The sequence below is a fragment of the Ammodytes marinus genome (genome assembly GCF_949987685.1).
Source record: "Ammodytes marinus genome assembly, chromosome: 13".
In the NCBI taxonomy this organism is placed as follows: domain Eukaryota; kingdom Metazoa; phylum Chordata; class Actinopteri; order Uranoscopiformes; family Ammodytidae; genus Ammodytes; species Ammodytes marinus.
Genome location: NC_137217.1, coordinates 14,669,308 through 14,813,486, shown reverse-complemented (window position 1 = coordinate 14,813,486; position 144,179 = coordinate 14,669,308). Strand labels below are relative to the sequence as shown.

At 39.8% G+C, this 144,179-nt stretch overlaps 5 protein-coding genes across 9 annotated transcripts in view; 3 read left to right on the top strand and 2 right to left on the bottom strand.

Annotated features, from left to right (window-relative positions):
- The window catches only part of LOC307260127 (focal adhesion kinase 1-like), a 55,718-nt gene extending 10,657 nt beyond the window's left edge, over nucleotides 1-45,061 (bottom strand). The window contains exons 1-26 of one of the 3 annotated variants that reach the window (XM_080040269.1): nucleotides 44,954-45,061; nucleotides 35,268-35,294; nucleotides 26,121-26,401; nucleotides 25,857-26,023; nucleotides 23,666-23,753; nucleotides 23,312-23,391; nucleotides 23,093-23,155; nucleotides 22,904-22,958; nucleotides 22,477-22,617; nucleotides 21,965-22,042; nucleotides 20,862-20,972; nucleotides 20,135-20,252; nucleotides 19,686-19,716; nucleotides 19,144-19,220; nucleotides 18,011-18,067; nucleotides 14,710-14,807; nucleotides 14,105-14,189; nucleotides 13,911-14,011; nucleotides 13,237-13,352; nucleotides 12,717-12,817; nucleotides 12,408-12,497; nucleotides 12,006-12,210; nucleotides 6,086-6,197; nucleotides 818-895; nucleotides 392-574; nucleotides 1-26 (exon numbers count right to left, since the gene is read on the bottom strand). The exon at nucleotides 1-26 is cut by the window's left edge and continues 100 nt beyond it. In XM_080040269.1, the coding sequence (XP_079896395.1) occupies nucleotides 1-26; nucleotides 392-574; nucleotides 818-895; nucleotides 6,086-6,197; nucleotides 12,006-12,210; nucleotides 12,408-12,497; nucleotides 12,717-12,817; nucleotides 13,237-13,352; nucleotides 13,911-14,011; nucleotides 14,105-14,189; nucleotides 14,710-14,807; nucleotides 18,011-18,067; nucleotides 19,144-19,220; nucleotides 19,686-19,716; nucleotides 20,135-20,252; nucleotides 20,862-20,972; nucleotides 21,965-22,042; nucleotides 22,477-22,617; nucleotides 22,904-22,958; nucleotides 23,093-23,155; nucleotides 23,312-23,391; nucleotides 23,666-23,753; nucleotides 25,857-26,023; nucleotides 26,121-26,357 (2,498 nt within the window). In that variant the 5' untranslated portion in view covers nucleotides 26,358-26,401; nucleotides 35,268-35,294; nucleotides 44,954-45,061. The remainder of the gene's footprint in view (nucleotides 27-391; nucleotides 575-817; nucleotides 896-6,085; nucleotides 6,198-12,005; nucleotides 12,211-12,407; nucleotides 12,498-12,716; nucleotides 12,818-13,236; nucleotides 13,353-13,910; nucleotides 14,012-14,104; nucleotides 14,190-14,709; nucleotides 14,808-18,010; nucleotides 18,068-19,143; nucleotides 19,221-19,685; nucleotides 19,717-20,134; nucleotides 20,253-20,861; nucleotides 20,973-21,964; nucleotides 22,043-22,476; nucleotides 22,618-22,903; nucleotides 22,959-23,092; nucleotides 23,156-23,311; nucleotides 23,392-23,665; nucleotides 23,754-25,856; nucleotides 26,024-26,120; nucleotides 26,402-35,267; nucleotides 35,295-44,953) is intronic. The other 2 variants (XM_080040270.1, XM_080040271.1) reach the window with 2 other exon arrangements.
- Nucleotides 45,062-49,034: 3,973 nt separating this feature from the next.
- Nucleotides 49,035-53,292, bottom strand: LOC307260107 (protein NDRG1-like; the record flags this gene model as incomplete). The annotated part of the gene is made up of 12 exons (XM_080040240.1): nucleotides 49,035-49,261; nucleotides 50,035-50,086; nucleotides 50,194-50,229; nucleotides 50,323-50,422; nucleotides 50,929-51,095; nucleotides 51,229-51,285; nucleotides 51,474-51,560; nucleotides 51,903-51,963; nucleotides 52,101-52,163; nucleotides 52,292-52,412; nucleotides 52,695-52,800; nucleotides 53,245-53,292. 12 exons carry the CDS (start codon nucleotides 53,290-53,292, stop codon nucleotides 49,035-49,037), a joined length of 1,125 nt encoding a protein of 374 aa, XP_079896366.1.
- Nucleotides 53,293-64,360: 11,068 nt separating this feature from the next.
- LOC307259393 (protein tyrosine phosphatase type IVA 3-like) lies at nucleotides 64,361-74,510 on the top strand. Of its 3 annotated transcripts, XM_080039211.1 has the most exons (8): nucleotides 64,361-64,446; nucleotides 65,155-65,263; nucleotides 68,142-68,612; nucleotides 70,295-70,410; nucleotides 70,990-71,082; nucleotides 71,221-71,351; nucleotides 71,685-71,759; nucleotides 72,405-74,510. In XM_080039211.1, the coding sequence occupies exons 4-8, from the start codon at nucleotides 70,315-70,317 to the stop codon at nucleotides 72,520-72,522; spliced, it is 513 nt and encodes a 170-aa protein (XP_079895337.1). In that variant the 5' UTR covers nucleotides 64,361-64,446; nucleotides 65,155-65,263; nucleotides 68,142-68,612; nucleotides 70,295-70,314; the 3' UTR covers nucleotides 72,523-74,510. The 3 variants fall into 3 exon arrangements, with proteins under 3 accessions (XP_079895337.1, XP_079895338.1, XP_079895339.1); XM_080039212.1 differs by lacking the exon at nucleotides 64,361-64,446 and having other exon boundaries at nucleotides 65,128-65,263; XM_080039213.1 differs by lacking the exons at nucleotides 64,361-64,446; nucleotides 65,155-65,263 and adding an exon at nucleotides 66,118-66,190.
- A 2,956-nt stretch (nucleotides 74,511-77,466) lies between these two features.
- Nucleotides 77,467-89,420, top strand: zfat (zinc finger and AT hook domain containing). Its single transcript, XM_080039539.1, has 25 exons — nucleotides 77,467-77,560; nucleotides 78,829-78,996; nucleotides 79,325-79,492; nucleotides 80,192-80,320; nucleotides 80,498-80,614; nucleotides 80,987-81,109; nucleotides 81,222-81,295; nucleotides 81,695-81,753; nucleotides 81,841-81,927; nucleotides 82,255-82,403; nucleotides 82,592-82,683; nucleotides 83,032-83,180; nucleotides 83,846-84,230; nucleotides 84,918-84,992; nucleotides 85,386-85,512; nucleotides 85,666-85,898; nucleotides 86,196-86,277; nucleotides 86,419-86,538; nucleotides 87,252-87,425; nucleotides 87,568-87,656; nucleotides 87,887-88,025; nucleotides 88,213-88,307; nucleotides 88,631-88,718; nucleotides 88,872-88,969; nucleotides 89,057-89,420. The coding sequence occupies exons 1-25, from the start codon at nucleotides 77,542-77,544 to the stop codon at nucleotides 89,249-89,251; spliced, it is 3,234 nt and encodes a 1,077-aa protein (XP_079895665.1). The 5' UTR covers nucleotides 77,467-77,541; the 3' UTR covers nucleotides 89,252-89,420.
- Nucleotides 89,421-90,236: 816 nt separating this feature from the next.
- mtbp (MDM2 binding protein) lies at nucleotides 90,237-120,546 on the top strand. The gene is made up of 23 exons (XM_080039110.1): nucleotides 90,237-90,361; nucleotides 90,788-90,871; nucleotides 90,983-91,056; nucleotides 91,833-91,981; nucleotides 92,272-92,330; nucleotides 93,160-93,304; nucleotides 93,709-93,823; nucleotides 98,719-98,835; nucleotides 102,778-102,872; nucleotides 103,338-103,404; nucleotides 103,613-103,730; nucleotides 104,246-104,425; nucleotides 106,142-106,255; nucleotides 110,674-110,844; nucleotides 114,293-114,386; nucleotides 114,984-115,142; nucleotides 115,768-115,863; nucleotides 115,970-116,233; nucleotides 116,877-117,040; nucleotides 117,715-117,818; nucleotides 119,551-119,664; nucleotides 120,277-120,342; nucleotides 120,431-120,546. Exons 1-23 carry the CDS (start codon nucleotides 90,295-90,297, stop codon nucleotides 120,467-120,469), a joined length of 2,655 nt encoding a protein of 884 aa, XP_079895236.1. The 5' UTR covers nucleotides 90,237-90,294; the 3' UTR covers nucleotides 120,470-120,546.
- Nucleotides 120,547-144,179: the final 23,633 nt, after the last annotated feature.

Genomic DNA, 144,179 nt, shown 5'->3' with positions numbered 1-144,179 from the left:
CACTGCTGCGTGTCTACTGCCCTGTCCTACACACACACACACACACACACACACACACACACACACACACACACAACCAGGCAACAATGGACAAGCATAGCAACAGAGGTGCACCCCAACAGAGAGACACGCATATGTTCACAGATGAAAGGAAACGTGCACCCACACACACACAAAGGACAGACAGACACATACACCAGACTGATGAGAGGCTGAACTCAGATGATGGAGACACACACAAAAAAATAATGAGTGGCGATGGGCCCTTGATTTGTACCAATTAAGTATTTGGACAGTCGAGCAAATTTGTGGACTGTACTTTTTCACAATCCTGACATGTGTGTGTGTGTGTGTGTGTGTGTGGTTGCGAGAGTGAAAACTGGTCTCCTACCTCCATGGCAGAACCCCACAGTACCATGTCGTGTCCATGTGGCTGGGGAAGGTGCTGTGAGTGTGTGTGCACGTGATGGCGGGGATGTGTGTGCGCGTGGTGCGTGTCCAGCATCGCCGCCTGTGGGGGGTACAGGGCGCTGGGCACAGAGGGGAGGGTGTGAGGGCCAGGGTACCCTGCCATCTGAGCCAGGGAGGAGAGAAAATATACACTGTTAGTCTGTTGTTATCAGCCTTTGAATGTTACTCTAACTATTTTATAACTAGTTCTGTTTTTACCTTTTTAATTTCTCTTTCAATATTTTTAGTTTTCATATTTGTATAACTTTTTTGAATGCATTTCAAGTCAATATGACCCTCCATCTTAAAAAACAATTGTCTTTCCTTACTGCAACTCAAAACCCCTACTTCAAGTTATACGACTTACCTGGTAGTGTCCAGGATGCTGGGAACTGGGATAAAATCCTTCACTTGAGCGAGGACTGGGATAGCCTGGTCGACTAGGCTACAGACAGAGAGAGAGAGAGAGAGAGAGAGAGAGGTGAAGAGACGAATAGAGGTTGAGAAATAGAAAGACAGAGTGGGGGAAAAAAACACAGTTTAAATGTTTGTTGATCTTTCTCCAAAACTGAACATTAGGAAACAGGATAACAAGTCATTCAGACAATCAACACACAAACCCCTGGGAGCTGTTTGTGTGGCTGAGTTAGCTGTCAATCAAAACAGGGAGCACCCACTGGGCTGCAAATCAAGCAAGCTGTTAGTTGAAACTGGCAACAACCAACTACTATATAATACAAACATCAAGACCTGTGGAAAACTGCTTGAACTATTTCACAGTCAGGAACTATCGACAAGCAGAATCCATTGTTAGATGTGATGCAGGTGTTTGTAAATAAAGTGTTGTGGCTGCACGTTCACCAAAGACCTCTCTTTAAAGCACTACCCTTTTTCTTATTTGTAAGAAAATAAGAAGATGCTGCGTGTCTCTATCCTATCCCTTTGCTGGGCACCAGTAGCTGAAAACAGAAGTGCTTGGTGAACACACAGCCCAGTTTTCTCTATTTTCTGGTGATTTGTTTAGATGAAGCCGTTGAAAACCTTTTTTCTTAACAATTTAATCTTCTCTGACACCGAACTAATTTTCTAGCACAACAGTGTTGTAACCTCTACCTTCCACAGTCTCTCATAGTAGCTTTCTCTGGACCACACCTCCGACAGCAAGACAGACACACAGGGAGGGAGACAGACAGCAAAGAAAGACAGAAAGGATTGAGGGAGACAAGACAAAGAAACTGATGACGAGACAAACAGGAGCTTCAAAACTCTCAGACAGGCGCACAGAGAGAGGGAGACCCTCAGCGTGTCGTGAACATGCTCACACATGGAAGGACATAAGGTTCCTCAACTAGAACACAATTACATTCTTGACAGATTCACAGCCCTGTGGTAGTTAATCCGTGAAAAGGGGAGGTTTCTTGGGAATACCCATTTTAAAAGTAGAAAGATAAATAAATCGACGACAGACAGACAGACTGGAAGGGGAAGATTGTAAGACGGATATTGGTCTATTGGTCTATTGGACTATCAGGAGACTTTTGGATGGATATTTGAATCTAAGAATATATGACCAACTAAATATAAAAAAATACGCCCAGCCTCTAACAGCCAACTGCAGGGCCACCTACAGACACAAGGAGTAACAGCACCTCCAGTTCACAGCTGTGGATGTGCCAATGTGCGCCATCTACTAGCAAAGGAAATAAGCTGAAGCATTTCAGACATGTATGCCAAATGCAGGCAATGAGCATCACAGCTCTTTCTGCTTTTTCTATAACTCTGTGTGGGGTCCCCCTCGAAGAGAACCTGCAATTTTCTTAAAAAGACATGTTCAAATAGTTAGCTGCAGCCTGCATTATTGAGGAGCTTCGCATCTGCTGTTAGCAAAAGATGGTGTTGGGTTGTCAAGAGAAACAAGTCTGAAACATGGACAATACATCATGTCAATGAATGTTCATGTCTCCGACATTACCTTTAGCATTTCAGAAGATTGTGTTATTTGAAAATTCAGCTATTTTATGGCAGCGCATTTTATACACACTAATTGGGGGTCTTTTTTAAATTAACTTGTTGTTGAGAGACACATCCCCCTGTTATTAGCATGAAGAGCCGTGGTATAACTTCATGAAGAATTTGAGGAATGTTGAGTAGCACAGTGTAATTAAAGATTTTCTTCTTACTACATGTATCACTCTGGGGCACAAATCATTGACTCCCACACAGACACATAACAACTAACACCATCAGGGTCAGAGTGCAGGAAAAACAGAACGTTCAGTAACAGGAATGTCTCACAGAAACATTCTACAGGACTGAACCATTGCTGTTAAGTCTTGATTTGATGCAGATGGACTGATGGTAAGTCTTATCCTATAGAAGAATGTATTTCTGACATGTTTCCATCACTAACTTCTCACAAGGACCACACTTGTTTCTGATTGTAAGGAGCATTACTTGATTTTACATTAAAGTGTGCGTCTTTAAGCAAACTACTCTCTTTGTAAACATGTATTAAATACTTAGGGGTATGTGGGAGGTAAACTGATGTTACAGCTCAGCAGGAAGTCTGAAAACACAGTCACCTACCAAAACAAGCTCTACAGGCCAGCACCCAGCAGCTAGGCCAAGGTGACAAGAGAGCCAACTCTGTTAACAGCCTTAAGCAGAGACAGATTTTTCCTAGCTCTTTATGTATTTATAGCTTCACACATTCTTACAAGCTTCAGACCAAAAATGCAGACCCATAGTATTACATTACGAATTATACTTTGTACTATACTTTGAGAGCAGTATTAGTTGTGGACCCCGGGCCATCCGTTTCCAAACCATCTGACTTTCAAGTTAAAATTAACCAGAGGATTTGTTCTTTTGTGAATATCAGATTATCCTGTTATATGGAATCCGTGTTTAAGTCCACGTGCGTTAGATGTAGTCTGTTAGCCAGTGGATTTCAGAAAATATGAGAGGCATCCTGAACAGGCTGGAAATAGTTGCAATAATCTGAGGTCCCATCAACACAGTGTGGGATGCAAACACATACTGTACATCTGTGACCACATTCAATCCCGACAGAGGACATTCAAAGGCTGGTCAGACCTAGATAAAGCATGGCAGCAGGCAAAGCGTTGTTAACATGTTAATTGACGATCACAAACATCACAGCACTCAGTTATAATTATTGTTTCAAAAGGGGCTTACATAAAACTAAAGCCCCGTATCAAAAATGTTGTAACATTGTTTTTTTTGAACCACAAAATAATGTCTTTTGTTTCTTTCTTTCTTAAGATGCATATATCATAAAATACAAATATTTAAAATGCAAAAACTTCCTATCTTAAAAGATGAAAATGAGCTTTGGTGTCAGTTCCTCTAAATCAATTTCTTTAAGTTAGAGCGAACATTTTCAATACTAATGTTCAACAAAACCTATACAACCAAGACAGAAATGTATCCACTGCCTGGAGGCTAAATAGATCAAAATTCAACACAATGTTATTTTTGGTGCAAGACGCCTGACACTCATCAAATGGGCCACAATCCGAATGTTGCAACTTGTTTTGATAAAAGCACACCGTTTTATTTTAGTTAAATTAAAAACTGTTTAAATTTTAAGTACAGTTAAACAGTTCACCACCTGCCTTCAAGGGTCTGGACATGGGTCGTTCACAGCAGTGGACAGGAACAAGTGAATGAGTAGTTACAGGGAGGCTTGGCATTCGATTGTGTGTATGGGGTTCATTGGGGGTCAGAGTACAGGCAGAGGGTACAGAGAGGACTCTCTCTGTGTGTGGGAGAGTGAGGGGGGCCAGAGAGGCCAGTGGGGGCCTCCCAGCAGGGTGCTGGTGCATGGGGTCAGCCTCAGGTTGTAATGGGGCACTGGGATTAGTTTGGCAGCCACGATGAAAGCTGGGCAACAGATTAGAATTGGACTTGGACTGGATGTTTTGGAGGGTGTGGGGACAAGCTGCGGACATGCTGCAGGGCAGAGAGTTAAGGTTTGGACTGGACTGGGAGAGGAGTGGGGAGAAGGGCCAGGGATGACAGTGTGTGTCGTTTGACTTTGGTTGGGATGAATGGAGCAGGTGGCCGTTAGTGAGAGGATTTGTCTGGCGGGGCCAGCTGCCATTGGACAAGCTGTCTGACCTGGTGTGAGGTGGAGGATAGAAGTTTGATTGAGACTGTAGGGACACACTGTGGTGAGCATTAGAGTCAGGATTGGACCTGGTGTTGTGCTGAGAGAAAGAGCGATTGTATTGAGAAGTGTTTGGAAAAGGAAGTGATTGAGACTGAGGATTGGGAGAAGAGGAGAAGTGATGGGGAAATTGCAGAGGAGATGAGTGGAGTGGAGGAGCGAGAAGGTGAGAAGAGGTGCAGGGAGACGAAGGATGAGGGTTTCCAAGGCAGAGTGAAAGCTGTGAGGCAAAGGGCTGGTTGGGATGGCAATGGTGGTGAGAGGAAGGAGCAGAAAGACAGTCCGGACTGAAGGTGGTGGGCTGCAGGGAGGGACGACGGCTGGGCTGCAAACAGAAAGACAAAGGCAGAGGAGGGACAAATGGAAATAAAAAGGGATCAAAGAGAAGTAGTAGTAGGCAGGTGAGAGAGAGACAGGGGTGAGCCGGAGCACAGACAGAAATAAAGACCAAAGCCATGCAAAGACTTTGTGTTTCTGAGGACCAGATGGTTTTCAAACACAAATGAAAACTGTTTCATTTATTTAATTGAACAAATGCAGCATTCACTGATACCTGCAACCACATTTTGATTAGGGAAAAGACAAATGCATCACTAAAGGTTTAAAAAAGTTAAATATCTCAATCTTATGAACTACTGTTCAAGACACATGGCTTTAGTTTACCAAAAGAAGCAGTTAACAGATGCTAACAGCAGGGGCATGGGGGCAGTAAGTGTGGGTGAGGCAGCCAGCAGCTGGGGCAACAAGCTGTGAGGTGGGATGGCACAAGTGGAGGTGGGAGTGGGGAAGGGGGTTTATGGATGCAAAAAGAACAATTCTCCTTGTTTACACATTTGGAGGAAGCAGTGTATATGATTTTCTTTCTAATCACAACTATTGTAGCAGTTTCTTTTTGGTTTATATTTCTTCATGGCACGTTTAAAAGAGTTGGTTAAGGGCGGATGTTTATACAGTAAACAAACCCAGTACGTTTCCTTTGTTCTAATCTACTATAGTGTAATATCAATCCTACAGGGTGATTCTTATACTGACATATTAAAAGAAAAAATATATTTGCCTTTTTTCATATAATATGGGCCATAGCTAAAAGCCCCTGACAATCGAGTTGACCTGGGTTCAAGAACTCAAACAAAAATATCACATGAACTTGAGTCTCTACTGTAAGTGTGAAGAATTCACTTGACAACTGACTTCAGCAATGACTACAATAAGCTTAAATCCTGCATGAACTATAGGAAATATGACAAATCCACATGACAGCATATCAGAGAGGCTGTAATCTGGAACTTTAAGAGACTTCATAATCAAGATGTCTCAATGCAAACAGACACATCTCTTACACCTCTCGTACACACACACTAACATAGTCACACACACACAAACACACGGAGACACACACACAGAGAGACAAACAGATACACGTGTGGTGTAGTAGTGCCTTACTTTAGGTGGTGCTTCGTCAGACCCTCCAGAGTCCCAAGAAACCGTGACCTGTCTCCTCATCTCCATCCTGTTCCTCTCCTTCTGCTGTAACTTCTCCTCCTCTAATATAGTGCTGGAAGCCAGGACAAAATAACAAGATGATGTCATACAAAAAAGAATGCTGGTATTTTTATTTATTTTTGCTGAATGGTTGTCTAATTTATTCCAGAACTGCAAAGTGAACAGGGATAGATGATAAAAAAGGATCATATCTCAGATAACAATGTTGTCTGTCAGCATTTCAATAACAAATGCACAAATGGCATTAAATACAGCAATTGAGTTATTACAGGAACTTCATGGTAGAAAGTGAATAATGACTGAAATGAACCAGCAACATAAGAGATATTTGTCTTATCCTTATCCCAATGTGGCTCCTTTTGAAAAGTCCTCCTTATGAAAGACAACTGTCAGCTTAAGTGGTTTTCTACCTCCTGCTGGGAAAGTATTTAAACCCACTGCCAAACAGTAAAATGTATAAAAAATCATTTAAGCCTGTCAATATTTAGTTCAAATATCCAATCAAAGGTAATCTTTCATCTTTTACCCTTCAATGTATTTTCACACCAACTACTGATTCCATCTATTTGCTGTGCCGGGAAAAAACTGTTGCGGCAAGAGCGCAATAAATCTTTTGGGTAATTTTTTTTGCTTCAGAAAAAACGTAATCGCTTGGAGGCAAAGCAATGTCCCACGCCCCAAAAGCCAACATTTCAAGTTCTTATTTTGCCAAAGATACCACGCTGAATTTACTGGCTAAAATTATCCATACTGACCTGTTCCCTGGGAAAAAATGCCGCTAAATCGAAACCCAGATTTCCCAGAGGAAGGAGCTGCTGCTAAGGAGTGGACAGCTCCACAGAACTGAATGGTTCAACAATCCAAGACACACACACCATCCCAGACCCTTTCTACTCTCCCTACCTCAACAAGGGTTAGAGCTATTTCTAGTAACACTATTCCCTCCTGTTCTGCTGTCTTCTGCAATGTGTGTGTGTGTGTGTGTGTGTGTGTGTGTGTGTGTGTGTGTGTGTGTGTGTGTGTGCGTGTGTCTGAGAGTGTGTGAGTGTCCTTGCACCTGTCAAAGTCACTCTCCTGTGAGCCCTTGTCCTTCTTTTCCATCACAACACATTCACACACATTTGTACAACAATATCAGCTTTTTTCTCTCCCTCAAATCCTGTAGCTGTGTTTCACATTTAGTCCTAAAGTTCCTGATTGAAGAAAAAGTTCTAGCTTTTGTTGCTGATCTGTATTAATCCTACGAGTAGAACAAATGAAGTCACCCATTAATGAAATAAACACAATCTTTCGCAAAAATAATGTAAATACCTTATTTTTCATTATTTTTGACAGCATTTTAATTGTCTGTTAAAAATAGCCAGGTCAAAAGCAGTTGATCCAAATACGGTCATTCGTCAGTATTCTGCCAACCATTTGCTCACAGTTTCACGGTAAATTACTTCATGTATGAATATGTGTGATGGCAATAACTTCAGCACCTGGCAGTGCAGCATCAACACAGACTCTCTCCTCCCCCCCCCACATCCCCACCTGGAATAACAAGGCCTGTTTCCTTTATTTACTCAGGTGGAACAATCTTGGACTTTTCAGCAACACCCAGCTTTACTCTCAAGTACTTCTCACCTGAGAGCTGCCCGGTGCGACCGCTACCGATGGTAACAGAGCAGCAAGATTTTTGTATCTGGGTTCATGTGCACTGAGATCTGAAGTGAAACCCACCGCGGCATCTGCTTTTTTCAAACATACATGTCTGGCTAAAACTGTCACTAAGGCATGTTCACACATAAATATCCACAACACAACACAATCATGTCATCTGACCAGCAGATGGATTAATGCAAGAATGATCTTGGAGAACGACAGCAAGGTATTGTCACTGCTAAAAAATAACCTGAACTCTTAACATGTTTGAACTGTAGAAAGATTCTTCGCAATTGTGAAATGAAACCCAAAACTGTTTCAACGAAAAGACGAGTTTGTGGATGTTGTTTTAGGAAGAACTATTCTTTAAGTAGGAAATGCAAAGAAACTATTTTCTCCCCGACTATCACAGTTGAGGACGCTCACACAAACAACAATGAATTATGTTTCAAAGGCATACTTAATGGACTGCACCCATTAATGCTGTAGCATCCACTGACTGCACCACACTTGAACACATGAGCAAAGGTTAAGGTTGTGTAAAAGAAAAAGAAACTAATCACTCCATCATAGGCTGAAGCCACAACATTCACAAAGCCTGAAGAGACCATACTTTACCTTAGAAACCGGCTAATCAAATGGCACCTTCTTAGTCCAGGAGAACAACGTAGCCTCTCAAATGGTGGCACTTCCGTACTGATGCGCTACTGAATAACAGCAAAAGATCCAAGCAGCAGCACTAAAAGGATAAAGCCCACTAGACTCCAGACATGATGACTCAAATATAACTCTGTTGTAACGTAACTCTACAATCCTTCTGAACACGCACGTTGCAGTCAGGATGAGATGATCTGAGAATTAGGAGCCTTAGTGTGCTAGCTTTAACCATGGGAGTACAGAGCTGCAGTAGTTTCTGCTTGCACGTTTCCTTCCCTTGCCTTAATTTTCTCTCTCTCTCTCTGTTCTTTGGAAAACTGTAGCTCCTGGCAGCTGCCCACTGTGTAAACACACACACACACACACACACACACACACACACACACACACACACACACACACACACACACACACACACACACACACACACACACACACACACACACACACACACACACACACACACACACACACACACACACACACACACACACACACACACACACACACGTTGTTCCATCGTCTAGGAAAACTGTAGTAGTAGCTGAGAGCTGCATATTTGGCAGGATAAACCTATAATTGATATTATGATATAAAAGCCGGCCAGACCGAAAGCAAAGCAAATGGTAAAGCCTTATATGGCACAACTTTTCCCTATTAATAGCCCAGCGACCACAGCTAACATGGTCAATATTGACTTGGTTTCCAAGACAGTGGATGAGGCACATTTAGGGTTCCCCACCATTTCTTCATGCCAAGGTATCACAGTCAATTAAAATAAATGTTCTTGATTTTGTCAGCTTAGTACTCAAATGCAGTTCACATACTGTTTCCACGCTGGGCTCATTAAAACATACAACCACAAACATACTGTACATGTGTCAGCCGGATGAGATGACCTCCATTATGTGGGGGGCCAGGACTCGTTTGGAGCCAAAATACAATGAAAAGCAGAGAGATGTCAGGAGGAGAGGATAAAACTAGAGTGTGAAAAGAAGGAAAACAGAAGAGAATTATGAAGAGGGAGAGAAAAGCTGACCTTGAGAGAATTGGAGCGCAAATTTAAGGTGTGAGTCACGCTGGTTTTAAGCAAACTCGTAAAAACCACGGGAGTTAAATATGCACTCTGATTTTCCTGCTTTCTGTGTGTGAGAGTTAAGACAGAGAGAGAATGTGCATGTTGGAGAAAAGAATGGTGGCGTCATGCTGTGCTGCTGAAAATTGACACATTCTACTGGTGAAAATGAGCTTGTTAGTAGAAAATGTTTCCAGCCTCAACACCAGCAATATTTTTGTAAAAACACACAAAATGTAACCATTCAATCTATTTTGTATGGGACTAATTCTATTTTGAATGCTAAGAAAATAATTATTAAAATATAACTCTGGGAATCTGTTGTGGTCAGATGTTCATTAGATAGATTCATACAGGGAAACTGATCTCTGTGTTCAAAGAAGGAACGCCAGTGTCATATTTAAGCAATTTAAGAGGCAAGAAACCTGGTACCTGCAGCCACCTAAAACTCACAGTCTAGCTTTTTTCATGACCTCCAGCAATATATTTCTTATTACGCTCTATGTTCCCATCAAAAGGTAGGTGATGCTAAAACATCACTTCCAAAAAACGGCAGGTCTGTTCTTGTCTGAATGATTATGAATTGTTGAGTCATGGAGGCTGGGAAAAGCTCTATTCCTAAGAAATGGAAAAAAATAATAGTGCTTCCCCTTGCTCAATTATGTCTTAAAAATTATACATTTACGAACCTGTTTTATGCATGTTGGGGGGGAAAGTGATAATCTGGGTGCTGTCGATGTCATATTAGCTGTTAGCATGCTATGATTAGCATTAAGTATAATCACATCCTGTAACCCTACACACGCTGGCATAAATCATCAAGCATGTCAGGTTTATGGAGCCGATCTCTGTCTTTACTTGCTAAGTGATATAATCTTTTACAATGGCAATGGATTATGACTGACAACATGCCCCAATGTTCATCAAACATAAATTTAAAGATTTGGATTCAGTCACCTGATATGTTTTTATTGCTCAGTACCTTTGATATAAAACTTTCCACAGATGGTTAATTGCCTGGCCAGTTATTAGTATGACATTATATATGACTCGTGAATAGGTTGGACCCTTCCCATTGTGAGGGGAAATCCCTGTGACGATTTACATTGGGACTTACTCAGAGAGTTATAAAGTGAGTAGTGTTGTCTTCCTCTGACTTATCTTATCACAACACACCCAGCTTATTGTGTCTACTCTTCTCAGAAAAGGTCTCTTTCTTTGCCAATCTGTCTCCAGGCAAATTAAGTTACTCATCAGTGATGCATCAAGGAGGCAAGGCGTGACAGGGATATCTCAATACTGTATCTTGATCATCATCACATAATGTCATTCACCTAAACAGGATGTAAGGTGCAATTTGTCAGGTATTACAAAACAAAAATTTATTCCCTTGAATGCATACACTCAAAAGTGCTAAGAATCTTTTATTATCCAAACAAAACGGACGTAAACAGCATGAAACACCCTATGAGATGTTTTGATATCAATCGAGTTTCAGTGTGTTGGAATAGAGAAGAACGATGAAAAACTCAACACTGTCCTAACACTACTACGGATGATCGATGGGCAAAATATACTTCACATAAAGTAAGTTACTGCTATTGTCAAAATCAATAACATTTGTCCGATATTAATAAAATGTGTTGTGGACTGGTATTAATAAAATGTAATCTTATTTTCCTCTATCCTCTTGCCACAGCACAGGAAATGAATTCCTTGCTGCCTCCACACAAAAAATTTGAAATAATGTAGTATCTGACACTGGATTGGATTAGAACAGTAAAAAAAACATATTCCTGCCAAGACACTGAAATGATCCCCTCTGGCATCTCACTGAAAGTAAGAAGGCATGTACATGTGACCGCTGCAGGTTAAAACCCAATGTCTTTCTGTCTTTTTCCGGTCCATCGATCTTTATTGATTAAATCTGGTTTGATGTTCATCCAGCAGCCAAACGCCAAAGTGTGTTGCATAGTTCCAAATGCATAATAACTGCTATTTGTCTACTGTAATAATTGTGTTGGATTACAGTGATTGAAACAGACTGACAGTGACACCTGCTGTTAAGAAGAAGTAATGAAACACAAAAATATATCTGGAAAATATTGTGTACTTTCCTTGTCTAATCTACAACAGGAGCATTGGTAAAAAATTAAATGCTCACTGCTCATATACCTTTGAAAGAAAGACAGACTGAAAGTAAAATGTTGAAAACTGAAACTAGTATTATCATTATGCAGAAATTATGATGAGAGACACAGAATGCCAGGTGCAAATGGACAGAGATCAACAACAACAAGAGATCTTAAATCCATGGAAACATACAAGTAATGTTTCTTCAGCTGAGGCAAAGCATATATCAGAAAGGATTGCCCAACATGCTCACCACACTCTAGAGGTAGAGCGACAATGGTTTGATCCTTGGCTGACACGCTGACACACTGACACACACACTGACACACACTGACACACACAATCAATTACCTCAGTTGCGTTTTGAGTTCGGTGAAGCGTGGCCTCTTGCTGGGATCATACGACCAACACTTTGTCATCAAGCTGTAGAGAGTAGGAGGGCACTGAGGAGGCATAGCCAGCCGCTCGCCGTTCTCTATCCTGCCAATGACGTCGTTGTTCTTCACGCCCTGGAAGGGCTTGACGCCGAACATTAGGACCTCCCACATACAGACGCCTATGGTAAGACAGACCAACATTAAACTTTAGAAGCATGCACACAGCAACCTATCGATTGAATGCATTTAGAGGAAGAGAGTAAAAAAAAAAATCAAAAGCAGAGTTCAGACTAAATCTACTGCTAAAGCACAACACATCAGAATAAAACTGAGCCAGATTAGAAACAGGAAGAAAGCTACAAAGGCCTAAACCTACCAAACATCCAGACGTCACTGGCCGTGGTAAATCGCCTGAAGTTGATGGATTCTGGAGCCATCCATTTAATAGGGAGTTTCCCTTTGGATGCTGAGAAACAGGAATCAGTAATGGTGTTACAATATGCTCATGTGAATTAATATTATTATTAATACTAATATCAATATCAATAATAATAATAATAATAATAATAATAATAATAATAATAATAATAAAAATAATAGTGCTTTGCTCCATGACAGACCAAAGAAAGTGAAAAGGAGACAGGAGAGTGTGCCTCTATGAACAGTACAGAGGTGCTATAGTTACCTTTGTAATAAGAGCTATCCTCCATGTATCGTGACAACCCAAAGTCCCCCAGCTTCACACAGTCGACTGTCGATACCAACACGTTCCGCGCTGCAATGTCCCTGAGGGGGGAAATAAAAAACTAAATCAGAGGAAGTCAGAGGAAGTTAACACTTTAACATTGAATCTGTTAATCTACTTGACTGGACATCATCACATGCAACACATGCTAGCAGGTGGTGCCAATATTTTTTAACCAATATTATAATGAGTCACATTTTGCAGGACATATAGTTTTATTCCAGTAGGTGGCAGCACTTGAACGTGGTTTACAGAAAATCTGTATATTTGCCCGGATCATTATACATGATCCTTCGGAAACCATCATTATTTGTTAAATCTCTCCACTATTTCGTATGTAATTTTACTTTGTTTGGCCACTTGGCAGTAGCACTGACATTTTTTTTGTGGAGGAATATCAGCTTTTATTATTTGAAGATATTCCGGTTTATTGGGGTTTGTTGTAGACCGTAACGCATACCTGTGGACGAAGCGCTTGCTCTCCAGATATGCCAGTGCCGCGCTGAGCTGATATGAGTACAAGATGAGAGAGGCCAGGTCTAGACTGTACTTCCTCACCTGGAGGAATGACCGCAACTATGGAGACAAGAGAATATACAGACAAAAGGATATGTGAGAACGATGGAGAGAGAAGAACAGAGTCTGACAATAAGACTTCCTTAAGAACTTCTTTAAAACAAACAATACACAGAAACTATTGTATGACAGGAGAAATAAATAAATTATGTATTAATGATTATCCTTCATGTCAACAGTAAAAAGTGAAATGTAGAATATGTAAGTAAGTACATTTAACTTGGGCAGTACAAGGCCAGCTATCTACTGGACTTGATCATGGATTTAAATGTGCCCTCTGAAATGTGCCTATTAAGAAAACAACTATAACCAACAAAAGAGAAATGCAATATAATATAGTGTCATTCTAACTAAAGGGGTTTACCCAGTGTGGAATTTTTGGATTAAAAAACCCTAATTCTCTAATCAATCATCTTTAAACAGTTATTGAAATTCCTTGTATTTCGTGAATGTTTACACTGTACAACATTATCTAATGCACCTTTTTACATACACACACATCCATGCAAACTGTGCAGATACTGTTCACCCTTATAAAACATTGTATCGTTGTCCTACTTCTCCTAGTGTACAGAGCTCCATGATGATCCACACTGGGTTGTCGGTGATGACCCCCATCAGCTTAACAATGTGGGGGTGGTCAAACTGACGCATGGTCACTGCAGGGAGAGAAGAGGGAGGCGAAGGTCACTTCACATATTCTACAGATACAGTTAATAACTGTTGACGGGTAACAAGCCCAAGGAACTCACAAGCCTCTTGGAGAAACTTTTCCCTGACGCTGTCTGACGTTGAGTTCTTACACGTCTTCACAGCCACGGACAGGGCCGGATTCTCCTGCAAGAAACATACACAAGCAGACCACATGATCAAAACAACAGAAGCATCTACAGTCAGCATATTCACCGTCTGCTTAGAACTCATCAGACAGGAGGAAAACTCAAAACTATTAGGATTTGAGCAAAGCATTGAAATATACTGGAGAATATAATGTTTGCTCATCACGGAATCGAAATTAAATTATTACAATTGTTGTATATAAATGATCATAGAGTCCCATTATATTCTTCTGTTTCAAGTGAACTGTATATGCCCAGTTATTGTAATGTCAGTTCAAGTTAAGTGTGTGTTTTTTTCCCACAGAGACTTTGCAGGTAGAGTTGAGTAAGTCACTGCATTCATTATTTGCACATCTATCATATGGTAAATTTTTGCCTTTAACTGTAAACAAGATGAAACACATATTTGTATCTACAGAACTGTGATGTGAATCATTTGTTTAATGCTACAAAATTACCATTGATTAGTCACAACCACAGGTGTTAATAAGTTGTGTGTTTGAGAGGCTGCTACATACCGGGCTGATGTAGACTCCTTGGTGGACGTCTCCAAACTGACCCTCACCTATGCAGCGCCCCAACTCAATACGGTCCCGCTGAATCTCATAGTCCCGTGCTATGTAAAAAAAATATATACATAGACATCAACGTACACACAAATAAGGACAAACACAGTAGCACTTCAGATCAAAACACACACACACACACATACACAAATTCTTAAATCAAGCCTTGCATTAACCAAGCTTGTCAGGGTGGTTTACAGTGTGCAGGGTCTGTATAAATATGCCTTTAATCCCAGATTAAACATACAAACATGTCACTGATTCTGAGAAGTGTATTTTCCAGCAAATGTATACAAACGTTAAGCATTTACTATTTAAAGGACTTTTGCTACTTTATTTGGTGCCATCTTTTCTATCTTCTTTTAATTGAATTTTCCAGATTGATACAATTAAACCACCTTCCTACATTGACAAGTTTAGCTTTGTAGCAATTAGCATAGCATAATTTCAGCAGCATGCAAACCACAGCCAGACATGCCATGGAACACAGACAAACCACAGCCAGCCGATATATACATGAACATGAATTTCCACATCAAATCAAGCGTAATATATGGATTACGTTAGGGGGATTGAATAATGAAGAGATATAGTCGACAAGAATTCTGAATGAATGGGCTGATATAGGACCAGTTAATTGTAGCCTGAGTTAGAGACTTGTAGTGAGTTAGAGAATTGCAACCCTTTCAAGAGAATAGGACCCAAAAGATCTGGGAAAAGCTTGCTGTTGGGTGAAAGGATTTCACATTTTACTGTTTAATACTGCTTGTGGAATGTCCAAAACACACATGCAACCTTTAGAGCCTATGGGGAATAAAATATAGTGGAAATGGGGCTAAATGTGGAAATGGGTTGCGAAATGCGGTCACAAAAATGTACAGTCAGCCATAATTAATGCATGTGTGCCCTGCCTCTAAATGTTGCCCTTGCAACATGATCTTTAAAAAACCTTATGGTTAAACAATGCAGTGGGACTACTACCCTGGTTTGTTAGTGGTTTGGGTTTAAAATGTAGCAGATATATATAAAATATCACTGCACTTCCTCCTCCAGGCCAAAGCTGTAAGTAGTCACATGCTCTGAGTCAACTTGCTTCGTTTAAATTATATTAAATAGATTAGATAGAAAATCTTATTGAACTGTTGCCATGTGGTTGTTACCCTGAGCAGTAAATGGATTTCAATAGCGTGCATTATGCTGCAAGTCAAATGGCTTACAATCATGTAATTGAATATAGTTTGCTGTTCAAACTTTTTTTTTCTTCATAAACATTCAATATACACAACAAGGTCCTTGTTCAACTACTGGGACTGGGTTCTGACGCTACAATCAATTCAGCCCAAAACTGACAGCACATCAAACATCAACAGAGGGGGTTCAAATCCACAGGGTACAGATACACAAATCAATTCTGAATTAATTCTTACAGTTGCAAGCAAAAAGGAAAATAGGAAGGGTCACAACAACCACCAAATCAAAATGTCATCACAATATAACCAGACTTATGGTACGTTCCAATTATTACCTTGATCTAGTCCATAGTATTCTGGGAAAGTGGGTTAGTGATGGGAGACAGAAATAGCTAGCTGTGAGTACAGAGATCTATAAATTGGAACTGCAGTCTTTAATATATAGGTCAATGTTAGAGCTAATGTATGTCAGTGACTAAATTGGTATCACCAAAGGGTCCCTTATCATAAATGATTAAGTGTTCTAGGATACGTAAAACCATTTGGTGTGTTTTTCTGAAGAAGGTACATTTTTTTTGTTTACATACAACAAGCATGCACACCATTGGTCACCAAAAGCTAACTTGGACATTCTATTAAAAAGATGGGTTTTATAACACAAACCCTTTGGATGCTTGGAAACCTTCTGTTTAAGAAAACCAAAAACAGACACTGAAACTGCTCAGACATTAACAGCTACACTTGACCTTGGCTGGCTTATGTATGTATGTTTATTGATCTGAATAGATAACCTTTAACTCAGTAAGTCATTTTGAAACTGGTAAATTGGATGGATACAGTAATGATTTTTTTCCTTTTGGGCTATTAGTGTACAATGTTGACTTTTCAGCATGCTGTTTTTCTTTATTGTTCTATGTGTGTGTGTTTCAGTGTGTATAATTGGACTATGGGGAAAGGTACTGTAAAATGTATGAATGGTCAAAAAGCAAAGCCATGTTGAAATTTGGGTGCATTGCGCGTGCTTATGATATCGAGGCAACATTTTGAGGCAGTTTTAGGGGGAATTTAATGCCAGTAACACTTTACGTTTCTGCTCCACTTGATACATTACAGGGGTATTGGCCATCTCCAATGCCTTTAAATTCTGCCTATATAGCATTCCCATTTAGCATTGTAGTGAGCAACACAAGTCCTAAACCTGGTGAAAAGGCCTTACTCAGCAGCACAGCAGGCCATTTTCATGTTTCAGGTAATAATGCAGAGACAGCATCCCTCAGGGCCAAAGAAACCGCTGCTTAAATGTAAATGTCAAAATGAACACTTATTATAATAGCGATTAGCAGCACACAGGGCCATTTCTAAAATGTTTACTGTAGCGTAAACATTATGGCAAGACAATTTGTCAAAGCAGTCTAAGGAAGCTCAGATTCTCATGGAATCATGTGACAACTCATTAAAACAAATATAGATTGCACAGGCCTATAAATACACAGAATGTATGTGGTTCAAGTTGTTTCCCCTTTTATAATAGATTGCAGCTACATGTGAGAAGGGAAAATGTAGAATCATTCAACAAAGTTTGCCAGCCACTCTTTTATCAACCAAACCAAAAATGTATCAATTCAAAATCTAATTCTGAATAGATGTTTAAATCTGGCATCGTACAGCATTAAATCCACATGTAGAGTGGAGTGTGACGAGATACTTAATAAAGCTCATTTGCAACGTTTCCAAGTTAGATTATCTAATAACAATCTGTTATTTTGGCTGTAACAGTTCCAGTAAAATATTTTGTATAATGATGTCATAGAGGAATATCCTTCCTCTGATCTGAACCCAACTTCAATGCAAACAGAGACACACACAAAAATCGTCTTATAGAAAATGTAATCTGGTTTCCATCAACCTTCCCACCTGAGCCCATATGAACACACACAAAATTGCACAAGTCCCCCGCACAGGTGCAAATAGACATGCGTCACTTTGGCAATCCTCCTGTCACACTAGCTGCCTAGTGCCTACAATGTTTGTGTGCACGTGTGTGTCTGCTTGGGTCTACTTACTTGAAGGCATGGTATAGGTGTCCTCCTCATCTATGATCTCGGCATAGTCGTCCGTTTCTGCAGAACCAGAGCAAAGCGGGAGGGAAAAAAAGACAAGTATAAATGACCTAAGAGGCTACTTTCTTTAACATGCATACAGCTCCATTGCAATATACTAAAGGACTATGATCTGGATTTTAAAGAAATGCTGGAATTACGAGCCTAGTTACTGTACAAGATACACCACAACCAGTATAACAATTAAATAAATAAAATCACTGCATTCAACTTAAAAAATACCTTCAAAGACAAAACTGAGAGAGAAAATGCAAACAGAAACACACCGTCATCAGACAGAAGTACCTTTCCAAAAAGCGGTTACCATACCCAAATCCAAACACATTTACACCAATATAAACTTCTATGTGCTGCAAAGCAGCTGCAGACGAGGAATGCAAGACAGAAGAGTAGAACAGAGAGGGAGAGACAAGTGGAGAGGAAAGGGGAGGGGATGGAAAGGTTTGTTCTTTCCACACAAACAAGCTGAAGAAAAACAGGTTGAGTCATGGATAAGGCTGAAACAGTTACAGGCAGATACAGAGAGAGAGAGAGATACTGGTCACACACACATACAGTATCGCTACATGTTGAAAACAGAGCAGTAGCACTTCCATTTAGTTACTAATTGGGGAAGGTTAATAGAAAGAATGTTGTTTACCATCGCCACTAGTGTGACCTGCAGAAGACACATGCAGCATGTAACACACACAGAGGAAAAGAAAGGAAAAGAAGGGGAGTTAGTTTTGCTGTTAAATGATAAAGGAATAAAGTCAAAGAAACTATTTAATAACTCAGTACTATATTCAAGGTACTTTTAATTTTATTCTGTGTAGCTATGAGTTAGTCAGAGGTCAGTAGACAGTCAGGGCGAACGCAGTCACAATGACTAAAGCTCTCCATGGGGACATCTGGCGAGACAAGGACTCTTCACTGCACACACAGATGAGGCTTTATAGGGGAACGGGGTGCGCACGCACATATCTATGAAGCCTTTATCTAACTCTTAGCAGTCACAGGCCATTCATGACATTTGGAGCAGCAGACATAAGAGAGAGGCAAGTTAACAGTGGAGAGAGCGTGACAGGGATTTATACCTGAGACACAAACAGCTCTGGTCCGTACTCCGTCCATGCGTTTTTCCATCCGCCTCTCATGATTTGAAACTCTGGGCCAGAGATGAGAAAAACACATTTTGGCTCACATTAAAATCTAAACCAGTGGGTTCTGAATGTGATTCCTGCTGCAGCTTTGAAGATGAGAGTGCAAGCAGCATATACAGTTCATGTGTGTTGCTTTACAGCTAAACATTATAAAATTAAGAACACAAAAGTCTCTACTTTTACTAATGGGCAGTTCAGCAATCATGTTTTATCCTCAAGATCAAGAGGTTACTCTGAATTTGGCAAACCACTTTTGTCAGTGAAATCAAGTTGGAAAGATTCCCATCAAAATTTCCCTTTAAAACAAATTATAAATTGCAACAAAAAGAGTGAAACTACTGAATAGAAATAGCTTCTAACCAAAACCAAATTGTGCTGGTAAAAGGGAAGAAACTGGATGATGTTTTCTTAAACATCAGTAGTAGTAGATGTTTAATAAAGCAACTAATGAGAGGAACACAGGTCTGTTGACTTACTTGGGGATAGAAGGAAGAGCTCTGTCTCCCTCTGCAGAGACAAAATGAACACATGAATCAGACACGGAGCAGACTGGCCTCACGTTAGAAGCCCATCACTGTAACAATTTCAAATGGTAGCCATAGCTAATTTTAGAAAAGACTAGCTCTACGCGGGATGGTTATTCAATGTGACAAGCTTAAAGCCTCAACAGCCACAAGCAGACTTGACTGCTGTTTGAAAGATGACTCATGGCATTTTCAACCCAGGCTGAGGCTACCATTTATTATATGAGCAAATTTTTGTTCTTTGGTTAAGTAACAATTACCATGTGAAACACAAAAATGACCACAGTCAGCTTTAAGATGAGCACAACGGCACCACTTGAAATGGTGCAAAAGATTCCAAAATACCAAAATGTGGATATAAAGGGATACATTATACATATATAACTAGTTTTGTGTCCTACCTTTATGGACTCTGGCGATGAAGGAGTGAGAAGATAAGGAGACGAGCCGACAGTAGCCGTCAATCAAGTCAGCCATGTTTTCTGCTGTAGTCAGCGATGCCGTGGTGACTGTGAGGGGCTACACACACACACGCACGGAGAGAAAAGTGTAAGAGTGGGACAGAGAGCTGCTTCATGGTGACACAATCAGAGCTTTATTAGGGGTAGTGTCTTCTTCTACCAGTACACACACACACACACACACACACACACACACACACACACACACACACACACACACACACACACACACACACACACACACACACACACACACACACACACACACACACACACACACACACACACTTTTCCACTAGTGAGGTCAGGTGCAGACACACGCCCACACTCGACAGAGACACTTCACTTATGCTGACCCTCAAGTGCAGATGTAACACCAGCACTCACCCTCCCTCTTTCCTTCACCATTTCCTGTTTTCATGTTTGAATCACATGTAAAAATGAAAATTTCTACCTAAACATTGATGAAAGCATTTGTGCTTGATACCGTTTATCTAAAATGCAATTGTTCTGGATAGGATACCAGTACTAGGTTGCAGCCTAAAATGCTTCAAGTATATGTGATCAATGGTTTAACACCTTATTCATGTTTTAAATAAATGAGCCACCTTACAAATGGAAAAACCAAAGGGAATGGTTAAATATGTGTGCGTTTGAGTGTGTTCACCTCTGGAGCTCCTGCTACGTTGAGCTGCAGCATGCCTTTCCTGTCCTTCTCCTCCATAGCAGAGTACTGGATGGACTGAACCTGGTTAAAGTTAGCTAAGTGTGTAGGCTGCTGAAAGAAAGACAGATACACCAAATATTAAAATACAGCTTAAGATTCTGTTTATGTAGGTGCTTTTTTATTAAGCAGGACCTACAGATCATTCATGAAAGAATGCACAGAGTTGAGCCATATATTTTCTATAATGCCAGTTCGACATGTCTTTCTATTATATACCAATGCCAGTCATAGTATTCACAGTCTTGTGACACTGTGCACTGGCAAGAGAATGTCATCCGGAGTGTATTTTAATCTGTTTGATGAAGGCCAAACAGGACGAGCTCTGCTTCATTTTCATGCAACGCTGTTACTATTAATTAAATGCATTGTTGACATCTTGACAGGATATATGTCCTAATTAAGCTGAAATTAAATAACTCAATTCAGGCACTGAAGTCGTGGGGGGAGCAGCTGTGGGCAGCTGTGCAGTGACACCTTAAAGTAAAGGAAGATTTTGAGTCATCACTGCAGAGAGCAGCACCTCCTCCATGCAGCTGTGTAGATCTCATAATCACATCAACTGGTGAGCAACATATGGCTTTTTCTAGCTCATTTCAATTTTGGATTGGGGAGAGGAAGAACTTCTGTATACTGGACAGGCGAAAATAGCAGGGCAGTATGGTGGACTGCCACTCTTGCCAAATTAAAATTTAAAGTAATAGATACTTATATAAGCTGATATTGGACAGAAAAATAATTTTGAAATGGTCATGCTTTTACCGATTTCAAATGTGGTGAGATGATTAATTTCTTCTGTATTTCGAACAATTATGAACAAATAAAATAAATGGCAAGCGTGAGAAAAAAAAACACAAAACTAAAATATGTATAATGCGTCATCATAAACAATATTTATAAATAAATGACTAGTCTGTGTCTGAAAAGGAGCAGGAGGAAGCCAATGTTTATTCATTCCCACCCCTTATTCAACTGCTTAGAATTATCTTATATAAATAAATCTATCAGGAAATGTTATCAGATCATTTTTCCACGTGCACACTCACCATGGAGCCCTTATCTGTGAGGTAGCTGATTCCTTCTTCAGGTCCGATAGCTAACTCTACTGATATTATCCAACTAGACTAGAGAGGGACGCAGAAGGAAAGAGGGAGAAAAGCAGCATTAAAATAGATGAAACATTTTATTATATCATCCACTTTATTCACTGAACATAGTGCTGGCAGAAGTGTAATTTTGGTGGCATAAAACAATTTTAAATGTCCTCATTTGTTCTCAGCCTCTGGGACAGAGAAGGGTTTGCATTCTTAAGATGACAGTGATAACACTATGGGGAGCAATAAGAAATATACTAATAGAAGAGCTGAGAAAAAATACAAAAACCTCGCCTTGTAATAGCTCTGCCATGACATTTAAATGAAAGATGAAACTCCTCTTTACATGTGTTTTACTCTATAGGCTAAACCTCCCAACTGACTCTGTATGCATTTTAAGGTGTCGATCTCCATCCTCATTAACGCAACAATTTTTTGTCATTATGAAATGAGTGTTGCCCTACCCCCAATGCACATTTGAAGCACTCTTTGTCGAAGCGGTAGATGGGAGAGAGTATCTCAAAAAACTTGTGGATGCTCTGCTCGTCATTGAGGTTAGCGAACTGCTTAAAGGTCTGCTGGATCTGCTTACGAAGAGTCTTGGCCTGATAAGAGAGGAGAGGGAGGGAGGAAGATATAATGTTACCAAGGGGTTAAGTCCTTCTAGGAGAAAGTTGGTTCAGAGCCAAGAAACACACAACAGACGACTGACGAGGCAAGCTGCGAGTGACAACACTTAATTCAAATAAATCCGATTTCAGACATTCAGCCAGACATCCTTTCAGTCATCAAGTCTCCCTGCCAACTTCAAACAGGAGACACCTGGGCCAGTTTTTCAAGGGGATAAGTCAGTGACCTCTGTTTCTAACAAGAACAGTGGTTTAGCCTCACCTTGAGAGAGTCCAGCAGACTTTTTGGGAAGAACCTTCTCAAACCAACGTCTTTCCTAAGAATAACAACATCGCAATGTTAATCTTTAAATAGTTGAAATGTACCCCCACCAAACAATGTGTTCAATACATTAAATCTAAACTAGAGGCGACATGATTTGCAATGCAGGCCAAAGAAAATCAATCTTACTCTAGTAGTTCATAATTGGATTTCTTGTCCAGGGCGTTTCCTGGCATCTCTCTGAAAAACCTCCTTTTTAATTCACAGACAGACAGGAAGAGAGAAAGAGATACCGTTTGTAAGCACACTATTAAATGGTTGTTGCTTGATCAAGGAGCAGAACAATATACATTTCTTCTTTTGTGTCATGATTATGGCATAAGCTACTAATATGTGTGTGTTTCTCACCTAATTTCCAAACAGCCCAGTTTCAAAGCAACATCTTGATCCACCTGATCAGCTATATGTTGCATGTAGTCACTCTTTACCTGGAGAAACAAGGAGAAGTAAATCGGTTTGCTATCTTTCTAATAGTTGTTTTTAATGAAGTACTCTTAAATTATTCTATTTGAAGGTGTGTCTGCCTTGTTAAACGTAAAAGCAACAGTGAGTTAGAGACAGATGAGATGATTCAAGAAATATTATACTATAATAAAAAAAATATATTAATATTAAATCAATATTATTTTTATTATATTATTTCACAAGGAGGACACCTCTTCGTCTCCCCTTTTCTTCTGTGATCCTGCTGCATTGACTCACCTGGTGATAGAGGTAGCTGAGAGAGGGTTTGTCTTCAGAGAAGTGGCTGAGATAACCTTTGGGAAGGTACCGTATCCGCAACTCATATCTGAGAATGACAGACAATTTGACCAAACAGTCAGTACACACACAACCACACAGAGAAGAAGACAACAACATGGCGCATTTGAAGATCAATGCCTGTCATATAGGCATAGAAACAGAAGGAGAGTGCTTACTCATATTTACAGCTGAGGCATTAGCAGAACTCACAAAAAAAAAAAAACCTCTGGCCCGGATTGGGTTATACTATAATCAAACCAACAGCATCTCAGTATTTTAGAGCTGAACACCCTAAAAGCTCATTTATATGATTAATGATTTTACTGGAATACATACAATACAATTTACTTTGAAACATAACAAAAACGTCAAGTCATAGTGAGTTATTTGATCGGTGGGTTTATCACATACACACAAATATAATAAATATATGTGTGTAAAATATGTTTGCATCATAGTGGCTAAGGCCAAAGACATTTGTGGGAATGAATACATCCGATTTCTGTTGCTGGTACACCAACATTTTCCAGTTTTTGGCAAAAATAGTTAAAGAAAATCCCACATCAATTTTGAGAGATAATTTGAAGAAATCAATATATTTATGTTATAATCATTGACATAGATTTATTTTTTTAAATGTTGCGCTAGGACACAGCTTGAGTGGAGCAGTAGATTCTATGTATTGCTCAAAGTCACCTCAGCAGGATGGCTATTTGCCAACACGGGCATCAGCCCAAATCTTAACCAAGACATCTTTTTATATTTTGCTGAGAGTGAACTTACTGAGCGGAATAACCTTTCAATACCATGAAGCATAAAGGGATTTCTGCTGTTACAACTGTCAGTTAACTGTGTTGCACAGGTGCCCAGATGGGCCATCATTGTTTATAGCGACATATCATTTTATGACTAACATATTGCAGTGACTGCATGGGGATAAAAATGGGTCAGGAGAGCAGTGAGCTCAAAGCTGATGTGGTGCTACAGGCCTGTAGTTAGGTAACAAAGGAACTCTAACTGAATAAAACATCCTCGTTCCATAATGAATGAACAAAAAAGAGAAAACGATGTATGTTTGGAGGAAAAAAAGAGAGACAGAGCTGGATAGGAAAGAAAACTCAGACGTGAGAGATGAGAGGAAAAAGGATGGAGAGAAAGATCAAAGTGAAAAAGTGACTGCGAGCGCACGAGACAGAATGAGCGAAAGCACGCGGGGGAGTGAGATAGAGTCAGTCCATCCCCTGGGCAACTTGTGCTGTTCTAACAATAGCTTGGCAGCGGCAGAAGCTCCTGTGGGCTTGCAGCTTTGCCCTCCTCCGAGGCAGAGCTGCAACAACTGGCGGAGCTGCTCAGCTGCACGATAGCGCAGTGAACAACACGATAATTTTGAATTTATTTCAATTTTAATGAATTTGGCTGTAACACATCAACTGCAGGAGAATTGACTGAACTGTTAGGAGAGCTGTTCACAATATCAGATGCAGGTGGTTTAGTGCCAGCACACTTTGAATTACGTTGCAAATGGACAGAATGGCTTTAAAAAAAGACGGATAAAAAAGATAAATGCTCTCATCAGACAGAGCAGATCATGTCTCATAGCTGCAAAAATATTGCATCAAATGCATCGGCAGATTCTGACTCTAAATTGGAATTGAATGATGAACAACAAATGATACCAGCAAGAACGACACACTATGTGCAACCTTGTTTAATGAAGTCACCTTGACCAGTTGAATTTAGATAAACCACAAACCTTAAATATACATGTTGGCTAATAACTGCTCTGCATTTACAACTGGGAGATATGGACGAAAGAGGAAACACATTATATGAGCACTTTTTTTTAATCTCAAGAGAATCAAGACAGGAGTCTTGCTAAAAGGGAGCAACTCAATATTAAATACCTGGTCGTTATATTTTTTACTGCTAGTATACAGTATTTCATATAGGTATATTTCAGGTCTTGGATTGTTCTGTACTGAGAGTATAAGGTCTCATTGGGACCATATCTTCTGTAGTTCAAGTGTGTAAGGTAGGCTTAATAAAAAGCTCTTGGTTGGCATGGAATAAGTGAAACAGGGAAGACACAGGGTGTGGGAGCAGACAGTGAAGGTGAAACATCAAATATCAAATATTCTTGTAATTCTACCTCCACTCCTCCTGGGGGTGCTGTTTCTCATATTTCTCCCTGATGTGACACACGCCCAAATCAGGGTGTAACCAGTGGAGCGAGTCAGAGTGCAGATGGGTCAGACGGAGGCCCAGAGAGGACACACAGCGCAATTTGTGGATCTCTGCTATCTTTTGGATAACACCCTGTCACAAACAAATAAAAAATAAAAAAGAGAATCAGAGAATTGATGACGGACGAAAGCCTTTGAAGGTAGGATAATGTTTGTGAGCCTGGCCTTACCCTGACATCTGTAGCATCTCCATGCCTGATATTACTCGCCCAGGTGCACGGCTCGCTGTTTGTCTCAAAGTAATGGAAGATCTTCAGGACCCGGTCCATGGAGCCTGGGGGCCGCTCAAGGCCTCCTGTAGAGCCACTGTTACCAACTCCTGTACCAGCAGGCATCCCAGAGCGGGATTTAACCCCACAACCACCTGAGTGATTGTGGTTGGGCTCCAAGTAGGAAGACGACGCCATGCCTGAGTCAGATGCTCCTGCTGGGGCTAACTGACCGTCATATTCTGAGAAAGAGAGAGGGACAAACACACAGGAGGACAATGGGTCAAAATGTATGTGACATAGTGTGACTAGTGATCTGTAATCAACATGTAATGTATCCTCACAGGAAATATGGTCATTGATCTCATTTTGTGAAAGCATTACATTGTAAAGAAAAAAATCAATGGGTAATAAAATGGTGATTGGGGTATGAAAAGGAAACCGCTTTATCAATACACTGCTGAAAGAATAAGCGAGAGAGAGAAAGTCAAACCCTCATTCATGCAAACTCTGTCACCACCAGCCAGTCTTTCACAAATCCACTTTATACATCATGACACAAAAACAGGTTTCATTTATAATCAAAAGAGGACTCCAGGTGGAGAAGAGATAATGAAACTGTGTCAACAACACAGCAACATAGAGACAAAAATGAACTATAAAGAAAGACAGCAGGACAATACAATGCAAGATTTCATATTCTATATGTCAATGATTGAGCTTCTGTCTGAGCATGTATGATGAGGAGGGGTTATGCTTTTCAGTATGACTGCACACCAGTCTTACTGAAAGTCAGTCAGTCAGTCAGGAAATCAATATAAACCAGCAGAACACTGACACAAGGTCTTTTCAGAAGGATCTAATGGACTCAAGGCTCAACGTAAATCACATGAGTTTAAATAAATTATCTCCCAACCAGTGGAAAAACGCTGTTGTCAAACTGTGGACAGCCAATTACTAAATCAGCCAGGCAGTCAGTCTTCACTAGGTTTAACAGTAAGTCACTCAAACAATAGTCAGGAAAAACTAGTCATTTAGTCCGACCATGCAGCGTAGAGTTGCCAACAGCACAACAGAGTCTCTGTGAAGCAACTTTCTACTATTCTTTGCCAGTAGCATTGCTGCCGGGCTGCAGATTAAAAATTGAAATCTGCCATGAAAGATTAGTAAATTGTTCTCAATTAGCGAATGGTTCACAGTGGTAGTGTAGGTGGGTTGTAGCAGAATAACAAGATGAGTACTGATGTTTTTTTAATGATGAGCCTAAAGCAGAATCCCAAGATGTCTCATTTACCGAAAGGAGTAAAAAAAATACACCCACTGTTGAATCCTGACTTCAAGAGAAAATACTACAGCTTCACGTTTATCTATTTTATCACAGCGTGAGGCTACAGCAGGAATGATACTCATACTGCAGAGCATCACAAAGAAGATTTTGGCCAAGAAAACAAACCAACCCACTTCCAAAGATTGTGGAACAGTAATTACCTTATTTTAGGTCAATTCTTCATTCCCACTTTTCTATTGTAAATTCATCTTCACACATCGTATCCTTGTGCAATGCACACACTCTACTGTCATGCTGTCGCTTCTCTGCTATCCCTGCAAGCTTTTTTGAGTCAAAAGCCCTAGAGTGACAAGTTTCAACTGAATGTGAATTTTGGCTATGACAAAGGAGATGCAAGTAAACCGATTGACTACTTATTTCAGGCTCACTTCCCAGTATTGGAGATGTAATCTGAAACTAAATCCTTTACAGAAGACGTGTCTACAATCCAAGCCTCCTATCTTTCATTATTGGATCAAATAACTCATTACTTATTAACTGTAATTATCTAATCCACTAAATGTGGAGAAAATAAATCCAGCTAAAAACTGTGCTTTCAGTTACCGTTACTGTAAACCCTGGTTATTTTACGGCTTGCAAGGCACCATTTCTGTAACATCCCATCCCATCACTAAATTCAGCATTTTTCCATGTTGAGTTCAGGTCACGGTCAGATCACGTCATACTGATAAAAAAAAAGAGAGAGAGAGAGAGAGAGAGAGAGGAACGGAGAGACAGAAATGTGGAGGCTGTTATAGGGAAAGTTGTTTCAGCACTTTTAACCAACTTTTGACCTATAGTTGCCTCTTCAAAGACAGCGAGTTAAAACACATGCCTGTGTGTGTGTGTGTGTGTGTGTGTGTGTGTGTGTGTGTGTGTGTGTGTATACGCACAAAGAATGCAATAAAAGTGTAAAGGACCCAGAGGTCATTATGTATCTGATAAATGGACTCAGCACTTTCTTTTAAGAACTTGCTGTATCAATAGTGTGTGCATATGCGTGTGTCTGTGCCAGCGTGTGTGCATGCGTTATACACTTTATTAAGTCCTTGGTCTACGGAGGAGCATTGCATTTATTTTACAGTAATTTACTGTAGTGATTGTTGTGACTTTTTGTAATCTTGTATTTGAATAATGAATCAGTCAGTTATTGTAATTATCCATAATCTCCTATTGAGATACATGTATGTTTTGATGCTTTTAAATCAGAATACTGCTGTGCTGAAATGAACAAGGTGTATTCTGAAAATAATGTTAATTGAGATAAGATTTTGTGTTAAACTGATAAGGTCTACAGAATGCATTTGTGAGTAGCTGCTATAAAAAGTGAGCTCATACTGTAGGTGTGTAATGGTCAAATACCCTACAGACCCTCAAAGCTTTAATACAACAGATTAGTGAAAATCAGATTACAAATGTTCCTCTCAAAGTTGTATTATCATCATCCAATTAAAAATGATACCCCTGTGGCTATGATACTCCTGGATTATCACATGGCTTGTGACAGTCCGTTACCCTTACGAGTGTACTGCTGTAATAATTCCATTAACAATATATACCATCTCATTTCTAATACAATACACACCCATACTAGACCACATTCAATCTAAAAAAAACAACAAAATAACTATGTTCTGTTGTCAATATGAATATATCACAAGAAAGTGATGTTCACACAGAAACAAATATATGAGATTGCAGCACACCAATGGTTGCTATGCTTTTGGCGGTTATTTTATACATCTATAGCAAAACATGCCTTGTGGAAAACCCAAGTTATGATACAGCAGCACCTGCGTGCCTTGAGTTGTTAAAACAGCCTCTTAGTTTATATCCAGCCTTCATGGCTCGTCTCAGTGGGGCACACTAAAAAATGTATTGGGGACATTATTTTGACTGCAACTCCTTTTTAAGATAGAAGCAGTTGTACCACAAGAGTCACAAAGCACGGTCAGCCAACTGCTGCTGCAAACTCACTCAATAATCAGGTTACATATTAAGCCCCACAAGGTTGTAACACACCACTGCATGCACTGAAACAAAACACTACAGTCACACAAAATCACACACGTAACCTCAACCTAAATACTACATACAGCTTAAGGAAATCCTATTAAAGAAGTCGGCATACCTACATTTGCCTTGATGCAAATACCGTTACATCACACTTTACTGTGCAATGTTTTTCTGTCGCATTCATCAAAAGAGGCTATTGTTGACTAGCCCTTCAATACCGAAGCCATCGACCAGTATGTGACATAATCAATGTAATGCTATAGGGAAGGCTTGAAGAAAAGTCCAATCCTTTGCCTGAGACATAACAACTTACGTACTAAACCAACTTAGAAAAGAGGTTGTGTTTTGACTCTTATCTGTATACAATAATATACATGCTAAGAAATAGCTAGCAAAATCAGATTTGGGGGCACCACGGAACATGGATCTCATACATAAATTACTGTTTTAAATAAAGATTCACTACGCAGTACACAAATCCAAATATTTCTCACAGCACCAATGTCTACTACTGCACTAAAATCCCCACATGCATGCCCTCACACACTCGAATAAGGAAAAGAAAGGAGAGAGTTATCACGTCAACTAGGCCATACAGGCAGCCGAGAGGGGAGCAGCAGGCGTCTACCAGGCCCACCACCCCCTCTCTTAGTGGGGCTGCAGCAGTGACTGACACTTATCCAGTTTAGCCACAGTTGGCTGGAGGACTTTAGTTTTGTCCCATAGCAGCATCAGAAGGACGGTTTATCTCCTTGTCTATCTGGTATCTGGGTTACTGGGGTTAGCGCAGTCCTAGGGGAGCCTATAGGCCTCTCTGTCCTTTTTTAACAAGCCCTTTTTCTCTTTATCATTTCCTCGGTTGCTCCTTCTGCACATGTATCCCTGTCTTCAAGTCCTTCTTTTTAAAGCCTTCATCTTTCTTTTCCCTTATATTCCTCACAAGCCAAACCTACCGGATCTACAATTCTTTTCTTCTCTCCCCTTCTCTTGCTCTCCTCCTGTCTTCCATTTTTCAAGCACTCAGGCCTTTAGGTTCCTGCCTTCACATCTCCATTTGATCCCCCTGTCCTATTGAACCACCTCTCTTCCTTCCTCCCTCTCATCTTTCTCTCATCCTCAAACAATTTCCTCCCCCCCACTACACTCTCTTCCAAGAATGCGCATTAGCTATACCAGGGGACAGAGCGGGTCTAAACATTGGTTGTGTATCTATCTATATCCATGAATACATCTATAATATATCCATGACTGTTCAATAATGGTATACATATCACTTCTTTATAAATATACAATGTTTTTCGATGGTGTGCCGGCTAAAAACCAAATAAAAAGTAAGAGTGTATACATACGTGTGTTCTGAACTGTTCCAGGGCATCTAGGGTAACTCACTAACACGCTCTTATTCACTGACTTAAAGACAGTTCAGTACGAGTGTCACCCTTGCAAATAAACAGTTAACAAATCACAACCATAGCTCAGTTGATCTTTCAGACAAAGACTTGAACCTAAGAAGAAAGAGACATATTTTTGCGATTCAGTTTAGTATGTTTTATCTTTACACTGCTTTATCAAATCAAGTGCTGTAAAAATATGACTACATAGGCAAAACGAGTAACTCATTTATTGAACAGTCATTCTGCAATCGTAACATGAACCTGCTGGGAACAACTAAACAAGTTTATTATTGTGACAACCGACTGCTGGCCATGCAGCACTTCACTGTGCCTTTGGGGGCTATTCCTGCAGTTATTAGTCAGGACCGCAACTAGACCTCCTCTGCAGTAAATAATGACAGCCAGATGAAACATAGGACAGAATTATTGGGTCCTCTTGTAGCGCATTGTGATAATGTTGCAATCGAAAAAAAGCCTCTCCCATGAAATACACGAATCAGGTTTGCCACTTCACAAGGCAGTAAACATAGCTCAGGTAAATTAAATCCAACCAGCCTGGCAAAACGATGAATGTTGATGAGCAGAATGAAAATATGCTTTTGAGCAGAGTGAGAGATGGCAAACAAGCATGAGGAGGAACTGACAAATATTTAATTGAAAATAATGATACCAAGGTGCAGAAAGGTGCACTGTCTCTAAAGATATATTTCATCCTCAATCAATTATATGCAGAGTGTGCTGTGCTGACAGTAAATAAGAACGTATTCAACTACCTGTTTTTGTATTTGTTAGGACACAAGTTTGCATTCAGTTTGTGTATGCTGTGTTTCTATTGATTCACTGAATAGTACATACTCGGTAGGCGGTGCTGCTCGTAGATGCAGGCCCCCTTGCTCCAGCAGAGAGGGATGCAACCGCTGTTCTCCATTTGTTTAGTATGGGGGGCTGTTGAAGGTCTGGCCAGAGGACCCAGACAAAACTGCTGGGCCCAAAACAAACCAGCATAGATCCTTGGACTAGGAACAACTCCTACCTTGGCTTTTTTGTATTGTCCATTGTCAAACTTTTGACCTCCTCATAGCCACAGGAAACACATCAGAAGAAAGTCAATGGGAGCCAGTGTCCCAGGGTGGTAAGTAACTCCAAAGCAAAGGAACACAGTAACAGGAAATGGAGGATGTTAAATATCCTTTTTAGCGTCAAATGTGATGACAAAGCAAGTATCCAAACAGGAGGTAGAGTATACCAGTCCGTGTCTATGCTCTAGCAGCCATTACAAGTGATATCCATCACAAGGGTCCATGTCCAGCTGATAAATGCTACACATGCTTTAGCCTTTAAATAACTAGATAAAGGTCTGAAACACATCCATGATGTCCCAGTATCAGTAAAAGTGAGTTTGGAAGGCAACACAACATTTAAATGCTAAAACTGAAAAACAATAAAAACTGGAAGTACTGATGCAGCTTTCCCAAGCTACTATAGCGAAGCAAGTCACTCTCCTTGGAACATCCTTTAACTTCAGGGCTTAAGGAAGTGGTCCAAGTCTTAGTAATCGATCTGTCCAATACATGACAAGACCTTTAACCCGGGAAAATACCTTCGTCATTGTGCAACTGGATATAAGTAATGATCCCTTTAAGGAAGTTCATTTTGCATCTCCTTCACTTCAGGGAAAAGGAGAGGATTCAGTATGTTGCTCGAGGACACTTAAGCAGGGTGGAGCCTTCCCAAAACAGACCTTCTGTGGCTGGGGATTTCTCTACCCGTTAGACCATCCTGAGGTTCAATAAATCCTTAGAAAATATCAAATTCGAGTCTCCGGTGCAGAGCTGCTGATCCAATTAATCAATCTTTGATGTGTAATTCAAAGATGGCGTCTTCCCCCGCAGCCATAAATCTTCAGTCGCAGGGTTTGCCACCGTGTGTCAAACATCCCGGTTACAAAATAACACAGAGGTCCCTTTGCTGGGAAGGTAAGACTGTGTAATTACATCAAAGTACCGTTTTCAAAAGGTGGTAGTTTTGTTCCGTAAATCCACAATGTTGTCCAAAGGAGATGGCAAGACGGAGGAGAGGACGAAGAAAAATAGAAACTGGCATGCATTGGTGAACGAAAGAGAGGAAAAATGTAGGGCAAAGAGAGACGTAAAGAAATGGAGCACAGTTAGGGAGAGGTGGATGACAGTGACCGACGCAGGAGGGAAAAAGGAGAGCAAGAGAGGGAAATAAAAATCAATACAGAAGAAAAGCCAGGACAGGAAAAGAGTAAACGATGAGTCAAGTAAGAACGGTTGAACAAGATCAAAAAAGAAAGAAAGAATTTAAAGTAAAAAATGGATACGAAAGGGAGAGAAGAAGAAATAAAGAGAGTGAATGAGGGGAAAGAGAGAACGAGGAGAAACCCCCGAGAGAAGCTGAGCCTCACATCCACCGAAGCATTCCCACAATGCTCTGAGCCTGCAGGAGTTAACTTGGTCAAAGCAAGGTGTCTGATGTCAGAGAGAGACATAAAGTCACAGAGACCTGAAGGCAAAGGTGGAGCACAAAAAGGCTGCGCTGCGAAGCCGGGTGGGTGGGACTATGAAGAGAAATGATGTTCCAGGAGTGGGTTGGAGAAAAAAAAAAAAAACCTGATGCAGTAAATCTGTTTGGGAGTCCGTCAGCTGTGTGTCGTTCACTCTGGCTTATGAAGGCTTACTTCTGGAGCAACGGAAGGGCAACTACATCACAGCATCATACACAATCTCTCTCTTTCACACACAAACAAAGCTACGGCCGCCAAACTCACACACTGTAGCAGCTAAATTAAGAGTAGCAAAGAGAATGTAGTAGGCTGAGAGATTATGTGTGGAAGAGGGTGTTTACAGTATGTATATGTATAAGAATCAGTGGCCGTGAATGTGGCTAAGCAGGTAGGTGTCTGTGTGCGTGTGGCTGCGTGTGTGGCTGGGTAGGTGGGTGGTTGGAGGAAGGTGTGTGTGAGTGAGTGTCCGCAAAGCAAAATAAGTGAGTGCATGTGTGTGCCAAGTGTTTCTCCTCTGCTGTGTTTTCAGTATAGGCGGCTGTGGCCGCGCTGCGAAAAAAAGTTGCTCTGCTCACTGATAGGCAGAAGCGGGGATGGGATGGGTGTAGGTGAGTGCGTGGGTGTGTGTGTGTTTGTGTGTGTAGGGCAGAGAAGGGGAGAGCCAGGGGGAGGAAAAAAGACAGATAGAAATATTGTAATTGAGACTTGATGCAGTGGAAAGCAGGCAAATGGTTGGACAGTACTTATACTTTACATAGGACCACAGTCCTAATCAACACTCCAAGTTTAATAAACAGGCACACACACACACACACACACACACACACACACACACACACACACACACACACACACACACACACACACACACACACACACACACACACACACACACACACACACACACACACACACACACACACACACACACACACACACACACACACACACACACACACACACACACACACACACACACACACACACACACACAGTTTTACCAGGATTAGAGTTTAGCCTCTGAAAGCATAGATTCCATTCTCTGAACACTTGTTTCCTTCTTTATTTATTTTCTTCATCCATCCTCCTTCTCTCCTTCTCTCTCTCTCTCTCCCTCTGCCTCTCTCTCTCTCTCTCTATGGTGCCCTCAGCAGTTCTCTACTGCCCTCTGTCATCACTCACTGTTCTGTTGCCTGTCGTCCTCTCCAAACATATGTCACCAGCTCCTACAGTATGCCAGCTCCTCACTGGCACTCTGACACTATATCCCTCGGAAATGCCAAAGGACAAGATGATCGCCAATACTTTCTAGCTTAAGTTCCAAGCTACAAGACACTGAGAAAAATCATATTCTGATTATTGAGTGATGTGGAGCGTTTTTTCTATACATTCAATTATTTCAGATTATGCCCCAAACAAGAACAATAAATCTTTCAAATTAAAAAAAGTTAAATGTTGTTTAACTGCTCTTTGGAATGACACATAAGAGTGTTTTCGGACCCGCCACACCCTGATTAAAAAGGTAAACATAATTTGCCAGAGCCTTTAAAGCTCATCACACATCAATGTTGGAAAATGGAAGCAGTTTTATGATGTGACAATGCTCCACTAAAAATGAACCGATCTTGAGTAAGAGAGTATTCCATGCTTTCGTCCACAGCTGCACCGTTTACCCAGACTGTCCACTGTGTGCCATGCTACTGTTACTTTCTAGCAAAGTAAGAAAGCATGATGTCATTACAACTTCCAGTGAACACGTGTCCCACTGGAGGCTTACCAAAGTACTATAACTTGACAGGTAGTTCAACAATACTGGGCAGTTTTAAAAACATAGTTTTACTCACCAGAGTAGTATGATATTCTGGAAATATCTGGAACAGAAAAGAGAAAAGGAAAGTGTTACAGTGAATTATTCACAATCTTGTTATGCACTTGGTCATGGTATGGTCCTACTACATCGTTCTATACACTACAGCATGATTGGATGAGCTACTATGGGACCTAACTGAGCTTGTTCTGTGGCATAAGAATGTATTTTTTCTTCTTGATCCTGACCAACTGCAACAAGTCCAAGCAACGGATTTCATTTTCAGCACTCTTGCATGCATGCACAGATAATCTTTATCTATGTTAAAGTGTGGTAAGTACTGATGACATATGGACTACTGCTTTTCATAATGTGTTCTACTACAAATCCAATTTCATAAGCTTCCCCATTATCCCTCCACAACACAGCAGAGAGCGATGGGGAAAGGGAATGCAAAGAGGAAGAGGAGAGGAAGAAATAAAACGACAAAGAACACGACAAATGCAGTAAAAGTAGAGTAGAGTCATTTCGAGAAGACTATAGGATAATGAGACAGTGCTACTCTGAAAAGGGAATCAAACTGAGTGATTGTTAAGCCTTTGACTCAAAATGACTTACATACTTATCAAAATGATCCTCAAATTATGCTTAACTTACCAAATGACAAATCCCTTCAGCGCTACACTTAACCCTTTATTCACTTGGTCCAACTGTCTATTCCATTCGCTTACAGTGTTTAGTTTATTTGACAGGGACAGGGGTCAATTTCTAATCACACTAAGCACATCCGCGGGTCTACATGTCAGCACTGACCAACCGGTGACTTTGCGGCAGCTCGAATAAATCCAGAGGATTGATTATGAGCTACGTTCCAGACGGTCGGAGCGAGGCGAAGAACCTTGACTCTGCAGAATATATCTGCTCTGTCATATTCTCACCCACTGGCCTCATTCAACTCTCAAATGTGTCTCACAACCTCACCACTGCTCCATCTCATCTTATCACTCACACTTTACAACATTGTCATGTAAAAAAAAAAAAAAAAAAAGACGCCAAAATGAGAAAGATGATTCAATGGAAAACACTCCGTTACTAAGCAACAGATATGAGACAGGACTGTGGCGTGGATGCCAAGGTTTTTGTCTCATAATATATGTAACGCCAAAGCTGTGTCCCAATTCCTTGCAGCCTTCTCCCGCACATGTGTGCCAATGTTCAGAGGATGCAGGAAATGTATGCTCGTTTGATTTTTTCTTTACATTTTGTCGATGAAACGACAACAGAAAAATTGCAAAAGCTACCATCAACTTAACTTATGAAATATGTTTCTGCATCATTGGTTTCATATTTTTAAAGAAGTAACATAATAAACAATAAACATCTGTTTAGAACTATTGTAAAATAATAAACTGTGAGGGTTATTAAGTTGTAGCATAATGGTTATTACTTTGAATCCAACATTTCTCTTGATTCACGGATGCTCACTGTGTGTTTTGCCACTTGGCATCATTTTCTCTAAGCACATAATCCAATTTGTTCCTGGCAGAGTTGTTTCCAAACCGTTATATTACAACTGCAATGTAACATTGAAGACATTTGTAAACTAAGCAGTTTTGAGCTATGATTGGCAATGTGTTCATAGTTTAACTAAGGAAAGCTGAAGCATACTGATATTTCTCTGTTAGAATTATGAAAAGATTGCTGAGGCATAATCATCCTTGCATATTGCCCACACATTTTCCCCATAAATCTGCCTGTAATCTATATACTGTATTCACTATATATTTAAATGTTTCAAATATCCAACAGAAGTACTTCCAACCTGCAACCAAAAATTATAAGACTTTCTGGTTCAAGGCAGAGATCTTGTGTCACTAGAACTAACCTGTCTTTAAACTCCTGATAAGCTGATAATCAACTTTATTTTTCACATCCAGGACTTATGGCCCCAAACTAACTTGATATTTAAAAAAAGTTTTTAGACAACATTTGTCTCTAGAAATTTTTTTTTTTTCACTTAAGATAGTTCAGATTTTTTCAAATGGGGTTGTAGGTCGACTACCTATGCTGCATAGCTAGTCTGATACCTTATGGTGATGGCGACCAGCGCAGTCACTATTATGAGTTTGGGGAAGACGTCAATGTAGCAGAAGTCAGCCATGACTTTTTTTCAAGTGAACTCGCGCTGATGTGGTGAAGCCATAGATAGTGGGTGAAGCGTATCCCTATGCCAATCAGCTGCTCTACTCAGAGATACGGGAGTTGCCGTAGTAATAGGCCTACATGGCCTAACTACTCTTGAAAAAAAGCAAATAAAATAAACGTCTCCGTCTGGTGGCAAACTAAAGCAGAGAAAAAATCCTACATTTAGTGTACAATTGGATGGATTTATTTTTGAAGGTAAGCATTTATATACGTGCTAAAATCCAGTTTTTCTGCTGGCCCTGTTTGCAACAGTACAAGGCTGACTTCTACTACAGCAACGTCTCCCCTTAACACCCACGACTACTATGCACAAGTACCTCCTACAACCCCACTTCAAAAATCTAAACTATCCCTTTAATGAACGCAAAAACATTCCTCAGAGCTTCCCCTTCTTACTCTATCACATATTCCCCCTCACGCTCTCAGCAAGTTTTTTTCTCTCTCTCCCACTCACAGTAGAAAACTATTGCCTTGGGCTGTGAAGCACAGAGGCTACACACTACAGTTGACACCACGCTGTAAGGGCATTGCACAACTCCATTCTCATCATGAAAACAACAACAGCCTTTTGCAGCTCCTCCGCACTGACGAGCCTGTCAGCAGAGAACAGAGCGGTGTGGCACAGCGCTGAGTGCTACATCAGAGAGAGTGGAATACAGTCGCTCACCACAGTCGCAGCTTCAGCTTTAATGAGGTAGCTGTCACTGTAAGTAGCTGCTATAAAAACCTTATTGTAGTATTGGGACTACTGTCTGCGGAGAAAGGGAAGTCAGACTTAAGGGTTTGATTAACACCTGGGCTCTTTTTCACATCTACATTTTTAAAATGTTCGGCACAAGATGCGCGTTGTTGACGCCATTAAATCATTTTCAAATGTTGTCTGTTGAAACACCCGTGTTAATAACCCTCATAGGCAACATGACACGTATAGGGGGCATCCCGTAGATCAATCTGCTTGTGTACACACAATCAATTGAAGTTGCACAATCACTCAGTTTGTTGAACAGTGTGACGAAATAACTAAACATAATGCATTATGAAACTTTCCCGTGCAAGTTCAGACGTACACATTCTTTATAGTCTGTGCAACAACACCCCTCACATCTGTTCATCAACAGCCATGCAGTCCTTCCTCAAATATCATCCTCCAAACAACAAATACTTTGTTCTTCTCTCTTTTATTTTGCAGTATTGTAAATATGGACTCAATTAGATTCATTTATTAATAAACTTAAATTTAATACGGGTATTTCACCAATGTCGTCGTACTTGACGTTTCAGATGAAGTTCTATTTATGAAGTGGACATGATCCATTTACGAGGGAGTACATTTTTGGGAGGTTTATATGAAGTCACCAGTTTTTACAGGTTGGGACTTAAGCATGCTCTCTCAGATCCCTTTTTTTATTCCCTGTACTCTGGTGTTTTCCAACTGAATTAACACACACATATTGTTTCATTTTCTACAACGAAAATGTTTTACGCCAACAAGCTTTTTTTTTCTAAAATCTGTATTACAGCTCTATCTCAATGTGCAGTGAGTGCAGACTGCACCAAAGATAAAGTTCAGACTTTCTCAAATACATTGATCCAAACCACTGCATCTCTAGAGTCCTACTGCATCTCTTAATTCTTTCAGGAAGTAAGGATGAAAGATTTAGCTATTCGATGCCCACGGCAATGTTTTCAGATGAATTCCTCCTTAATAAAGCTCCTTAGAAAAATGTGTCTACTGTCAGATACAAAAGATTTTAAGGAAGTAAAAGTCTTATATTTAAACAAGCCTGATATGACATTTCAATCCAGAGCTTTAGCCACAGATTACTTAACCTATAACACTTGAGGTGCCTTCGACGGTTGTGATCTGGTTTGATTTTATATTCAGTGATTGATGTTGTATAATGCAGCAGATCATCCTATATGGAGGAGGCACCTGGGCTCTAATTCTACAGAATCCTGCTTTTCTGACCGAAAGCTTTCCTTCATCCCCTCACACTCCTTTTTTTCAGACATAAATCTTTTTCTCACTCCACCTGCTTCACTCACTCATACAGGCACCTTCACCACTGAATTGACTGCCAACCACATTTCACTGTATGCTTATTCGTTTATAGCTATAGTGCGTAACTTTTTCCATCTAAATGAATGTTGGTCACATTCAAGCCATTGGGATGAAACAAAGTTGATTAAGCCTATCAGCTCCAACAAAACTCTATTTCTCAGTATGGCAGCGTTTACAAACTGGTAAAGGTCCAACTAGCTCCAACTAGCTCATCTTTAAAGGCAACTATTAGTATCTTTAAAGATGAGCTAGTTGGACCTTTTCGGGTTGAAGATGGCCTCAAAATCAACTAAACCTATTGCCAGTTTCTAGAATATACTTTCTTCAAGCAGTGGTACAGGAAAAAGTCTGCATCTTTCAAGAAGACCATGATTTTTATGCAGGACAATGCTCCATCACATGCATCAAAGTACTCAATTGCATGGCTAGCCAGTAAAGGCCTTAAAGGCCTACTTCACCGGTTGGAATATGAAGGCGTATTGAACTCGGAGATCCTATTTAGTATAAATGTGCAAAAAAAAATTAAATCGGATCATCTTAGCCTGAGAAAAGGCAGAAAGAGTGTTTTATGGTCTCACTGTCTAACCCTACAGTTTCCTTCTTGTGACATAACTGTAAGGGTTAGGATTAACAGGACAGCTGGGCCAAGGGAAGACTAAGGGAAGACTGAGGGAAGAAAAACCTCATTCATTATATTATAATAGTTATTTTATAATGATAGAACGCTGGTTCCGTATGGGTGAAGTATTCCTTTAAGGATGAAAAAATAATGACATGACCCCCTTCCTCACCTGACTTACCCTATTGAGAACCTGTGGGCCCTGCTTAAACGGGATATTTACAGTGAAGGAAATCAGTACACCTCTCGGAACAGTGTCTGGGAGGCTGTGGTTGCTGCTGCACAAAAAGTTGATCGTCAACAGATCAAGAAACTGACAGACTCCATGAATGGAAGGCTTGTGACAGTTATTGAAAAGAAGGGTGGCTATATTGGTCACGGTTTTTGTTTTTTTTGACATGTCGTAAATTTTTATTTGTAAATTTTTAGTTGTTTTATTATTCTCACTTTAAAAGATGAAAATAAACAAGTGAGATAGGAAAATGTTCGTTTTTTTATTTAGTTGCATAATAATTCTGCATACTAATAGTTGCCTAATAATAGCAAAACATATATGTATTCTCGTAAGAAAGACAAAACCTCAGTTTTACTTTAGTAAACATTAAGGTTTAGGTTCATTAACAATTTGGATTGACCGAGAGCACTGTAGTTGTTCAATAATAAAATGAATCCTCAAAAATACAACTTGCCTAATAATTGTGCACACAGTGTAAACGGAGAAGAGAGGAGACACAGACTTGCTGTGTGTAAAATCTAAGCAGCTTAAAAAGCCATTTCAGAATCAAAGTGTTTACTGATCACGTGGAAAAAGTTAAACAAAACAGCGAGCTGGGGATGCAAATACTGTGCGACTGATGATGACAAAACAGGAGCTCTTGTTTTCCAGTCATACTTTCACTATAGGCGCAACAGATAGCCTGCTGCTGCTGCTGTATGTCCCATAGAAATGGCAACCATAGGTCCAACAAACAAGAACGCAGCAACATTGTTAAAAATATACAGTACCCTATATGTGATTTGTCATTTTTGCAACTAATGATTCTAGAAAGAAATTCATGGATGGAAGATGAGACGCTCACTTAGGTAATTTACTGAATCTGACAATGTATTCCTAATCCTTTACATAACTGGGAAGAATGTGGCACAACCTATCAGGTATCTTTGCTATTGCTGTTAGTTCAGTAGCAGAAAACATGGCCTGGGGCACAGGATGGGTGTTGGAGGTAGGACTGTCCTGGAATTCAATACAGCACAATAAAGTAACCACAATTTAGGCAAGAGACATGAGATGACACAACTTCTCCGACACCATAAGCAAGGTTATACAATCCTTTTTGTAAATCCTTAGATTAAGAGGGCGTGTATAAAAATCTATCAAATCAACAGTGCTCACACAAATAATTTACAACTGGTTTATTGTTTGATCCTGCTGCCTTTGTTTTACTCTATGTATATATATATTTGACTTATTATATTGCTGCTCTGTACTCTATTGTATACTGCACTTTTACTCTTTAATTATCAGTTTTTTATCAGTATTTGATCTTGTTTCTGTCTGGTTTAGTTTCTTTTGTTGTTTTTAAAAAACCTCCTGTAAACAGGTGTTGAAAACTAGCATTTATGCCAATACACTGAAAATAATGCATCTGGTTCGTCCAATGACATTGTCATGTCCATGTCAAATAAAATATACTACGTATACTAACCATTGCAGACACAAACACATAATGCATTTATTTCTATAGATCTCAGGAGCCCCTGTGTGTTCAATATGAGGGTTTGTTAAAAGGTCAAAGCAGTGTAACAAGCTTTTTAAGTGAAATGGTTTTTTAAAAAAAAGTGTTTTAGTTGTTCACAAACCCCCACCCCTCTGTACAGGGCTGTCAGTTTCAAACCTACGTTAAGCCCTGTGGACAAGAAAAAGTGACATTTAATAACTGTGGCCTATGGTTGTTTAGCTCCATTAAAACAGTGACAGAAATCGAAATGTTTAACCCTATGTGGTACAGGTCCGACTAGATATATGGCTGCCCCTAAAGAGTCAAAAAAGATGTGCTCTTTCCAGTAAACCAACATACATAAAGATACAGGCGTTAACTATATATCTAGACCTGCCTTGCCTTTGTGAAAAAGGTAGACACACAGGATGACTTAGTGGTGATGACTTTATAACCAAGATTTGGTGGTCACCGGTCACACCATAAAGGAATGTAACACAAGCATATAAGGGTGATTCATTCAAAGCTTTGTTTTACAGTTAATCTGACTTCTATGAATAAACAGATTATTTAAATATATCATTAATTATCCTTATTACATTTGTCATCATGGGTGCCTACTGCCAGTGCCTATGAATTGTGACAGCACCCTTTTGGCCAACCTAAGTCGCATTGGTCGTGATGTTTACAGTAAGAATAGCAATGACAGTAGCAGCTGAAGCATAGTGATAAAGGTAGTTGCAACATTGGTTGTTATATTCCTCCTTTAGGTTGGTCGGAATTTCAAACTGCTTACCAAACATACGATACGAAACAAAAAAACAACAAGTAAACAAGTTTAAAAAAGGAATATTTCATACAGGCAGGACAGCACACGTTCACTATATATGTTTCGTGGAGGCGTTGAGGCGCAGATACACAACACTTCATTGGTGCCAATTCTGTCGTCAAGAGCACCCAACCAGGATTATCAAAGGGAAACAGAGCGGGCGGACACTAGTGTATCAGAGCTCTCAGCGTCTTTTGTTTGTGCTCCACACACTCGACCTGTCTGCGAGGTTCCCACATGCAACTGCTTGCACAGCGGTGAGCAGCGCAAATTCCTTTCCAGCCCTCAGCACTACCAGACCCTTTCTATACCTGCCTAGCACAGATTCAGCCAATGCGCACCCACTAACACAATCCCCACCAGCCAAATCAGTATGAATAGTGACTAGACACGTCCGTACCTCCATTGGTGCAGCCCAGGAAATCCCAGAACTGCATGTTGGCAGCCTGAAGTAGACAGAGGACTGAACCTCGGCTTAATCATAAGGCAGCCTGTTATGTGTATTCCTGATCTGCCTCTCCACTTCCTAGTTGCACTTTGCGCTGTCACTTATAGGAGAGGGAAAACACCCGCCCCGCCCACAGATTGTGTCAGACTGACACACCTGGGGGGCTGAGTTTCATTTCCAAACAGCTGCCTCCTCCTCCTCCTAAGCTCTCCTCTCTAAATCCTACTTCTTCTCCCCTTCGCTTCCCATCTTCTCTCGTCTCTACCAGTTTTCCCTGGTAGGCTTCCAGGGTTTAGACATCGATCTAACATCGTCAACGTTGCTTTCCCCATCCCTGCCTCTTCAGATTAGTGGGGAGAGGAGGCAAGGAGAACAGACAGACAGAGGAGAAACCTAGCCACGAGAGATCGCAAGCTCTGCTGTTCACATAACAGGTGTATTAAAATAATGGTTTCTTCTCAGAAATGCAAATGAGAGCGATGCTTCATATGAACAAAATAACCAGAACCCTTTTATTTCAGATCACACATGTTCAGAAAGATGGAAAAACCTTAATGGGATGCATGACTCAGGTGTTTTTATATGTTAATGCAGACCATGGCATGTATACAACAACACTGGGGGGAAAAAGAGCCATGAATGGCAGCATTGATTGGTCGTGCAATCTAGCAAACATTAACCAGTCTTCTCAACAGTATCTACACTGTACGGTTTGAGTGTTTGTTCATTCATTCATTGGAAGGGGAGTGACTTCATGAAAATGCAAGAAAGTAAATTTTTGGCTTTAATTCACTCCCAGAAAATGATGCTCTCATTTCCCTTTAGGCATATGGAAGTGAAAGCTCCTTCAGCAGAAAAAATAAATCACCTTTTGATTTGATTAGCTCATAAAGGGTGGGTAATAATAATGTGAAAGACATAAACAATTCCACAGCTATAGTTGCCATTCAATATCAAATGATGTTGTCCTTTCTCCAAACCTGTATCAAAGTATCTGAGGCGGATACATGTTGGGGTACTGACCCATACGTGGCAGCTAGGGGATGTGATGAGGGGTGACAGGAAACAAGAGGGGGGGAAAGGGCAGGAAAACAGAAAATCTGTAGGAGACACACATGACACGCAGCTTTGACTGTAATACCCAAAAGGAAATCTGACAGATCCTATTCACAGGGGCTGCTAGGCGTGATGTTAAGATCTGTAGGCTACATTTCAGCACCACACCTCCAAATATTAGTTTATTCCCACCCACCAAAGAATTGTGATCTTGAAACCGGGCCTGGTTTACAAATTAACACATTTCACTCGGCCTGAGGTAATCTAAGTGTAAAGTTTTGTGGTTGAAGTAAAGGCAGCAAAGCAACCAAAATACTTGAGACGCACAGGTTAGGCAGGAACTGCTCCCCTTTAAAAAAAAACCCGTTGCTTGCAACAATAAGCATCCGCCTGAGAAAGTCGGGGTAAATTAAAATCACAGATGTTATTTCAAAGCGTTGTCGCTCTGCATGACAGAAATCCTCCTTGGCTTGGACCTTTGCACCCAACCTCAGAAGCAGAGAGGGGTGTTTTCGGCCACTGCACCACTGTCTGTCTGTCTGTTAGGAATACAAATGACTCCGCGCTGTCAAAGTGACCACTATTTCATAACACTAACCCCACAATAATTCTCATCATAAACCCTATCACCAGCTCCTAAACATAGGCTACCACTCTGCGTATTGTATTGGCGTTCACCCTATTGTCTGTGAGTGTTACCCCCTTTAATGCTAAGCTAGCGCGGCTAACGGTGGGCTATTCCCATTTAATCTGCTCCCCCTCCCCTCCAGAGGGATCAATACTCACCCGCTTTAGCCCCACAGCCTGGCCACAACTTGTCTCCGTAACGAACCACCTTTATCCAGTCAGTATGTTTGAGTAATAAATATATGTATATACAGAACTCGTTGGTATCAGGCTCTGACTGTATTCCTCTCGTTATGAGCCCCTCTCCCAGTCTGTTTTTGTCCACAACAGCGCCGTGCCCGGTAGTCGTTGTCCACTGACGCTAGCTGTTAGCTTCTAGCTCCGCTGCTGTGGTTAATGCTGCTGGAGAGCCTTTCCAACATGGCTGCAGCTGGCGGTGCTCACTGACAGGAGGAGAGGGGGCTCTACCATGGGCTCTACCTCTACGTGCCCACCACTGCCATGCAAGGGCCCCCCAAATGGGTTTGTTATAGACCCATTGGCTGTAAAAGAGGTAAGACCCCCAGTGTATATCCTCCATTTATTTTTGTTTAATATGATGAGGCATGGATTTGATTGATATGAAATAGGCTATCAAATGCCAAATTCACTGGGCCTACACGCCTACCTTAAGCCTCCATCCATGCATTGATCTTTTTTAATAGGCCTACTAACTTTATATAAGTTTAACAGGGAATAATGCTTTTCTGACAATATTTTCTTTGTATTTTATATGGGCTTTCCTTTATTGACAAAACACAGCTCCATCGCCTATTTGTTCGGCTAACAATTAAACTAGCCCACTCAAAGACCCAAATAGGCAGAATAACAAGGTTGGATTTATTTCTCTAAAAAAGGACGCAACTAGGCCTACATGGCTACTCGCAATCTCGCATAGGCTAATGATAAAGCAATAAAAAGAGCAAATAAATAAATAAATATCTATACAATACAAAAATAAATAGATAAAACATTGTTAACTACAGCCTACTTTCATAATGAACTCTGTATAAAAAACAGGGCATTAGTCATGAAAGAACAACTTAAACAATAAGCAGAATTTTTATTTTTAGTAGTTGGGGGTAGCCTACTTAAGTTATGTCTATGAACACATAATTATCTTTATCTCACTGTGCAACTGAGTGAAGCTAAATGTAAACTGCTCTCCACTTTGTCCGCCCACTTTGGGCAAGTGTTCAGTGTGCTGGCACGGCATCAATGAAACCCACCAAACAAATCACATATGTCTACCAAAGAGAATGAAAGATTTAAACAAGTGTTTTTATGCTGCAGCTAAGAAAAAACCCCCAGGAAGAAACATAGAAGAACCCACACTGGTGCTCTCATGTTTAATGAGATCTGCAGATATTTCTATCATACATTACATTATTCATCACACATTACATTATTCATGGTAGCATCATAACGTAGGCCAAACAAAAGATGCTTTAAAATAAAGATGCATCCACCAACACACACACACACACACACACACACACACACACACACACACACACACGCATAAACACAATTATTGTGACATTGATACTGACTGCCAGCATGCCATCTTGGATACAGTATATGAGACTGTTTTGTTGCAGTGTAAAACATTCCATCCACTGGTGGGCCTACAAACACACAGTCCCACCTACACATAGGCTACATTCATGCCAACAGCTTATATCCATACACACACAAAACACATGACACACACTCAACTCAAAGATTATTTCTGTCCACACAGTGCAGAGTGATGATAATTGTAGTCTCGCACAGCCAGAGCAAACTACAGCTAGTAGCCTATGCAAATCATGACAAGAGGCATGTTGACACTTGTGACACTTAGTTGTATTAAAAGTCATTGATCGTCATAGTTACGCTATAGACTGGGTCACTCATTATATCCCACCTTTACATATTTGGCAGTCACACTGCTTGGAAGTAACAAGTTATTATGTTAAGTGTGAAGCTGTCCTATTGTATAACAGAGAAAAGGAAAAGGTAAATACACCTCGACCCCAATACTGTATATAGTCAAATCCCACTTTATACTGTAGGCCTAGACACTGATGTGGTGGCCAAATAAATTGTTTTGAAGGAGAATGTAAGAATTTGGATGTCTTAGTGTTATAAATATTATGGTAACATTTTAGAATCAGTTGCCAGATTTGGAAAGATGAAACATATTAATTGTAATGAAGTTGTTTGGAGGGAATCCGGGTTTCAAGAATTTTGATTATTGTCCAACTCTGCCAAACAAGCTATTACACGATGCACTCGTCCAGCCCCCTGGGAAAGGACAATGCTGTATTGGCTATATGAACTATAAGAGATATCCATTATCACGTTTCTCGATAAGTGATATTAAAAACAGTGCAGATTCTGGACATAAGTATGATTTTATATTGTTTGAATTTAGTTGTCAAAAGACTCACAATCTGTTTGGACTGAGTGTACAGTGTGCATGCTTTAATCTTATTTGACTTCATACTTTTATAACTGGTGATATGCAGCAAAAGAAAATAGGTCATGGCGCCCCATCTAGTGGCCAGATTGAAGAGGTGCACTTACTATGGCTTGTCATAATCTTTTATATACAATCTATGGTCATAACAGAACGTCCCATATTATATATCATCATGTCAGCCTATAACACTTACAATCACTTTTGCAAAATGACTTAATGAATGAATGTTATTTAATTTAGGATTAAGAAAAATAATGCTTTTGAGAATATGCGCACAATATTATCAATTGTGAAGATACGAAACGACCGAAAAAGGCTTCCGCCGTACCGGCAGTGTGAGGTATTTTTATTTATCTATTACGGCGCCAGTAAGTTGCAAGATCACAGAAAAGAGACAAACACAATGTGGATGGACAACATTGGCCTTTGGAATGACAAATATCAAGATTGATGGAACAACAATTAGATTGACCTTTTCTCTGAAAACAAAGGCCTCCATGTTCCTGGTGTATTTAGATATGTTTGGGTTGCTGCTCCTGATAGAAATACGACCTGAAGTTATACCTGGCTGTGTCCCGACCAACTTTGATCTGAAATGTCACATACATGTGTCAGACCCATAATGGTCACTGGGATCAAAATTGAAACAGCAGGACCAGATATAATGTATATATTTTTTAAATTCCACACGTTCGTCTTCCTGGTGCTTACATAACCCACAATGCAACTCAATAGCTGAATAATCAGATTTTGAGCCACAAAAAAAGGCTATATACAACTTGTTTTCTCCCACATATGTAGCAGTAGCCTATACCCACAGGGCCAGTTTATAGTTATTGACGTGAATCAGTAGAGTTCCCCTTTAATTAACAGTATGAACATCTTGGAGTACTTATAGAGATATTTATAAGTATAATTCAGAAGTGAGAGGTGTACATGTTCCTTATGAATCGTGATTCTATGAACAACAGATTTAGTCAGAATTATGTTCCTTTGTTTTTATTACTGTGACAAGTACAATCGTATAGAGGTCACTTGTGTTTTTCATCTGTAGCCTAGTTAAAGTAAATGAGGTCTAGCTAGAGGATTATTTACAGTAAAACGTTTAATCACTTGTAGCACATCTGTTTGAATGATTGAATTGCATGTTACATGTCTTAACAGTAAGAACTTTACTGGAGTCCATAACACATTCCTGAAGTCATAACACACGGCTATCAATGTTGCATACAAGCAAGTTACATTATGAACATCCAGGTGTAACAGTAGGAAATATACTGTCTCATTACACCTTTATTATACACATAAAGATGTGATAGCTTAAGGACGTCATTTTTAAAGTATACATTTCAGCTTTCCCAATTTCTTCAAGGAGTGTATATCGTGATAAATATCTGAATCTCTGGTACAACATCAGGGTCAGAGAGACAGGGAGAAAAGAAAGATGTGTGGAATATTTTGTGACAGAGACTAGGAAGAATGTTTAAAGACAATATGTAGGAAAGGATTGTTAAATTGATGTAGCAAATGGGAAAGACGACAGAGAGAATTCACAAGGAGTAGCTTATAGTCACATGGACTTGTGAGCATTCAACTAGAGACAGTGCAGATGAAAGGGCATGACTGATTGAGGAATGGTGGAGATGGAATGATGGAGGGCGGATACCTGAGTCGATACAATAAATAAGGTATGATAGGGCGTTAAGTGCATGGGATTTAGGGCAGAGTTCCGCTCTAGCATGCCACCTCGGTGGACTTTGTGACGATCTGGTCCACATTGCTGTGGGAATTAGTGTCCATGGAGAGGTCGGTGTGCGAGCGGCCGCGCTTCTCCTCGTTGCCGTGCGAGTGGCCGCGCTGCGAGTCGTTGGTGTGCGCGCGGCTTCGCTGCCCGTCGAAGGACGTGATGCTGGAGTTGGACGCCGTCCGTGAGCGAAGTCTGGTCATGCTTGAACTGGACACTGGAAAAGAGGAGATAGGTTTGTAGTCTCTCCATCAGCTTTAAAAAGTATCCAGAGTTTGTTTAATCAAATTATTATTATTATTATTATTATTATTATTATTATTATTATTATTATTATTATTATTATTATTATTATTATTATTATTATTATTATTATTATTATTATTATTATTATTATTATTATTATTATTATTAGTCGGGCCTATTATTTCAAATAGCCTAGGCTAGGTTATATATCAATACAACTAATAGCCTGTAGCTGAGTATTAGTCGACCTACAGTATTTCCACTCTAATAAAAGTCAGATTTCTGTTGCAAACACCAATAGGCCTATGGGATAAAATAATCTAAGCCACTTTATTTATAAGAAGTGATGTTTAACATAAACAGGAAAAAAAACATGTAGGCTAGTTATCATGAGTAGCTGCTACAACTGAATAAAGAGTGGCACCTGCACTCAGACATTTAGAGGGAAATACTTATTTATATATATATAAATAAGTATTATATATATATATATATATATATATATATATATATATATATTTAAGATCATTTTTTGCCATTTTCAAGCTTTATTAGATAGTACAGAATTGAAATGGGGAGACAGAGAGAGAGGGGGGATGACCTGCAGTTAAGGTCCGCGGGTCGGCTTTGAACCCGCGAACACTGCAACGAAGGCCGGAGCCAATATGGTATGCGCTCTATCCACTACCGGAGTGCCCCATACTTTTATATTTCTGATTTAGTGTTTAATAGTTAGTGACTTACGGTATCCCATTCCCTGGATGAAATATTTGAAGGCCTCGACCACTTTGGCTGGCTGTATGAAGGAGGAAATTGGAAAATATTAGAAACACATCCAAACAATCATGAGTGCCGTTTTCCTGACAAGAGTAGGCCAATAGCCATTCAAAGGTTGAAGCCTACCTGATCGGCCTGGGGGAGTCCTCCACAGTCTGCCATCTGGAAGAGCAAATTGCAGACGTCAAGTGTGTGTTTCAGTCTATCACATCAGTTTTTGTATGAAATGTATTTGTTTGTCGGCCGTTGACTTACTTTGAGCAGTGTGGTCTTGGTGGGATTTAGTTTAGAGTTGCATTCTACCACTGCCTCCACAGCCGGAGAATTATCTCCTACAATCAGCAGGGTCGAGCACCTGTTATCCAACGGAAATAATTGGGGTTGACCTCTTATAATAGGTTTCTGCGTTCATGCAATGGTGACTGACGTATTGGACTTGAAGTAAGCAGCTTAAGGTTAGAGGCTTCAGGTTTTGGAGATTAATGTCGTCAGCACCTAATGCAGAGCAAGTTTAGCTGTCCGAATAACATACTACATCACACAGATAGGAAACTGGACAGTGGCAATAATAAAAACAACAGAAAAATAGCGTTCCTTGCACTGATGGTCTGGTTAGCTTTGACATTTAATTTACGATCATCAGAGGAAAAATTTGACTTTTTTTAAGTTCCTTGTAGCTACTTTATCAAAACAATAAGTGTTCTACTTTTTTCTATTTATTCATTTACCATGAAAAAAGACAATTAGGCTATAATATGTGATTATTCCTATTATTTATGTGATTATTCCTATTCCTTTTCAACACCCTGTCAATCTACCCTAACCTATATTTATATCAATAAATACATGTAGCCTACTTACTTGAGGGTCCGGAAATTGATGTTTTCTCCGGGAATAGGCCTCTCAATCTCCAGAGGGCTGCGTTTGTTGTAGGAGTGGTAGAACTGCACCACGTTTAACTGGTTCATGGTTGTTTGGATGTGGTGACGGTACGTAGCAATGAGGTCATGGTTGGTCTGGATCTCCTCCTGACAAATAAAAATCAGTTTTCGGAGTCAGACAGAGACAGTCTCGTAGGGAACTGCCCCATATTACGCTGTCCACTTGTGTTACCATTGTTATTAAGGCCATCCAATTTGTAGTGGAAGCCCAATAACCTACCTTTCCAAACAAGTGTTGGATGACTGTGTCCGGGAGAGTGTGGGTCCATTCATTGAGCTACAAACACACAAAAGACACACCCAGTTACTTTCAGCTACATTTATACAACAGCCATAACAATTTAGTAAAACTTGTTTTTTTTCAACCAATTGTAATCTAATATTCACCAATAGCCTACACAACTTTTGAATTATATGTATATCCTAATTAGCATATAGGGTGGCTGACCAACACACACTGCTGACCTTGCTTGCAACACTGTCCAATACTGATTCAGCATCGGGGTTGATGTTGATCAAAACCACTCCGTCCACCAGATCAGGGTGATTCAGCTACACACACACACAGACACAAAGAAGACAGTTTAGTTTGACAAATATTACCACGTTTTTCAGCATTTATCTCATTTTATGGATACCATGGCTGCTGTTAGAGATTGCAAAGATTAAAGTTTGGCTTTTGTAAAAGAGTGCCATTAGTGAATATAACGGGAGATACTAATTGTGTCTGTGAAACATCCCATCGATAGCTCTGGCCTCTAGACCTGATAATGTGATGTTCTGTACTGGAAAGAGTAACCTCTTGAAACTTTGTATTTTGCCAACTAGGTGTCAGATTATGTTCCCTCTCCGTCTCCAGTTGTAATCGGATTTAGCGAACAGATTTGAACTCACAGCAAATTTGGCCATGATATAGGCTCCGGCCCCCACTCCCAGTCCAATCACTCTGCGCAACCTGGAAAGGACCACAGTCAAAAACAGTCAAAACTAAGAACTAAACCTTGTTGTAAAAATAACCTTTTAATGAAATTTCAACTTCAAGGATCAGAATATAACTCAGAGAAACCTGAATAGTTTCACGTTAGTTCTCACCCAAAGTGTTTGACGACAACAGGCAGTGTTTCAGACAGCTGGTCCATGGTAGGGTAGGTATACCTGAGGGGTCAACATAACCATCAGCATGTGTTGGATCACTGTATGGAATATGACTATACTGTGAACACAATGAGAGGCAGGCTGATGTAGAGAAAGAGACTTGAGAGTTGTAAAGAAAGAATACTGACACAGAGGGCAGAGTTTTGGATCCCTCGTGTTGTCCCGGTGCCTCGACGTGACAAACAGCCAAATGTCTGTTGATTTCCTGCATGTCCTCGTGGTTGAACAGTGTCGAAAAGCAAGACTTGTCTACAAGAAGGCAGAACAAAAACCAAAATCAGTATAGGAATATTTATTTATAGAGAAATTAGAGAGGGTTGGATATTCACAATGAAGAAGTTGGGGTTAAAATGCGGTTGTTTAAGGGAAAATTGGGAAATCTTTACTTTATACAACTTATTTTTGTACTGCAGGGATTTCAATGTTGTACTCTGTTAATGCTTGGAAATTGTCCCACTTGTATCCACATACAGTGTATTATATATCTCTGTGTAGGATACAAACATTACAAAAACAAGAGTTGGGACTTACGGTTTAGTCCAACATCATGAAACGTCAGGATGACAGGGCGGTTGGCCTTTGGGGTCCCTGTCATGATGCAGTGGACGTTCCCATAAGGAGTGTCTACATGCTCCTCCTGGAACAAACGCACAGACTCAATCAATATATAACTAGGCCTATACAGTTTTCTTTTTTTAAAGCTGTCTTTAATAGTAGAGTGGTGCTGTATATTTCTTTGCTGCCTCAGTATATGCATCTGTATAGTGATTTTGCAGTTTTCAAAACTATTGCATGTCATTAACTACCTTTTCTTGAGGACACATTACATTACAATCTTTTGAAATTAAGCTTAATTACTAAGCTGTACTGAAGAAGAAGAACAGTAGACGTTTTCCAGGGTCAACAGAAACCCGGCATTGATGTGCATAATTTACACCCAGCTGACTCCTTATGTATCCAGGCAGAGTGAAACCCTGTGATTTTGAGGTAAAAGTCATTTGACTTTGCACAAGGATTACCCCTTGTAACAGTGAATTTTAGCTTCAATATTAACTTAAGCCCTCTCTGGTAGGATACTCACTGTGATTGTGGGTTCAAAGACCGAGTCACACTCGATCTCATCCACCATCATGACTGCGGGTGTAGAGTGAGCCACGATTGCAATTAATTAGGCGTGAAATTGATGAAAAGATCCTGTTTGTTGTTATGGGTCTTTGATTCTCAGCTCCTTCTTAAATTTTGGGAGCAGAGGATTTTCTTCTCCTAATTTGTATTCCTGAGTGTCTTGCGGTAAACGACGTTTGAGCAACAGAGGTAAGCGTTTGTGTTTGAGCTGCTTTGAGCTGCTTTATATATCCCTGGACACTGATCTCTCTATAAGCCCTAACTCCAAGTTGGCTCACATGTGGCCAACCGGCACCTTCCTGTTCTAATCTGACCTCAGGCTGCTCAGTTTTCCATTGGGGAAGCACTCGGACGTTTATGGAATTAAGCGGGTCATCTTGGGACAAAAAGTTGTCATGTATCTTAAAGGTGCTGTAAGCGGAATGGTTCTTTTAGCTAACTTCCTGTCAGTTACTGCAGTTAGCGGTCCCCTCGCTCAGCCCTACGTCACCACATTAATGCAAACAGCGAGTTATCTAGCACCATCTCAGATAAGTAAGTGTGATAAAACACGATAAAAACCATCAAAACAGACATTGGGAAGGATTTTTACCTGCTCCGCCATTGTAGGCGCATAAACATTCACCCATGTGTCGCTCTGGCGTGCACCGGCGTCCGGCAGTGAGACCATAAGTGAGACGGGTGTCGGTTTGTAGCGTTCTCTCCTGTGATTGGATATTAATTTCGGGATCCCCGAAAAGTTTATATGCCGATTACATGCAGAGCAGCTGACTGAGAGATCGGCTTTATGAAACGCGCACATTATGTAAGTGATCACTGTATGAATAAAGAGCATTTTCACACTTATATTAACATAAATAAACCTTTTAAGATACTTTGAGCAAAACATCTTAAAAATTGATGATGGGTGAGAGTTTACATTAAAATCACAAGTAAAGCTGGTTATTTTGTTATGTATTTGTTAGAGTTGCAAGACTTCAGGGGAATTGCAACACATTCAGCCAAGCCATTAGCAGGTCAGCTGCTTAATCTCAGATCACCATCTGTTTCCTCAGAGAAACAACATGCAACACGCAGTTGATCTAACCTTGACCCGCTAACTTTGTACACTCACCTAATTTGAATAGCCACTCATTCAACTTGCAGTGTCAGGTCATGTGGCTGTTATGCAGCACAACAGTTCAAATTCTCTGAGATATTTCAAAGGCATTTACATGTGTTTATATATAACGTTAATGCATCGTAATACGTTAATACAAAAAGTAAATTAGGATAGTCTAATCTTAAAAAAGAGCGTTTATACTTCCTGACAAATTCTTACAGCTTCCCAGTTAGTCTATGAAATTAATACAGATGTGATTACTAAATGGGAATGATTGAGCAAAGTATTAAATGTCACAGTTGATGACCAAAAACTGTATTTTCTTTTTATTTAAAGGTTTGACATTTTTCAACTTCTTTACCTGACAGTGTCAGGCAATTCTATGGAAGTCATAGAATAATTAAAAAAATATACATTTTCAAATTCAAAGCAGATAGCTGTAGATATTTAATTTCACTGCAATACAATTTGGTGTCCTTTTTTTGTAAAAATGTAATACATTCTGAAGTCATGACCTACAGCTGTTTTTATCAAAGCCAACTGTTGAATGGTTCGAATCAACTATTACTTTTCTCTATTAGTTAGGGTTTGCTTGTCTTCAATCAATATGGTTCTTTCAAAAGTGGGTAGATCGTCATTGCATTGTCAAGGGCAATTGAATTGCTCCTTAATTCAATGATGTTCCCCTTAATGATGGTAGGTCAAAGCTTTATGGATAACAAGCAGAAATTCTATATGGGTTAAATAATTGGATGGATGGGATTTTTCTTTTTCAGTCATGTAGCCCTTAGCTAAAACGCTGAATCAACAAAATGCAGCAGACCTTGGACTACGTTACAAAAGTCACTGGCATACATGTATTTCCCTAGACTGATGCACTAGCGGTCTAGACAGTAGAATGTTCTGCAGACGTAAACGTAATGCCACCACACATACACACTGCTTTGTGAGATATGCGTGCACAACAGGTCTAATCCATTTAGTGTTGGCTGAACCGCAGGTAGCAGCAGATGGGTCTTGCTCGGTCTCACGTCAGTCTGAAGCCATTTAAACAACATGCACCTGACTAAGCTTTGCTCTGCTAGCCTATTTACATCGACTACTTCCATTGACTACTGTCCCATACTTGAATGTGTGGTGCCATCCAAGTGTCACCTTTTGGTTTATAAGAGATTGTGTAAGGCCAACAACATTGACTCGTCTTTTTAGGTTTTGATTTGTTCCACAGTTTCTTTAAAGAGGACCTATTATACTACTTTTCTGGTCTTAATTTCTTGTTTTACACTGCTATAGAGCAACCTGACACGAATCACATCACAAAAAACTATGTAGATTTTCGGGAAGCTCTTTCTCTTATTTTGGCGATCCAGCACGTCCTGTCAACACTTGAGTGTGTGTGCTTCGGCAATCTCCGCTCCCTCCGCCTGTGCATTGGCCATCTCCGCTACCCTCCCCCCCCTCCTGCAAACCCCACTCCGTTGTGATTGGTTACCTTCCTTCCGAAACACTTTCAGTGGCGGGAAGCGCGAGCATGGACCTATAAGGGCGCGAGGCAGACGCGAACAGGGAAGTGACAGCATTACCATACATGGAAACATCCGCGTGGTCACGTCACAAATTTTTATGCGACGTCACAAATTATGAAAGGGTAGACCGCTTTGAAGACGTGACTTCTCGACTGGCTAGAATAGTGTTTAGTGCTCTGCACAGACACCCCAGACGGTCAGCAGGGAATACGTCGAAATGCATGTAAGTCATTATTTGATAATTTAGTATGGTTAAGCATGACTATGAATCATCATAACAACGTTTATAGGTCATAAAAGTCAAAAAGCATCATAGGTCCTCTTTAAGATTTTGACTAATGACTGCATGTATAATGACACCTGTACAGCCTTTAATATTAAGACTGCCACTTGATAAAATTATAAGAAACACACACGCTGAACTTGCCTGAACGGCAGAAGAAAGTAAACTTTTATCACATTTTTAGGCCACTGCTAGATGGCAATGTTAAAAAATAATGAAACGCATGTTATTACTTCAGAGTCATCTGTAAAACTAAAACTGCTCTGAAGTCACTCTTAGTTAGGTGGGAAGCATGTAAGGCAGATGTTAAAGGACAAATAATGAGTAAAATAAATAAATAAAAATTAAAAGCTTATATAATATAATAATAAAGCTTGAAAATTAATTTGTATTGATTTTTTTTCAGGAATAAAGGCAGATTTTTTTTTGCAGACACCATTTTGACTTGTCATAGGGGAGAACAGGGGAATGTGAGCCATCGGGTAATGTGAGACACCCCCTGTATCTAGGCAATGGAACACATTTTTGGTCATGTGAGATATATGTTTTCAAGCCCCTCTCATTTCCCCTTGGCCATGAAAGAGAGGACCTCATGGTGATGTTGTAAGCATGTTTTTTTCACAAAAATGTATTTTTTGCATGTAAAAGTAAATTTTCTTTCTGTCAACTTAATCGATTGTTGTGCCAAAGCAAATTGATTCAGGTAGAAAAACTTCTATCATACATGTTGATGAACTACCAACATATGAAACCATGTGATGATGATAACTCAAGATTAGCCTGATTTTCTGAGAGGGGTAGTTTTTTCTCAAATTGTGGCAGTGGGGTACAGTGAGACAAATGCTGTGGGGTAAAGTGAGACTGTCTGTGCCCTCTTTTAATGAATCCATTATATTTGAGGTACCAAGGAGACTAGTTTGAATAAGACAAAAGACAATGTGGGCTGGAGGTGGGGGTTGATGGTTGAAGGGGTGTCAGCAAGGGCATGGTTTGGCACGTATGTATGTGGGGTACAGGAGATTTACCTTTAACATCAATAGACTCTAAGTAATATGTCTTTATTCAATGAATGATCCCAATAAAACAAATGCAGATAAATATTAATCAAAGACTCAAAATATGGAAAATGACAGCTGGGTCTAGTCCTGTGTTCTGAGTCCCAGGCTGACCCCCAGACACTAGCTGGCTCTAAGGGTCCTGTGTTCTGACCCCCAGACTGTGTTTTAATCTAACTGGTTATATCTGTCATTTGAATGTTAATTATTGAATATGAATTATATGTTTTATTTGATCAGAGTTACTTTCAAGTGTTTAGAAAATGTTTATCTTAATTGACCAGTGTTAATTTTGGCAGCAAATTCTGATTTAGTCTTAGTCTTTTGAATATCACACCATTTAGTCTTAGTCCTATTCTAGTCATCTGAAATCTTTTAGTCTTAGTCTAGTCTTAGTCAACTAAACATAAGCATATTTTAGTTGACTAAATGTATAGCGGACTTAGTCGACTAAGTGTTTATTTCTTCATTGAATGGTATTAAGTTTTGAATATGCAATACAGACACAGATTTAATGGTTGTAATACAAAACATGTATTCTATTTCATTCGTAATAATCTCACATAAAATCAGTGTACCTGACTGGATAGGGGGAGGGGGGCCCATTATGCCCGGGGGCCCATTATCTCATTATCTGTCTATGAACCAACTGGATTCCACAATCTTTTTTCTATTTACGGGGAGGATGCACAAGCATTATTTATAAAAAGATTAAAATAAAATAAATATTTAAAAAAGTGGGAGGCCCCACACTAGGTCTTGAAACGGGCCCCGAGATCGTTAAGGCCGCCCCTGGGCAGCAGCTGCACGCACTTGAGGTGCTGATAAAACTGAGCAACTGCGCTTTCCTTTAAGCAACACTGCTGCCACTGTGTGTGTTCGGACTTCTTTTGCATCAAAGCCTTTTTGATAATAAAATTAGATGTTTTAATTGAACGCTGTCCATGCGTCGGAGTTGATTGTAACTTACTCGGGTGAAAACAGAAACTAACGAAGGGAGGCGGCAGTTTCACAGTTAAATTCCCATATAGTTTCGCAGTCAGTTTGGGGACATGGCTCTGTGTATTCAAGCTCGAGACATAGCCTACTACAAACAGATCGCGGAACTTAGCCGTTCCCCTAGACAACGTTAACGGGCAGGATATCTCTGACTATCATTTGGTCTATCAAACCGCAGAGTTTCTCAGCAGAGCGGCTCACTCCACCCGCTCACACTGGCGCAGTGTCCCGTCGATTTTCACCGACACAGGGTTGCATTCGCTGCTTTGCACTGATTGGATTTCTTCCCAACTTGTCCCACAAAAAGAGTAGTTCTGATTGGATCTCTTCTCCATTCGTCCCGCCCTAACAGTTTCGTCTCGTTCCTATTCGTAGACTATAGTGTCAGTTATATTCGTCTCAGTCTTCGTCATCATATCTGCCTTTTTATTTTGTTTTTATTTAGTTTACGCCCGTGAAAAAGGTTCGTTGACGAATAACCCCATGATTCTGTTACTTGTCCGACATTAGTTTTGGCATATTTGGTTTTCAAGCTAGCTGTCATGATTGTAACTGTTACAACATTTGTTGTTATGGTAGTTTCAGAGTGGAAAAAGTAAGTGGATCAGTTTACCCCCTTGATTTCTCTGGTCTGTCTCAGTTTACCCCACAGCTGGGGTAAACTGAGACACCAGACAACTTTTTTTAAAACAATCATATTTTCACTGCCCTTTGTCATGAATAAATTCTGCTAATGCCCTTTTCTAGGAAACATCCTGAATTAATGGGAAATGTGTACATTTGACTGATAAATCATTTTAGCTCCCTTAGAGGGGAGCAAATGTAAAAAGTATCTCACATTACCCCGTTCTCCCCTACTACCAAAAGCACTAGGGTCACTAATAACATTAACGAAGGCTCTGTTCTATTTAAATGTCCCATTAAGCTGCAAAACAGTGTGACTGTGTGCCAGCATGAACCAATACAAGGATCCTGAAACTGGAGCAGCTTAATGGAATACAGCCATTGTCAGTTTTATTATTTGTATCTGTGCTTTTCCTTGTTCAAACTTCTTAGTTTTAACAGAACTATTGTGACTGTGTGTTGGCCTGATTTAAAGTAAATTCAGGCAAAAGCCTTCATGTTTACTTGAGCAGGTGTCGCCACTTAAAGGTTCAGTAAGCGGAATGGTCAGTTTAGCTAACTTCCTGTCACTGACTGCAGTTAGAAGTGTCCTCCCTCGTCCCCACGTCACCACATTAATGCACTGCGGTCTTCAAACAGTGAGTTATCTAGCACCATCTCAGATAAGTAAGTGTGATAAAACATGATAAAAACCATCAACACAGACATTGGGAAGGATTTTTACCTGCTCCGCCATTGTAGGTAGCCTGGCTCCGCCCGCCCACTTCCGCCCAAATTTCATTTTCCCTTCAGTAGTCAGTCTGGATATGGGGCATATTAGTGGGATTTTGCTCAAACAAATTTCTGAGTGTCCAATCAGCGAACAGAGGAAGTGGCTGAGAACGATGACGTCGAAGTCGCGCTCCAGTTTCAGTTGAACGCACCGTCAGAAGCCGGCTCATGACGACCAAACGCGATTGGTTGGCTAATCCAGAGTGGCACTGAGCAGATCCAATAGTTTTAAACTTCAACAGACACCGCCTCCAATTGAGTGAACGTTTGCCAATTACAGCAGTTCCAGACCTTCTGTACAAATGAAATGAAGTACGATGGTCTGGTAGCACCAGGCTACATTGTAGGCACATACACATTCATCCCGTCTGTTGCTCTGCACGCACCGGCAGTGAGACGGGTGTCGGTCTGTAGCGTTCTCTCTTGTGATTGGATATTAATTTCGGATCCCCGCAAAGTTTATTTGCCGATTACATGCAGAGCAGCTGACTGAGAGATCGCAGATCGGCTTTATGAAACGCGCACACTATGTAAGTGATCACTGTATGAATAAAGAGGGATTTAACACTCATATTAACATAAATAAATCGCTTACTTCACCTTTAATATATAAGCCTACACCAGATATCACCCAAAAACATCTGATATATTACTTCACCAATAATGGCAATATGCAAAATGTGTGCCGCATTGGTAATTTAGTTATCAAATCAAGGCTATTGCTAACTTAAGACTCTTAGTTCTTTAGCTGCTTTACTGTTTCTGGCTTTTTCCAACTAGTCAATAAATCAAAAGACAAATATTTAATTAGTTTAGAGGTCTATTAGAGGATGGTCAGATTCCACTGTCTGCCCAACCCTATAGCACATTGGGCATTCCACTAGATGGAGCTCCATGTCGACTTTCTGGATGCAGCCTCTGCTCTGTACTGGCAGAATGAAGGAGGTCATAATGGCATTACACTTCTAAACTTTTTTGTTTTGTTATTACCTGACATACATTGTTTTTTTAATGACTTTCCCTCATTATTGAAATGTTTGTGTTTGTTGATGCTCTTTAATTTCTGCTTTGTCCACAACAACTTGTTACATCCAAACAACTGATATGAGGCAGTTTCTTTGGTAAAGCTCTCACTTTGTTCTATAGCTTGAATTTGTCATATAATTCTGCATGCAAGATACTCAGGGAAGCTGTTTGAAGCTTCTTTTTTTCCTGTGGGTGTGTCTGTTCCAAAACAGAAGGGATGGACGGTGAGATGGAAAGTTAGATTTGAAAGCTTTGTTCCATCTTGAGGGGTGCCCTGCTTACATATACATATAGGCCTAATGCAGCAGCACAGTAAAGATGTATTGTCATAGTGGCAGCAGGTTGTCTTGGAAACTGTTAGGTCTGGAGGTGAAAGTCCTGCCGTCTGTCCGACTCTCAGCTTTCAAAACAGTCTAATTATACTCACAGCAGCTGCTGCCGCTTGCCACATGCTTGACTGTGTGTGTGTGTGTGTGTGTGTGTGTACGTACGTAGCCTACGTGTGGGATTGCTCTGTGAACCCGGTTCTGTTCATGTGTGTGATTTCTCCTGAGGTTGTGTGCGTGTTTATATGCAAAACACATGCACAGACTCTTTCCACAATTCCTTGTATAGTAAGATTAGCAAGGATGCAGTGTGTGGAGGTACCTTCCCTTCCTAGCCGGAAAAGGAGGCTTTTAGATACCCTGCTTTGCTGTGGACTAAAAAGTAAAAAAAATATATAAAAAATCTATTTAGCCCTCTAGAGATTCTCAACTTTTGTATGGCCTCTTATGATAAGATAACCACTTATTCACAACAGGAAAAAGGCAAGGATTAAAGAAAAATATCAGTGTAAATTTCTACATTATAAATGTTGCCTATTTTCTGTCTTGATAATATTCACATTTAGCCTATTTGGCGACCCCTTGGGGCTTCTGGCCACTAGGCTGGGAACCATGGCAACAGACACTACAAAGTCATCATATATCATATTACAAATGCTGTAGGTAACATTAACACATGCATTCATTTGTTTCCCCAGTAATCTGGTTGAACTTCAAAATATTAACATGGTTCAAAACAGTAAGCCCCTGAAATATCATTTGATCCTTCACGGGGCATTCTGCGACTTCTCCACCATGCACTCCTCACCGATGAGGGGCCCCGTTTTCCAGGGCAGCGATGCACCTACTGTTACATCACATTCCCTTAACATAGGCCTGCAGTAGCTATAAACCTGAAACCAGACATTGTGAGATGTTGTGCTATTTAAACGTTAACATGTCCTCGTGTATAAAACAGGAAATGGAAGCTTACGGTTACAAACATACAAGTGCTTGGATGAACCTTGCTTCCTTTTCATATCCAATTTCTCCTTAATGCTTTGGGAATTACATAGTATTTCACACTGTAGCATGAGTCGTGTGTCTAAGGGACAGAATTACAAACTTGTCTAGGGGAGTAGGGCGTGTATTACACGTGCGAAGAGCCCGAAATGTAACAACGACCAATAATGTAATTTAAAAAATGGTAACATGGTTAACCAATCTAAATGTTAGGCCTGCCTGTATGCGCTTCAGTCATTCATCAGGAGTGAAGGCCAAAAAAGCAGAATGACAGTATATAGACGTCAGTTGTCAGCTGGATTTAACCTACATTTTTGAGTAGCTTGTATATATACACAAATATTATAGGAGGTGTAAATAGCACAGATCATAGCGTTAAGCCAAAAATAGCTTACCAGGAAGAATGTAGTTGAACAACAACAGGTAAACCAAACTGTATGAGGAATGATCTATTCATCATGTATTCACTATCGTTGACACTTTTTTCTGCTGCAAACCTCTCAGTCTTTTGCAGCAGCACCAGTCACCTTTCACTGTAATATGTTGGTGTGATGGGCTGCATGTCCTCAGTCTGGACGGGTGGCGTCAATGGTTTGACTTTTATCAAAAATTTCAAATAAACGCTTTACTCCCGCATATACCTACACATGTATATATTCTCAGACTTTTATTAAGCCATAATATCATTCAGGCCAATATAAGAGAAAGGTTTAGTTTGAGAAAACAAGGTAATAAATGATCTCTATTCAAATTGGCTGCCTTGTCGGTAGAGCACGGGCATAATGACTCATAGTGACCACCCATACCACCACCAGCAATGTTTGGTTTGTAAAAATAAGGCTCGACACGTCCTTGGCATTTCCTTGAAGCTGTCGTTCCAAAGTCTTTGCAGGTCAGCCCATTCCTTTTATCGGGCTACTAACAGCGCCCAAAGTGTCCTAGGCTCCTCAAAAATCACGAGACTGCCAGCTGAGAGTTGACCTATGGGTGTCAGCTCAGATTTCCAGAAACCATTGCAGCAACCATGTTATGGCCACTGCCACTGCTGTTTGTACACACATGATCACACTGTTTCTCCAAGGGATTGGAGAGAAGATTTGAGAGAAAGGATATGTGCATATAGGGAACAACAACAGTGACTGGATGTTCCAGGTGTATATAAGTCTATATTTTGATCAAAAGTAACTAACTAATTTACATTGCAATGCAAAACATTTGAACTATAGTTACCTTTTCAGGGGGGAAGAACCAATGGGTGGAGCAGTCCTGATGTGACACATACCTCGACCCACATTCTTAAAAAAATATCTCCAAATGTTGCCCATGAGAAGCCTGGACTAAGCTGAACAAAGGGGTTTGTTTGCAATTTGCACTTCCATTCCAAAGTTGAATAGAAGCAGCTTACTTCACAGAACACAAAAAAAAAACACTCAGCTTCAACGATTCTTCGCAGTGTTGGATATGAAAAGTTGTGAAATTATTTGATATATCTGAAAAGTTGAGTCCGCAGTTATGAGAATTTGCAAAACGTGTGATCGAAATTCATTAGATATAATATTATTCATTAACCCTGAATATGTTTATAACTCAGACAGTTTTTGAAGACTTTACTGTTGAGACAATAAATATAAATTGTGAGTGAAGAAATTGTTTTTGTGGTCTCAGACACATAACGCAACGTCCCAATATAACTTATTGTTACATGCCCTGCCCTTGTCACCCCCCAGTTTCCCCTCGACTGCATTTACACACATAGTCTACCGGTGACACCTGAGCTTTAACAATTTATAAAATGCATTTTCACAGGTTCAATGTGAAGGTTCAATGTTAAATTCTGTGTCATTAAAGAACATCAAGGCAAAATAGATTCCTCTCTTTCTCCATATTCTTCTCTGCAGTTCCGTCACTTTGTCTTGCGATCCAGCTAATCACCACTTTGAGAACACATAAACAAACAGATAAATTACTTCAGTTATAAGGGGGAGTCATGATATTGGACATTCCAAATCTAATGTGAGAAACGGGAAAGCGTTCAAGTAGTCCCTCAGCTAATTTTAGCTAGTGAGTGGTGTTTTTTTTTTAAAGCTACGTGCGTTGGCCAACAAGTCATGTTAACCTCCACTCAATGTGATTGATAGTGAGGTGAGGCCCCCAGCTTGTTCTGCTTTAAAAAAGCCGGCGCCTATGACTGCCTTGTGACTCCCTGGACTCCCATATCCGTACCACAACCATATAGACAAATAAGACTAAGAAGGCGACCTAAAAGGAAATCTTAAAAAAAAAGATCAATAAAGCCTAATCTTCATGGATTTCTCAGAAGAATGCCTCAATAGATCTCTAATTTAGAAAACTCTCAGCCTTTTAAATTGTTTTTTTGGAAAGAAAACGCTGCAGCTTCAAACAGTTTGGCTGTAGGAAAACAACAAACCTGGGAGGCGTGTCAGGTAAGGAGAAAGTTAATTCCGGGAACTCAAGGGTTTGACTTGTCCGATCTGTCTGAAAGCTCGCCGGTGCTATTTTTAGTTGGTTCAGGGAGGGGAATGGGGGGGGGGGGGGATGAGGAGAAGGTCCAGACAGTGTCACAGCTGAAGAAACTCATTAGACAAATGTTTACCCAAAATCCTTTATTGATATTTGAGAGAAACAAACTTAAAAACACCAATCTTGATTGTATTTTGTTTCTATACATCTGCCACAGACCTCATTGACTGAACCTAGTACTTAGGCAGCCTAAGAAGAGTATGGAGTGGAGACGGGAGAAGGTAAAATAGCACCTCTTCTTTACCCTGGAAGAGTTGAGGAAAAAGCAAGAGGAGTAGATGTTGAGGAGGAGGGAGCGAGACCCTTCTCCTCTCTCTCTCTCTCTCTCTCTCTCCCTCTAAGAGCATTAACCAGTGGAGTGTTCTGGTAGTGACAGGGCTGTCAGGGTCAGATGGCTGCTCAGCCTGATTAGACCAGCTCACAGCAGATCCTCAGCCCTAGCACAATGCATTGCTAAGGCAAGAAAAACAATCTGGCACATGCAAGCACACAGCAGGGGTTACTTAGAGATCGAGAGGGACGGGGGAAAGGTTGATAGCTCAGCGTCGTAGCGGTGCAGAGCCACAGGTTGTTGCAGTAAGACTTTGTGTTTTCTGTCCCTTCACTGACAGACATTTGAGCATCCGGAGGCAGAAAGAGACTGAAAAGCAGGTGGACTTTATTGCTGCAGAAGAACAAAATTTAGCGATGGTTATGGTTGGAGATGACCTTTAAGAGCAGGTAAGGACAAACACTCAGTAGATGTTGTTACTTGTGTTTTTGCCGTTACCGCCAGGGAAAATATTTCAAAATGAAATAGTATTTGGGCCAAGTTCCTTGGGAGAAGCAAAGTAGGGCCCCGCTACAACCAGTTTTGCAACTTTTGAGAGCAGGAGCCAGATGTGACAGATACAAAAACGATGGGGCAACGACATGCTGAGATGACACACTTGATAGAGAATTTCCATAGAAATCAAATTCCACAGTCATCAAGCCTATGCCGGTTTCTTCACTGGAACTGAGTAGGAGGACATACACTCTGCTAGCATTGGAGAGTGTTGTTTGTCATGGAATCACCCGCTAGTATAGATACAGCTATAAATACAGCTGCAGGGTGTTTAGTGTCTACAGGGGTTTACTATAGCAGGCAGTCAGCTGGTTGCACGTCAGCACTCACACTGTTGTAGGGCTAGTGGGCCACTGCTGCTGCTTCTGCAGGACTTTGGTGTAACTTTTGGATTTCATTGTTCAGCGGCCAAGTTGAGGTAAGAGGGAATATTTTATATACTGTAGGCTTCCAGAAACACAACACAAAGGGAGCCATTTATTGCATCTTCTTTTTTTCAGAGTGGCTCCTGACTTGGAGCTGCTAGAGTTTACTGGAAGGCAGTAGAGGTGAATGTTCTAACAGGATTTATCCTATTTGAAGACACTACAGACTTGTTGTCGTCTTTACTACTAACCTGCTGGCTTACACTGGGCTTCATTTAGCCTGGCGTTGCAGGTGCGGTAGAAAAGTTTGGCGACGGAACGCGGCTCTAGCTTAATATTCAGATCCATTTTTAACTTCTCTGGGTCCTGACCCAGCTTGTGACAGGGAAACAGCCAGGCAGCCAGACGACCAACTGGGGACGCACCTGTTTTTTACAAACCAGAGCGGGCTCTAAGGTAACAGAGAGAGATCAGCTTTACAGTTTTATCTGGAATTACTGGCTATTACACGTTTATGCTCCTTTATGCTTATGTTGCATTATGTTGTTTTGATACGAAGGCTTTCTAGATGTCAGCCAAATGCCATAGAGTGACTGCAGTACTTTTGAAGAGTTGGAATATAAATCGGTTCTATGTTTAGATACCTTTTTATGTCAATGTCTGTCTCTCAGTGTCAGTATATTCACTGTTTTGTCATCTGTGCTGTATGTCATGTCGCTTTGTGTTATTTATGTGATAAGTCAAATAAAAGTAATTTTTTTAAACTCTGAACTGCCTGCATGGATAGTTAGCGACCTCTACCCTGATTAGTGGTAACACGGGATAAATTCCTAATTATAGAGAGTCAACAACCTTGAATAGACTACACTACACTGGAAGAGTTAGTGAGTAAGTTGGCATGTGATTTTGTGTGTGTGTGTGTGTTTGTGTGTTGGTGTCCATGTGTGTGTCTGAGTGTGTGTTTTGCCAGAGCTGAAGTGTATGCGACAACGGATTACCTCTGGACTTTCCCTGGTTGTTTGTTTGAATGTTTGTGTGAGTAAGTGAGTGAGCAAAAGAAGGGTTACATCTTTGACCACCTTCCCTCATATTTCCTCGACTACCTGTACCTGTTGTCAAACCAAGAAATATATAATTACATTGCTAATTTGACTTTTAGTTCAGACATTATAAACAATTGAACTTCAATTGTTTTGTTCAAACAGGTACTATTATTCTTACAGAAAGACATATTTTAAAACACTACCATCCATTTCTTGTGTCACAATTAAAAGAATGCAAATTCGATTATAACAAAACTACTGTATTACTACTTTGCCTAAGTTTATCATGATTTGCATCAGCCTTGTAAGCTTTTAAAAGGTTTATCAGACAAGATTCTATAATACACTACACCAGTAAAGCACATTGTATAGCTGGAGTTCGGTCCAGTGTCTTCTACATCAGCATAAAGCACAAAAGCAAATGGCTAAATGTGAAATGTTAAGTTCATATTTGTTTAATTCAAAGTAAATACCAATTAAAGAACATCTGCTTGCATGACAATATGCCCATGTCAATAGACGTTGATGCATTTCTCACAGGTGAAGTGAGAATTGATCTGATATAAAAAGTTTCAATCAACTAACAGCAAGTGCTTTTTTTGAACCAAGGCTAATATGAGTCAATTAAATTGTCAAATGAATAGATTACTCCAGACAAATAATAGGAGAACCTGCTCTACCTGAAGTAGCATGCCAGCTAACCTTCCCTTTTATTTGTTTCACAGTTTGTTATCCAATGTGTGGCCTTTTGTCCCAAAGCAACAGGGACTGCCCTCAGGTTCAGTACTCTTCTACACTTACATCCCTCCTGGACAATCAAATAGACTGACTTTATCTCCCTTTTTTCTTCAACCTAAATTAAATTCTGTTGATATTGTGCAGGCTAATCTAATACATCTGTCCATTATTTGTGAGCCCCTTCATGAATTAGATTTTCTAGCTCATGGTGCATTTGCCATGTTCCCAAGCTTCCTCGGCAATTCAACGTATGAATGTACATTGTGAAAGTTGATGCATTGTGAGAACATGCGTATGCGTATTTGTATGCGTCAACAACTGACTTCTCAGAAAAAGCAAAATGAGGACTTCACTGCGGATATCAGTCTTTGGCTTGTTAATTTAAATGTAAATTTGAAATTTGACAGGCAAGCTCTAGGACTGACCATTTATAGATGTTAAACTGTTTTAAACTGTCCGCAGCAGTGATTAGGGCTGACTGACATTAGTATATTTTGCCATTAAGCTGAATTGTAGATACAAGGAAACAAATGCTGAATCAGTGAAGTGATTCTATATTCATTAATGTTTTTTAAAGCTGATTATTTTTTAAAGAGTTCATTTTTTATCATGTTTATTTCTTTCAGAATTGCCGGTTGATGGAGTTTGTGCGGAGGAGTGGTGACTACTGCCACGCTCAACACATTTAAACCCCATCTGGGATGAAGCTACACCATGCACTCCTGCAGCCCTGAAACCTGAAAGACTTTGGCCTTTGCCCTTGTGAAACCAGCCAGCTCATGGGGTAAGAAGCGGAGCCCCCCTCCACATTGAAAGCTACCTGGAGCGAGAAGAGAAGAGAGAGCTGCTGAGAGACAACCAGAGTAAAGGATAAGAGGGATAAAATCGAGGAGACAGAGAGATAAAGCTGACACTCCTGGACTATAACTGATGGGGTAAAACAGTATTCAAGACAACAGGACCTCGGATTTGGGAAAATACCTTAAAAGGCTATAAACAATCTCCCAATAGGAAGCCTCCACCAGAGAGACAGGAAGACCACCGTCACCTGGAGACTTGATACAAGTCCAAGACACAGCAGCTAACTGGAGCTAAAGGTGAGGGGGTCACCAGAGCTCCACTATAAATAGTGATGCACCTACACTTTATATCTCCTGCACTTCACTGACTTGTTATGGAATCGGGCGTGTTGCTGGTTATAGAGTGTGGCAGTGTTTTTAGTTTGATCGGTTAGTAGAAGGTCTGTTGAAATGCATAACCTTTCAGTGATGCGTAATGTTTTTTTAACACAGGTGAACTTTCCTTCTTTGACATCAAGGAAACAGTGCATTTACAAAACAGGTCCACTTTCAAGGCTGTGCTAGAGGAGTATCAAGATTTGTCTCCTGTATTCTTTAAAGAGCCTGCACTTCTGGGGGCGCCCTTAGCTCAGTTGGTAGGGCGTCCCCCCCATGGGCCTCGGCCAGCAGCGGACCCGGGTTCAATTCCAGCCCGCGGTCGTTCTCTGCATGTCACTCCCCTCTCTGCCCCATTTCAACTCTGTCTCTACACTATCAATAAAGCATAAAAATGGCAAAAAAAAATCTTAAAAAAAAAAGAGCCTGCACTTCTGTACTGCATACTCTGCTGTAATGGGACTAAGTATTGGATTTGAGCTACTTCAAACAGTTATGTCATCAGAGATTGGCTTTGTTTATTGACATTGACCTTGTTACCTGCCCTTTGTTTACCAGCACATGGGGGTATACCCAAAAGTTCTTATCAGTCCCCTAACTAAAATAGTGGCTGTGTGTACCTCCTGGTATCTGAGGCATCCCTAAATTAAATTCCATCTTAAAATACACCCTTATCCCTATCTCATTTGAGGCGTGAGCTAGAGACCCCTGTCAACAAGACATGCTAAAGAACTGCCTTGTTTGTTTATAATTTTGTCTTGTAAAAGTTGTACTTCAAATGCTTTATTTGGTTTAGTATTTTCACTAAGTTCCATCCATCACAATCCAGGAATAGTAAGAGATAAAATACCTTCGTTTTGTGTTTACATTGAATATTTCATTTATTTTGTATTTACAGTTCCAGAGTTATAATCCAAATTATTTGGGTTTTCCCGCTTTAAACAAGTGTGTAGTATTGCATTTCTTCTAGGAACAAAGTTGTCCCATTTCTCATTTTGCTTGTTTACAATCTAGGCTACTGTGAGAGACTTTCATCAAAGATGTACCCTTTTGAGATATCTCAGGACCATGACAGGTTGGGTTGCATTTGAATACATGGCAAAAAGCCGCAGTAATCCCAGCGGAGTCGAGTTTGCGGACGTGCTCACTCGGCCTTTTTTCACAGTGTACAATTTGACATTAACGCTGGCATTGCTTACAAGTGTCCCAGTAAGCCATGACAACGTGGCAGTGAGCCAGCACGCACAATATACCAGGACTCTAAAGCAGCTGGGTGGATTTTATTATTCACACCTGTGATTTTCCTACTCTTAAATGTCCTGTTTGTTTTGGAGTGACATATAACACATGCGATTTTTCAGATTTGTCACAACTGTTGACCTTGAAGTATAACTGTCACGTACTTTAACTTTGACACCACTGGGGCCCCTTTGACAGAAGACATTTTTTGACATGTTAAGCACATTTTAACTTTGAGGTAACTTAGCTCATATGAAAGTATCGTAAAATATTAGAAATCATGTTCACTTTTTGTTGTTTTATACAGTGCATTTTCTACCCTCACGTTGTGTTTATGACTAACAACCAACTGCTCACACATAAAGGTCCGAGATCATTGGCCACCATGAACCGTCCAGCTCCAGTGGAACTGTGCCATAAGAACATGAAGTTTCTTATCACACACAACCCCACGGACAACACACTCAGCTCCTTCATAGAGGTAAGAAACCACAGAGGGCAGAGTGGACTGGTCGCAGTGGGACAGGACAGACAGACTCAGCAGTTGTTACAGTGATTGCTTAAATGTGTGTTTATTGCTGCAGCCGTCTGTGGAGTTTTTCTGTGGTTGTTTATACATCCCTGTGCTGGTTGCCCTGGAGACCTGTTTAAGTGGCAGTTTTTTAAGTCAGCATAATGATGCTTGTAGTGTCCACAGGTTTATTGTTGCGCATTTTTTAGTTAATTGTCCGAGTCTTAGTTAATTCTAGTGGGACTGTATTATATTATATTTGAAGATGATAATCATTTGTAAACACAGGCTGCACAATGCGATTATAGAAGTGGAATTCGGTTGTTGGTTTGGACACATGTAGGTTAATGACATTAAATAAAATGTATTTGGTTGCCTAAAGGTATAAAGGTAACCGTTTTATGATTGAAATATAAGATATTCTCTTTGCTGATGACATGTTAAGTGATACAAGTACACTAATAGAGAGATTTGGACAGAATGGAATAGATTTATTTGTGTTTTGGCTTCAGTGTGAAACTAATTTCCTGCCACTGTTGTCCCTATCAGGACCTGAAGCACTTCGGCGCCACCACAGTTGTTCGAGTCTGTGATATCACCTATGATAAAACGCCTTTGGAGAAAGACGGTATTACTGTGGTGGTGAGCGCGCGCACACACACACACACACACACACACACACACACACACACACACACACACACACACACACAGATGTAGTCATACTGAAACAAAATACAGTGACAGAAGTGCTGTAACTGTTCTGCTCTTCTCTTCCAGGATTGGCCATTTGATGATGGAGCCGCGCCCCCCAGTAAGCTAGTTGATGATTGGATAAATCTGCTAAAGAAAAAGTTTCAGGAGGAACCTGGATGCTGTGTGGCTGTTCACTGTGTGGCTGGACTGGGGAGGTGAGAGACCAAACAAAAAATGCACACAGTCTATCAGACACGTTGACAGTAAATACACCATCATTTCAGAGGTGGAAGAAGCACTCGGATCTTGTTCATAGGTTAAATGACCCCTTCCAGGGTTTAGAAATACTCTGTAAAGTAGTTGTGTGTAAAAGTTATTCATTAATAGTGCAAGAGTAAAAGTGCAGAAGCATCAACCTGATCCTTTTTTCTAAACAGCATTTCATAATCCTTAGGATGCCGATGGACTGCCATTATTTCTACTCTGACATAAGACAGACGTAGACATGACTGTGTGTGTGTGTGTCTTTATCTTGTGCATGTGTGCAGGGCTCCTGTGCTGGTTGCTCTGGCTCTGATAGAGAGCGGAATGAAGTATGAAGATGCTATTCAACTTATAAGACAGTAAGTACATGTATGTACAATATCCTCATTGTACAGAACTTCCAGTTATCACGGTATAAGAACCGTGTTTAACATTTTTCAAACAAAGACAATATTGTCTTCATCCACAGAATATCTGAAGCACAATATCGTTGTGCAATTTGTGAAAAGTTTAACATGGTTTAGAAACATCCGAACAGCACAAAACACAATTCATGCACGTGCATTTGTGTTTTATGGAGATGATGTGTATCCTTTCCCCATTTCCATTAGTCTTTGGTACCATCTGGTGGTGGTATCTAGCAAGACAATGTGACATATAGCAATACACATAAAAACTATACCTTTTTGCCTGTGTAGTGTGTTCTTCTTAATTATATGATGGATTTCATGTCCCATAACACGTCTACACAAGGCATGGAATGAGAACACATATTTCACAACAAGTTTAACCAAGAATATGTGTGTGTGTGTGTGTGTGTGTGTGTGTGTGTGTGTGTGTGTGTGTGTGTGTGTGTGTGTGTGTGTGTGTGTGTGTGTGTGTGTGTGTGTGTGTGTGTGTGTGTGTGTGTGTGTGTTGTAAGAGGAGTGTAAGAAGTGCTGAAAAGAGGAATTTTGCAAGGCCGTTGAATTTCACCTTACATTGTTGGTCTTTGTGCATTTAAGGAAGCGCCGCGGAGCCATCAACAGTAAACAACTCACCTACCTAGAGAAGTATCGATCCAAACAGAGACTACGCTTCAAAGACTCTCACGCACAGAAGAACAAGTGTTGCACCATGTGAACACACACACACACACACACACACACACACACACACACACACACACACACACACACACACACACACACACACACACACACACACACACACACACACACACATACACTTGTCCCCCTCAACAAATGCTCTCAGGGAACCAACCATACAAGCCTTGCCATTGTCACAAACACTAAAATATACAGGCACTGCTAGCCCAAATGTACCCTGGGATTTTTTTTAATGCAGATTCATCGGAACTCCTCTTTGTCCCCTTCGTACGGATTCTTTTCTTTTTTAAATATTATTTTTGCAGCATGTTTGCTTCATAATATAGTTTATAATGAAGAAAGACAACAGATGTTGGTGAGGGGCAGACATCACATAAAAGATTATGATTTGTGAATAATCGTTGAGCGATGTCTGTTTTATCAAGACACAAAGATGAATTGGGAGATAATGTTTTGAGGCTTATGAATCATATCGAAATTCTGAACGAAACAAATCCTAAGTAAGCACCTATGGAGACGCCTCGAGAGATTGGGTTTGGGGCTGATTTATTTTGAAATAAATCTCATGCATTGGCCTTCAAAACCTCAAATCATACCATATATTTTTTGAAAATACCATTGCATTTTCATGCTTTTGTACAGATGTTCAATATGTTTATAAATGTCCATGATCACAATATAAATAATAATAGTTTCATGCAGTATTTTCTTTAAGATTGTTTAATGGCATGACAAGCTTTTTCTAACAACATTTTAAGAGAACACAACTTAACACACTGAAGCACAGGATTACAATCATGTAATCATGTAAATATTTTTCTGATCCTGTCTTTGACATTTTTTTTCTGTTGGTGTCTGTTCTCAGTTTAACTGGAGTTATAAGGGCTCATTCTTATCCCTGCATTTTCTGCCAGTGGTAAACATAAAGCCTTTGTTTAGTTTTTGTCACAGTCACTGTTTTAATATTAACTTCATTGAGCTCAAGTTAAGTGTTTACATATCAGCGTGTGCATTGAATGATCCCTGTTTACCGACACACGCATAAAGAAACATCCCTGTAGCAGCAGCTGATTTCATGGCAGGTTCAAAGTACTATATGTATTATGAAAAAGGAAAATGTTAATAATACTATATCTACAATACAAACATTCTGAAATGACTAAGAGATGAAAACCAGCTGTAGATAATGTTAAATGAGGTAGCTCTTTTGATCAATTTCGTTCTTCTTGGGGTCAAGATGTAATCCCACACCCCCATTCATTGACTACAAAAATGTGCAAATAAAATGTAATCATTGCATGTATTAGAAATATATTTTTTTATGTTCCTGCAACTCTCAGATTTAATTATTGGCCAATATTAGCCTGATATGTACCCTGGAAATGCAGACTTGCCGCTAGCAAATTTAATTTAGCTCTGCATCGTTCTAGATGTGGGTCTGGATGTCCAGGCTACACGATATGTGGAATTATTGAGGTACCGGTCCAGTCCTAGCCTACAAATATTGCTGTGCAGTATCTATCTGTCAAATTATAGGTTACAGTATCTGATACATATTTTCTTGTGGGGTGGAGTTTACTTATTTATGTGTTCCTGAATGATGCATGTCACCAACTGCTTCTGACACTTTAATTTTCAATTGAAAAAGTATTTTATTTATTAATTTTTTTGCTTATGATAGAGCATGCACTTTTGATGCATTATTAAGTTGCTGATGATAGTCTCCCCATCCACTGTTGTATACAAAAAATCTTCGACATGAACTGATGTCCTGAAAAACAAACTATAAGATAGAAATGTGAGCAGGGTTTAACATTGAAGTAAAGCTGCAGTAGAGACTATGAGGGGAGAGCATCTACCTTGCTCATATGATGATGATGTGTGTGCGTGGTTGTGTGTGTGTGTGTGTGTGTGGGTGGGTTTGTTTGAATATGTGTGTGTGTTCAGTAGCCTTTAGCTACTATTTATCATTGGGACTGGCCTGAGCTGACACTTTTTTAATGTTAAAAACAAAAGCTGTAAATGTCTGTACCTCTGTAAATTATTGCGCTGTTTAATAAAGGTTTTGTCCCTATATTTGAAATTTTCTTCATTGATTCCTTTGTATAGAATATCTGGAAAAGGGAGTGTTTGCAACAATTTTTAAGAATAATAACAATGATAACGTTTATCTCAATATCTTGAGAAAACAAGCATTATGATGGCATTTACAAAAAAATACAAGCATGCCTGTATACTTAGCTTCTGTATTTCTGTCAATGGATATATAAACATTTATTTTAATATATATAAATAATATATAACCACTGAAGCAACTCTTTTACAATACTGTATGTAATTATCTTTACAGTCAAATACATGTTTCTATAGTAACAGAAAAACACATTTATGTCATTTTGATCAGATACTTTTCAGCCATAATTTAGCTACCTCTTCTCAACAGCCATCTTTAAAATATATAAATAGGGGAGGACGGGGGAATGTGAGATATCGGGTAATGTGAGACACCCCCTGTATCTAGGACACAGAACACATTTTTGGTCATGTGAGATGTATGTTTTCAAGCCCCTCTCATTTCTCCTTGGCCATGAAAGAGAGGACCTTTTCACAAAAAATAATTTTTTGCATGTAAAAGTAAATTTTCACACATGTTGATGAACTACCAACAAATGAAACCATGATGATGATAACTGAAGATTAGCCTGAATTTCTGAGAGAGGTAGTTTTTTCTCAAATTGTGGCAGTGGGGTAAAGTGAGACACATGCTGTGGGGTAAAGTGAGACAGTGTCTGTGCCCTCTTTTAATGAATCCATTATACACTCAACAAAAATATAAACGCAACACTTTTGTTTTTGCTCCCATTTTTCATGAGATGGACTTAAAGATCTAAAATTCATTCCAGATACACAATTGTACCATTTCTCTCAAACATTGTTCACAAATCTGTCTAAATGTGTGATAGTGAGCACTTCTGCTTTGCTGAGATAATCCATCCCACCTCACAGGTGTGCCACATCAAGATGCTGATCTGACATCATGATTAGTGCACAGGTGTGCCTTAGACTGTCCACAATAAAAGGCCACTCTGAAATGTGCATTTTTTTGCTTTATTGGAGGTCTGGGGACTCAGAACCAGTCAGTATCTGGTGTGACCACCATTTGCCTCATGCAGTGCAACACATCTTCTTCGCATAGAGTTTATCAGATTGTCAATTGTGGCCTGTGGAATGTTGGTCCACTCCTCTTCAATGGCTGTGCGAAGTTGCTGGAGACGGCTTATGGTGGAGAAATGAACATTCAATGCACGAGCAACAGATCTGGTTGACATTCCTGCTGTCAGCATGCCAATTGCACGCTCCCTCAATGCTTGTGGCATCTGTGGCATTTTGCTGTGAGACAAAACTGCACATTTCAGGGTGGCCTTTTATTGTGGACAGTCTAAGGCACACCTGTGCACTAATCATGATGTCAGATCAGCATCTTGATGTGGCACACCTGTGAGGTGGGATGGATTATCTCAGCAAAGCAGAAGTGCTCACTATCACACATTTAGACAGATATGTGAACAATGTTTGAGAGAAATGGTACAATTGTGTATCTGGAATGCATTTTAGATCTTTAAGTCCATCTCATGAAAAATGGGAGCAAAAACAAAAGTGTTGCGTTTATATTTTTGTTGAGTGTATTTTAGGTAGCAAGGAGACTAGTTTGAAAATACAAAAGCTCGCTTAGAGGGGAGCAAATGTAAAAAGTACCTCAGATTACCCCATTCTCCCCTATATATAAATAGCCTATATTTTAATTGTGTGCAGTCCCCCATTACACACACACACAATAACCTGTATTTTGACATAGCCTGTGTTTGGTGCACCACATTACCTACTAAATTTAAATCCGGTCACACAACGCTTCTCGTATAGCCTACCCTACATCAAGCTTTATTCACCAAACGTTTTTGTGGCCTTAACCACCAAACGTGATATTAGATTAGAGCATATTTAAAGGTCACATATTATGCTAAATGCACTTTTTAAATGTGTTCTAACATATCCATGGGTCCACGGTGTGCCTAGAGACTGCCAAAATATAAAAAAATATAACAATCTCTCCTTTTCTCACTCTCCCCCTTTCTGAAACCCCCACCCCTCCCCCCCAATATACTCCAGTCAGAATTCTCCTCGTTTCTGACCTCAAAAACTGGAAAGCCAGAAGCTTCCACTGTGCAGCCCACACCCTTATTTCTGCCCCCTGTCCGGAAGCGAAGCCAGATACGCCTCGCCCTCTGTCTGTCAGGGTCCACGGCCCTGACAGACAGAGGGCGAGGCGTATCTGGCTTCGCTTCCGGACAGGGGGCGGGGGGAGCTCAAAGATTGTATATTTACGAGGGGAGCTGCAGCTCTTTTTTTTTTAAATAGGCCATTGTGAGATTAGCTGAACATCAGCATAGTACAATAAATTATCTGAAAGTTTTTTTCAGCAAACAATTAAAGAAAAACGTATTAGGGACCACTAAGACCATTTAATATGGTGTATAATAGAACCGAAAAGTGTATAATATGGGAGCTTTAAGCCATATGACTCATCCCATGAGAATAGTAATATAGGATAATAGTAGAGAATAAAGTGTCCCCAAACTTGTAGTTAAAGTGTAACCACAGTGCTGAGATCTGAAGACAAATTAAAGAGCCAATTGAAAGAAATTCCGGTCCAAAATGTGTTTATTTGAACTTGCAGCGTTCAAAATTTGAAGAGAACTGAACTCGTGGGAATGCTGCATTTGGGCTGTAGTTCCCTTTCCAGCCGCAGTACAATCCTCCCGCCACAGAGGACGCTGCTCTCTTTGCAGTAGTACCACTCGGCACTAGCTGCTTCCGCTGGTTAGAAGGACTTGTGTGGCAGATTCGACAGATATTTCTACGTACGCAATGTAAAATTAAGCTAAAAATATATATTGAGGGATTATATTTAGACGTAGGATGCCAAAAATGAATTGATTAATGTGTATTGTTTTGTGGTTCAGACGCTGGCGAAATGGAAGGACAAAAAGCCGGTAAGAAGTTTATCTGGTTTCAACTCGAATATGTTTGTCGGGTCTTCATATTAGTTTGGACCGATTCAAAACAAACAAACGTGGGTTACTTCAAAACGGGTGCTTGCACCATGGCCTGCACCGATTTTTAGCTTATATTTTTTAAATTTAGCCTACATGGACACACAGCTGTTTAGGGGGCATACTTGTTGACATTACAAGTATGGCACAAACAGTTGACATTAACGTGTCGTATAGCCCTCGAGCACACAGATGTGGTCAAAAAATCATCAAATTACATTTTCAATGGTTCGTTTTTATAAGCAAGATTATGGTCGATTTGACGCAACACATTTGTGTTTGCTGTGAACTAGATCAAGTTAACTATCGATGGACTGAAGAATTAGGCTATAATGTTAATGTTATACTGTACATTGAACTAGCCTGTATCTGCTGCGGGGGCCAACAGAGGCGGTGCTGTTCAATATTATAATCGTAATGTTTGGTTTAAATAACAAGACCAAATGATAGACTGAAACTGAACAATTTTAAAGACTTTTAAGGACCCATATTTCCAGCAAAAATAGGCTACACGATTCTATCATCTATATTGATATCTATCAACAGGTTATGGAGCATAATTATTCATTTCATTTCAGGCAGTTTTACAGATGAATATTGTACTTTATCAATTACCTCATGCCAGAGTAGGAGTCGTAGATGGTTATTGCCATTGGAAGGAATGACCTTCTGTAGCAATCCTTATTACAGCGAAGTTGCAAGAGTCTCCCTTTTAAAACACTCTGCTGTCTGACCAACAGGCTTTGTACGGGGTGTGTAGTGCTGTCAATTATCTTTATAAGCTTGTGGAACGTCCTTCTCTCCACAACCAACTCTAGGTGCTACAGAGCAGTCCTCAGCACAGAGCCAGACTTCTTTATCACTTTGTTCAATTTCATGGCTCTGATGCTGCTGCCCCAACAGAGGGCTGTAAAGAAGCACACACTTAACATAACAGACTGGTACAAGAAAAGCCACATGTTGTTGCGCATATACAAGGGCCTAAAACTTTCTCAAGGAGTAGAGTCTGTTCTGTAGACAGCCTCCATGTTACATTTCCAGTCCAGTCTTTTGTCGAGGTGAATGCCCAGGTATTTGAAGTCCACCACTAAGGCTATGTAAATATAACTGCCTTGCCTTGATGTAGTTTTGAAGCAAGCAAATTACATTTATCTCACTCTCTCTTTTTAAAAACTGTGTTTGTTTTCCTGCCACCTTCCCTCTCTCAGTCTCTCCAGCGGGTTCAGTATTCATGTGTCGGCTGTGCAACCTCTTCTCTCCCAGTCGCACTCAGTTGCTGGCCCATTGCTCCCAGCTGCACCCCCAACAGGAGCATCTTGATGACATCATCACTGCGCTGCATCCCCTTGTGGGAGAGCCTGTTGAGACGCTGGCAGGTCAGATCCGTGGGTCATTGCCAGGATTCCTATCACAGTGTAAAAAAATAATGAAAAAAATACAATTAAAGTACAAAGCCATTACAATTAAAAAATAACCAAGAAAAGTATTCACTTTATTACCCATGAATATGTCAATCAGAGCAACAATTTAACTCTTATTTGAGCTCCATGACACAATGCATGAGCTATAGTAAATCAAGCTTTGGCTATAAACAAAATAATTGTGTAATGTAATATTTGGTCTCTTAGGGGTATTTGTTATTAAAAGTCAAATGGTGAAATAATAGTGTTATTTCATTTTCTGTGCTTTCCTGTTGGACCACAGCGAGCCCTGGGAAGCGGAAACGAGGAAGACCCAAAGGCTCTACAAAGAAGACATGCACAGATTTGACAGAGGGCAAGGCCGACTCCGCGCGTTCTCCAGAGGATAATGTTTCAAGAGAAAAAGAAGGGAAAGAGGAGGAGATAGACAAGCAGCGTGGCTCGATTGAAGGTAGTGCTGTTGCTATTCATACAGTGGCTTGCGAAAGTATTCATACCCCTTGAACATTTCCACATTTTGTCACGTTACAACCACACACCTTGTAACGTGACAATTTTTTTTTATATAAATAAAAAACTGAAAAATGTGGCGTGCAAAAGTATTCAATACTTTGTAAAACAAAGGTTCACCTTCCAGCAGGACAACTACACTAAACATACAGCCAGATCTTCAATGGAATGGTTTAAATCAAAGCATATTTATGTGTTAGAATGGCCCAGTCAAAGTCCAGACCTAAATCCAATTGAGAATATCTGGAAAAACTTGAAAATTGCTGTTCACACACGTTCTCCATCCAATCTGACGCTTAATCTGAAGATAGAGCTATTTTGCAGAGAAGAATGGGCAAAAATGTCAGTCTCTAGATGTGCAAAGCTGGTATAGACATACCCCAAAAGACTTGCAGCTGTAATTGCAGTGATAGGTGGTTCTGCAAAGTATTGACTCAGGGGGGCTGAATACTTCTGCACTCCACATTTTCCAGTTTTTTATTTATATAAAAAATGTAAAACCATGTTTCACCTTCATTCCACTTCACAATTATGCCACACTTTTTTGTTGTACATGTACAATATACAATCTGCGTACCCTACGCTTTGCATTCTGACAGTTCTTTGTTTGTTTTTGTTTTGTTTTGTGTTCTATTGCTAGTCGAGAGCCACGATGGGGTATTGGTGCTGGAGTGTAGAGACTGTCATCGCTCGTTCAGCAACAGGCGACAGATCCTCAAACACATCTGCCTGAGAGAAGAGCAGGAGGACGATGACGAAGAAGAGAAAGGTGATGATTGAAACAAAACCAGCAATAGAGATATTTGAGGAAATATGTCATCATTAATATTTTTTTGTATAATTAGGAATGATTAGATAACCTCTATGTTAACTTTAGTTGTTTTGGGATTTATTAAACTTTGCATTTCAGGTCATTCTTAATAATACTATAGACAATCATTTTCAGGGAGCAACGGTGGTGGAGGAGAGGGAGTTGAGGGTTCTGGGAGTTTTGATCCTGGGGCAGCAGATCCAAACCAGATGCAGCAAAACCCAGCAAGACCAGGACCTGTAAGAGAAAAGGGTAAGTTTGAGATCAGAACATGGTTTCTTTAAAATGAGTTCTTACCAGAAGAGACACATTACTGTTGCTTTAGAGTCACTACTACATGTGATCTGTGGAGAGAGCAAAGAGTGTGATGGCTGTATACTATGATTGCTAATTCTGAATATTATCTGAAGACACTCAAGTTATTCTTTCTATGTGTTAGCCATTCAGCTAATTGGTTTGCGGTGTGCCCTAACTTTAAGTGGCTGAAAGATGTCTATAGCCACTACAACACTGAACCTGTATGCTCAGTGTTACGCTCCCTCATCAGTGCACCCCTGTATTATCTAGGATTCAGGTTTAGTTTAATGATCCCAGTTTTCTAATAATTTCTTGTTTGACCTGTAGACGTGGGCAGCTCGAGACCCCCAAGAACCAACCGCTGCCGCATCTCCAAAGGAGGAGGCCAGGCAAAGGGGAACAAGAAGCCGGTCATCAGTGTTGTTCTGACCGAAGATAAAACACTTCCAGGTAAGCCTTTGTTTTTTTGTGTTAGTTTTTTACATTGTGGTTGACATTGTACTGTTGTAGAAAAACATATTCATAAGTTTTCTTTAAAACTGTGTTCCCTGTAATTCAATAGGTGTTTCTAAAATGGTTCCGGTTGAGGGCAGTTCAGCAGAAACCGAATCTGCAGCCGTCCAAGCTCAACCTCAGGTAAGCACAGAAATACACATCGACAAGAAAATAATAATGTTTTCTGACTTTCCTCTAGTAGCATCTAGCCTAGCAGACCGTTTGGGTTTTAATTTCCCAGGTTTTGAAATACCTTTGAGATTTGGGCCTCCTGCCCGATGAAATAATGGTTAATAGAATTACATTTGTGGTGTCCATGTTTTTTTTTATCCATAAACTACAACACTTTTGACTGCCTGTTGAGTAGCATTCATTGTTTTAGCATTTCAGCTCTTCTAAATTCTGATGATTCTGAGAGAAAATAATAGTGTTTGTCTTTTGAATTATCTTCCTATATTCATTTGATCTGAAATGATCTGTGAAGGCCAATAATGTATGGGTTTATTTATTGAATGTTTTCTGCGCCGTCCGCAATCACAGGACCTTGAAAATGAAGCCAATACCTGCGAAGGTCACTATAAAACAGATCAGGATCCAAGGTAATATCATGGAAAATGTCCTTCTCTCCTATAGTTCTTTGTCAATATTATCGGCTGTCAGTCTGATCCCTTTGTTTTTTAATCTAGTTCTGACCCGACCTCCACAAAAACAACAACAGCAACAGCATCCAGCAGAGGCTTCCAGGAATATTCTATCAAACAAGATGCTACCAAGTACTGTATAAATATATTGTTGTACTCATTGTATGATCATTGATTTAGTTTTATAGAACTTGGTAGCCGTGTTGTGAGGAAAAGTGTAGGTAAATACTACTGTGTGAACTATAAGCTCAACATCACTGCAAAGTCATTTTAATGAAACAATCTAACAGAAAGGTGATGCTTGAGTTTGCTGAGTAAAAAGTTATCCTGTTTGTTTGCTTATTGGTGATGTTGTTATATGTGCAGTTCATGTAATTTGTCAGCAACATCGACAACAGTAGCAACTACAAACAAACTGGTGAACTGCTGAATGTAATATTGTATCTCTCTGTCTCCCAGTTTACTTCAGAGCCACCTGAAGATCTTTGCCTGTGAGTTCTGTAACAAGATTTTTAAATTCAGACACTCACTGGTCGCCCACCTCAGGACACACACGCAGGAGAAACCTTTCCAGTGTCCGCACTGTGACTACGCATCAGCCATCAAAGGTAACTCCAGGCTCAAATTTGACCAAATAAAATTGCTAAATTGAATATTTGTATTATTTGTTTTTGTCTTTTAAATTTTTGAATAATGCTATTAATGAGATTACACTGATGGCACAAGTTTGTGTTCGTACAGACTTATACTCACCTACTTACTTACTTACTTACTTACTTACTTTTTTCCTTCAAAGCAAACTTGAATGTTCACCTGAGGAAGCACACAGGAGAGAAGTTCAGCTGTCAGCACTGTCCTTTCAACTGCCTCAGTCCAGGGCACCTTAAGGTGTTGTCATTACTTTATTACTGTTTAGGAAATGATTAGCATTGTTGTTATATCCTTAGTATAACCGGTGATAAGGCCTTGAGACCGAATGTGAACTCCTTTTTATTTAGGTGGGATACAGTAGTTTCTTATATATTATCTCTTATTCTTATACTGAAATACTGCAGCTTAACTTTTAACCTGAAGCTCATTTTGTGACGGTCAGTAAAATAATTAAATGCATGTGATTTTTTGCTTTGGTTCTAGCTGTATTTCTAGTTTTTTTGTACTGCTCTACCTTGTAGAGGAGTTTCTCTGCTCCCATATTCAGATAGATTGGATCAATCCTATGTCTCTCTGTTAATGCAGGTGCACATAGAGCGAGTCCATATGAGGGTGAAGCAGCAATGCAGCTTCTGCGAGAAGAAATACTCTGATGTGAAGAACTTGCTGAAACACATGGAGAAACGGCATAACCTGAAAGACCAAGACGTCCACCAGAGTTACCAGCAGCTCAGGTTTGATCCGTGTCATTTTCAGTATTTTCATCATCTACCTCTTGGACCTCAACAACCACCCAAACATATATTTATTGGTTGTTGTACAATATCGAAAAGCACAACAAAATAAGTTATAGAAATAGCACAGACAAACCGAACAGTAGCACTAAAACAGAGTGCATCTACCAGCCCCCCTACCACATAATAATAATAATAATAATAATAATAATAATAATAATAATAATAATAATAATAATAATAATAATAATAATAATAATAATAATAATAATAAAGAATATAAATGAATACTTATAAAAAAAACATAGAAATGTAAATGGTATAGAGATATAGACATGTAAATAAATGACAAACTCTGTACATAAACTATGTACATATGATACAATGAAATACAAAGGTTATATCAATTATATATATGCACATGAGCACGTCTATACACAATAATAAATAAATACAACAAATAAATATATTATTAAAAAAACAGCCACATTCGCAATCAGATCAGTTCATCAGTCCATCCATCACTTTGTGTATTTTCATTTTCCAGGACATAATAAATAAACCTGCCAAATACTCCAAAACAAGCCTGTTTTTTTTGTGAAATAACTTATTTTTTCCATTGTCAGATAGCACCTGCTCCTATAAATACGTCCCGTCTTCTCTAGGTTAAAGACTCGGCAGGGCCTCCGGCAGCTCCTCTACCACTGTCCTACCTGTAACCGGCGCTTTAAGAACCAGCTGGAGCGGGACCGCCACCTGCTGGTCCACGGGCCACTGCGGCCCTTCGTCTGCCTCCTCTGCGACCACGCTGCCACCAAGATGGCCGCCCTGGCTGCTCACATCAGGAAGCACCTCTTCCTGTACGTGTGCCGTGTGTGTGACGGGAAGTTTGTCAGCTCCCCGAGACTGAAGAGCCACTTAGAAGAGTGTCACCCCGAGACTGACCAGGAGCAGGCCTTCACCGACTGCATCAACAGCAGCTATTACCTGATCCAGCCCGGAGGAGGAGGCATGTGGGGGGACGAGGAGACGCAAGACACAGAGATACAAGTGCAGGAGGGTGGAGATGAGAGCACCAGAGAGGAGGCTGATAAAAATGGTGCAGGAGGAGAGGAGCGACAGGATGGGGTAGCGGAGCACCCAGAAGTAGCATTGAGCGGAGATGCCGAGATGCGCAAGAAAGAGGAAGATCCAGCTCAATCTAAGGTCAATGTCATTGTCAATGATGGTACTACTTTTTCTATTTGTCTGTTCTGTAGTGTACACGTGTCAACTATTTCATGTCTGTCCGTCCTGGGAGAGGTTAGCCCTCCCTTTGTCACTTTCCCTGAGGTTTCTGAATTTTTTTTCCCTGTTAAAGTTTTTCCTCAGTCGAGCTAACGGGTCTAAGGGTAGAAGTTTGTCATATTGTGTACGGACTGTGAAGCTCACTGAGGCAAAATGGCTATTGTTTGTGATACTGGGCTATATGAATAAAAACTGATTTGTTTTGATTTGCAGGGCGACAGGGCAGAAGAAGTGCGGGAGATAGGAGAAGAGATGGGGAAAGAAGAAGGGGCGTTAGAAAACAGAGTTGCACAGCAAGGAGCCCAAGAAGAAGTGCTCCATCAAGAGATATCTACCGAAACCACAACTCCCTGTGACAGAGTGGATGAAGCAATACCAGTGGCGAAGTCCCTGGACAGCACTACAGATTTGTCACCAGAGTGCATTCACGCGCCTCTCTCTGAAAACGAGGCTCAAGAAAACACACGCGCCGCTGACGAGAACACACACACGGGAGAAGACAGACTAAGTCCACATGCAGAAACGGTAAATGTAATGCAGGGGCTTGAGAAGGACGATAATGTCAGCTAGGACTGCACATTGTAATTGTTTTAATGAATGATTCATACACACATTATTTCCTCAAATAAATCCCCAAGATGGCTAATGAAACATCAGTTAAAAAATGGCCTTATTTGGTCTGAAGTTAGTCTTCCTGCTGCTAGCTCAGACTATTGGTTCCTCCTCCTGATACTTTCTTACTCTATTATGTTAGGAAGGCTCTGATTAGATAGACGCAATATCACTTATTGTTTCATTTGTGCATCTGAAATACGCAACTAAATGTTGAAGAATTTACTTTGAATTCTCTTTAAATCTCTACTAAGGTGTACTAACTTCTCCTTGCGGTCTGACCTGTTCTTTGGTTTGTGCATACAGGTGTCTGAGGTTTTGCACGAGACTGCGTTCCAGCAGGTGTTCTCATCTCTGCCCAAGAATCGTCTCAATATGGAGTCTTTCCAACGGCTCAGGAAAATCTATGGAGACCTGGAATGTCAATACTGTGGTAAGATGATAAAAACCTCCTTGAGCAGGCTGTTTTTTTCTGTTTTTCTATAGTATTTATTTTGTATTTTACATCCCCAAGCCTTTTCCTGTATCTTTCTTCAAGTGTTAAACTACAGTATGTTCTAATCCCGTTATTTTCCCTGCTTCAAAGGTAAACTGTTCTGGTACAAAGTCCACTATAATGTCCATGTGCGCACACACACCAAGGAGCATTCACATTACTGTTCAAAGTGCAGCTACTCATCCATCACCAAGAGCTCCTTAAAGAGGCACCACATCCAGAAGCACAGTGGCCTGCTGCTGCCTTGTTCCAATCCTGGCTGTAAATACACCACACCTGACAAATACAAACTTCAGGCCCACTTGAAGACGCACCAAGAACAGGTAACCGGCCTTCACTCTATTGGGAAATGAACTCATTTAAATTGAACTATAAGATCATGAGGAAAAATTATTATTAGGAGGTCCGTTTTAATAGATTGCAGTTAATACTTTGTAAAAACTCAGATGCCAATCTACAGTATTTTTCGTCTAGTCCTCAAAGAAACTGAGTTTGATTGAATAAGTCATTAGTTAAAAGTACAATTTAATATGCAGCTCTAATGATCTTTAATAAGGGGAAAACCTTCCGTGTTTTACCCATTATTTTTGCAAACATTAACTGTGGTCGTTCATTTACAGGGGAAGAGTGTGACTTGTTCAGTCTGCCAGCACAGCTATCCGGAGCACAGACTCAAACACCACATCAAAACATCCCACCCGGGTAAACAACACTCAAATATCTCTGCAGACATAGACAAATAATTTCACAGCTGCCCTTTAAAGCAGTTGGAGTATTAATATTTGTTCAATCACAAATACAATTTATTTTGTGTGTCTGTGTGTGTTTTCATGTGTGGGACAGACGCAGTACCTGTGCAGGGTAAAGGCTTGATGGTACAGCGTGCAGAGAAGTGCCCCTACTGTGACTCGTACTTCCTAAAGAACAGCAGTGACTTTCAGCGGCATATATGGGCCCACCAAGGTGTGATATTCCTCTACCTTTGCACGCACGCACGCAGACACACACACACACACACACACACACACACACACACACACACACACACGTCTGGAGATACACATCTGTTTCCACCACTTGATTAATGTGTGATCTGAGCTTCTATCTCTCTTCTTCCTGGCTGCACTCCATGGAGGACAGACCAGACTGAAAATAGGCCGCAGACTTTGTCGAAGAAAATTGGCCTCATATCAAACAAAAATAATCCATCACAGCTGTCATTATCTCAAAAATGTAAAAAAAAAAAAAAAAAAAATAGTTACACCAAGTTATAAGACCTGCTGTTGTTTTAGTTTTAAGGACGTTTTTTTTCTCTTGCATTGATCTCATGGTCTCCGAGCACTGTGTAACTTTGTTTATTTATTTTTAATATGAGACTGAAATGACTTACAAGAGACTGCTAAAGTCAGTTCTAGGATTTTGTAGTGGTATATTCTGTATTTAGTTAGACTACCTTATAAATTAATTGCAATTCAATACAAATGTTTTATTATCCAAAGTTATGTTCTCTTATTTTGCGCAATGCAACATAAGGTATTTTCATTCAACATAAGGCCTGTTAATTAGTTCACAAATGAGCCATTCACCAAACCACTGTAATCCAATGTGGTTTATTCTTTTGTGTTTGCTGAGCTGCTGGTGACCTTTTCTAAGTCTGTATTTGTCCGTGTGTACAGGTGTGAAGCCATACGTATGCAGTGTGTGTGACTATGCGGGCCGCAGCAGGAGTAACTTGAAGACCCATATGAACCGACACAACACAGAGAAACGTCACCTGTGTGATCTGTGTGGTAAAAAGTTCAAGTCTAAAGTCACGCTGAAAAGCCACAGTCTCAGTCACACCAATGAAGGTGTGTACCCTCCACTCTGTCAGTGATGATGCTTTTATAATGCTATAGTAATTGATAGATGAATATCACAAGTATCCTGTTCGACTAGCAGAAAATGCAAAGCAATGATAAATACAAGGACAATTATTCTGTGTTTGATCAGGGAAAAAGTTTCAATGTTTGGAGTGTGACTTCACCTCGGTCTCTAAACCTTCCCTGCTCAGACACATGGAGCAACATGCTGAGTTTAAGGTCAGAATAAACATACAGGCAAACACACATACACACAAACAAACATATTAAGCAGTCACAGTATGTAGAAATATTGTTTTACGACGCTATATCTGTGTGAATTGTAAAATATAAATTGTAAAAAAAAATTACCTAAAGATTTCATTCATCTACTTTGTTTGGGAATTTTAAAATATATATATTCTGTAATTATTGTGTTTTTTATATGTTATTATTGTCCATCTGTGTAGCCATTTCGATGTGCCCACTGCCACTATTCCTGTAACATTGCTGGTCCCCTGAAGCGTCATTACAACATGAAACACCCGGATCAAAAATATCAGAATGCCGGACCTGGACTGCCTAACTCTGATGCTCTGAAACAGCAAGGTCTGCTCTCAAACTCTCATGTTTAGATCTTTCATGTTCTTCAAAGTAACAGTACTGGGTCAGCTCATGATAGGATGCAATGGGAGTATGAACAAATACATAGAAGGCATAGTTAGAATATATTTGTGTAGAATAAAAAGACTGTTCAGGATAATCTAACATACATTTTGTGTGTGACTGTGTTTAGGTGGTATGAAGTGTCCTGAATGTGACTTTGTTTATGGCACCAAGTGGGAGCTGAACCGCCACCTGAAGTGCAAACACAACCTGAAAGTGGTGGAGGTGAACATTACACACATACACATGCACACCAGATACAGTGAGAAGCTGTGCTAGCAGCTTTTGTCGGCCTGTCACTCATCCCACCATTTTGATCCAAATACAGTATATCTAATGGACTGCTATGAAATTGCTTTTTGGTCCCCAGTGGATCCCCCTGTAGTGACACCACAGTTACACATCAAATCTGCTAATGAATAACATGATGCATTATCTTGGCAAGCATGTTATCAACGCTAACAGAGCTGCAAGTTAGGCTGCAGTATGTTGTACCAATCACTTTGGGTGAAGATAATACAATATTTGTCATATGTTTAAATATCCAGGTGGGGGAGGCAGTAGAAACCCAGTATGTGTCTGTGGAGAATGAAGAGCAGCTGACAGAAGCACCTGTAGCCGCCGTCCAGGACAACGGTAACAACAGAAGCAGTGACTCAGACAAAACTTTTATTTTTTATTATTAAATGAAATACTGCTCATGGCCATTCCTATTTAATTAGCACCTAATGTGCTTTAGCAAATTTAGTGTGTAACTCATTGGAATTCACGTGTGTTGTCTGTGTTCAGTTAATATCCAGCAGATCACTGAAATGAGTTCAGAGACACACAACGCCGTCACATCCATGGTGGCCATGGCTCCAGGCACTGTTACCGTCGTACAACAGGTAAACAACAACATCAAACTACTTAACTCCAGAAGTCATGAGCGGTTAAAACAAAATGTTGATGTTGACATGTGGCTGAAGTTGCAGGTGGCTGATGAGCAGGAAGTGAGCAGCTGCAGCAACCAGCTTATGGTGGTGAACTCAGAGGGAGGTCTATCCGGTGACCAGGTGATGGTGATGGAGGAGGGGCATGGCTTGGAGGCTCTGACAGTCCTCACTCAGGGAGAAAACGCTCACCACTATATTGTTTACGTGCAGGAGCACACTGTAGAAATCAACTAGTAATGCCCCCACATATCAACATTAGACCGTTTATCAGTGAGCATCAGTTTATAAAAGTTAAATTGATAATATGTATCCATAAGGAATACAATCAGAATGTATTGAATGTTTCCCTGTCAATAGGTACACATTTCTCCATGGGATGTATTTTTAGTCACTTGCTACTTATGAAAACCATTATTTCAATACTTTGCTGTGTAATTATGTGACATGTTTTGTACTAACAAAATATATTTAAATAAAAAACCCTGTCCTGCACTACTCAATGGCTTTATTTATTATTTATCTAAAACACAAGTTCTTGATTCGAGTTAAATTCTACCTTAAGTTAGTAGTGTGAAACAAGTTTTTTGTTTGTTGAAGAAGACTTCACTATAGTCCAATATGAAAACAAATCTTTACTTAGTTTCAAAAGACAATACAGATGATTATGGTCAGCATTCATGCATGGAGAGAAGACCAGAGCATCCTATTCAGAGCAATGCCAGGGTCTTGTCTGAGTTGTATAAATGAGCTGCTTTATACAGAATAGTTGACATGGTCAGATAGGTAGAATAACAATGGAACAATCAAGTTTGGCTCTTGATGACATCAATGATCATTTGAGTCAGTAGTTAAGATGACAGGGAATTCACTTCATACAATGATAAAATAATGAATCTAGAGACAAGAGTAGAATTAAACTAATCAATATAACATTGGCTTCCACAGTAGTTTGGTAAAAGGTAAGACACACATTTGTGACTATATAATAAGGGATAAGCATCTATTAATGCAATGTGTATTTTGTATGGTAGGGGACGTAGATAATGCAACGACGATTTGAATCAGACTAGCTGTAGCAAGTCTGTCCTGCAGTTCATTCTCTGTCCAGTAGGAGGAGGGGGCGCTTTGACTTCTGCTGTCGACCGCTCACACGTACAGATAACAGAAGAAGAAAAACCGGTGGGAAATTTGACAGTGCGCGAAACATTGTTGTTACAAATTGTCCCATTTTTTACTCCCAGCACACTTTACCGGGCATATACTTGTGTTTACATGACATGGACCGGTACGTTTTGGTTATATCTCTTTGCCAAACTGATGAGGATCAGGCGGAGGAGTTTAAATGTAAGTTGTATCTCTGTTTGAAGCCCTTTGCACTTAAACGCTGCTACATGTTTAGCCAGTGGCGTAAACAGTGTGTTGATAAACTTCGACATCAACATAACGCTACACTTGTATGGTTTGTCTTGTGGAACAGTTAATGTCTAGGTAAATTGTTAACCTTTATTTACACACGTCTCATTCATTTGTTTTGTAATCATTTCAGTGACCCAGTCCAATCCAAACTACATGTGCGTTAAAAAGGGAGTCGAAAGTGTTAAAAAGTTGTAATTGACATGACTTTGAAGTTATATAAAATGTTAGCTATTTGTAAATTGACGTAGAGCTAGCCCATGCTAACATAGGTAGTGCTGTTGCTATCTTTAAACCTTTTAATTGAACCAGTTAAGTTGTGATGAAGCCTGACAGCCAAACTGTCATTGATCCCAGGTCTGGAGCCAGTGAAGCAGACATATGACAGGCTTGTGGACATCTCAACTCAGCAATCAGTGAGAGGTATCTCCATGTTTCCAGGTAATCTACACAGTAACATATGGGCATATAGTTCACCCTGTCTGACCTCCACAAAGCAGCTGTTGTTAATCCACTGCTTTCCCTCACCTCTTTCCCTCTGTATTTCCCCAGCTTGTTCTCTGAGTGGCAGCCCGTCAGTTCAGAGATGGTACTTTGCTATTCAGGCTTGCCAAGGAGGAACGCAGGTGAGACATTTGGACAGTTTTGCCATAGGCATGATCTATGTTGCAAAAGGAACTGGGCACAAGCATCTTTGCATGTGCCTATGGCCTTTTCCCAATAGTATTCAATATGGAGTATACAGTGTGTCTCTTTAAATAAAAAGAGTATCCATAGGTCAGAAAAAGCTTTTCAAGCTTAAACTATTGATATCTGTCATCCGTTTTCAATACTCGACAAAGTGTGCCAGTCAGAATTTGGAGAAATGCTGAACTTTCAATCACCTCATAAATTTTTCAGAAAAAGGGAGAGTAGTTTTTAAAACACTTCTGTTGTTGGGTGAGTGTTTTAATAATCGTATAATATATTGTTTAAACTTTAAAGCAATTGTGTTTTATAAATTTTTGTCTTTGAACAGTGACAAAAATAGTGTCAGTACATACAAACTGCCAATATGGTGTAGTAGTGCATGTGCCCAAATAGGGACAACGGTTGGAAATTAGCGAAAGCTATAAACTCTCTGTGCAGGACATCAGTTACATTCTTTGTAATGGAAATATGTAAAACTGCATCGTCCGTATATCAAAATAAAAATTGTTTTTTTTTTTTTTTTTTGTGAGTGTTGGTGCCTGCCATTGTAAGACATCTTATATATCGATGCAGGTCGGTAGTTTTCGGAAAACTGTATTGTTCAGGTTATAGTCTACCCTGGGTTGAGCTTGGTCAGGTTTTGTTTGGATAGAGGAAAATCTACTGTAATTCTGCATTCAAATTTAAATCTAATCTCATACCTTTTTTGTAGTTTTGCAGCTCAGACTGGGAAGAGCTGGGGACTGGCCATCAGAAAACTGACAGTGAGGAGGAGAAGCCCAGTGCTGTAGAGTCCTGTCTCAGTTCTTTGAGTCAACAGGAAGCACCGGACCAAAAGGCTGACCAGCCTCCACTGACGGAGTGAGCGACAGATTATATTTTCTGTTCTTTGCATAAATGTATACGCTTGTTTTTTTCTAGTTTCTGAGTTGCAGGTTGGTACCTGATACATCTATGAGAACACATTAATCTTCATCTTTATAGAACTAATTTTGCACTACATGTGAAATGTAACCAATTTACTCCTCCAATAAAAAAGACTGATAAAAAAAAAAAAAATTTACACTACTACTATAAACGATTTATTTTTATTTTTTTACTTTATTATTGAAGAGATAATTTGCTAACGCACATTTATCTTTGTTATACAGGCTGTTAGAGGAGGCTGCAGAAGGACTGCATCAACTTTCAGACCAGCTGCCTCCTCCAGGTACTGTTGACTAATCAATAGTATTCTATTATGTTCTTTATGTACTGTACCTTCCCTTGCATCTGGTAGTCATCCTATTATTTTGTATCTGTCATTTGTGAAGATGCCAGCTTTGTGCTCAGCAGGGCTGTTAATGTTTAAAAATATCTAGTAAGAATAAATAAGGACTTATGTGAAATGTATTCAAATGAATTCAGAAGGCACAATTATTTCATCCATGGTGTCTCAGTTAACTTTTGATACTATGTTTGTCTGTGCAGCACAGCTCGACAGTTTCCTCTATTTTGCTTTAATGAGGAGAACAACAGTTGTCTAGTCTACTGATGGGGAAACGAATAAGAAGTTCATTTTCTGCATAACAACAATGTATCAAGGGAGGGTTTTGTTTTTGCCAAAAATCCTCAAATAACAAGGAATTATAACGATTTTACTGAGGCCAAACTCCTCAGCGGTGTGACAAGGACCCAGTCCAATTTCAAGCAATTAGGTTTTGACAATCTGCCTGCCTTGTAGAAAATGTGGCCTACAGTTCTTTATAAATATGCATGCACCACTGGGAGGATGGGATACTTCTGCTCTGACTATCTCTTGGCAGGTCTCCTTACTGAAGTGATATTTAGTTTTAGTATCTCGTAGCACACCACCTCCACAGGAGTTTAGGAAGAGTCATTCTCCGTGAGTAGCTGCCCTACAAGCTGGAGTCACAACTGCCATCTACAGTACATTTTCTTGCAGAGGTCTCTGTATTTAGAATTGCAAACTGGCAATTATACTAAAAAAACAAGTCTAATGAACCCCTGTATGGTTTGTCTCATGTATTGCCTTTCAGGTAAAGCCTTGTTGGATGTGCTGCTGTTGGGCTCTGCAGAGCAGTCCCCCCCGATTAAGGACCTGCTGCCCCTGCTGGGAGCTCTCAAGCACATGTCCTGCTGGCACGCTGCTAAAATAACTGTAGTCACACAGCACACCACTGGGTGAGGAGACCAAGTTCATTAGTTCACTGTGCTACGTCAAAGACTGATGAGACATTGGCAACGATGTCTCAAAATGCAGCAGTGTTGTGTCGATTTGTGAATATTGTAACATGTGAAATGTGTTCACCACTAGAGGGAGTAGGTAGATAACAAATCAGCAGGAGTAGACCTAAAGTAAATTAATTAATAATCTGAGCATAATCTCTACCGAAGCACTAATTCTAGTTAATGGAACAATAGCAGCATTAGATCCTTAGCAGTATATTGCCGTTGCACTTCCATAAATAGGAGATTTGATCCGACACAGAACTTGTATTCCTTATTTACAGGAATCACCAATACGACTTCCTAAAGTTCCCCTATGCTGATCATGCTGTGATTGTTTTTTGTTTTGTTTTGTTTAGGTGGCAGAAAGCAGCCACCTACCTGAGTGCCTCTGTGGTGGAACCTGCTGATCTAGACGGCTGTATTGACCATAGAGAACTATGGAGGGGTGGCCTGTTCATCAGGGAGAAGAAGGTAAGGACCTCAGAAAATGGAAGAAAGTGAGTGTGTGTAAATGGTGTGGAAGAAACAATCAGGATCCAGTTAGTTTTGCGTAATTTAGTCCATGTACTGTATATGTTGTTAGCTTAGTGTAGAAAGATGAGGAAATTAGGTGAAAAGAAAGGAAAACTCACCCGAACTGACATGGCAGAGGGGTATACTACGAAGCAAACTCAACAGAGCCCGGCTCTCTCTTTTTGATCTGGTTCAACATGACACATACCCTCGCTCAGAGCTAACCGGTATCACGAAGGAAGTTATCAACCTCTTATGTTGAACGAGGATTTCGGCTTCAGGCTCTGTGCGTGTCCCCATGAAAGGGGGCGTTTGACCCGTCATTTGACTCTGCTTCTGCACAGACTGGACTGATCTTGTGCCGCTAACTTTACACAAACGGACTGATTGCGAGCAGCTGAGTAAAAAAAAAAAAAAAAAGTGCGTCGCTGACTTCACTCAAGAGGAAGAGTTTGTCAGTCTGAATGATCACAGAACAGCAGAAAACAGAGAGCCGAAAAAACTCTTACTGCAAATAAGGAGAGAGTGGAATGTTGTCAGAAAATTGGGCTACTGAATTGATTAATTTATTTTACAGATCGTTCTCGCAGTGCGTAGCCTAACGTGACATTATAAAGCAATTAAAGGTTGAACTTGGATTTAAACAGTTCACCATTTAGCGTAGTTGATAATCATACACTTAAGAATCTGATTTAAGTCTGACACTGTCCCCTAATGAATAGCATATCCTATGTGGAAAATCACTTTATTTTTGGGCCACATCAAAATTAATACAATTTTGATTTTGATTTAGGCTAATAGCCCTTTATTTGCATTTTATAAATACCATTAAAATAAATAGCCTAGATACAAAACCTGTAGGCTAGTCTGTATTTTCCGGACAAATATGAATCTACTGTGAGAAGCTTAACCTGCGAGTCTGCAGCGACGTCCGAACTGTGACAGCTGTCACCTGTCACGTCCCAACTGTAATCGCTACTGATGAAAAGAAAGAAGCCTACAGTGAAATAATGTTGCAACCTGTGGTGTTATAGAACGCTTCATTAAGAGCCAGTGTGTGTAGATCGCCAGGTAAAATCATTTGAGGTGAGAGCATAGAGTGGCATTTTGGACAAATACTGTAAAGGTCATGAGAAAAAGCTGTGTCCCTTTCAACCTACCTGCTTGTTTGACCTGTGCTTTTTATATGAGCAATGTTCTCTGTGGGCTGGAGCACATGAGCTAGCTAGCTAGAACAGAACCTTCTGTTCCGTGGATAAACATGGTTATGAGACCTGATTCATTATACCTCAGTGTTTGTTCCTTTAGCTTCATAGGAAATTACTGATGCAAGGGGACGTTTTTCACATATTTCCTTTTAAATTGACTGAGTTTTTGACTCTGGGGGTGCTAAGTCTTTTCTCTGCTGCTGAATGAATCTGGAGGTATTACTGGAGGTCACAGAGGGGTCATGGGAAATTGCTCTGCCTGGCTGACATTGCCTTGGCACAGTCGACCCGGCTCGGCCCGGCCCCGCTCTGACTCGACCTCTCTCCCCAAGGAGACGGCTGCAATTGATTGGTCCGGACTTAGGCAAAGGACTAGTGTTAAAGAAAACACCTCAGGGCAGTTTCTGTACTTTAAAGAGAGCGCTGGCACTATTGAGATTCAGAAACAGTGCTGTTCTTTACCGTATGAGGAACTTAAAGTGCTTTAAGTGAACTTACATTTAGATGAAAATGTGTCAAGGACGTCCCCACGACATGCCTTTTCACATTACATTTTTATACCACACCATGAGGCAAAAACTATGTTAACACCCATGTCCATACTTTTCTGCAAGTTTAATTGGGTTTGGGTTAAACCCCTGACTTCCAATAAAAGGAAAGATTATTCTATAACATACAAAAATATTTAAGACCAGGAGCTAGATGAGACTTTAAAGTCGACTTTAAATATATCCTCCTGTTCCCTTTTGCTAGCTCAGTGTTGTTGCGACTAGGGATGGGACGATTTAGGATTTTATCACAACATCATTTCCCAGTAGAGTGGAGGCTGGTAAATAGCATGTTGATGCCCATTGTTTTGAAACAATACAATCGTTTTCTAATTTGCGACTGTCCACGTCAAGCACTTTATTTCCTATTTTTCTGCAAGTAGCTTCACATACTGCCTTTTGGCGTCAAAGCAAAGAGGCGGGGGTGAGTTGCAGCATTTTGTTGTTGCTACTCTGGAGATAACTTCCCACCCAATTGTACTTTATTTCTTTTTAAACAGAAACTCTGGCAGGTGCAGTAGTTTTCTATTTGTTGACAGAATTGGCCAATTTTGTGCTGTTCTTCCAATGTTCTCTGGGGAGAGTCTGCAATCTGTTTTACTGCCGTGTTTGCCTCTATGAATCATAGTGTTGTTTAAAAAAAAAATCTCGCTTACATTTTAATTTTTTGATAATATTATATGTCCATCAGCTTGTATCTGTAAATATACAACGAGCATTGAAAAGGGTCAAAGTTGCTTCTTTGTGTTAAGTAATGCTTTTTGCCAAAAAATTCAAATTGTTAAAGGCTGTAAAACCATATTATTATTTTGATCATAGAGAACAATTTTCAATGTTTATCATGATGAGCAACAACACTCGTACTGATTAAGTGCACATTTTAGATAATGGCAGTGTAGATTGCAGAATTACTTTTTGAAAAGATTTGACACATTTTTCATATCTTTATCAAAAAAGTATGACAAATCTATCAGATTTTCAAAACTCCTGAATATTGAGATCAGTATTTGCCTCAGTAATCTAAAGAGTTGGATTTTCACTTCTACACTAATGCATGCTTCTTAGAAGTTAAGTCTACTGAGTTTAGAAGATGCTGAGGAGAGTGCACACATTCTCCTTAACTCTCAGTGAGTTGGCTCCTGCAGTCAGTCAGTAAAAGCTGGAGAGCGGTGGAACAAAGCACACAACCAGTACACACAACCGTATAATCAGGGATGCAAATGGCAGGAAAGTTTCCAGAAACTTTCCACGGGAACTTTCGCTCGGGAACTTTGGGAATATTCAAAATTTGGAATTAAAGGAATAAACAAAATGTCAGTAAATTCAATGATCTGTTTCTTATCATATCCAAACATAAATCTAAACATATAAACATTATGTTTTGTCAAAGGCAGACATCCATGCAAAATAATACAATTAAAAAAACATCGCATTTGAACAGATTAATTTGTAAGTAGAACTTTATCAAGTTTTGATTATTTTATGAACAATCAACAATTTCAGAGAACAACAAAAAGATGAATGTTGAGTAAAATAATACTCATCTGTCTGACCCCACCCAATCAATAAATTAAGCAAAATGCCCCCCCATGTGATGGAGGAATGCACAGTGCATGTATGGGCGTGGCCTCAGTACCCCTGCAGTAAACTATGTGCTGCTACTTGCATGAAATCTGTTTTTTTTTTTAGTCAAGATGATGCTAAAATATATTTTACCCAACTATATTTAAAATCACTGTTTAGCCTCTGTAAACCTGGTCTAGTAAAAATCAATATATGATACCAAGCTGGGTTTCTCAATAAGCTTTTTAGAAAATCTGATTTGAAATTAATTGTTCATAAATATTATAGAACTTATTTGAAAAAACTGCTTTTTACTGTCTAGAACGTTTGCCAGGACTAGCATAACATAGTTAGAAGGATTTAGTGCATTTGGGTTGCTTTAAATTTAGTAAATTCCCGTTTATTCCTGTTAATTCCCATGGAAAGTTTCCAACTTTAAATGTTCCCGGAATTTTGCAACCCCTCTGGTAATACATACTTACTAACTTAGGCCTTTAAGTTCCCTAGGGGACATAGGCCATCGATGAAACCCCTCCATCCTCTTTGGTCTGGTGTCTTCCAATCCAGTTGTTGCCATGACAGTCCTTGCATCTTCATCTCCTGCTCTGTGGTCTTTCCCTCTTTCTCTTGCCTTGTGGGTTCCATGTTGGGCCTGCTTTGTAATTCATTTTTAATTTTGTGTAATACATTTCATGTGTGTTTGTGTGTGTTTATATCAGCTGTGTGCACACGTATACCACTAAATGTATTTGGAAAGTGATTGTTGTTAGTCGAAACACTTAACTGCAGAATAAATTGTAAGCAATCTGTGCGAGGCAGAACAGTTTGTGTATGGTTGTCATCTGTAGTACACATTTCCAGCTACAACAAAAAACTGTAACTTAAAGTGATTATGATGAACTCTTCTTTATGAAACAGTCTCATTTTACCTCTGATGATTATAATTGACCTATAACGGCAAAAGAGACCATCAGGGGGAAAAAAATTCTATTTTTATATCGTTGTTATTATTAATGCCTTTGCTCGGTTCTGAATTCCCGCCAGCCAACACAGGCGTAACAATGAATGGGAGACAGACCTGAAAATAATGTGTTTAACGAATGGTACTAAATCAATGTTTACTTTGTTTCACCATCATCTTACCATTATTATTTATCTTTTTGATGCTTGATCAGAAAGTAGAGAGATAAATAGGAAACAGGGAAAAGTGGGTGAAGACATGCATCATAGGGGCCGCTGTGACAAGGACCCGGCTTGTGGTGCCCTTATATTACAATTATAAATCTAACTATGTCTTTAACCCGCTTTCAAAACCAATGCACGTGCTAGCAAAGGGTTTTTACGAAAGCAGCTGCTGGTGTCTTAAAAACGCTACTGCTTTTAAAAACGCTACTGCTTTTGTCCAAAGGGGCCACTAGAATCAACGAAAACTGAAAGTCTTTGTTTTATGTCACTACGAGGCAGTGACATAAAACAAAGAATAAAATCCCTTGCTGCCGTGTGACCTTTTCTCACCTCTGTGCGTTTTCCTCAGTATGTGTCAGAGCTCCGGTTCGATGGCTTTTCTCTGCGCTCTCCAGTTCATCAGATGTCAGGGTCCAGTCTCTTGCAGGCTCCCTACCTCACTACGGACCACAAACTACAGTCCGAGGTAAGCCCCCTGAGCTTTTCACCAAATCTCACATCTTCATTGTCCAACCTCAAGTTATTCTTTTGTTGAATTTTTACACTTATGAAACCTCAGCCGGACCTCCGAGGACTTGCGAGTACTTCACACTGAAATGAGAATGTGGTGATTCAGGAGCTATTTCTGTAATTTCACTTTGAACAACATACTGTGTAACGGCGTCCATGACATCCACATAGCTAAATAGCTAGCTGACAAACAGTAGCTTGTTACTTTATGTCAAATTAAGATGTATCTACTCTTATTCCTCTCACACAAAGCTCTGATTGGTCAAAAGTTTCTCAAACTGGGCAGACAGCAGTCAGTGGACGGAACAATGGATCTGTTGAAATCAGCACAAGCTTCTGGCAGAGTGTTGTGGGCCTTGCACTAGATCCAACTGTTGTCTTTGAGGAAATCTTGTTTAGACAGATGTAATGGGTTTTGAGGTTGTTTCTTTCCTGCAGCTTTAAAGAAAGCTGTGATGATATTGTGTCTGTGCGTCCATGTTCCTTCAAACGTTAGGAAGGCTTTTGATTGACAGGGTGCTGAGTAGATAATGACTGAATTTTCATTGGGGCAAGAACTGCTCCTTTAACCCCCAGTTCAAGCCCACATCGTACCTCCTAGCTAGAGAGTTGAATGAGCCGCTCACAGTCCCATCTCCTAATGATTTCTGGTGGCTTGAAGGAGATGAGTTCAAAAGGGGCACTTCCTGGTTGCCCTTAAATAACATTGAGGAGCCTGTGACAGAAGGACCATCAGTCACACAAATTAAATGTATTTTATCTGCCAAATGAGTGGCGACCTCTTGTACCTCTGATGACCTCGTAGCCAGGAACGCTTTTCAAATATAGATTTATCATCTCATCAAGCAAAGCCATTGCCCACAGGTTTAACTGATCTATATGCTGCAGTCATATGTTACTTCCTATATTTTCATCTCTTTTCCAGCCATTTTTCATCAGTTTATATAGTTTGTAGGGCCATCTCATCTTCCTTTGGCATTAACTTTTTTTTTTGCAAAGTTGCATCTTTCACTATTTAATTTTTAGTCTGACCTTTTTTGTCAGATTTCCAAATTCTTTAATGACGCGACTAGAGAGTTATTTGTGCTGAGGTGATATGAATCACTTGAGTCTTAATAAATCCGTTTTTATACAGACCACTATGTTCTATAGTTTTCAACAGATGGAAAATGGAGATAAATAGTTTCCAGAGGCCATGTTGATGTCTACACGTCAACACAAACTATAGTTTACATTACAATGATAATAAAATTAAGGAAAAAAACAGCAAATCTTCACACACAGTACGCACTTGCAAGTATAGCAGCTTGCAAGGAGATATTTTGACGACAAGTGATTTTGTAAACGGCTTAATTTTTCAAACTTTAGTCTTGGTAATAATTAAGTGTTTACCCACTGTTCTGGTTGCCACTGCAACATCCACCAAGTCAGAGATAAATAACATTTGCAGAGCTTTTGTAATAGCAATAAAAGTAATAAAGACCATAGATGACATGCAATGGTTCTAATCTGAGTATGTCCACTTTTCTTAGGAGATGCACTCTGATTGTTTATTTGTATTGCGAGTGTGCTCTTGTTGAGACAAGGTCTTCTATAACAATTGGTATTGCATTGTTCTCTAATGAGTTTTCTTGTGTTGATTAATATCCATAACAACAAAACCCCAGAGGAGCAGCGCCCAAGATTGTGTCCTAATAAGGGGTTCACACACACACACACACACACACACACACACACACACACACACACACACACACACACACACACACACACACACAAGACAATCAGTTGAGAGGATGTCTGTTCACATTATAGAAATACTGAAAGAATCATTACTACCTCTTCAGGTGAGAGTAGTGGATGTTTTAAGTTTTATATTGTTTAGTATGTGTGTTGTTTGTATATTAACGATTGTCTGCTTGTGTGATTGATGTCTGGAAACTTTGTGTGTGTGATCTCATCAGATCCCTGTACAGAGAGAAGCAGATGGCGGTGTTTGTCTTGGCACATAATTGAAAAAAAAAAAAAAAAAAGAACCGTGAACATTATAACTATCACATCTCTACTGGGATAAGTGACTGTACAATGACTTGCACGCACACGCCCAATCTAAACATTGTTCAGAGAGGAACTATTAGTCTTCATCACTGTCGGGAGTAACTGTTGTAATAATTACACCGTGCACACACACAGGGAGACCAAATTGTGCTGTCTGAGCCCCAAACCCAAAGTTTCTTTTGGAGAGCAAGTGATGAAGTGAAACTGGAGAGCATAAGAAATGTAGTTATAAAGGCAACTATACATCCAGTCAGTACAATTTCAAGGATACAGAGGAAATTCCTATCTATAGTGTCGATGGCACTTTTTTATTCTTCTTAGATGATTTTATTGATAGGCAATGTTTCACACAGATGCAGCATATTTAAGTGTTGACATTTTGAGTGTCCTTTTTAAAACCGCCTCAACCTTGTTGTTCAAGGAAGGGAAGCGACTTCACATGGCATCTTTTTGTGGGATAGAAAAAGTCTCCTGGCCAAAAAAATCTGCATTCAAACACTTCCCCCTCTCTTTTAAACACTTCAACACGCAGTAAAAGTCATCAGTTGCTTACATTGGGAAAGTTCCTTAGTTTTTTGTCAGCCGCAATACTGTACTTTTTGATGTGATGTCTAATCTGCAGAGGGCCACATGAGAAACACAAATAAGCACTTATGTACAGGATTCTCCTGACCTGAGGGTGACACATTACAGTGTAACACAATTAATGATTAATTATGTTTTTGTAGGCATGGAAATAATTATGTAATATTTCTGTATTATTTGTGAATATGTAGCCAGTGTTGGTCATTGAAGTGTCTTCCCAGCATTCTCTTGAATGTGGATAACTGTGTGATAAATGCTCAGCTATTCACAAGGGATGCACACTGGGCAGGATTACAGCAATATGTGTACAATAAATTATGACATGTAGTGTTTCTGTTAAGAAAAGAAAACATAACTCAACAAAAAAAGTTTTTGGAGGTTTTGAAGTAATTACTTGAATCAGCCACATTAATTCATAAATATAGTAACCTAAGACATATTCAATTTTAGACCATTACTAAGCAAGGTTTCAAGCAAAGAGGGTAATTAGATATCAGAGGTCTTAATGATCTGATCCCTTCCTCAGTCCACCGCATTAGTCATTCTCTTCAGTCGTGAAAAAGGGAGTAATACACTTTCCCAACTTGATAGTAAAACTGCGAATTTGACCTGACTTCATTAAAATCTACTCTGAATGTGTAGGAGTGTTATCAGAAGTAGGTCGACACTTCATTCTTTGTACTGGATCAATAAATGATGAGTTTGAGACTTGAGGCTTTTCTTGGAGTTCTTGTTATTTTTATGTGTAAGCAAATGGCCTGTTTTTTCACGTGACAAATGATTTATTTATATTTTATGGATTGATTTCCTTACAACATAATGAGCTCATTAGATAAGTAGGACAGCTGCATCCTGTGTAGTGAAGGCCTGGGTTTACATGTGATCTACATTGTGTGGAATTCCTGATAGGGACAGAACATAAGTGTGTCAATTCATTTATCAATCGGTCAACAGAAACAGAATTAAACAATTTCAATAATTCACCATTTTTAAAGTAGTTTTTATGGTTCTGGCTTCTCAAGTGTGAGGCTTTGCTGCTTTTCTCAGTTTTTCTTTGTTTAATATTGTACATTTCAAGTTATTATCATATAAGATGTGACATTTTATTAACTAATCAAAGAATAACAATCAAACCAATAAATTGCAAGCAGCCCAACTGTTTAATTGTAAAGTTAACAAGTGTGTGTAAGTGCTCTGACTCTGTTTCTAAAGTTTTTTTTCCTCTTCTTTTCCTCTGTCTCTTCTGTGTTTGCAGGTCTTCCAATACTATGCATCTGTCCTAGATTTAGTTCAGCTGGTCGATCTGTCGGACCTGCCCAGCTTTCTGATGTCCAGCACCCAGTTTGAACTGTATCCTTTTCCCCGAAGGGAGTTTGTGTGTGTGTGTGTGTGTGTGTGTGTGTGTGTGTGTGTGTGTGTGTGTGTGTGTGTGTGTGTGTGTGTGTGTGTGTGTGTGTGTGTGTGTGTGTGTGTGTGTGTGTGTGTGTGTGTGTGTGTGTGTGTGTGTGTGTGTGTGTGTGTGTGTGTGTGTGTGTGTGTGTGTGTGTGTGTGTGTGTGTGTGTGTGTGTGTGTGTGTTTCTTGGGAATCAACTATAGCCTATGTTCAAACTTCACAATAGTAATAATAACATGTAGGATTATCTGCATTAAAATAAAAACTTGATTCTTTATTCAAACATGGATTTTAATACGCTAGAGATGAATAAAGATTATACAATGCAACTTTTACTGTTTGTACTGCAATCCCATTGGAAAAGGTGGTTCGTAACATCTTCTCCTCAATATTGTTATTTGCCTTCAACCCCAACAAACAGAAGCCTTTCTGGGAAGTCGATGAAAGCTAAACTACTGTTGGATCAGCTGAGGTCACTGCGTGGAAAGGTATCGGGCCATTAATACACACAAACACGCACATATTGGAAAGAAATCTACCATAGAAGTGTGTCATTTCCCATGAAGTAAATAAGTAAATGAATGCGTTCACACATTTCTGTTTAGTACAAACATACATGACATACAGTGGAATATGTGTACAAGACTAGAGGAGGGATTGTGTGTATGCTCATCTTTTGTGTGTGTGTATCTCCAGGTTGGAGCGTTGTTCAGCCTGAACTGTATAATCACTCCCGTTGCCCAGCCCGCAGCCAGCCAACTCAGCTCACAGCGCTGGAGAGAGTCTATAGCCAGGAGACCAAAGTCTTTACTTGGTAAGACTGTTTTATTCTTTAATTATTTTCAAGTCCCTTTCATTGCCTCCTTAAATAGGTTACCGTTTGGCATCAGCAAAGAGGAGCCGAATTACCGTCCGTGGGGATAGTTGGGATATAAAGTGGTTACTAGGACTTCACTGATGCAGATGATAAAGCCTTCCGTTGGGAGGGAAGACTTGGAAGCGGGACTAAATACATTTGGGAAACACTCCTTGACAAAATCAGAATAGACAAGATGTAACTGAAATGAGCGTAAATTGGATTGCTGTTGTAAATGTAAAGAATAAAAAGGATGATTGATTAGGAGAGATCGGAACCACTTAAATACACAGCGTATGATACATTAAGTCGATGTATTGGGAAAAAAAAATTAATCTAAAATGGCATATTAATTCATGCAAATATTTTCAAACAAGTTTGTAAAACATGAAATAGTTAAAATGACTCTACAGTTATTAGAGTCATTTGGATGTAAAGTATGGATGTAATCTCTGCCCTTCTGTTCCTTGTAGTGCCTGACGTAGAGGTTAAAGGTGAGAGTGTGCAATACTTCCTGTTGGTCCAAGGCTCAGAAGATGTCGGGTGTGGAGGCTGCAGGGTCAGGATGTTGCACTCAGAAAGTCAAATAAATGGAGCAGCTGCCATGGCAACTGTCTCCGGGTTGCTGAGAGTGAAGTCTCTATCGTCATCAGGTATATTATGTTGTCATGTCCGTAGAGGTGTGTGTGTGTGTGTGTGTGTGTGTGCGTGCCACTGTCACTTTGATTTTCAAAAACCTTTTACTAACGCAGCACCTTGGACCTGACAATCTGTGTGAGAGAATATCAATGAGATGGACACAAACCTTTATATAACTCTTGGTTCTCTGGTAGATGGATAGGAGATGCTGTATTTCTGTTTTAGAAATCTACAATTCCCTAAGTGCTTTAGGGGATGTGAACAGGAAATATAATGTTGCCCTGGAGCCAGTGGCTTATCTGTGGAATACAACGTCAGCCCTGTTTTTTTTTTATTATTTTTATTAATATTATTTTTAATTCTTTGTTTGTTTACATTTTGGAGAATTGAAATTAATAAAAAAAAATAGCTGAATAAGCGACTAGCTGTTCCTGTTTCTTAATGTGAACACGTTTGACAGACAACTGTCACTGGATTACTGTCATACTGAGGTATACTATTAGGCTATTTTATTTTTTATTTTTACTTTTTACTTCTGCTTTGGCACTATTACACATCTGACCATTTCACCTCACACACTATCTTTGCCTCATGTCTCTCTTGTCTAACACTTAAAAAATCCTCTGTTGTACTGCAATCAAATTTAAAGAGCTCCTTGATCAGCATTTGGAGATTTGGGAACATCTGGCAGCAATTTCTTTTCTGCAAATTTCTAAAGAAAAGCTCCTCAGCTCGATTGGTGTCGAGGACCCTTATGGCCTCATGGACAGACGTTGAGGGGTTTCCATTGTTCATCCAGCTAGCCTGTCTTTAAAAAATACATTTACACGGAAAGGAGAGGTAGAGGCGGAATGGAGTGAATGTATAGAGGGATGAACTGGGAGGATGATTGAACAGAAACCTTGGCTGTTTATGACCCAGCAGAAGGACAGACACATGAATCTCAGCCTGTTTGTTTTGCTAAACGAAAAGCTTTTTTCCTGATTAAAAGTCTATCATTGTACTTGGGCTCTATATTTTATTCAGCAGACCCACTGCTGTGTTTCCTTGCGAGAGTTCCCGCTGCTTTTAACCTTCAGGAGACATTTTTGAAGTCCTTTTAAATGCAGAGCAGGTCAATCAAAGGGGCCCCAACTGATGCAATAACACAGTGAACACAATGCAGTTTTTACTAGAAATCAAAGTCCTAAAATGCACACCCAAGAGTCTTTGCACCTGAACAAAAGCATGAAATACTCCATATAACTTTTTGGCCTGGTTTCTGGGTAACATTCTTGTCTCTTTTTTTCCAACAAATGGGTTACAAATTAAATTAATCAAGCAGTGTATTTGGACAGCAATCTTAGGTTTATATTTTTTCCTCATGACACCTGCAAATAGAAAATTTTATTCTTCTCTTCGGTTGTCTACTTTTAATATTTGTTTTTAGAAAAGGTAAATAAAAGGTATCAAATTTGTTTTAAGGTAAAATGGAAAGTTGAGAGAGAAGCTGGAAAAAAAATAGATGACCACGTATAGCAAAACCATGTTTGGCTTCCTCTTTCTTATCCACTCAATATTTAAAGTTGTTTTTCTGTAAAATCAATGGAGTGTCCTTCTGTTTTGCACCGATTCCCATGAGAAAAATATCCAAATGTTCTATGAGTTCTGCTACACTGTTGAGGTTTGCAAATTATCTTAAATCATTATCTCTTTTTCCTTTTATTCACTGCTTATCTGTGTTTGAGCAGGAGGAGCTGTAGGCAACATACTTGGCTCTCTGCCCTTACTCCAAGGAGATGGCCTGCTGAAGATAGAGAAGAAGGTGACCAAGGTCCAGACCCTGGTACTTAAAGAATATCTCAGTAAGTACAACTTTCAAAGTGTCCCTGAAATCTAAAATACACCCTAGAATGTACATCAGTGATTCTTAAGTAGTGGGACAAAACAGGGTGCAATGTTGAAAAAATACAAACCCTATGTTTAGGCAAATTAAATTACATGTATGTATCCAACATATACTAAGCTACTGAGCTAAGGTTTGACACAACCTCCCAGCTTTTGTCCTTTTTATCAAAATGGGATTTTTACCTTGCCATTCCTTGTTTTGTGTCAACACCATCAGACACCATTAAACACAAATAGATTTTCCCTCAATTTATGCTAGACCCATGAGATGTATAGTGATCACAAATATTCACCAAAACTAAAAATATTGGTAACACTTTATAATAACTATCCGTTGTAACTCGTTAATAGATCATTAGTAAACTCTTAATTAATGATTATTAATGATTTGTTAAGTGTTTGTTAGCAGTTTGTTAAGGATTTATAACAATGGTAGATAGTTAATAGCTTAATAATTGAATCAGTTCATCTGGGAGGTAATCCGAGATACCGACGAGGCTGAAATAGGCTATAGACTATACACAGTGCATGGGCAACTAAGGGCAGCCCCATTTTCAAATATTTTTAAATAAACTCAATACACACTTTGCATGCCATGGACTTGAACGTGACGTGATCAGTTAATCTCGGGTTACCTCCCAGATGAACTGATTCAATTATTAAACTATTAACTATCTACCATTGTTTAATTAAGAGTTTACTAATGATCTATTAACGAGTTACAACGGATAGTTATTATAAAGTGTTACCAAAATATTTTCAAAATGTATATGAATATAATTTTTTTTTATATCTGACGGTGTTGACATATTTAACGTTTCTTAAACAGAACAAATAGAGTTTTTCTAGTAGCCATTTGGTTTTTCTGTTGATGATAGGTGCTAGTATGAACTACTTCAGGAAAATAAAATGATTGAAACATTTCAAACAACTTCTTCAGAAATTGTAAGTCGGTGTTGACGTATCATGGTTGTGACGCAGGACTTTCAAGATTTGTAATGTAAAATATTCTAAAACTACAACACTTATCAGAGTCTGTCTGACTCTGCAGAGGTAGAATGTGACAAGAGGTCCTTGATAGTGACAGCTGGCCCTTATTTTGCCTGATTTTATTACATTTTAATGGATTGTCTGACGGTGGTGACAAAAAGTGTCCCACCACTTAGAAACCTTATAAAACATGAATGTGTTTTTATTGCTATGAGAGATTATTTAGTGTTGCTTTTGATGAAAAAGCTCTTTTTAATCATTAAAGTACATTTTTAATAGGTTTTATTGCATGTGAATGATTGAACCCTTCTCTGTGGACACACTGTTTTGGACGTCGTGAGAAGATCTATATAGAAGATATATTTGACATAATAATGATAAAATAAAATTTAAGGTGATAATTGCGCTCCAGACATTCTATTTTTAATCCCTAATAACATCTACAATTTTAAATATTTTTTACTTAAACATAACAGCAGTTAACATTGGAAGACAGCCTTTTGTCCCGCTTCTCAAGAATCACTGATATGTAATGTATATACAATAGTTCTGTAAAAAAACTGGTTAGGGAGTTTTTTGGGAACATATTTTTTTACAAAACACACACATTTTTATTTACCTGTCTAATAACTGTTGCGCGTCTTCTCTTCAGGAACAATGTTTGAAAATAAAAACCTTTTTTTCCACTTCATGTAAACTTCAAGAAAGACACACGCATGCATAAACCCATTTGACCGTGCACCCTGTTCAGCAAATTCTTTTAATGTGTGATGGGGATTATTTAAGAAGGATTTGTTGCCTTCATGTTGCTAACCTTTTCCTGACCCTTAAAATGGCTGCTGGCTCACCCCTTCCTCCAAAAATAGTCCTTTTTACCATCTCATCATCTTTAAGTTATCCAGATTGACGCAACCACTCTGGCCTAATATTAAGTCTTAATTGGATTATGCGATCAAAAACACACACTTTGCAAAAGTCATGGATCGGAGAACACATCGTTCCATTTGCGTCATGGCTAATCTCCTCAAAAATGTGTAGTAGAAACTACAACATAAATCATCTCTTTTGGAAAAAAATTATTTGGGCTCAGAGAACTTGTCGATTTAGCTATCGATTTAGTTATAATAACTTGTTTATCTTTGGAGTTTACAATGCTGGTCGGATAAAAGGAGACATTTGAATACATCATCTTGGGCTCTGGGAAATTAAATTTTCCAAATTTTCCAACATTTTATATCAAATGGATGCAAGGTATGTACAGTGCCTTCAATAAGTATTCAGGCCACTTCATCCTTGCACATTTTGATACTAGATGCAATTAGAAATGCATCGATACTCAATTAAGCATAATGACGAAGGGAACACATGTCTTTCAGAGTTTTTGCTAATTTATTAAAAAACTGAAACTGAAATCCCTCATTTACATAAGTAGGCATATTCAGACCCTTTGCTGTGGCTCTTCAAATGGTGGTCAGGTGCTTATGCTGGCTAATTATCCTTGAGAAGCGTCTTGAACTTGATTGGAGTCCAACTGTGGAAAAGTGAATTTACGACCTTTCAGCAGGACTCCATCAATCAGACCTTTAGACTGCTTACAGTTTGTCTGGTGGCATTTGAAGGATATTGAGAGCATGATGGAAAATACTGTATTTTCTGATGAGAAAATTGTACTCTTTTGGAAGACCTCCAAGCACTTGGTCTGGCTAACACCAAGCACTGCTCATTACCTGGCTAATACCATCCATAGAGTGAAGCATGGTGGTGTCAACATCATGCTATGGGCACAGACAGGGAAACTTGTCAGAAATGAGGGAAGACAGACTGAAAGGTCTTTTTCAGAAAATCTGCTCCACAGCACAGGCTTCCTCAGACTAGGGCTACGGTTCACCTTTCAGCTCAAGAATGACTCGCGTACAGCCAAGACAACACTGGAGTGACTTTGGGACATGCCAACTGATTTTGAAAAGCCTAGCCAAAGCTCAGACTTGAATCCCATAGAAATCTGTGTGGAGGGACCTGAAGATGGCAGTTCACAGGTACCTCCCATCCAATATGGTAGAGTTAGAGAGAATATGCCTGGAAAATGGGAAAAACTTAACAAATCCGTGTGCAAAGCCTGTTTGGGACTGAATGCTCAAACCTGTAATGCCAGAGGGGCTTCTACAAAGTAATGAAATAAGGGTCTGCAAACGTACTTAAATATTTCATTTTTGGGATTTTTACTAAATTGGCAAAGATTTCTCAAACTGTTTTGACTTTGAAATGGGGTATTGCGGAGTGTAGATTTATGGGCAATTCATCCATTTTAAATTACATCTACAACACTACAGTGTGCAAGAAGTGAATGGGTCTGGATAATTTCTGAAGCCACTGAATGAACTCAGAGCTTCCAGAACTGTCATCAGCTCAAACTCTCAGCTCTCTTCAGCTCTCCGCACAGGCTGGTGCATATACTGTTGAAATATCATTATATTTTACAGACACCCAAAATGTCCCTTGGTAGGCAAAGATAGTCAAACACCAGTGGAGTGGAGCGAGATTAAAGGAAGTGGAGTGAAATTCTTCAGACTTGAGGAGAAGCAATATGGCTGCTCTTTGAAAAAGGCCATGAGCAGAATGAAGAGTTCTGCCACACCACAGAGACCTTAATGAAATTCATCACAGTATATTCTGACTTCATTAAATTGGGAAAAGGCATGTACTTATGAGTTGCAAAAGTTAGAAGTACTCTTGGAAGTTTTGCTGATTATTTGAAGTGTCTGTGTTTTCGTGTTTCTGTTGTAAGCTGTCTGTGTGATGCAAGCTGATGCATTGGCTTACAAAGGATATTAATTATAACTCTCAGCCTTTTCTAATGTAGTGGGAATATGTTTTATTTGTCCTATCACACCCATGTACTTAAAGATCTAGTGAAGTTTAAAACTCAACATATATTTTTTTGCAAACTACAGCAAATACATTTATTGGGACAATTAAATAGTTTTTCTTTTACATTTTAATAATTTAAATAGTGGACTATGATTCTTGACTGTATAAATAAATACAATTTCTGAATATATGAAGAATAAGATCTTTCAAGATCAGTCAACTTAAATTAATTCTGGTACATAAGGTTCAGAGTGTGGGTTTCAATTAATGTTATTGCTCAGCCTTACATTACTGCTACCGGGGGGACTACCAACATGTATATTATAATTACTCAGTGCTGCTTTGAAACAGAAAATAATAAATTAATACTCTCCTTTATCCGTGCGACAAATCCACTATCAACCCACCCAACCATGGTCCTCCATGGTTTTGCTTAGTTGAACTAGTTTGCCAGTGAGCCAAAAACTTAACTTGAGATGTTACTAAAATGAACCCCAGCCTTTGTTTGTGTGTCCAGGACAGAAAGAAGAAGAAGAACCGGCCTCATCCTCAATACCTGCCAATGACTTGAGGGTCATTCTGTGTCTGGCCAGGGAGCAGTATCTGAAGATGATTGACTCCACTCTGCCCTCTGCTGCCACCTGTCACCTGACAGACCAGCCAGAGAGTATGGCCACCAAGAACTCTGGTATGGACAAAGAGAGTGACAAAAAGCCATCTAATGCCTGTTTGACAAATGCTACATTCACAACATTTCAGCTGAATTGGAATAACTGGAAAAACTGCCTTCAATACGTCATGGGAGCATTCAAGCTTATTATTCCAAGATGGTTACTTTTTAATTACTTTTTCTTCTATTAGTATGTAATCATGCCATTTTACCACCAGTGTGTTGAACTTTTTTGGGTCTTAAATGCCAAGGTGGAATATCATCATTGTCAGAATTTCCTGATGTATCCGGAAGCTGACATGAAAGAAAACAGCTGCTTGTAATTACAAGCCCGATTGATATGACTTGAATACTTCAAAATCCAATAGCTATGTTGAAAACCATTACATTAAACAATACTATGACACAGACGGAAGCAATCACCTGCTGTTTTCTCACTAACATAACCATTGGTATGTGCCAAAAGATGTAAGGGAGCCCTGACTATGATACCTAGTACCAGATTGTACTCAAATGATTTAATTTACAAATATTAATTGGCCTTAGATTCTAATCTAGAAATACATAGAATTTGTTGACCCACTCACTAAAACGCATATTCTGACTTGCCCTGGAGTGTTGCGCAGCATTGCATCATTAGTATTCACTTCAGACACATTCCTAGGAGGAGTATTTTAAGGAAACGGCTAATAATACTCAAATGAATTGTAAGCAATAAAATGAGACCCAACTTGCAGCAAGGGCATAATGTGCACAGTGACTGTAACTGTTTTTTTAAATGTTGCTGTGGGGCTAATATACCTGCATGTCAAGCAGGTTCTGCATATTGGTGGTCATAATATGTATTGTATAATTATAGGATACTTTTAATATAATAGACGGGAATAGACTAACACTTTTTACCAGGAATAGTAGTACTTGTCCAATGCCATAAAATAGACACATAATGGCCTTGTATTTCCGTCTATCCTCCTGAGTTCAGTACCATTTACATAGAGTATGTCAAAATCACCAGGAACTCACGTAAATGATTTATTCAAATTTCTTTAGAGCTGTGCCACTGAGCTTCAGAAACAGTGGTGTCAGGTGTAAACATGCAGGGAGACATGCAAAATCAGGTAATTTTACTCCATAATTCCTGCCCACTCATCTTCCCTGGAGATGGGCGATGTCGTTTACAGAAACGGACAGCTACTGGAGTCCATTAGGAACGTCTTTTTGCATTTGTGTATCTGCAGCGCCTAAAGGTGGAAATGACTTGTGTGGGCTGTCAAACCGCTGGCGGAGCGCTTCAGTCAATCCATATAATACCCTTACCACCTCGGAGCTATTGCTGTGCATGAAACCCCCTCATCTCGTAGGCAAACCTGCTGTATCATTCATCACTTTTCCGTCCACCTTGAGATAACAAACAGTCTTCCTGTCCAAACATAAGAAAAGCGCTGATGGAGTGGGGATGTTGTGGATGCTGAGATTTCATTTTTCCGGTTTCAATCTGCCAAGAGGTCAGCAACTAACCTGGCTCAAGTGGAAGTATGACTAACTCTTGCAATACATCACATAGGACGTGGTTTCCATGTTGCCTTCTGTACTTGGTCATTTCTGAACTGTTTCAGGATATAATGTTAGCTTTCTAACCAAGTTTTCCTGGCAGCAATAAACTCTTTACTTCAAGCTCCTGTAAATGCTTATCCATCAGCATTTTAAAAACTACTTTAATTTGATTGATTTCAGAAAAATAAAGCCTTATAATATTTACACAACCAAGGATCTCCCTATTCATACATGAAGGCTCGTTTAGAAGTTGAAAACTGATTTGGAGGCACAGTGTACTTTTGAGTTTGTAGTTACTTCTTGATGTGACGCACCCTATCTCGGTTTTGAAGAGGAGTTTGTCGGTTAGTCAGTTTTTCAACCACTGGCACTTTTTTCAACCAGTGCTTGAAATTCTCTGTGTTTTTTTTAAATCTTTTTATTGAGCGATTCAATCTCACAAATATTCCACTTATACATTCAGGGCTACTTTTTGTGGCCATTACAATTGTGCAATGTGCATATAAAATTGTAATCATCATGAAATAAAATTGTATAGTAAGCACAAAAGTAATAGGGGAAGGTGGGGTGATTTGTGCAACTTTTTACTCAAAGTGATTTTAAAGTGAGGCCTTGACAGTTATGTCTCCAACTCAAATATGTACATATATTTCAGGATGTTGTGCATCCCTGGCAATAAAAACTTTGGATCTGGAATAAACTGTTTAAGAAATATAGCTTTCGGAAAAAAGTTGTCTTGTCGCACAAATCACCCCACTACGTGGGGTGATTTGTGCGTCATTGTGTCACAATGACAAAGTCACCATCATCATCTTTCTGGCCATCTGAACTCTCATCAGTGGTGTCGTTAAGTGGAATTGAGATGTCACTCTCTCCTGAGCTACTGTAGACTATCACTTTCTTTTGGTGACCAGCGTATACAGCCATGCCACTGGCACAACTCTCAGAAATGTACTTTGCACTAGTTGCTCCGTGCTTGTGGAACCAACTGCCACCTGACAAATGTGATTCCCCCTACATTTCTGCCTTTAAATCAAGGCTCAAAACCCATATGTACACCCTGGTGTTTCCTCCCCATTAACCTCTGCACTACTTACTTACCTCTGCACTACTATCTGTGTTTATGTGGATGTATGGGCTTTACGTCTTTTATTTTGGTTATTGTTATTTTACCTTCATTGTTTACCTACTGAATGCACTATGTACAGCACTTTGGACAGTGCAAACTGTCATAAATGTGCTTTTATAAATACATTTTACTTACTTACTTACTTATAACTCACCCAGGCCCTTGCGCACAAATCACCCCATCCCCAGAATTTTGGATAATAGGCATGATGCAGCAATTTAGGGTTGACATTGTGCTAACTATATAGACTCAAAGTGTAGCATACCAAAGCACTAAAACATGTGTCAAATGTTTTCAAACGTGTCTATAATTGTTCAGACACAATAATCAAAAAACCTTGATCATGGAAATTTTACTTTGAAAGGCAAAACACAGTTTTTTGAGCTTAAATGTGCTTATATCTTATTCCTTGTGTCTCCCTTCTTTACAGGATGAGTCAAATGGATGGCTCTTCTTAAATATGTGGTCACATTTCCAATTTCTTCCACGGTTTTCTAGAAACAAGGGGTTTTGCAACTTCCAAAATGCACAAATCACCCCACCTTCCCCTATATAAAAAAGACAAAACTAAATGTTAAACTACTACATATGAGTGAACCTACAAAATGATAAATACAAAGAGAAGGAAATAACAACAGTTACATATGAAAAAGAAAAACAAATCTCTTGTCCCACCCTCCCTTAATTTCCCAGCTACGAAATTATCTTTCCAAATTTTTCGAATTTCCAAATGAATCTATGGGAGCGATGACTCAGAAGGCCCTTGTTGTTTTGTACTCTTAGGTTTTCAGAAGGTTTCCCACCTGCTGTCAGACTGGCCTGAGAGGAGTGTCCTCCACAACATAGAGAACCTTCAGAGGAGACGCCAGAGGAGGAGGTGAATTAGATTTAAATATTCAAGATAACTCTGTGTTCTTAAAGGTCACATATTATGCTAAATGCCCTTTTTACATGTGTTCTAACATATCCATGGGTCCACGGTGTGCCTAGAGACTGCCAAAATATTTAAAAAAATAACACTCTCCTTTTCTCACTCTCCCCCTTTCTGAAACCACCACCCCTCCCCCACCCAATATACTCCAGTCAGAATGCTCCCCTTTTCTGACCTCACAAACTGGAAAGCCAGAAGCTTCCACTGTGCAGCCCACACCCCTATTTCTTATTGGTCCACAGCCCTGACAGACAGAGGGCGAGTCGTATCTGGCTTCGCTTCCGGACAGGGGGCGGGGGGAGCTCAAAGATTGTCTATTTACGAGGGGAGCTGCAGCTCTTTTTAAAAAAATAGGCCATTGTGAGATTAGCTGAACATCAGCATAGTACAATAAATTATCTGAAAGTTTTTTTCAGCAAACAATTAAAGAAAAACGTATTACGGACCACTAAGATCATATAATATGGTGTATAATAGAACCGAAAAGTGTATAATATGGGAGCTTTAATGTTCTTTATTTGATCCAGTTTGTGTGTTTTTAAGATTGAGTATGTTAGGCCAAGGTTCCAGTGACAGTCTGCTGGGTCCCAAAGACAGTCAAAGGGCTTCCCCTGCTTTATTGGATGCCAGAGAACTTCTGAAACACTTCACAGCTGATGGCCAGCCGACCTATGAGCTCCAACCACTGGCTATCAACAGAAGGTAGGTTCAGCCATCCGTTTAGGTTCCATTTGGACTAGTTACTTGACATGAAGCTCCCAGAACTGGATTTTTTCTAAGTGAGCAATGACTGAAGCTTGAAATACATTTACTTTAACTAGGCCTTCACACAGGCAGGCATAAAGAGACAAAGATATAAACAGAGACTGCCACAGAATCAGGCAGACACAGGCTGCCTGAGAGTGGCAGACACAACATCGTTATGATACAGGACAAATGTCACACCACTGAAATATTCCATGTAACTGGAGTAAGTTAATCAGTATCTATAGTGTTTTTTTATGACTGCTCCAAAAGACAAACACTTAATGAACCCATAATGAGGATTTGATTATGATAATTTGTCTGCTATAGCGAGCTTGCAACCTCTGTAGAAAAATTGAGAAGGGTTGCACAAAACATAATTCTAGAGCGAAGCAGTCAGCAGCTACTGTTAATAATTATGTCAGGCCAAACTGTCTGCGCCTTTTTTATTAGTGACATTTGTATTTGTGATATATGAAGAGGCTTAAAAACATGTTCTTTGACAACCTGTTGATTTGTTTCTCCTTTCTCTCCCCATCCCCTCCACCCCAACTCTCTTCCACATTCTCTTTCTGTTCAACAGTAATAATGTGTTTCAGTTGTCACCAGACCTTTCTCCCCGGAGAGTCTGCCAGTTGCCCTTCAGCGAAGCCTCAGTTTCTCATTACCATGGCATAGAGTAAGTCCCTACCAACTATACAGTAACTTCTTTGCTAAAATAACTCGCATTTTTTTTCTTTACTTCTATAATTTTTTTTTAAACTTGATAACGTTTGTTTGTCTAGGTTCTGCCTGGACAATCAGCGGTCCATGGACAGGGACCGGGCCTTTGTGAGACTCCAGTCACGTCTGATCCGCTATGAGACCCAGACCACCTGCTCCAAGGAGCCCTGTGCCCTCCCCTTCGCCCTAAGCCCCGCCCCTTCCCCTGCTGTGATGTCAGAACCAGGAAGTGTGCCTGACGGAGAGACCCTGCAGAACGCCGATGTGGCACGACTCAAGCGCAGTTCGCGGGACACGGAGGTCATCGGGGGCTATCCTCGCAAAAGGTATGATGATGCTGGTGCATGTTAGCCTGGCTCCGCCCGCCTACCTACTTCCGCTCAAATTTCATTTTCCCTTCAGTAGTCAGTCTGGGGGTGCGGGGAATTTCTCAGTTTTCTCAGGAAAATCTACAGCCGTCCAATCAGCGAACAGAGCGAGTGGCTGAGAATGATGACGTCGAAGTCGCGCTCCAGTTTCAGTTGAATGCTGCGTTCCTTTATACTCGTAACTCGGAGATTTCCGACTTGGTAGTTCCGAGTTCCTACCTGTCTGTGTTCCAGTGCATCTGCTCGCGAAAGTATGGACGCCGACAACCTTTCTCGTCCAAATAACTAAACGTTAGGCTCTAGCAAGTTACCGTTGCCAGGTACCGGTAGATCCATAGACCACAATATGTAGTGAAGTCGGAAATTTCCGATTTCCCTGTTCAACTGGAATGCACCGTCAGAAGCCGGCTCATGACACACGTGACAACCAAATGTTATGCGATTGGTTGGCTAATCCAGAGTGGCACTGGGCAGATCCAATAGTTTTAAACTTCAACAGACACCCATATCGGTGCATATGTTGAAGGGTACATCATGGGGTACTGCTCCGTGGAATGTCCTTAATTTTTTGTGTCTTTGCGTGATTGTCGGATGTATCCAGGCTGGTGAAGTCGGAGAGCAGCGACTCCCTCTGTTCTCAGAGCAGTGGCAGCAGTGGGACACACCCCGCCGTTAGGTCTCTGCGACAACAGCCCAGCAGATCCCTGTCCAACTTTTCCACCATTAACCCGTCTTTGTCTTCAGCAGCAACACGATCGTCTTCAGGTAAACAAAAAACACTCAACCTTTAAAAAAAAGTGCACAGGTGATCGAATTCAAAAATGCATGAAACACCTGTAACTGGTTCTGTTCCCTTGTTTTCCAATCAACCTTCTATTGTCCATGAATTCAACATGATGTTGTGTGTATGGAGTTGGGCAAGAAGGTGGGCTGAGAAGAAAACGATTGATCTGGGAAATTGAATTACACTTCTAACATTTATTATTCATCAACTCTCCATATGGTCATAAATATAATAATATTCTTTATATATAAGAGGGTTAAAATGTAATGTGAAATGTGATTGATACATCCGAAAACTGCACATAAAGCTATCCAATTATCACCTACAGATCCTTTCAAATAAGATAGGATTTACAAATGATCTTATTTCAGCCCTTACAACATGCTTTACAGAAACAGATCCTACTTTTGTTTTTAACAAATTCTAGTTGTACTGCAAATGGTGAGAAATTCTGAAGACCTGTAAAAGTACTTAACAAATAAATGGACTATTGTAGCAGTGATTCACATCAAATGATATAAACATACTTCTCTAGTTGTATATTCTGATTATTGTCTTTTTTGTCAAAGTTTTTGTCAGTCTTTTTCTGTTCAGCCATATGTGAGGGTTATGCACTGCCATGATGGTATTGCCTTTTTGTTCATTTGCTGCCCAGGTTTGGTGACTCTTCCCTCTGCTGACACAACTAAACCTCAACAGCATCAAGGACAAACGGAGGACAAAAGTGCCAAAGAGTCGCGCTCTCAGAAACACAACAGGGTGAGTGTGTGTGTGTCTTATTTTAGAAGGGTATAATGAAGGTAGAAGGGTTTAATGGTATAAAAGCGGATTTTAGTCACTTGCTGGCATGCACTTTGATAGCAGACATTGACCATAAAGGCACAATACTGCACTTATTATACCTACTGCTATAGTTGGTGATTAACGTTGAAATGTCAGCTTATTGAAAAAATTACTTTTCTTCAGAAACCTCACACCCTGTTTGCTTTGGATTGAAAAAAAAGAAAGTGGAAAAAAAATACCCAAATGTAATTTGTTAGGCTCAGAAAATGAAATGCCCTTTACGTTTTCCCCATGTTGTTTATGCCGTTTGAAGTCTTCTTTCTTTCCTCTACAACATTACATCTCAGTGCTCCAGAAGGTCCACAAGCTAATGCTAGCATTGCCTAAGTTTCTAGAGCTGCAAAGATAAGGAGCCTGGTTTGCTGGCCAATCGACCTCTGTCCTAAATAAAACTGCTTTTAAGGCAGGAGCACTGTGCCATCTGAAAACAACCCTGGCTGGGTTTCACCGCAGTATATAATAAAGCTGTCATACTAGCTCACAACTACTCATGGTGACGTACTTATTGTTCCTCATCCCATCAGTCTTACTATTAGTACATTTTTAGCAATGTTACCACACTCAAACAGGATCGCAATAACTACTTTATTGAGTAAAATGTTATCATAACTGACAGAAGCAATGGCCAGGATAAATAAAAACCCATGTTGTGCTTAATCATTGGTTTTCCCTGTAGTCTTCATATTATACTGATAACAATTACATTTTTATACTAACATCGAAAAACAACTGAACATGTTTATCCTCTTACTTGCCAACAACTTTACACATTTTAACACAGTGGCAGACAGACGCTCACTAAAAACACACTTGCAGTCCTTCTACTACAAATGAGGGTTGCGCTGCAGCTCCGGCAAAGATAAATGTTTAACGTTTTGCATGTGATCACTGTGAATGTGTGGGCTGCATTATAATGCCACCGCAGAAGCTCTTAACCAGCTATACCATTATCATATCACCTGCTGCCTGACTACACACACACACACACACACACACACTCACTCACTCTTGTCTGTGACATATTTGTGTGCAATGACAGAAGCACACTCCTGCATAACGTTTTCCTCTGTCCCGCGTGCAGCTTACAATCTGCATCCCGTCCTTGACTTGTTCTGATTTGTGATTTACTATCCAAACAGGCTTATCCTCCAAACCCGAGCATAGGAAAGAACAGTTGGCCCCATTCAGAAATAATGATAGCAGTTTATTCGGGACATAGATTAAAAGCTGTCTTTTTTTCTGCTCCTCATGAGACCGACTGGCACCAATGATTCCCTACAATAATATGTTGTGTTTCTACAGAACAGTCACTGTGACAAGATTAAAGGCACATCCATTTATTTCAGGAATGTGTTTTTTTTCCCCCTGTCGACGATGCCACTTAGATATTTGGATGTTTGCACCTGCGTGCCCTCAAATTGAATGATAAGGTAACTCTGTGCAAGGACGCCCACCCCCCACCCCCCACCCCCAAAACGGGACATGTTGACATCCCTTTCTTTCTTTAAAACGGGAGCCGTTCTAAAATTAGTCTCTCTGAACCGGGTTAGTGTCGGGTGGTTGGGGGAATAAACACGGCGAGGTTTCATGTTTTTACATTTTTGCTAATATTAGAATTGTGTGCATGTGTTTTTCATGGTGTCCTCAGATGCTGCTGGAGGTAGTAGCTAAAACCATCAAACACCATGGGATCAGTGCAGAGCACGAGTGCTTTAAGGCCTGCAGCAAAAGACTGTTTGATATCTCCAAATTCTACCTCAAGGTTAGTCATTTTACTGCCCACGCACAGTCCTGCACTGTCCTCTCTCTGTTTGTATAACTCTATGTATGCAGGTCCATTTCTGCAATTTTGACCATATGCCGTGTTTTGTTTTTGATCCTTGCAAACAAATTAGCAGGATAATGGGAACAGTTTGAAGACACCATTTGTCTCTTTTGCTATTTTTTTGCCAAAACCCACAATTTCATCTAGCGTTTGTGCCTTCTTGTAAATTGTAATCAGGTGTTTTTATTTGACTCTCTTTATCAATAGTTTGCTTGCTTGCCAACTGCAAAATAAACCTGGAGAAAAATGCAGTTTCCTTAATGGACAGCTGTCTTCTTTCGGCTGCATACAGTTTGTTCCAGTGATGTGTGCTGTAGATTTCATGTGTTTGATTTTGAATATGGAGAAAAAAATACTCCCATATGTGTTGTATGTAAAATCTTAATCTGACAAATTATCCATTAAATCCCCTTTCCCGTTAAAATGTGTTCGGCCGTGACCTAAAATGTTTGGTATTTATGAGTAAAGCTCACGTTAGAATAGCTTACTTACTTGAATACTTACTATGTCTGTATGTGTGATCCGCCTGCTTCCATTGCTCCATCTCAGGATCTTACAACGTCTCGGGGTTTGCACGACGAGATGAAGAAGGCCGCCAGCAGCAATGTTAAACAGGTGAGGCCAGCGAACACCAAAGGCTCTCCTCTTTCTCTAGTCACTTCTTAACCTAAATGTTCTAAAAGGTTATTTTCTGTTATTGCAGGTCATCAACTGGGTGGTGGAGAAGACATCAAAGAAGTGAATTCTGAAAAATTAGTTGGGGGGAAAAAAAAACATTTTCTGTCGCACATTTATAAGTATGTTTATTTATTTTTTTACACCTTCCTGATCTGTTTTTAATTTTTACATTCAAGTAATTATTTTATTTAATTTCCTTGTTCCTTAGGGGATCTTACATTGCATAAATATTTCAGATATATTGTGTTCTTCCTCTGCTTGAGAGCTTTAAAACTGAAAAACAATATCACTCCAAGACTCAATCGACATAGGGACATGTTGGGTTCAGGTTATGTTTGTCTTTTTTAGCTGTCGCATGATTTTAAATCTTTCCCCACGTGTTCATTTTGTTTCTAAATACGATTATAATTTTATGGCTTTATAATTGTACATATTTTATCTTTGTGTTTCAAATTTTACTGTTTGTAACACAATAAACTGTTTATGAATCTTATCTTGTGCATGGTGTCACCTCTTGATTACAACCTCAGCTGGTGGGAAAGTGTGTGTGTGTGTGTGTGTGTGTGTGTGTGTGTGTGTGTGTGTGTGTGTGTGTGTGTGTGTGTGTGTGTGTGTGTGTGTGTGTGTGTGTGTGTGTGTGTGTGTGTGTGTGTGTGTGTGTGTGTGTGTGTGTGTGTGTGTGTGTGTGTGTGTGTGTGTGTGTGTGTGTGTGTGTGTGTGTGTGTGTGTGTGAAATATATATTGTATTATCAGCACTGACAGCTAACGGCCCAGTCTGGATGGTAGCTGTAATTCAGTCTGTGAAAACAAAGCCACGAGCAGTGCAGAAAACATTATGCAGCGCTGATTGTCTCCCACAGTCAGATTTGTCTTGGTTGTTGTCGGTATAGACTGGTAAGGAGCACTGCTAAGATTTGTGGATCCCATTCATGAGAAACGAGACATGCAGCCAGTCGTTTCACTGCTGACACCATGTTGTCTTTCCTCCAAGAGGAGCTGGCCACAGGTTCCTGGCAAAAACGTTCTCTCTAGTGCCAAGGGAACATCAAACAAAATGCTTTATTGTGAAGTTAAACTTCACAACAAAGTGGATAGTTTTTTGTTCTGACTTGGCATTGGATTACCTGGATGAATAAAATGACTTAACGCACACAGTTATTTTACTATGCATGAGAAGCACCTTTCTGCTTAACCCAGTATGGTGAGGATAGCTGATGGATTGTTCCCATGTTTTGGTATATCATTTGGATTTGAATGTATGTTGCCGCTCTATTTAATAGGTCCTTAATTTATTTTATAATGCCTATTAAAGCTATCGGAAAATGATAACGTACAGTAAATATACACCCAGTCTATATTTAGTGTCAGTCAGCAATACCATTGCCTTAATGTAACTTAATATAGAATTGTTTGCACGTGGCACTATATTGGGCATCTACTACTACTTTCTGCTCAGGACAGGGCTCAGAATCAATGTTTAACCATCCAAATATAGTGTCTATTGGATGCTCTGTTTGAGGTTATTAAAGGGCTTATCCAAAAGTTTATTTTTTTAGTGCAAGTGTTTTTGTTGGAACACACTGACGGAGTGTGTATCCGTCAGTGTGTGGGAGCACCACTGAATGTCAGGGTTAGTGCAGATAATAAAAGTTTGTTATCTTGCATGTGCTGGTTATATCGCAGTGGACCAAAAGAAGAGATAAAACAGTTTACATTGTACCTCATGTGTCTGCGTCACACACAAAGGGCCTTGATAGAAAATTACCAGAAAAGGAAAATGCTACGTGGCCGTGTCGAGTAGAAGGCATCAAATGTTGTGATTTATCACTAGTCCTTGGTACAAGGTGATAAGGGTACCCGAGCATTAGTCTCCCTGTATGAGAACACTTTTCTAATCAATGTTACTGTGTTGCTTAAACTGTTACTGATTTAATGAAAACACACAAAACTTGCACAATTTTTTTTCTATTTCTTTGGAACAACAAATCCACATTAAAATATTACAGCATCTAATGTATCATGTTGGTTGTGGGAGACGTGGTCGCTTAATTTTAATTCTAGGGCCCCTAAATGATTTACAGACATGTTCTGTGGGCCCATTAATTGAACACAGCAACAACTAGATGAATTGGCCATCTGTTGTCGCTGCTGCTTGTTGCTACGTGTAAAATTAATGTTATTTATGGCTGTGGGAGATAGTTCTAGAGAACAGAGTTTTGTCTTTTTTACTGATAAAGTGAAGATAATATAAAAGTATAGAATAAATAAAGGGGGGGGGGCCGGGGATTGGCTGAAATAAATATAAAGTGAGGGGGGAAAAGAGAAGTATTTTATCTTATTTTCTAAACGATTTAATTACTTGGTGAGAAGTATTTTCAGCCCAGTTAGCCTACCAATCTGTGCCTGGTTTGCCAGGGAATATGTTTAATGTGTGTGAGTGCCAAGAAAAGGAGAACATCTGTCGACAACAGGTGTACAATGCTAATGTAGCTTGTACGTTTTTCGATCATTGTGCATTGAAGAGCAGGTTTGGTGTGTCCTTGATAAGGTAAGTGAAGTTGTTTAGCACAAGAAACAATGGGATTATCTATAACACTATGTCAAGTGAATCACTGATGGAGAAATAAATGGATGGAGAAGACTAAAATCTGTGATTTATTTGTCATTTTTCTGACAATATTCTTTGTTATTATTCCCTGATTATTCATCAAAATAAATCTAGATTTTCCAGACCTTTTATTTTTGTAAAGCTAACTTTTGCTTCCTGTGGTGCACTCGGGAAAGGCATGCTCTGAATTTCAACTCACATTTATGCTTTGTTGTTTATGCTAAATCCCTTTTTTAGTTTACATAAGGTCTTGCCCAACAACAGTCACATTCAAATGTGAGTCATTAGTTCTCAATTCATTAAAGCCCAGAGGGTATGACCATGGCGACCTCAGTAGAAGCTACCTCCCAGCAACTTTATTGTATATTTTTGTGTTGGTTTTAAAGGTTAAGTAAGCGGAATGGTCAGTTTAGCTAACTTCCTGTCAGTGACTGCATTTAGCAGTCTCCTCCCTCGTCCCCACGTCACCACATTAATGCACTGCGGTCTTCAAGCAGCGAGTTATCTAGCATAATCTCAGATCCATAAGTGTGATACTATCTGTGGATAAAACATGATACGAACTATCAAAACTGACATTGGGAAGGATTTTTAACTGCTCCGCCATTGTAGGCGCATAGACATTCACCCATCTGTCGCTCTGCACGTGCACCGACTGTGAGATGGGTGCCGGTTTGTAGCGTTCTCTCTTCTGATTGGTTATCAGTAGGGGATCCCTGAAAAGTTTATTTGCCGATTACATGCAGAGCTGGTGACTGAGAGATCGGCTTTATGAAACGCGCACACTAGATAAGTGATCACTGGATGAATAAAGAGCGATTTAACACTTATATTAACATAAATAAATCACTAACTTCACCTTTAAGTAGTATAATTTTAGTTACATCAAGTAAAAGTACAAACCTGCATTGGTATATTTAGTGCTTGGACTGAGTGTGTAATGGACATGGACAGGGACGCCTCCTACGTTATAACCAGAAGGACCTGCTGTAGTCTACAAGTGGCCATGTTCACGTTTGACCTCACACATGAGAAACACTTCAGCTTCACCGAAACAGTAATGAGCTGGAGACTGAAAGAAACTCAAGTCCCTATAGGACCAGGCTGAAGCAGACTGAAGCGTTTGTACATTTTATAAAACGGTAATTACTGCTGAACAGACTACAGGAAGCCACTCCAACAGCCACAATGTGCGCGTGCCACAGTGTGGGTAGGTGGCTGATTTTGTACAGCTGCATCGGTGTGCTACGGTGCTCATTTTGGCTAAAAAAAAACATTAATACACGTTTTATAAGACTTGAAAATTTGCAGCCATTAAGGTGAAATCACAATCATGACTTCTATATAGCCTGCACAGCCAAACACCATTTGTGCCTCAGCTTCCTCCTGAGAGCTGACAATAGGGTGGTATATCCTTGACCAGAAAACATGTCACAAACACCTGAATCACAGCTCAGAGGTGTAAGGACTTTACTTTTCTGTCGTATTTTTTATTAAGTAGAAATCATCTTATTCCTGAACAGTCAGCCTCAGGTTGCATATTCCTTAACTAGCTTTCATTAACGTATTTTTTGCTCCTTTTGTACACAAGAAAATACATTGAATATATTTATGTGACACTGTGTTTTGTTGTGTATTCAGATGCAGAACATCTTCGACCTCCTAGGTCCACCAATAACCCATTTGTATGGAAACGAATGCCATAAAAATGGAGGCTATTCTTCAGAAAGAATATTCAAGGTTGCTACAGTACTATACCCCCAATTCATTGAGTGAAGCCACACGTTCCGTTCCCTGCCGGAAGTGAAGACGGTATAGGCCTAGGTAATGAAGGAGGCAGTAGCTGCGGAAATGTGACCTTTATTCGATTCTCTTTAAATAGTTTTTTTAAACTTGATGCGTCGGTAGAAGAAAAAACGTCACAGAGTCTGATGAGAGGAGAAGCAGGTTTTGAAGGCTAGGTGCGATGCTCGAGGATTTGGCCTGGGGGTATAAGACCATCCCGTTAGTATTATGAGCTACTTCAAAAGTAATTCACACCTCAACTCCTTGAACATTTTTTTTGTGTGTGGTGTGCTGTGGATTTCCGGATTAAAAATATTTGCATTCTCCAGCTGTAAAAATAACTAAGTGAATTTCTCTTTTCTTATAAGATCAAACATAAAAACTCTGCAGAAGTGAAGCTTTTTTTTTTATAATATTATTTTTATGCATTTTCAAGCTTTATTTGATAGTACAGAGTTGAAATGGGGAGACAGAGAGAGAGGGGGGATGACCTGCAGTAAAGGTCCACGGGTCGGATTCGAACCCGCGACCACTGCAACGAAGGCCGGAGCCAATATGGTACGCGCTCTATCCACTACGACACCGGAGCGCCCAAAGCTTTTTTCTTTTTACAAAATATTCATATTTATCTTAAAGTGTCAGTTTGCTGCAAACAAACTCCATTAATAGGGCAGCAGTGGCGATGTGGGTATAGCGGTCGACCACTGGATTGCAGGGTCGGAGGTTCGATCCCCAACCTACCCACCACGTGTCGAAGTGTCCTGGAAAGACACTGAACCCCACATTGCACCTGATGGTTCAGAGAGCGCCTTGCATGGCAACTACTGCCATAGGTGCATAGGTGTGTGTGTGTGTGAGAATGGGTGAATGTGGTAAGAAATGTAAAGCGCTTTGGGGCTAAGAAAATGGGCTAAAAAGCGCTATATAGGTCAATTCCATTTACCATTACCAAATTACGTCATAAAAGTAAGTTAGGGCGAAAGTAGATTCAAACAACCATGCTGAAAGTAGGGATGCATGTAGCGATTTATATCCCCAACATTTAAACAGAAGTTTTCATTTAGACTAGGCCTAGTCAACTAGTCTATTAAAAAAACTGTGAGAAAATCTAGAACAATGTAAAGGCTTTAGGAGCCCTTCAGCCTTAACATTCACAATTACCAAGCCGTTAATGTAAATGCTGTTGTAATGTGTGCTCTGTTTCTTATAATGGGCCCTCATCAGACACACGTACCAGATGGATTTATACACACCAATCGCTCCATCAAGTTATCCAAGTCCAAGCTTGTTAAACATAAGTAAAATAAAGCAGGCAACATGTCCTCGGAGTAATTCTCATGTGAGAATGGATTTAGGTATGTGGGTATTCTCTTACCAGCACACAAGTCCAGTGAAAATCCTGCTCTTTTGATCAATGACATGATGTTCCTATATGGTGTGAATCTAAACTGAACGTCGCAATTTCAAACTCCCATTGGTTCTATTTTTATAGCAGCATGCTATACCCGTGGGATCCATTCACACGTGCAAAAAAAAAAAGCAAAAGCAAATCACACAATCATTCATTACACATTTATCAATCACTGCGCGTCAGGGCACAGGGTCACGGGACAGCGGAGAACACAAAGAACACTACCAATGCGTGTGTGTGTGTGTGAGAGAGGGAGAAACAGAGAGAGATGGCATTGCATTCAGGGGTACTTTAGGGACTTGGCAGTGGTATTCTGAAGCATTCCTTTCTTTTTGTCACACACGCACATGCACACCATTTCTCCACCCCTCATCTCCTTCATCATCAGGTTCCCAGAGACTGGTACTCAGTATTTCCATGTGTGTGAACGAGAGAGGGAGCAAAAAAAGGAGGGAGACAGACACAGTGTCTCTTCATCACAGCTAAATGGTGAAGGGTAGGTTGTGTACAGTCAGTGGGAGGACATAGTTTCACGATTTGAGGCTGTATATGTGTGTGTGAAGGTTGCGTGAGGTGGGCGTTTGTCTATTCAGAGTATAAGGGACATGAAGTTCAGTGCTTGTTAAGTGGGAGGGTCATGACATCACTTCAGATAATAACAGGGACAGAGTGAGGAGATGACCCAGTTTCTTTCTCATGCATTACATATAGTGTGCTTTTGTCTCCGATATATTGGGGCTGTTCTTACTTATAAGAAACCAAGAACATCAGAAACGCCTTTGCTTGCTCATAGTGATATGTTGTAATGCCCTGGGCTGATGTCCTCTTTTTGGTCGGCCCTTCTGATTCTGGTTGCAAGCTACAAGGTATCCGGTCCAGTGAAGGTGCTGTCCAGTTCTAAGTTCTTCTAAAGAAATATGTCCGCTGATTCGCTGCCTATAAATATTATTTTATTCCAAGAATTTCAAATGTTGTACCTTCACTGCCTTCCTTCAAGAACCTGTGTTTTCTGGTTGAGCTTGATCATTCCTTTCTGTATTTGCAGCACTATGGTCTCTATGGCCCAACACCTAGGTCTCTATGTCCAGATTATAGACTTCAGTATGGACTTGAGGCACCCTCTGGGCTATTACGGAAGCTTCCTTCACAGTGCAGGTATAGCACTCATTACATTTTTGCCCCGGGCTCAGTACCAACCAATTGATGAGTCGGGAAAAAATCTTCAAGGTTTTTGGTGACAATAGGACATGAGGCATCCAAAGATTATTGTAACTGTTATTCTCCTATGGGGAAAACAAAATTGTGGCAAATCTAAAAAGGGGTTAAAGAAAGACATGTGGGTGTATAATTCGATGAAGATGGATGGGATCAAATGTGTTGCAATGTTTATTCAATGTTGATGATTCTACATTTTAGAAATTAAAATTCTACCTTGTTACTATTCTGCGACCTGTTGAAAATGTAAAGGGTGAGGGCACACTTATAGAAGCACCATTGTTATGCCCTTACATCCAAAACCTCTGAATGAAGATTCAAAATAAACAGTGTTGTAATAAAAAATGTAATAGTTTTATTTATTTATTTCCTTTTCATTTGGGGATTTATTACTTACCTTTTCCTTCAAATTTGGAATTGACCATTGAGATTAAAGACTACATCAGATTTAGTGGCGATTTCGAGTGATCAATCAACCTAATAGACATGCTTTTTGCTTGTGGGAGGAAACCTGAGCACCCGGAGAAAACCCACAAAAACCTTGGGAGAACATGCAAACTCCGCATAGAAAAGACGAGAGGGCAGTACTACGAAGCAAACACAACAGAGCCTGGCTCTCTTTGCACTAACGAATGCGGTCATCAACTTCATTTGTTAACCAAGGGTTTCCCCTATGAGGGGGTGTTTGATGCGTCATTTGACTCTGCTTCAGCACAAAATGGAATTATCTCGTGCCGCTAACTTTACTCAAGAGGAACAATGTGTCAGCTTGGGGCGACTGTGGCTCAGTTGGTAGAGCGGGTTGGCCGATGATCAAAGGGTTGGAGGTTAACAAGACACTTAACCCACCTTGCCTCGTGTGAATGTCGATAGTTAGCCTGCTATCGGTGTATGAATGTGTGTGCGATTGGTAACGTGGGAATGGGAACAGGTATCCCTTGCAAAAGAGTCTTCGGTCTCAATGGGATATACCTGTTTAAATAAAGGTAAAAAAAATAAAAGAATTTAAAGGTCACATATTATGCTAAATGCACTTTTTAAATGTGTGCTAACATATCCATGGGTCCACGGTGTGCCTACAGACTGCCAAAATATAAAAAAACCCCACCCCTCCCCCCCAATATACTCCAGTCAGAATTCTCCTCGTTTCTGACCTCAAAAACTGGAAAGCCAGAAGCTTCCACTGTGCAGCCCACACCCCTATTTCTTATTGGTCCACGGCCCTGACAGACAGAGGGCGAGGCGTATCTGGCTTCGCTTCCGGACAGGGGGAGCTCAAAGATTGTATATTTACGAGGGGAGCTGCAGCTCTTTTTAAAAAATAAGCCATTGTGAGATTAGCTGAACATCAGCATAGTACAATAAATTATCTGAAAGTTTTTTTCAGCAAACAATTAAAGAAAAACGTATTAGGGACCACTAAGACCATATAATATGGTGTATAATAGAACCGAAAAGTGTATAATATGGGAGCTTTAAAGTAAATCACAGCTGAGAAAAGCTGTTGCTGCAAATAAGGCGAGAGTGGAATACGGTCAGTAAATGTATTTTACCACTTTTTCTCTCAGTGCATACTTAACGCAAAAGTGTAAAGCAATTACATTTTAAACTGGACTCACCAGATTTAAACATTATTACATAATTTAAATTGTTCTTCTCAAGAATTGCACTGTCCATGAAAGAATAATTTTAATTTTGGGCCACATCAAAGTCAAACTGATTTTGATTAAATATTAATTGTGATAAATACCAAATAGCTAAATAATAACAGTCAGTGCTGTTTGTTAATATTTCTGACACATGTGAATGTACTGTTGTGCAGCAGCTTTGTGAACCTGCAGCAATGCCCGTAGGTGACACCTGCCAGCCGACAGGTATGAGTCCCAAATAGTTTACCTTAACTATCGATTTCATCATCCTCATGTTCCCACGAGACTGGTGTGATATTATAGCCTACCACATTTAATATCCAAGTAGCCTACTTGTCATAATACTGTATTAAAGGCCCATAGTGAACTATTGCAACCTGTGATTCATAGAACACTTCTGTAATTGTCAGTGTAAATGGCCAGGGAACCTTACAAACACATTCAGTGTTTCAGTTAGAGAATAACTTTGCATAAAGCGCTGCTGCTGCTGCATAAATACAGTAGGCTATTTTATATGTTCTGCATCAATAACTGAATGCATGAGGCAAAAAGAAGCAGCAAAATGTTACAGTTCACCCTGCTGTAACAGCTTTGTTTAGTTAATTAACGTACTGATCAACAAATTAGCTACTTTAACGAGTTCCCATGGTGAGAATCTATTCCCATATCGCTATATCCTACAAACTCTGAACAGAACCTGATCAGAGCAGGTTTGCCATGCAACCCTGACTTACCGTGATGATCTAGCCAGGTAAAAAGAGAGCCACCTTTGTGACACCGAAAACTCTGGCTTTAGACTCAATAGTCCAGCGGCTAAATACAATTTCCCACTAGAATTGTGCATTTTTGCGATAAAAGCATGGAACTTTGCATGTAGCTAGAATATGGCAATACTAATCATTTTAGCTATAGTGCCAAGCTGGATTCGACTCCTACGGTCGCACGCTTTTAAACCTTCATATCTCTGGGTCTGATGGTCATAGAAACCTATTTTTGTGTCTAGTTCTAGGTTTTTTAGTTCATAGATTCAAGTAAACAGTGTTTAGAGACCCTTTGAATAATATTTTCATTGTTTCATGAAGACGACTTCGGATTAAGGTGACGAGAATAGGCAAAATTTGTGTTGATCATCATGATATTGAAATTTCTCATATGATTCTTGATAAACATAGTGTTATCATACATATTGACATTACAAATAATTATAACTAATAATAATTACTAGGGCTGTCAAGCGATTAAAACAAATAATCAAATTAATTACAGGCTCTGTGATTAATTAATCTAAATTAATCGCATACTTATATGACACTTTTATGCCTATTAAACAACTGTAGGCCTATAGGCTACCGTTCGTTTCTCTCTCTCTCTCCGTCTCTCGTAACTTCTGTCTCCTCCCCTGAGCCAGGCTTCTACATTAAATACATTTAGGAACTACTAGCGCCGAAAAAAAACACAAAAAACAAGCAGGCTAAATGACGCACACACACACACACACACACACACACACACACACACACACACACACACACACACACATACAAAGGAGGAAAAAAGACAGGCATATGCTAGGAAGAGTGAGAGGGGGCGGTTGTCCGTTTAGACGATCGCAAATAGCAAACAAAAGTGAGACACGGAGGAAGAATCAATAATGCACAGACACTGCGGAGAATAACATAAGACGTATTCCTACCTTCATTCTTATTTGCCCGGAGCAGCCCATAACACATCCATAGAGCCCTCTCTGCTTCTTTCTTTACTCTTTAATCCCGTGCGGGTCGTGTCCGCAATATACAGGTGCAGCTCCGCTATCGTCTCACCTCTTTTGCACCGGGTCAAAGGGCAATATAGAAGTGCGATTAATCTGCGTTAATTTGTTTAATCGCGTACATTTTTCTGTGATTAATTAATCGAAATTAACACGTTAATTTGACAGCCCTAATAATTACTAAATGAAGTGATTTTACAACACACCTCGCTAACCCCTTAAGGCGAGACCAAGCCCCAACCTCAGCGATTTTTACCAGCATCCAATAAGGAAGTGACCACAACTGTAGTAACCGGAAGTGCCACTGGGGGGTGGTGCCAAGACCGAGCAGTTTTTCTTTGACTCACTTGTTAGACAGGCCGTTTTCAAAGTCTTATTAAACCTATTTATAGACTGGGCCACGAAACCATTTTAGTCTGTATGTTTAGGTCATATCTCCATGACAACACTGAGGGGGGTGAATTTTTTTGGACCACGCTAGTTTTTGTTCTTCTGGAGGTTAAAATGTATTGGCGCGATCTCTTGAGTGACAGCTCCCCGCCCGTTGTCCCTTACTTTGCCTCGGAGGTATACGTCAGCTATCTCCCTCCCCCTCACAAAATGGCGACACACACAAACCAGGATTATTGGATGCCGTGTGAATAACTGAGGTCAGCCCGGATGCTACATCCATATTATTTACTATCTATGGGCGAGACACGGCAGGCAAAAACATTTTCTGAGCACTGGTCAATTTTGAGATTTGTGTCTATTTAGCTTCCATAACATGTCGTCTTTCATACTAGTATGGATAAAAGGTCCAAAATATAAGTTTTAGGTGTTTTTTTTACTAAACTGCTTGCGTCTGTATTTTGCTCCTAAATTCGTCAAAAGTGAGCATTCTAACGTAACATACAGCACCGCGACCGCTGTCTGACCCATAATATCCATGGAAATATGATAATATCCATGGTACTGTTGAACAGTACCATGGATATTATCATATTTCCAACAGTAACTGTTGGAAAGCTCTGAATCTCAAGAACAACGTTATCGGATCCAAATATGGTTATTTCCTTTGTATCAGTAACCAATCGTGAAAGTGTGAGGAGGGATTCAATGCAGAGACACAGACTATCAGAGGATCAGAGGGGAGATAGTCTGGCTGAACCATTTCCGCCAGCGTCTATTAGCGCTGGCGTCGACTAACAACGCTACGCCTCCATTTCCTGTTGCTGGCGTTCCCGTATTGAGCTCCCCCTCAAACTAGGAAACAATTTGCTCACAGTCAACCTGTGTGCTTCTGTGCAGCGCTCTCACTCTCTCTCACACACACAGGGTGTGAGAAGTCACATTACTGTAGACAGAAATAAAGTGTGGCGATACTTAGGGATAATAATATTGGCGGCGGCGGTCCGGGACGCAGCCTAGCTTAGCCTAGCCTAGCTGTGCAACTTCATTGTTCAACTTCCCCTGGGCAGAAATACCATCATAAACTCTGGAAAATGAAGCGTGAGGGTTTGGATTGACCACCAAACCTTATAACCAGCTAGATTAAGATCCGCCGTTCCTTTTCTTTGGTGATTTACAGGACAACGGGCCGCCGATGATACCAGATGTTACCAGAGATAGCACTGCGTGACTACGTGGCTAGTTATCCCGTGAGCTCCTCGGGGGCTAAAGTGTATGGTGTCTTGACATGCTGCTTGGAAAGCAACACACTATGTGTATTCCTTTTGTCTTTAATAGTTTTTTCGTGGCGTTTGCGGGTTAGATTTAGCCATTTCTCTGACAGCCTGTGGACGTGAAGACGTTCCATCAAAATAAGTTCCCCCCCGGCACTATTTTGCATGGACACCGCTGCTGTTTCCCGGGGTTAGCCCCGCCCTAGATGATTGTGATATGTGAATAATGAATTAATCACGTTTAAATTAGCGTGTGGATGTAAATTTCACTATGCTATGGTTTATATATGTTAAGCAGTGGTAGGCCTATATGGCATTGAGGGGTGTAGGGCCTAATTCAATAAATTACTGTAGCTATAATCAGTGATTATCAGCAGTAATTATCTTTAACGGCCGTTTTCTCAAAATTAGCTTTTTCCAATACTCTGAACAAAATATCTCAACTTGTGGACCACTGACATCAACCAAACTTTCCATAATCATTCATAGCACTATTTTAAAGGTTTTACACAAGGATTTGTTAATATATAGTTAATTGTCTGATTTATGATACATTTTCCTCCTAAAAACATGCCGAAAATGCATTTTTAAGACATGGTATTTTTTGATTTTGTGCTTAAAATAAAATAGAGATTTTAACTCTGGCTTTATCCAACATCTCGATTTTTTGTTTGAAAAATGACCCAAATGTACGTATAATTGGTTATATACTGCCATATTTGCATATTTAATAAAAGATTAAAGAAAAACATGTAATACAAAAGATAATTGTGTTAATGTCAGTAGTGACTGGCAAAGTTTCATGATATCTATACGTTAAAAGAAATTCCCTATTCACCTGGGGTGTCTCGCCCTTGCTTCGTAGTACAGCCCTCAGGATCTTTTGCTTTGAGGTCATAATGCTGGTCGCTTAACCACCATTCTGCCTATACAGAGAACTAGGTCTGTAGCACAACACTTGAGAGAACGTACGCTCAGGTGTTGCTGCTACAACATCTTGGTAGGGATCTTCACTCCTGCACGATGTCCATGTCGTCCATGTTCCAGCAACAGCAGAATGTCCTCTTGATCCAAGAGAAGACACGTTTGAAACCATTCTTCTTTTCCCTCTTCTTGTCTGAAAATCAACAGACGTTAAAGTCATACTAATGCTGGGCTTACACTACACGACTTTTCACGCGATTTGACAGTCGCAGACAATCTTCCAATGTCGGACTGAAATCACAGAAGTCGTGCTGGAGTTGTGGCGCGCGCACGTAATCTCAGTCGTTTGGTGTAAAGGCCACACCAGTCCGACTCGTTCCGACTACCCAAAAACTGGAGTCGCCGTTTCAGGAAGCTCCAGTCTTCCCGTCGCGGCCAAAAAACACACCGAGACGACTGCTTATTTTCCGTACGCTGTGCGCTTGCGCGGGACGTAATGTCTCCACAACAGCAGGCGGTGCTAATCTGTATTGTGGCCCGGAAAAATAAGAAAGCCGGAAATGATGGGACAGCTCTCTAGAGCATAAACATAGACAGAAATACGTATTTATATTTATGGACCATAAGAGCACAATTTTTAGCAGAGAGTGTCGAGCATGGTGTCGAGCAGTCAACAAGGGTTGATGCATGTGAGTACTCTCAAAACGAAACGAACAAACACATTAAAACGATGGCTAGCTGTTGTTAGCTGTTTGTGCTACCCGCCTCACTTCCGGGCTTCACTGATTCGCTAGCCCTCCACCAATCAAATTGCTCCAAATGAAAGACAGTCGGCCGCCGATTGAACATGTCAACCTCTACGTCGGCCGACGTCACGGCACACACCAAACAGATTCGTGTCCCGACCCCCTACCGACACTACGACGGCGATTATCTGGCCGGTGTGTCCTGGCCTTAAGGTGGTCATCCGACCCGATTTCAGCCAGTCTTCTTCCCATCTTGACGTTCCGACATTATCAAACATGTTTGATATTATCGTTAGTCTTAAGCTAAATGACGTAAACACTGTCACACTCTTTCATGCACCAAGCACGACACAGGAGGAGCGGCATTAGTCGCGACCTGTGTCCGCCTGTGCAGGCACTTATTTCGGACACTTTTTCCTTGAAGCCTCAGCGGGAGAACCAGGCTGACAGCCGCGCAACCTTAACACTTTACCGTCAAATACAGGGTTAGGAGTTAAAGTTATTGGGGGACGAGATCAGCAAATAAAGATGGTCAAATAAATAAAGGAAGTCCCCCGCTCGGTATATTGAATTAACCTTTTTTTAATTAAATAATCACTATCGCGTTTGCGGAAATAATATTAATCTCAAAAGGACTCTAGTTGTAGTCTTGCAATATGAGACCCCCTGTCTTTTCAAAATATCACTCTGTGACTGAAAACTAATGACTAGTTGTCTTCAGGTGTGAGTTGATTGTCTTTAGATGTAAGAGGGTTTCAGTCTTCAGTCTTTTCAAAGTCTTTTAAAAGTCCTCTAGTGTAAGCCCAGCATTAGAAGGATTCATCTAAACAAAAACAGGACCCACAGGGGTTTCGTTTTCTGAAATGTCACATTTTTCAGGGCTTATTAAAATCTCAAAATAAAGATACAGTATTTAACCATGAGACAAAGTGGGAGATCAATATGTTAAAAAAACATGCATAGGCATAGCGAAGTTAAGAATTATCCATTGAATACATTTGTCAAATTGCATAATTCTGCACCAGGGCCATCTAGATGTCAAAGTGTGCCAAAGAAATTTAGGGGAGGTCATTAGCGGAGAGGAACATGGGAGGTGTGGCCAAGTCTGAATCTTGTGTTTAAAAACACGGCCGACAAATCCTTCTAAGTATTTCTTTAAATACATTTATTTTCTGTAGGGTTAGGGTTGGGCTAGCGTTGCTATCTCCCACAAGGAAAGTCTGACGCTCATGAAACTTACTCCACTTATTAACATCAGTCATGCAAATATACCCACCAAAGGATTTGATTCTCGGATGAAGAGAAATCTATTTTGAGAGGCGGTGCTTTTCACAGCAAGCCAGTCCACTTTGGGGCAATTTACATTTATTAACCTCAACCATTCCCAGGATAAGCAACAATGAGGAAATGGTTCTTACCCGTGTCGGTGGGTGGGGGGTCTCTGTTGCCCGGGTGAATCCTGGTGGCATCCAAAGTTGTGGCAGGAGCTGCTGCTGTGTGAAGACTAAACATAGAACATATAATCAGAATTATTACATTAGTTATACTGTTTTGGTTATGACACAATTGGCTTACAATATAGCTCAATCTCCCTCTCCAGTTAGAGGGATGATTGTCATAGAGAATACAATCTTACTTTGATTCACTCTTCAGATCAGAGGACTCCTCCAAGTCTATACTGTTCTTGGGGGCTTTAGGCAGAACATTGAAGATACCCGATGACTCCGACTCTCTTGTGCTGTTGAATCAATACATACAATTAATAAGATACACAATATACAGCTGCCTACGGCCTCAGGCATCCTGTATTTTCTATTACAAAATACTAAATCACACTATCGATAATGACGTTTCAAAATAATCAATGACATTGATTCAGTGTTAGTATTACCCTAATCACCCCTCCAACTTTATAAATAAGGGATGACATATACACTTACCCGTCATCCTTCTCTATGGCCTCATTGGTCCTGGTTTTGGCCTCGCTTGTGCCTGGTTCAGCTGCTGCAGCCTCCAAACTTTCATTGCTACCAAAAGATAACTCACATGGTTATGTTAAAGTCCAGCAAAAAGCTTTCTTGTTGTGATCAAATAGTCTGATAACATATGTGACAAGCAGTAACGCAGGGACTCGCAACACACAAACACAAACTTACCAGGAGCTGAAATGGGGGATGCTGCTGAGGTAACTCAAGGTGATGAAAGGATGGTTGAGAATACCACTGGGCGTAATCCTCTCGCTCGCGTCCCACGTCAAGATGGCCTTCAACAGGTCAATGCACTCCCACATTTCATCAGCTTCTGTATCGTCATCGCTCTCCATAAGCATCTAGTTTATAAAACAATTATAATTATTTATAATTGCAATTCCTCAATCGTGGAAGTAAGTCACCTTTCACCTACCATTTTCACTTCGTCCAGAGAACGGAATGTGTAACACCTGTCGTCTGTGGAGTAAATTGTTGGTCCCCAGTACTCTTCAGGTGTCTAAAGAAAAAGAAAAAATTATACACATACTGTATATGTCATACAATTTACTTAATTTAGAGCAATAACTGAAAAAATTGTTTTTCTAAATTAATACAAGGAATAGTATAAAACATCGGCATTGCACCATGAGCAGCCACTGATCGTTATCTGTCTTCTTGAAGAACATCTTGGATTTCCGCCCTGCATCAAGGAGACGGCCAGGGGGTGGACCAAGAAGGTCTCTGATGAATCGTAGCTACAGACAAACACAATAAAAAAATTCCACAGTTGAGGTTGAAAGAGACATTGTATAGTTAACATCACAACAAAATAACCGAATTGTACTTATAATAATAAGAACTACGCTAGATAACTGCCTAAAATAAAGAATCACACCACAGAGATGTACAGTATATAATCAGGCTTAAAAGGACTGAACTATGGACATGCTGGACTAAGAAGTCCATGACACCATGAGTTACCAAACATTTCAAAACAACTGATGGTCAAAATAATCAAAATTGTTTCTAAAACAAAAAGTAAGACATTTCTCAAAGGCCTGGTTCTTTCTTTAGATATCAAATTAAGACATGTATGTAGGAAGATCATTATCATGTCCATTATTTACCGCATCATAGTCAAATCTTCCTGGGAAGAGTGTGAAACCAAACACCATGATCGCCATCGCACATCCCAGCGACCAGATGTCTATGGCCTCAGAATAGGGGAGTGCCAACATAATTTCTGGAGCCCTAAAAATAATGAAACGAAAAGAAGAACATTGTCATATTTTAAAACAACAAGAAGCAAAACCTACTTATTTCAAAACTGAACATTAAAGCAGTACACATTTTCCACAGCAGGTAAGAAGTATGTAGTCCTCAACTTGAGAGTTCAGAAATGATCAGTGATTCTTACCTAAAAGAAGGTGTTTGGAGAGCCCAACCTGGCTTGGCTTGATATCTAAAAAGTGCCAAGCCAAAGTCTATCAGCTTCACCCTTAAAGGCTGTCTCACCACCACCATGATGTTGTCCATTTTCACATCAGTATGAATCACGCCAATCCTCTTCAGGCCAGAGAATGCCGTTGCCATCTGTAAGTAATAGTATTAATATTTATTATGAAATGTATCCATAGTAAAATTTTGTCACACAGTGTCCAACAATAGTAAAAACAAATTGCCATTGGCCCTGCATACAATTTAACATTAAACATTAAAGAGGACCTATTATAATACTTTTCTGGTCTTAATTTCTTGTTTTACACTGCTATAGAGCAACCTGACACGAATCACATCACAAAAAACTATGTAGATTTTCGGGAAGCTCTTTCTCTTATTTTGGCGATCCAGCACGTCCTGTCAACACTTGAGTGTGTGTGCTTCGGCAATCTCCGCTCCCTCCGCCTGTGCATCGGCCATCTCCGCTACCCTCCCCCCCCCCCCCTCCTGCAAACCCCACTCCGTTGTGATTGGTTACCTTCCTTCCGGAACACTTTCAGTGGCGGGAAGCGCGAGCATGGACCTATAAGGGCGCGAGGCAGACGCGAACAGGGAAGTGACAGCATTACCATACATGGAAACATCCGCGTGGTGACTTCACAAAGTTACATGCGACGTCACAAAGTTACAAAGGGTAGACCGCTTTGAACACGTGACTTCTCGACTGGCTAGAATAGTGTTTAGTGCTCGGCACAGACACCCCAGACGGTCAGCAGGGAATACGTCGAAATGCATGTAAGTCATTATTTGATAATTTAGTATGGTTAAGCATGACTATGAATCATCATAACAACGTGTATAGGTCATAAAAGTCAAAAAGCATCATAGGTCCTCTTTAAACACTACATACATATACTGAATACTCACTACTACTGTTCAAAAGTTTAGAATGGCCTGCCACAAAAGCTCGATTAAGTACAGTCAGATAGCTGACAGGACTACTTTATCATTTTGAAAGGTCTTTCATGCTTGTTGTAAAGTCCTCTTTAGAAATGTATGTTATTTTGCAATATGAGTTTGAAAAGAAAGTAATGTTTTTATGTCTTGTTGTGCCCAAAATAGACACATATCTCTGAGCAGGTAAATGAGAATATAAGAAAGAAATGGGAAGTTTAGCATCAAAACAAAGCTCAGAGTAAATTGCACACTAGTGTCTAATACAACCTGGAATTAAATTGTGTATTGCTTTGACAAGGTCATCTTCAAACTTCAAAATAGAAAAAGAAGGTGAGTCTAGGGTTAGCAATATTATAATTTGATCAATGCACATCAGGGTTAGGGCTGCCACAAACAACCAATGCTGAAAGCTATTCTCATGACTGTTTTTTGTTCATCATTGGCCTGATCAGGCAACTGGATCATTGTAATTATTGGCTTGACATAACGTTTTGCTGGCCCTGGGCCATCGTTAAGTTCCTATCGTTTGACCTTGACATAAAGACAGAATTCTAATTCTCAGTGTAGACCTACGTTTAAAACAGTTGCATAATAATAGTTTTGAGATTATTATAGCTGATGCCATACCTGTTCCATGACACTTCTGATGTCCTCCAGACTCATAAAGTCTTCTAAACTCAGTAGGTATTCCTGAAGGCTGATGTCCAACATCTCAAACACCAGACCAATCCTTCTTTTCACGATGAACTCTCCATAAAACCTTACAATGTTGAACTCGTACATGTTGTGCTGCATGAGGAATTTTAGCATGGCCGCCTGGGGAGATATGACAAGTTGAACAGATATGTTAACATGGACAAACAAGCCCTCCAATTGTTATGAAAACAGGGTCAGTTAATTTTTATTTTATTTTTTTGAGTAAAGGTCTGGCATAGGCTATGTATATCATTTTAAATAGTTTGCTTAAAAAACTGTTGGAATAACACCCAGGCTAGTATTGAGTTTAGGGGGATTTCACAGTCTTTGCTGCCCATTTATAGTCTGCTTCACACAATCAGTAGGCTATTTCTTTCCACTTCAACGATATAAAAAATAATAATATCAGTCCCACCTCCTGGCGTGGATCATGGTGGTGTTTGGCGATCTTTATGGCCACAGTCTGATCAGTGCCTTGCTTCACACATTTGACCACTTTTCCAAAGCTGCCTTGGCCCAGAACTTCAATGAATTGATACATTTCAGGGATTGGGAGACAATGTTTATGGTAAGACTCAGTAGGGGATGTGGAAGATGATGTTGAACTGTCCATGGCTGTACACAGACAGCTGAAATCAAAATGGGTACAAAAGAGAATAACAGGTTATTATAATTTCATATAACACCTGAGTTTAACCAGAGTGTTTCAAGTCTCAACAAAATAGGTTTCTGGATTTGTTTAAGAATATGCAGTAAAGCTGACTAAACAGATCTTATTATTATCTTTCTATCCTCTTGAGGATTAGAAGATTTTTGCCGCTCAAACATTTGCTATATCTAAGGGAAAGTAGAGCAACTTACCTTGCAAAGTTCAATTTCAAATTAGGTTCTTTTGATTTGTATAAATGTTGATTTAATTGAGTCAGAGCCTTATCCAGCACTTTATGTCTGTCCAGTTGAACTCAGAAAATGCATTAGAATTCTGGTCAGGGCTTTGCGTGACATTGGTTCTAAGAACATATTTATGATGTAATATACAATTCCAAAGTTCTGTTAGAAAAAGTAAATAGTGTGGAATCACCTCACTACAGCACTATTTCGAATCAAAACAAAATGCAGCGAAGCATTTCTTAAAAACATTTTCCCAAAGATAGAATTTATTTGCCTGCAGAAAATGCACATAAATGCTGAGAGCTGAAGGAATCTCAAAAATATTTCTGAATTATGTAAGGAATTGCCTGAAAAATCTGAAAGCCCAGATGTTTTGCAATGCTCTCCTTGAAAACCTGGAAGCTTAAATGTAAACCTGCCAGGATTAGAGGCTGAGCTGTACATAGAGAAGCTCAGAGCTGCAATAAATTGTTGGAAGCTAAACTGTAAAACTTTCCATTGGTCTCAAAGTACAAAGCAGATGTATGACTTCATTATGAATATCAATGAAGATGTTGCAACTTGATACTTTTTTTGTGAGTCATCACTTTTGTATGATTGACACAATACTTAGTAGGCTATGTTTTTGATAATAATTTTAACACTAACAATAATAACAAACGTGTACTATTTGTATAGTGTGGAGGCCTGCCGATTTAAAGACTTTTATTTAGCGCACACACACACTACCACAGGTAGTGTTTTGATTACAATGACTGAGTAACCCCTTTAACATCTTTATTTAATCTTTATGAAGCCACCTTATTTAATAATTGAATTAATGTTTTCTATTTTTTGTTCTCAGGTTTACATGTTGTGGGCAGAGGAGCAATGATCTAAAAAAGGTCCATTTTAAAAAGCAGTAAGCTTATTTTAATGTTTTTGAAGTGATATTTTGCATATTTTAGCAGAATTTCTCAATTTAGATAGTTATAATATAAGTAGAATAATAGAAAAAAAAATAATAATAAAAAAATCCCCAAGATCTCAGCCATTTGATGGTCCATATTTGTTTTATTTATTAATTTATTTCCTTTTTATTTGGGAATGTGTTTCTTACGTACATACTTACCTTTTCCTGCAAATTTGGAATAGCCAATTCAGATTACATCAGATCAAGTGAAAATTTATAGTAGTATTTTGCCATAATGCTAGTCATTGAGCTGCCATGCTGCCCATACGGAGAACTTCAGAGGTTTTGTGGCAAGTACACTTAGGGTGTTCTGCTGCTAAATCTTGGAAGGGATCTTCACTCCTGCTAGGTGTCCATGCCGTCCACGTCCCAGCAACAGCAGTATGTCCTCTTGATCAAAGAGAAAACGCATTTGAAGCACTTTCTCCTCTTGTCTGAAAATCAGAGGAAGTTAAGTAACTCAACCATTCCCAGGGAAAGCAACGATAATGAATGTTTCTTACCCATGTTGGTGGATGGGGGGTCTCTGTCGTCCGGGGGAATCCTGGTGGCATCCAAAGTTGTGACAGGAGCTGCAGCTGTGCTAAGACTAAACATGTAAGTGCAAACATACTGTAGTTAGTATTAGTTCCTGTTATTGTTATGACATTCACTTACAATATACAGTAGCTCAATTTTCCTCTCTGGTTAGAGGGACGATTTCCATCATCTGAGAATAAAATCTTACTTTGTTTCACTCTCAAGATCAGATGACTCTTCCAGGTAGATCCGGTTCTTGGGGGCTGCAGGCCGAACCATGATGATACCTGGTGACACTGAGTCACTTGTTGATTCACTTGTGCTGTTGAATCAAGACAATTAATAACACGCATGGTAAGCAGCTGCCTACGGCCTCAGCCATCCTGTATTTGGTATTTTCCATTAAAAGAATAATAAATCACATTCTTGCTGTTTCAGTTCCATAGATCATAATACATTTTGTTAATAACTGATGACATAATTGGACTGTTTCTATTTGTATCATATATGTTTCTTAAATTAATTTTATGTCATTAGAGACTGCCCTGTCAAAGACGAATTTCTGTCACTCATGACGGACAATAAAGTTTTCTCTTATCTATCTTAAACACTTACCTGTCATCCTTCTCTTTGGTATCATCATTGGCCTTGCTGGTTCTGGGTTCAGTTGCTGCAGCCTCCAAACTTTCATTGCTACAAAAAAAAAAAAAAAAAAAAAACTCACACGGTTATGTTAATTCCAAAACAGGATTCCCAGCTTATTTTAAACACTATGGTCTGTTGAACTATGTGCAAAGCAGAATCGCAGGGACTCACAACTCACACATACACTTACCAGGAGCTGAGATGGGGGCTGCTGCTGAGGTAACTCATGGTGATGAAAGGATGATGGTTGAGAATACCACTGGGGGTAATCCTCTCGCTCGCGTCCCACGTCAGGATGGCCTTCAAAAGGTCAATGCACTCCCACATCTCATCAGCTTCCGTCTCGTCATCGCTCTCCAAAGCCATCTATAGTTTATAAAACAATTACAATCAGTTATGATTTAAATTCCTAAACCATGAAAAGACAATGAAAGAAAGTAACTTTTTAGCATAAGCCTTCTTAACACCCTACCGTTTTCACTTCGTCCAGAGAACGGAATGTGTAACTTCTGTTGTCGGTGGAATAAATCATTGGTCCCCAGTACTCTTCAGGTGTCTAAGAGAAGGGTAAAATATTAAAAATACACATTTATCTCAATAAATTTAACTGATTTGAATTAATTTTTTTATCTACATTTAAAAGAATATATGTATATACTATATATATAATAACAGGCATTGCACCTTGAGCAGCCACTGATCGTTGTCTGTCTTCGTGAAGAACACCCTGGATTTCCGCCCTGCATCAAGGAGATGAACAGGTGGTGGACCAAGAAGGTCTCTGATAAATCGTAGCTGGAGAAAAAACACAATCAAAACATTCAACAGGAATTCCACCATTCTCTTTAAACCTACTAAAATTGTACAATGGTTAAAATCACAAAGATTAGCTTGTCGCCCCATTCGTAGCTTGAACAGTGCTTTTCAACTGACAACAATAAAGAATCTTCTACTGCCGCTAACCAGTACAGGTTTAAAACTACTGTGATTCCCTGATCACTAAGCAGTGTAAAAGTGGATGTTATACCATATGTCACTTAACTTTAATGTCAGTGCAACAATTTTTTTTTAATTAATTGGAATAAGGCCTATTCGGTTAAACAACAAAACAGAATTTTACCTGGATTAGGGGAGAACGGGGTAAGTAGGCACACTTTTTACTCTAGTGAGAATTGCTCATAACCTAAACATCTTTCAATAGTCATGCCTACATTAAATTGAAGCTTACGGTGTTGGCTTGAAATGTGTACCCCTCACTTTTTCTATCTTATTGTAATAAAGAAGAAATTAATCATCAAAGACACCCTTACACACTGTGACAACCAACCCCATCAATGGGTCGGTTGTCACACACTATGGGGTTGTTTGTCACAATGTTATCTTAATGGGAATAATCTTAAAAAGAAGGCAAGAAAGCAGAACTAAATTTGAAAATGTAATTGCATTTTCAAGTTGACAAATAGGCCTACATAACTTACTGTAGCCTTGGCAGCTGGTCTAGTTTGGGATGCACTGGGTTGCCCTTTTTTCTTTTGCATGCTAGCTGCCTTTTCCTACTCTATTCTCTCCTTCTCTGGGGTGTCAGTGAGGATACAGCTTGAGCATTTCTTTCGTTATTGGGTTCCTTTTTTGGCTGCAGCCTTTGGATAACATGTGGCAACCAAACCCCCAAAAAATCTGACGACCAACCCCAACTTGAATTTCTTGCTAGCATCAAGGACAACAACCATCTGACAACTAATTAGCTTGCTATCCACAATCTAAACTATAGTTTACCCTTCACACTTTTTATGGGTAACAAGTGTTTTGTTATAAACCCATTGTGTAAAAGCCTAGAAGAAAAATACTGAGGAGCTAAATATTTTTAATTTGACATGAAAAACACAAACAGTCCTCTCTCCTCATATTCAGCAGTGTAACTCCAAGGAAGACTA

Coding starts and splice junctions, on each gene's coding strand:
- LOC307259393 (XM_080039211.1), top strand. CDS start 70,315: ATGAACCGTCCAGCTCCAGTGGAACTGTGCCATAAGAACATGAAGTTT. Junction 71,352..71,684: donor TGTGTGGCTGGACTGGGGAG/GTGAGAGACCAA, acceptor GCATGTGTGCAG/GGCTCCTGTGCTGGTTGCTC. Junction 71,760..72,404: donor GCTATTCAACTTATAAGACA/GTAAGTACATGT, acceptor TGTGCATTTAAG/GAAGCGCCGCGGAGCCATCA.
- zfat (XM_080039539.1), top strand. Junction 80,615..80,986: donor AGGACCTGTAAGAGAAAAGG/GTAAGTTTGAGA, acceptor TTTGACCTGTAG/ACGTGGGCAGCTCGAGACCC. Junction 88,026..88,212: donor TGATGCTCTGAAACAGCAAG/GTCTGCTCTCAA, acceptor GACTGTGTTTAG/GTGGTATGAAGTGTCCTGAA.
- mtbp (XM_080039110.1), top strand. CDS start 90,295: ATGGACCGGTACGTTTTGGTTATATCTCTTTGCCAAACTGATGAGGAT. Junction 92,331..93,159: donor AGACCAGCTGCCTCCTCCAG/GTACTGTTGACT, acceptor ATTGCCTTTCAG/GTAAAGCCTTGTTGGATGTG. Junction 98,836..102,777: donor ACCACAAACTACAGTCCGAG/GTAAGCCCCCTG, acceptor CTGTGTTTGCAG/GTCTTCCAATACTATGCATC.